This window comes from Somniosus microcephalus, chromosome 8 (genome assembly GCF_052327205.1).
Source record: "Somniosus microcephalus isolate GS21.2 chromosome 8, FLI_Smic_1.0, whole genome shotgun sequence".
NCBI classification, from domain to species: Eukaryota; Metazoa; Chordata; class Chondrichthyes; order Squaliformes; family Somniosidae; genus Somniosus; species Somniosus microcephalus.
In genome coordinates, this window is record NC_140994.1 from 241,024,512 (window position 1) to 241,161,582 (window position 137,071).

Genomic DNA, 137,071 nt, shown 5'->3' on the forward strand with positions numbered 1-137,071 from the left:
TCTCCCCGTGTGCTAGCTCTCTGAAAGAACTCTCCACTCAGGCCCAATCCCCTGTCCCTTCCCCCATTCGGCCCATCTCCCCGTGTGCTAGCTCTCTGAAAGAACTCTCCACTCAGGCCCAATCCCCTGCCCTTCCCCCATACTTTTTAAAAAGTTTCTTACTTAAAGTATTTCCCTACTTTCCTTTATAAAATCTATTCTGGGTTCTGCTGCCCCCACTGTTCCTGGCCGGTCACTCCACATCCCAACAACCCTCTGCATAAAGACAGTCTCTCCGAACACCTGGTCAGTGTACATTCCACAAAGAGAAGTTCGGATGAGAGAGGCCATTTCACCCATCTAGGTAACGGTTCTACCGGGATCCTCCGTCACGCCATCCCTCTGCCTCTTGAATGTCTCCAAGGATTTTGACCCCACTCCCTGACCTGGATGCAATCCCAGGTTTCGATCGCTCTCCTTGAATTAGTTCAGCCCTGAACTTCTCGATTTCCATTGCTCCTCCATTGGCGGCCGTGCCTTCAGCCATCTCGGCCCTAAGCTCTGGAATTATCCCCCTAAACCTCTCTGCCTCTCTCTCCTTTAAGGCACTCCTTAAAACCTACCTCTTTGACCAAGCGTTTGGTCACTTGTCCTCATATCTCCTTATGTGGGTGTCAATGTTTTTGTCTAATTCTGCTCCTGTGAAGCACCCTGGGATGTTTTACTATGTAAAAGGTGCAATATAAGCACAAGTTTCTGTTGTTGTTGTATCTTTGATCTGCGAAGTCTTAATGGAACCAAGGTGGCTCCTTCAACAATGCGTACAGTGTACGGGCAATAAATGCATTGCATGCCAACAAATAAGCATGCCCTTTAAACCTCGTATGCCCCAACTCTGTTGTGTGGCCACATCATAACCAAGGCACTGTCTTACTGCGTGCTGCCAACATGGCCGAATAGTAATGAACAGAACTATGGTGCCAGTCAACTTTGATATCAGATCTGTTTGCTCTTTCTGATTGTTGCACCTTTCTTATGCTGTGAAAGATTGCAAGAAGCATATGGGTTATGTATAACATTACATTTACTTATACAAGGGATTAAAATGCTCAGACTGTTATCTACAGATATATCTATATTAAACATCTTACATCTGTGCATAATTCGTGTCTTCTAAACATTACTTCTTTTTGTCGCATTCCCCTTCCCTATTACCTAAATTCCTGTGACGACATTTATAATTGAAATTTCCTATGTAAACATATCATGCTGTAATTACACCCTCCTACCATTGGTGGCGCTGCAATGTCACAGTTTTGCATCTCAGAGGAAATCTTTCCACTGTATTTACGATATTATTAACACACAGGGACCAGAAGGGGAGCTTCCTGCTGGGTTTACGATGTTGTTAGGATACAGAGACCAGGGAGAATCTTCCTGCTGTGTTTACAATGTTGTTAAGACACAGGAACCATGGGGAATCTTCTGGCTGTGTTTACAATGTTGTTAAGACAGAGGACTGGGGAAATCTTCCTTCCCCTTCAAATAGAGGCCAGGGCTAGGCCTGGCTGTTAGCCCCCCGCCCCCGCACACCCCATCTCCTGTCCCCCCCACCCACCGCCCTGTTCGTTTAGTCGGCCCTGCTCAAACTTACTGGTCTTACACATGAAGAGTGGGCACATACGAGAACTATCGAAGGGCTGCCCTGTTTTGCTGGAACAGAAAACCCAGCGGGGTTCGCAGAAGAGAATGGGGGAACAGCAGGGTAAATATCCTCCTTCTCTCCAACCCCCATCGCTGTCTCTACCGGGAGGGAACAGCAGTCTTGAGTCAGAGGCCAGAGTGCTACCAACCGAGCCAAGCTGACACTGAAACCAGCACCAAACTGTCTGCTCACCATAGCAAAATACTGCAGATGCTGGAAATCCAAAGTAACAACAGAAAATGCTGGAAAAACTCAGCAGGCCAGGCAACATCCATGGAGAGAGAAATAGAGTCAACGCTTCAGGTCAAAACGCTTCATCAGGACTGAAAAAACACAGGAAATGAAACAGATTAAAAGGCCAGTTTGGGGACTGGGAAATGAGGGTGAGAGAACAAAAGAAAAGTGAAGAGACATTAAGAGGTATTCAAAATGAGACGAGATGGTGAGAGGACTAGTGGAGAGACAAAAGACGGCTCTAGATTAGGTGTGAAATGCGCTGGCAGAATGAGAGACAGCTGCCATGTGGGAGAGAAAAAAGAGGGAAGGGCCAAAACAAAGGTGTGGATAAAAAATATATATAAAAATGTAATAGGGGCCGAGGTTATGATCTGAAATTGTTGAACTCGATGTTGAGTCCAGAAGGCTGTAAAGTGCCTAATCGGAAGATGAGGTGCTGTTCCTCGAGCTTACGGTGCGCTTCCGTGGAACAATGCAAGAGCCCGAGGACGGTGAGGTCTGAGTGGGAATGGGGCGGTGAATTAAAATGACAGGCGACCGGAAGCTCAGGGTCACCCTTACGGACTGAATGGAGGTGTTCCGCAAAGCGGTCACCCAATCTGCGTTTGGTCTCCCCAATTGGGGAGGGTGACCCCGAGCTTCCGCCCCATTCCCACTCAGACTTCACCGTACTCGGCCTCTTGCATTGTTCCACGGAAACCCAGCGTAAGCTCGAGGAACAACACCTCATCTTCCGATTAGGCACTTTACAGCCTTCCGGACTCAATATCGAGTTCAACAATTTCAGATCATAACCTCGGCCCCTATTACATTTTTACATATATTTTTTATCCGCACCTTTGTTTTTGGCCCTTCCCTCTTTTTTCTCTCCCACATAGCAGCTGTCTCTCATTCTGCCTGCGCATTTCACACCTAATCTAGAGCCGTCTTTTGTCTCTTTACGAGTCCTATCACCATCTCGTCTCGTTTTGAATACCTCTTAATGTCTCTTCATTTCTTTTTTGCTCTCTCATCCCCATTTCCCAACCCCCAAACTGGCCTTTTAATCTGTTTCATTTCCTGTGGTTTTTCAGTCCTGACGAAGGGTTTCGACCTGAAACGTTGACTCTATTTCTCTCTCCACGGATGTTGCCTGGCCTGCTGAGTTTTTCCAGCATTTTCTGTTGTCTGCTTACCATGTACAGTATAGTAACACGCAGACCCAGTCTCACTGCTAACACAGCTACTGCTGGTCTCTGTATCCTAGAGAACCAAGCAAGACATTTGAAGCCCGCACGCAAAATGGCTTTTGGCGTGTTTTATTCCCAGCCTTGGTCTTGGAATTAGGATTGCACGCTCTCATGCCTGTTCCTCTGTTGCCCTTCCTCTTTCCCTGTTTCATTTCTCCTTTCTCACTTCTCCTTTCTCCCCTTAAGCTCTCCCTCTCATCCTCTATCTCTCTCTTTCGCATTCTCCATTCTCTCACATTCACCCTCTCCTCTGGTCTCCTGAGACTGTGACAGAGAGAGAACGCGACAGAGGGTGTGTGGGTGTGAGTAGGGGAATGTGACAGAAGGTTAGTGAGTGTGAATTAATGGGTGTATTACAGTGTGAGGAGAGTGAGTGTGTGAATGAATGATTGTGTTACAGTGCGAGTAAAGATAGTGAGTGTGTGAATCAGATTGTGTGTTAACATAGAAACATAGAAATATAGGAGCAGGAGTAGGCCATTCGTTCCTTCGAGCCTGCTCCGCCACTCAATATGATCATGGCTGATCCTCTATCTCAATACCATATTCCCGCTCTCTCCCCATACCCTTTGATGTCTTTTGTGTCTAGAAATCTATCTATCTCCTTCTTAAATATATTCAGTGACTTGACCTCCACAGCCTTCTGTGGTAGAGAATTCTACAGGCTCACCACCCTCTGAGTAAAGAAATTTCTCCTCACCTCAGTCCTATATGTCCTACCCCGTATCCTGAGACTGTGACCCCTCGTTCTAGACCCCCCAGCCAGGGGAAACATCCTCCCTGCATCCAGTTTGTCTAGCCCTGTCAGAGTTATATACATTTCAATGAGATCCCCTCTCATTCTTCTAAACTCTAGTGAATACAGGCCTAGTCGACGCAATCTCTCCTCATATGACAGTCCTGCCATCCCAGGAATCAGTCTGGTGAACTTTCGCTGCACTCCCTCTATGGCAAGTATGTCCTTTCTTAGGTAAGGAGACCAAAACTGCACACAGTACTCCAGTTGTGGTCTCACCAAGGCCCAGTACAACTGTAGTAAGACATCCTTGCTCCTGTACTCAAATCCTCTTGCAAAGAAGGCCAACATACCATTTGCCTTCCTAACTGCTTGCTGCATCTGCTTGTTTGCTTTCAATGACTGGTGTACAAGGATACCCAGGTCCCTTTGTACATCAACATTTCCCAATCTATCACTATTTAAATAATACTCTGCCTTTCTGTTTTTCCTACCGAAGTGGATAACTTCACATTTATCCACGTTATACTGCATCTGCCATGTATTTGCCCACTCACTCAACTAATCTAAATTGCCTTGAAGCCTCTTTGCATTCTCCTCACACCTCCCACCTAGTTTCGTGTTGTCAGCAAATTTGGAAATATTACATTTGGTTCCCTCATCCAAATCATTGATATATACTGTGAATAGCTGAGGCCCAAGCACTGATCCCTGTGGTACCCCACTAGTCACCACCTACCACCCCATAAAGGTAAATGAGATGGTAGTAAGTGTGTGAATGTGATTGTGCGCATGTGAAAGACTGAGGACAGCGAGAGTCTGTGCTTGTGAGAGAGTGTCTGTGCACAAGTGCATGTGCATACAAGTGTATCCGTGCACCAGATTAGTGTTTGCACCAGATTTCTTTGTTTTATCTGTAAAGGTTTGAATGTCCCAGGGAGTCGAGCCCTGGGCAGCTTCTGTTCCTTCAGGTGGAGAGAGAGCGTCTCCACAGTAGGACCCATCCCCTCTCGACTGAGCATTCAATATCAACCTGCATTTATGTGGGCCTTACACAGTCTTAGGATGTCCCAAAGTGCTTTGCAGACAATGAAGTATGTTTTGAAATGCAGTCACTGTTGTAATGTAGGAAACATGGCAGAATTTGCGCACAACAAGCTCCCAAAAACAGCAGTATGATGATGACCAGATCATCTGTTTTTAGTGAGAGTTGAGGGATATATATTGTCCCCAGGACACCAGGGAGAACTGTCCCTGCTGTTCTTTGAAATAGTGGCCATTGCATCTTTTATGTCCACCTGAAAGGGCAGACGGGACCTCGGTTTAACAAATCATCTGAAAGGTGGAACCTCCGACAGTCAGTGCTGCACTGGGAGAGTCGGCCTGGATATGGGGCTCAAGTGGGAACTCTGAAGTGGGAACTCGAACGCACATCCTTCTGACTCAGAGGCGAGAGAGAGAGAGAGTGCTAAACCCACTAAGCCACAGTGGAAACTCCATGTCAACAGCTGCCTAGCTTTAAGCAGAAATACCACCAGTGTCTTCACCGCACGTCAATTACAAGAGAAATGCAGGGAACAGCACCAACCACTGTACATGGCCTTCTTTGATCTCACAAAGGCCTTCGACACTGTCAACCGTGATGGATTATGGAGTGTCCTCCTCAAATTCGGCTGCCCTCAAAAGTTTGTCACCATCCTCTGCCTGCTTCACAACGACATGCAAGCCGTGATCCTGACCAGCAGTTCCACCACAGACCCAATTCACGTATGAACCGGGGTCAAGCAAGGCTGTGTCATCGCACCAACGCTCTTCTCGATCTTCCTTGCTGCAATGCTCCATCTCAGCCTCAGTAAGCTCCCCACTGGAGTGGAGCTCATTTATAGAACAAACGGGAAACTGTTCAACCTCCGTCGCCTCCAGTCCAGATCCAAGGTCATCCCATCCTCTGCCGTCGAATTACAGTATGCAGACGATGCTTGCATCTGCGCTCACTCGGAGTTCGAACTCCAAACCATCGTCAACACCTTCACCGAAGCATATGAGCATGGGCCTTACACTAACCATCCGTAAGACAAAGGTGCTCTACCAAACTGCCCCCACCACACAGTACTGCCTCCGATTATCAAAATCCATCACAAGGCCTTGGACAACGTGGACCACTTTCCATACCTCGGGAGTCTACTGTCAACAAAGGCAGATGTCGACGACGAAGTCCAACACCGCATTCAGTGTGCCAGTGCAGCCTTCGGTCACCTGAGGAAGAGAGTGTTTGAAGACCAGGACCTCAAACCCGGCACTAAGCTCATGGTCTACAGGGCAGCAGTGATACCCGCCCTGCTGTATGCCTCAGAGACATGGACCATGTACAGCAGGCATCTCAAAGCACTGGAGAGGCACCACCAACGCTGCCTCCGCAAGATCCTGCAAATCCATTGGCAGGATAGGCGCACCAACGTCAGTGTTCTTGCTCAGGCCAACAGCCCCAGCATCGAAGCTTTGACCACGCTCAATCAGCTCCGATGGACGGGTCACATTGTCCGCATGCCCGATACGAGACTCCCAAAACAAGCGCTCTACTCGGAACTCCGACACAGCAAGAGAGCCCCAGGTGGGCAGAGGAAATGCTTCAAGGACACCCTCAAAGCCTTCTTGAAAAAGTGTAACATCCCCATCGACGCCTGGGAATCCCTGGCCCAAGACCGCACAAAGAGGAGGAGAAGCATCCGCGAAGGCGCCGAACACCTCGAGTCTCTTCGCCGGGAGCAAGCGGAAGCCAAGCGCAAACAGCGGAAGGAGCGCACGTCAACCCAAGCACCCCACCCACCCGCCCCTTCAACCACCGTCTGCCCCATCTATGACAGAGACTGTAGGTCCCGCATTGGACTCATCAGTCACCTGAGAACTCATTTTTAATGTGGAAGCAAGTCATCCTTGGTTCCGAGGGACGTCCTAAGAAGACGAAGAAGAAGAAGCTTTAAGCAGAAATACCACCAGTGTCAGGACACAAAAGGTTAACAGTTTGCTTATAACGCAAGTCCAAGTGATGTTTTCTCACATGCTGCCCACTTCCTGATTTAACTCACAGAGACACATCAACCCTTTCTAATTAAATACACAGAGGGCGCAGAACAGGAAGAGTCCATTCGGCCCAAGCACTGCGTGTCAACAATTATTCCGCAGGCGAGTATTCGGCCAGGGCCTGGGTAAGTAACACAAAGATTGTAAATCACTTCCATGACTAACGTCTTCCTTTGTTGGTGTTGTAACTTGATAAAGACCGGTTCCAATGATTGAGGCCTTATAAAGATTTCTAATTATTATTGAGATCTGGGCTTAGGGCTCAAGTCTGTGGTACAGGACATCTTTCTAGTTCAAGGGGTGAGGGTAATCCAGAGTCTGTAGCCTGTAATCCAAGCTGATGCGACCAGTACCAGTACTGAGAGTGCTGCACTGTCAGAGTAGCCGTTCTGAGAGACTGCTGCACTGTCGGAGGAGCAGTACTGAGGGAGTGCTGCTACTGTCAGAGGGGCAGTACTGAGGGGGTGCTGCACTGTCAGAGGAGCAGTACTGAAGGAGTGCTGCACTGTCGGAGGGCCAGTACTGAGGGAGTGCTGCACTGTCGGAGGAGCAGTACTGAGGGAGTGCTGCACTGTCGGAGGAGCAGTACTGAGGGAGTGCTGCTACTGTCAGAGGGGCAGTACTGAGGGAGTGCTGCACTGTCAGAGGAGCAGTACTGAGGGAGTGCTGCACTATCAGAGGAGCAGTACTGAGGGAGTGCTGCACTATCGGAGGAGCAGTACTGAGGGAGTGCTGCACTGTCAGAGGGCCAGTACTGAGGGAGTGCTGCTACTGTCAGAGGGGCGGTACTGAGGGAGTGCTGCACTATCGGAGGAGCAGTACTGAGGGAGTGCTGCACTGTCAGAGGGCAGTACTGAGGGAGTGCTGCTACTGTCAGAGGGGCGGTACTGAGGGAGTGCTGCACTGTTGGAGGGGCAGTACTGAGGGAGTGCTGCACTGTTGGAGGGGCAGTACTGAGGGAGTGCTGCACTGTCAGATGGGCAGTACTGAGGGAGTACTGCGACTGTCAGAGGGGCAGTACTGAGGGAGTGCTGCTACTGTCAGAGGGGCAGTACTGAGGGAGTGCTGCACTGTCGGAGGAGCAGTACTGAGGGAGTGCTGCTACTGTCAGAGGGGCAGTACTGAGGGAGTGCTGCACTATCGGAGGAGCAGTACTGAGGGAGTGCTGCTACTGTCAGATGGGCAGTACTGAGGGAGTGCTGCACTGTTAGAGGAGCAGTACTGAGGGAGTGCTGCACTGTCGGAGGGCCAGTACTGAGGGAGTGCTGCACTGTCGGAGGAGCAGTACTGAGGGAGTGCTGCACTGTCGGAGGAGCAGTATTGAGGGAGTGCTGCACTGTCAGAGGGGCAGTACTGAGGGAGTGCTGCACTGTCAGATGGGCAGTGCTGAGGGAGTGCTGCACTGTCGGAGGAGCAGTACTGAGGGAGTGCTGCACTGCCGGAGGGGCAGTACTGAGGGAGTGCTGCACTGTCGGAAGGGCAGTACTGAGGGAGTGCTGCACTGTTGGAGGAGCAGTACTGAGGGAGTGCTGTTACTGTCAGAGGGGCAGTACTGAGGGAGTGCTGCACTGTCGGAGGGGCTGTATTGAGTGAGTGCTGCACTGTCGGAGGGGCAGTACTGAGGGAGTGCTGCACTGTCAGATGGGCAGTACCGAGGGAGTGCTGCACTGTCACATGGGCAGTACTGAGGGAGTGCTGCACTGTCACATGGGCAGTACTGGCGGAGTGCTGCACTGTCGGAGGAGCAGTACTGAGGGAGCGCTGCATTGTCGGAGGGGCAGTACTGAGGGAGTGCTGCACTGTCAGATGGGCAGTACTGAGGGAGTGCTGCACTGTTGGAGGAGCAGCAATGAGGGAGTGCTGCACTGTCGGAGGGGCAGTACTGAGGGAGTGCTGCACTGTCGGAGGAGCAGTACTGAGGGAGTGCTGCTGCTGTCAGAGGGGCAGTACTGAGAGAATGCAACACTGTCGGAGGGGCAGCACTGAGGGAGTGCTGCACTGTCGGAGGAGAAGTACTGAGGGAGTGCTGCACTGTCGGAGGGGCAGGACTGAGGGCGTGCTGCACTGTCGCAGGAGCAGTACTGAGGGACTGCTGCTACAGTCAGAGGGGCAGTACTGAGGGAGTGCTGCACTGTTGGAGCAGTACTGAGGGAGTGCTGCAGTGTCAGATGGGCAGTACTGAGGGAGTGCTGCACTGTTACATGGGCAGTACTGAGGGAGTGCTGCACTGTCGGAGGAGCAGTACTGAGGGAGTGCTGCACTGTCAGATGGGCAGTGCTGAGGGAGTGCTGCACTGTCGGAGGAGCAGTACTGAGGGAGTGCTACACTGTCGGAGGAGCAGTCCTGAGGGAGTGCTGCACTGTCGGAGGAGCAGTATTGAGGGAGTGCTGCTACTGTCAGAGGGGCAGTACTGAGGGGGTGCTGCACTGTCGGAGGAGCAGTACTGAGGGAGTGCTGCTACTGTCAGAGGGGCAGTACTGAGGGAGTGCTGCACTATCGGAGGAGCAGTACTGAGGGAGTGCTGCTACTGTCAGATGGGCAGTACTGAGGGAGTGCTGCACTGTTAGAGGAGCAGTACTGAGGGAGTGCTGCACTGTCGGAGGGCCAGTACTGAGGGAGTGCTGCACTGTCGGAGGAGCAGTACTGAGGGAGTGCTGCACTGTCGGAGGAGCAGTATTGAGGGAGTGCTGCACTGTCAGAGGGGCAGTACTGAGGGAGTGCTGCACTGTCAGATGGGCAGTGCTGAGGGAGTGCTGCACTGTCGGAGGAGCAGTACTGAGGGAGTGCTGCACTGCCGGAGGGGCAGTACTGAGGGAGTGCTGCACTGTCGGAAGGGCAGTACTGAGGGAGTGCTGCACTGTTGGAGGAGCAGTACTGAGGGAGTGCTGTTACTGTCAGAGGGGCAGTACTGAGGGAGTGCTGCACTGTCGGAGGGGCTGTATTGAGTGAGTGCTGCACTGTCGGAGGGGCAGTACTGAGGGAGTGCTGCACTGTCAGATGGGCAGTACTGAGGGAGTGCTGCACTGTCACATGGGCAGTACTGAGGGAGTGCTGCACTGTCACATGGGCAGTACTGACGGAGTGCTGCACTGTCGGAGGAGCAGTACTGAGGGAGCGCTGCACTGTCGGAGGGGCAGTACTGAGGGAGTGCTGCACTGTCAGATGGGCAGTACTGAGGGAGTGCTGCACTGTTGGAGGAGCAGCAATGAGGGAGTGCTGCACTGTCGGAGGGGCAGTACTGAGGGAGTGCTGCACTGTCGGAGGAGCAGTACTGAGGGAGTGCTGCTGCTGTCAGAGGGGCAGTACTGAGAGAATGCAACACTGTCGGAGGGGCAGCACTGAGGGAGTGCTGCACTGTCGGAGGAGAAGTACTGAGGGAGTGCTGCACTGTCGGAGGGGCAGGACTGAGGGCGTGCTGCACTGTCGGAGGAGCAGTACTGAGGGACTGCTGCTACTGTCAGAGGGGCAGTACTGAGGGAGTGCTGCACTGTTGGAGCAGTACTGAGGGAGTGCTGCAGTGTCAGATGGGCAGTACTGAGGGAGTGCTGCACTGTTACATGGGCAGTACTGAGGGAGTGCTGCACTGTCGGAGGAGCAGTACTGAGGGAGTGCTGCACTGTCAGATGGGCAGTGCTGAGGGAGTGCTGCACTGTCGGAGGAGCAGTACTGAGGGAGTGCTACACTGTCGGAGGAGCAGTCCTGAGGGAGTGCTGCACTGTCGGAGGAGCAGTATTGAGGGAGTGCTGCTACTGTCAGAGGGGCAGTACTGAGGGACTGCTGCACTGTCAGATGGGCAGTACTGAGGGGGTGCTGCACTGTTGGAGGAGCAGTACTGAGGGAGTGCTGCACTGTCAGAGGGGTAGTACTGAGGGAGTGCTGCCCTGTCGGAGGAGCAGTACTGAGGGAGTGCTGCACTGTCGGAGGAGCAGTACTGAGTGAGTGCTGCACTGTCAGATGGGCAGGACTGAACAGGTGCTGCACTGTCAGAGGGCCAGTACTGAGGGAGTGCTGCACTGTCGGAGGAGCAGTACTGAGTGAGTGCTGCACTGTCAGATGGGCAGTACTGAGCAGGTGCTGCACTGTCAGAGGGGCAGTACTGAGGGGGTGCTGCACTGTTGGAGGAGCAGTACTGAGTGAGTGCTGCACTGTTAGAGGAGCAGTACTGAGCAGGTGCTGCACTGTCAGAGGGGCAGTACTGAGGGAGTGCTACACTGTCGGAGGAGCAGTCCTGAGGGAGTGCTGCACTGTCGGAGGAGCATTATTGAGGGAGTGCTGCTACTGTCAGAGGGGCAGTACTGAGGGACTGCTGCACTGTCAGATGGGCAGTACTGAGGGAGTGCTGCACTGTTGGAGGAGCAGTACTGAGGGAGTGCTGCACTGTCAGAGGGGCAGTACTGAGGGAGTGCTGCCCTGTCGGAGGAGCAGTACTGAGGGAGTGCTGCACTGTCGGAGGAGCAGTACTGAGTGAGTGCTGCACTGTCAGATGGGCAGGACTGAACAGGTGCTGCACTGTCAGAGGGGCAGTACTGAGGGAGTGCTGCACTGTCGGAGGAGCAGTACTGAGTGAGTGCTGCACTGTCAGATGGGCAGTACTGAGCAGGTGCTGCACTGTCAGAGGGGCAGTACTGAGGGGGTGCTGCACTGTTGGAGGAGCAGTGCTGAGTGAGTGCTGCACTGTTAGAGGAGCAGTACTGAGCAGGTGCTGCACTGTCAGAGGGGCAGTACTGAGGGAGTGCTGCACTGTCGGAGGAGCAGTACTGAGCGAGTGCTGCACTGTCAGAGTAGCAGTACTGAGCGAGTGCTGCACTGTCAGAGGGGCAGTACTGAGGGAGTGCTGCACTGTCAGAGGGGCAGCACTGAGCGAGTGCTGCACTGTCGGAGGAGCAGTACTGAGGGAGTGCTGCACTGTCGGAGGGGCAGTACTGAGGGAGCGCTGCACTGTCGGAGGAGCAGTACTGAGCGAGTGCTGCACTGTCAGAGGGGCAGTACTGAGTGAGTGCTGCACTGTCAGAGGAGCAGTACTGAGTGAGTGCTGCACCGTCGGAGGAGCAGTACTGAGGGAGTGCTGCACTGTCGGAGGAGCAGTACTGAGGGAGTGCTGCACTGTTGGAGGAGCAGTACTGAGCGAGTGCTGCACTGTCAGAGGAGCAGTACTGAGGGAGTGCTGCACTGTCAGAGGAGCAGTACTGAGGGAGCGCTGCACCGTCAGAGGTGCCGTCTTTTGGGTGTGGTCTGCCCTCTCAGGGGAATTTTAAAGATCCCACTTCCCCTATTTCGAAGAAGAGCAGGGGTGTTCACCCAGTGTCCGGGAGTCAAAATTTATCCTTGAACCAATATCATTAAAAAACAGATTATCTGGTCATTGTCACATTGCTGTTTGTGGGAGTTTACTGCATGCAAATTGGCTGCCGCGATTCCTATATTACAACAGTTCAAAAGTGCTTCATTCCCTGTAAAGCACTTTGGGATGTCCTGAGGTGGTGAAAGGCGCTGTAGTAATACAAGTATTTCTTTGTTTTTCTTTCTTAAATCCTGGTAACTTACTGCAGAGCACCTATCAGCCCACAGTGAATCAAATTAGTCTGGGAAGACATTGTCTAAAAGCCGTTTTGATCTCCTGAGAGCTGTCGGGCAAGAGGTGAAGTCTGATTAACTCCTCTTTCTCTTTCAGACCTTGAGACTGAGAAGTTGATGAAACATCTGGGAGCAGACAATGATCAGGAAATCTTACTTCCTCCTGTCACTTCTCCAAGGTAATATCTTTGTCAGCTCGGACATATTTATGATTAATACAGTAGTCTTTGCAACAGATCATTTCGGCCCAGAAATTCCGTTCGCAGGGCTGCGATCTGGAAAAATCTGCGCCCTGACCTGAGGGCTCCCGGGAGGCGCACAGTTCCGTTGCTGGGCCTCTCCAAACTGCCGGTGGGCAGGGCCCACGTATCCCAGAGGCGCAGGCGGCTCGCAGCGTCCCTGGGATCACATGGGCCATGGGGAGCCAATCAGAGAAGGGAATCTCCATTCATAGATTTGACAGGAATATATGAATAGAGATCACCCCCGAAACATAGTAGAACTTCAAATAATTTTTTTTAATCACTTTTTTAAAATGACTATAAATTACATAAATTAACTATTTTAAACAAAAATTTTAATTTTTGGAAAAAATAATTAAAGTTTTTAAAAGGGCTAAAAATAAACTTACCTTTCTTTAAAGTATTTTTAAATGATAAATCAGTGGAAATTAAAAAAAACATTTTTTTCAACTCTTACCCTGGTAAAGGCAGGCCTTGCACCTGCTTTTACCAGGCGCAAGAATTGTAAGTGTTTTCTGCGGGCGGCGGGTCTCCAAAAAGCGGAACTATCCACCCGCAGAGGCCCTGCTCCAGCGCAGCCGAGGGTGTCAAGAGCTTTCTTGCCAGATCGGAAATGCCGGTTTCCAGCGCATGCGCAGTGCATGCCTAAAACCAGCATTTCCGATGTCCCTACGGGTGAGTACACAGCGTGTACACACCCGTAGGGACCGGAATATCCAACCCATCATTGTCAGCTCAGACATGTTTATGGGTAATAGTCTTTGCAACAGATCGTTCTTATTGAGCTATGCTTGCGGACCAAATTCAGTAGTGACCAGTGTGCTAACTCGCGCCAAATCCCGTTCACCCAGCTTCTTATTCTTAGGCAGTCCCTCGGAACCGAGGATGACTTGCTTCCACACTAAAAATAAGTTCTCAGGTGACTGATGAGTCCAATGCGGGACCTACAGTCTCTGTCACAGGTGGGGCAGACAGTGGTTGAAGGGGCGGGTGGGTGGTGTGCTTGGGTTGACGTGCGCTCCTTCCACTGTTTGCGCTTGGCTTCCGCTTGTTCCCGCCGGAGAGACTCGAGGTGTTTGGCGCCTTCCCGGATGCTTCTCCTCCACTTTGTGCAGTCTTGGGCCAGGGATTCCCAGGTATCGGTGGGGATGTTACACTTTTTCAAGGAGGCTTTGAGGGTGTCATTGAAGCATTTCCTCTGCCCACCTGGGGCTCCCTTGCCGTGTCAGAGCTCCGAGTAGAGTGCTTGTTTTGGGAGTCTTGTATCGGGCATGCGGACGATGTGGCCCATCCATCGGATCTGATCAAAAGTGCTCAAAGCTTCGATGCTGGAGATGTTGGCCTGAGCGAGAACAATAACATCACCCCTGTGCTCGCTGACATACAACAACAACAACTTGTATTTATATAGCACCTTTAATGTAGTAAAATGTCCCAAGGCGCTTCGCAGGAGCATTATAAGATAAACATTTGACACCGAGCCACATAAGGAGAAATTAGTGCAGATAACCAAAAGCTTGGTCAAAGAGATAGGTTTTAAGGAGCATCTTAAAGGAGGAAAGTGAGGTAGAGAGGTGGAGAGGTTTAGGCAGGGAATTCCAGAGCTTAGGGCCTAGGCAACAGAATGCACGGCCACCAAAGGTTGAGCGATTATAATCAGGGATGCTCAAGAGGCCAGAATTAGAGGAGCGCAGATATCTCGGGGGGGGTTTGTGGGGCTGGAGGAGGTTAGAGAGATAGGGAGGGCCGAGGCCATGGAGGGATTTGAAAACAAGAATGAGAATTTTGAAATTGAGGCTTTGCTTAACCAGGAGCCAATGTAGGTCAGTGAGCACAGGAGTGACGGGTGAATGGGACTTGGTGCGAGTTAGGACACGGGCAGCCAAGTTTTTGATGACCTCAAGTTTACATAGTGTAGAACGGGAGAGGCCAGCCGGAAGTGCGTTGGATACATTGGATCCCAGTCCGGCTAAAGAATTGGAGCAGCGCGGAGATCTTGGAGGGTTGCAGGGCTGGAGGAAGTTACCGAGATAGGGAGTGGAGAGAGGCCATGGAGGGATTTGAAATTGAGGATGAGGATTTTAAATTCGAGGCATTGCTGGTCAGGGAGCCAGTGTAGGTCAGTCAGCACAGGGGGTAATGTGTTGAGGGGAGAAGGGAGAATAAAAGCTGGGGGATGAAATCTATCCCGTGTTAGAGGTTCGAAAGCAAGTCCTGAAATTTGTGCCTTTTGCTGACTTTAGCAAGAAGTCACCCTGAAGGCAACACTGCAGAACTTAGAATAGACGGGCAGTTCAGTCATTACCTTCCCTGCCCATTCTCACCATGGTAGCAACTATGATAAGGGGGCAAAATAACAAAGTTGGAAAGAAGGCAAACCAGGAAATGTACAAAGGTGTCAAATACACAGAGCTTCCCTATTGGCCTCTGAACTGCTGTGCAGTTAAATGTCATAGAATCATAGAATTATAGAATGATACAGAAGGAGGCCATTCCACTTGTGCCGGCTCTTTGAAAGAGCTATCCAATTTGTCCCACTTCCCTGCTCTTTCCCCAGAGCCCTGTAATGTTTTTCCCTTCCAGTATTTATCCAATTCCCTTTTTAAAGTTACTATTGAATCTGCTTCCACCGCCCTTTCAGGCAGTGCATTCCTGATCACAACAACTCACTGCGCAAAATAAAATTTAGGCTGACTGCTCAGTGATGATTACACTCCAAGCCAAGTGGATATGAGGAGAAATGTTATTACACAGCGAGTTGTTGTGATCTGGAATGCACTGCCTGAAAGGGCGGTGGAAGGAGATTCAATTGTACCTTTCAGAAGGGAATTGGGTATAACCTTGAAGCGGAAAAGTTTGCAGGGCAATGGGGAAAGAGCAGGAGATTGGGACTAATTGGACAGCTCTTTCAAAATGCCGGCACAGTCACGATGGGCCAAACGGCCTCCTTCTGTGCTGTAAGATTTTGTGATTCTACGATTTAAGTTCCTTATCAGCAACTCTTTACTTTTCCTGCTGAACTCATGAATATTTCAGAAGAACAGGGAACAAGAGCTGTTTGGCATTAACGTTTAGTGTGAGGCCCACTTCAGTTTTAACAAACACGCAGTCTGTAAAGGTCGTGAACCCAACACAGCTGCATCGCTGACACATTGAAAGTTCAGGCAAGAGGCGCTTTGCTACTGTCCTTCAAAGTGTCTGCTGGAGTAGGGCCAGTGCTGAGCTTGGGGACAAGTCAGTCTACAATGCTGTATTAACCTACAACAACATGGTTGGATCTAAAGTGTTTCTTTAGGCAATGAGGATCTAAAGTGATTTCTTAGATAATGAGGATTCAAAGTGATTCATTAGACAACGAAGACACAAAGTGGGCCAAGTAGACTGAATCATCTTAGCCAATCAGACGCGTTGCAGACCAAACAAGAATGTTTACCTAATTAATGATTCATGATGGAGATAATGACGTGAGTTCTGACGGATCTTAATCCATTGTTCCTGCCTTGTAAGTCAGCGTAGAATGTACCTCAATTGGTGCATCATTTAGACATTGTGTTGGGTGGAGACGTGCTTCACTAAATAGGGTCCTGAGGTCCGTGAGCCAATATAGAATGAACTTGCCCACTCCCTGTTCAGGATTCCCTTCCATCCGTTGGGTTGATGGAGCCATCTGTTGGGTGAATAATTGTTTTCACATACAGCAATGTTGTGTGCTGAAGAAAAGGCATGAATACAGGTGGAGGTAAGATCCACGGGCAATGTGACTATGAGTCTGTTTGACATGTGGGTTCACTATAATACTGATTGCCCAACCCCTCCTCCCCAGTCCTCCTCCCCAATCACAGAACATGATGTGTGGTATTTTATATTCATTCTTGGATTACTTTGCCTCAGTATTTACCAGGAAGACTAACAGTGTGGACATGACATTAGAAGAAGAGATCAAACAAGTTATCAAGACATTTAAGATAGAAAGGTCGGAGGGGGGAAGGGAGGGCTAATTGATAAACTAATCAAACTCACAGAGTATAAAATCCATGCTCCGGATGGATTGCATCTAAAATAAGCTAGGGAAGAGATAGCAGAGACACTATTATATCTATGTGAAACCTGATTAGAAAAGGGAATAGTGCCAGAGGACTGGCGGACAGCTAATGTTATTCCTCTATTTAAAAAGGGAGATACAACTCCAGGGAACTGTAAACCAGTTAGCTTAATGTCACTCAAAAATGTAACAGAAATCCATCTAGAAAACAAAAATATAATAATGTATTTCAAAAGGGAAGGTCATGCTTGACCAACCTTATTGAATTCTGTGAAGAAGTAGCAGAAAAAGTAGATAAGGTAGTGTAGACTTGGATACACTCATCCATTCCTAGTTGCCTTTAGTGCTGGTGGACCTTCTCCTTGAAACGCTGCAGTCCGTGTGCTGAAGGTGCCCTCACAATATCTCTAGGTAGAGAATTCCAATATATTGACCCAGTGACGAGGCAGCAATGGTGTGTGACCTGGAGGTGACGGGCATCCAATCACATTGCTGCTACTGTCCTTCTGGGTGTTGGAGGTGGTAGGGGAGGGAGGTGTTGTCAACGTGGAGAGTTCCGCTTTGCGGAACATTTCCATTCAGTCTGTAAGGGGGACCCTGAGCTTCTGGTCACCTGCCACTTTAATTCTCCGCTCCACTTGTAGGGGGTGGTGTGTGAGCCCAGTCAGTTATGCCTCTGACTGCCCGTGAGCGGTTCGAATCGCTCCCACGCCCCTGAGATTCTCGACACCGGACTTAGGTACAGGTAGCGATACAGAAAAGACTCGAGTAGACAGGTGGTTTGGATGTAAGCAAAACTCAGGATTTTATTAAACAGGAAAAGTTAATACAGTCTTAAGAGAAATTACCAGTGTATAAAATTACAGGCAAATACAAATAACTATACTTATACAGAGAATGGGGAACACACGGCACGTCGAGGAAAACAACTATCTTAACAATCCCCTTATCCTTATCCCATCCCCTATACCTAACTAGATTAAGCTATGAAGGGTCAGAACTTCATGCTCACCAATCAAAAGGGTTTGTTGGACTCAAAACAGCGGTGGGGTTTGGGGTTCGCTCTTGGTGCTCTCTGGAGCCTGCCGTCGTCACGTGGTCTCCGGGCGCGACAAGGGCGTTGTCCAGGTTCGAGTACCCCAAAGTTAAAGGGCTAGATTTTCAGTTGCTTGCGCCAGCAGTTAGCGCCTTAAGAGAAGTGATTTCCGGGCGCTATGCGTGTAGCGCCCGGGCGCAGCGCAGTTTGCGCCCCGCCCCAAATTAAGTTGCCCGTTAGCGCCGGCGCAAAGTTTAGCGCCCGCCCGGATGCGCGCGCAGAAAATGACGTCACATCCTCGTGCAACGCCCTTTGGCCGCCCCGATTCCAAACTTCAGTCGGACCGCCCCATTGTGCGGCGGGCGGCCGGAGCGTTTGGAAAAAGGAACGCAACACAACCAGCGCGGGCCCCGGGGGGCGCTAATTAAAGGGAACGTCCTCTCCAGTATAAAGGCCATCCATTATTTCAGAAAACAGTCTTGTGCAACGCATTTCTGGAGACACAACAAGGAGGATAGCTAACTGGTTTCAAGCAGCAAGAGCCAGGTATTTTTGGACTCAGGCAACAGCGCTGCAAGTGGCCATTTGGAAATTAGAGTGTTTGCCAGGATTTGATGGGGGTTGCATGGGGTGCCAACGCGGAGCTGCAGCTCCATGTCCGTAGGGCTCGCAGACGTATTGTGAGAGGGGCAGCCCTGGCTAGAGGCAGAGGGGGCTACAGGCGTCGGCCACGTAGGCCTTACCCAGTCAGGCTATACCGCCAGCAGCGCTCCTACCTAAACATGAGTGCCGCGCGATGTGTTAAAAGGCTCCGATTCCGGAAGGGGGTGATTGCAGAGATCTGCCACCTGCTTCGCCGAGATCTGCGGCCAAAGCTCAGGTGCAGGACGTCTCTGTCGGTGGAAGTGAAGGTGACAGTGGCATTGAACTTCTATGCCACCGGCTCCTTCCAATACGCTGCTGGGGACATAGCAAACATCTCCCAGTACGGCGTGCATCGCTGCATCCGCCAGGTGACCGAAGCACTGTTCAGAAGGAGAAGCCAATTCATCTCCTTCCCCATGGCCCTGGAGAGCCAGCATCAGCGCGCATTGGGATTTTCCAGACTCGGGGAATTCCCCTTGGTGCAGGGCGCCATTGACTGTACGCATGTGGCTTTGCGGGCCCCTCTGGAGCATGGCGAGCAGTATCGCAACAGGAAGGGCTACCATTCTCTGAATGTGCAGCTGGTCTGTGACCACAAGCAGCGCATCATGGCAGTCAATGCCAGCTTCCCAGGCAGCAGCCACGATGCCTTTATCCTGCGGCAGAGTACTGTGCATGACATGTTCCAGGCACAGCCTCCCCCAAGAGGATGGCTACTCGGGGACAAAGGCTATCCTTTGTGCACCTGGCTCATGACCCCGCTCCGCGCGCCCAGGACCGCTGCTGAAGAGGCCTACAACGAGAGCCATCAAACCACCCGCAACATCATCGAGCTAACTATTGGGGTCCTCAAGCAGCGGTTCCGCTGCCTTGATCGCTCCGGAGGAGCTCTCCAGTATTCGCCGGACCGGGTCTCCCAATTTGTGGTGGTTTGCTGCATGCTACACAACCTGGCTATCCGCAGGACTCAGGCACTGCCACCTGACGTTGGACCAGCACCTCAGGAGGAGGAGCAGGAGGAGCATGAGGAGGAGGAGGAGGAGGAGGAGGAGGAGCAGGAGTACGTTCCCAGGAGGGAGCGACCAGGGCCAAGGGCCGCACGACGCCACCTTATTACACGGTACTTCTAAGCCCCCTGTCAGGGAATGGCCAGGGGCCATGAGGGAAGATGAATGCAGCCGCTCCGCAAGCCCTCAGCCGGCGAAGCCAACAAACACTAAGAAGAACAACCATGGAGACTGCATGAATAAAGATAATTTTTTATTAAACAAAAATGAAAAGCCCTTCCCACATGAATCCCCAAAAACAATAAACGGGCCCCACAAAAAGCCCAACAAACGACTCACTCCCACAAACTGGGGAGGAGCCACTCCACCTTTATTGAAACCGGGCCTCAACGTCGGCCTAACGCAAAAAAAAAGCCCTCCAAAAGCACAACCATGGGCAAAATAAAGATGGCCACCGCCATATTAAAGGAAAGCTGGCCACACCCTCTACTGAGTGGCCCGCGAGGGCGAGACCTTGCCCAGCATTTTGCCTCCCCTGCCCTGCCTGCTGCTCCTTCGCAAGCTCTGCCCAGTGGCTGCTGCGAGGCTGGGGGAAGGCGCCTGAGGCTCAGATGCCCTTCCGCCAGATGCCACTGGGGGGCGGCCTACACGGCGTTTGGGCCTCGAGGGGCCGTCTCCTGAGTGGCGCGCCTGAGCCTGGCCACCATCAGCTGCAGCCGCTTGCCCTTGACGCCCCAGAGGGGGAATGGCGGCGACGGATGGTGCAATGTGGGCCAGCTGGCGTCTGGGATGCGCTGGCTGGTGCTGTGGCGCGGTGGCACTCAGCCGGGCCCGCACTGCAGGATCCGCAGCAATCAGCCGACGGCCGGCTTGCTGGGATGGTCCAGCGCGGCGCCTGCCCTGGCGATGCCTGCCTGAGACAGCGCGTGTGGCAGCAGTGAGTGGCCCTCTGGTCCTGGTGTGCGCGCGCATCACATCCGCCAGGGTCTTGACGGCATCAGTTAGCATGCGGCCAGTCGCGGCAGTTGCTGCCCCGAACTCGCGCACACTGGTCGCCAGCGACTCGATGGCCTCAGGCATGCGCCCCACCACGCTCATGAGCTCCGTGTGGCGCCGGTCCGAGTCGTCGGCCATCTGATCGAGCTTCCGCACCTCCTCCGAAGTGAAGGTGTCCGGACTGGAGTCGCGACTCTCCCGCTGGGGAGGAGGGGGCCGAACTAGGGGACCCTTGCCGCGTTGGTGACGGCGAGTTTGCCGAGCAGCAGCACTCCCCTCTGATCCTTCCCCCCTTTGGGGGGAAGGCCGCGGGCCACGCGCACGGCTGCTGGGTGGCTGGACGCCACTGGTCCCAGAAGCTGCATTGCCCTGCGACAGTTCCTCCAGGCACTCGTCCAGTGAGGAGGTGTCGAGCATTTCCTCCTCTCCTGCGGGACGTGACTGTTCCCCCGAAGGTCCGGCTTGCTCCTCCTCCTCCTCCTGGTTGGAGGTGCTGTCACTGGCAGCCTCAGGGTCCTGGTCGTCACCAGCTGAAAGCAGGAATGCACAAGAGTAGCTTCAGAGTGAGGAGACGGCGTCAGCGAGGGAGTTAGGACTGGTGGGATTCAGCGCATTGGTGGGACAGTGGCAAAGGAGATAGCTCGGATGGGCCAGTGCGACGCGAGAGGGCCAAAAGGCGAGGTCCTTACCATTGCCGGGCAGTGGAGGGTCGGATACACCGCACGCTGTGGGGACAATCACACGTGCTCCCATGAGCACACACACGCGCTCCTCCAGCCGAGTGAGCTCCTGCAGCTTGGCGCGGCCACCCCTGGCACGGGCCTGGCGATTAAACGCTACTTTAGCCTGCAAGAGAAAGGACGGGCTGTAAGGGCGCAGTGAAGCCCTGATGTAGTGTGCACTGCCTCCCATGGTGGAATAGCTTGGACAGAGTGAAGCCCTGATGTAGTGTGCACTGCCTCCCATGGTGGAATAGCTTGGACAGAGTGAAGCCCTGATGTAGTGTGCACTGCCTCCCATGGTGGAATAGCTTGGACAGAGTGAAGCCCTGATGTAGTGTGCACTGCCTCCCATGGTGGAATAGCTTGGACAGAGTGAAGCCCTGATGTAGTGTGCACTGCCTCCCATGGTGGAATAGCTTGGCCAAAGTGTAGAGTGCCGAATGGCCATTTGATGCTCATGACTGTCCCAATGCTGCTGGCTGAGGGCTGGCCAAAAGGACTTTCAGGTCCCTTTGCCCATCATGTCAGGTGTACATGCAAGAATGAGGAGGAGACTGGAAAGGCTACTCACCCTCACAATCCTGGTCAGATCGTTGTACTTCTTACGGCATTGTGTGTGGGTCCTGGGGGCCTCGCCGGTGAATGTCACCCTCTGGGCGATCTGCTTCCAGGCTTTGGTGTAGTCGTGGTGGGTTGGATTCCTCCCACTGTCTGGAAACAAGATCTTGCGCCTCACCTCCAGAGCTGTGAGCATGATGTCCAGATCACCCTCTGAGAAGCGCAGGGCACGCTGACGGGCCTTCTCTGGCGTTGCCATGACTCCCTGGGGCTGAGCAGTAGTGTTGAGGCCTCTTTGCAAGGCTGCAGTGTGCAGGGCGTGGCAGCAGACTAATTCGTCCCTTCCCCCTTTAAGAGCTGGTCGGCACCACGGGGTCTGCTGTCAGTGCAAAAATGACCGCACCCGTGCTGCGCCCCGCCTGGGCGCTATCCCTCTGGACCGCCGGCTTAGCGCCTAAAGAGAGTAGTGGAACGCCTCTTTTAGCGCTCCACCAACCTCTTAGGGCGAAGCCACTGAATTCCCGGCAACGGGGCGCTACTTTGGGGCGGGCGCTAACTTCGGGCGGGCGCTAAAGCTAGCGCCCCAAAACTGCCTAAACTGAAAATCTAGCCCAAAGTCTCTGTTTGGGTACTTTACCTTGCAGGGATGATTCCTCTTCTTCGGCCGACAGCTTGAGTTTATATGAAGATAGTCGCAGGTTGGCTGAGGCTGAAGGCCCGATGATTCGAGGCCTACCCTCAGCTCGTCTCCTCAGTTGGTCTTCCTCAGTTGGCCTTCTCCCCCTCCCCTCGTCGCGTCCCGCCTCGCCTCGCCTGAATTGTCCGTGTCCGCCCGATGCAGTGCCTGGGCGATTCCAGGTGGAGTGGCAAAAGGCACGGGCAAAGGCCAGGGGTTAAGCGCAGGACGGGGAAAGAGCAACAGCCACGAGGGCGAGCAGAGGGAGAAGACAAGAGAAGAGAGCGATTGCTACCTGGGCCTTCAATTATACTCTTTTAAGACGACACAAAGCTGGATGGGCGTGTGTGCTGTGAGGAGGATGCTGAGAAACTCCAGGATGATTTGGACAGGTTGGGTGATTGGCCAAAAGCGTGGCAGATGCAATATAACGTGGATAAATGCGAGGTTATCCACTTTGGTGGCAAAAACAGGCAGGCAGTTTATTATCTGAATGGCAATAGATTGGGAGAAGGGGAAGTGCAACGAGATCTGTGCGTCCTTGTGCACCAGTCGCTGAAGGTAAGCATGCAGGTGCAGCAGGCGGTTAAGAAGGCAAATGGCATGTTGGCCTTCGTAGCGAGAGGGTTTGAGTACAGGAACAAGGATGTCTTGCTGCAGTTGTACAGGACCTTGGTGAGACCACATCTTGAGTATTGTGTGCAGTTTTGGTCGCCTTATCTGAGGAAGGATGTTCTTGCCATGGAAGGAGTTCAGCGAAGATTCACCAGGCTGATACCTGGGATGGCAGGAATGATGTATGAGGAGAGATTGGGTCGATTGGGCTTGTACTCGCTGGAGTTTAGAAGAATGAGAGGTGATCTCACTGAAACTTATAAAATTCTGACAGGACTGGACAGACTAGATGCAGGAAGGATGTTCCCAATGGTCGGGGAGTCCAGAACCAGGGGACACAGTCTAAGGATAAAGGGTAGGCCATTTAGGACAGAAATGAGGAGGAATTTCTTCACCCAGAGAGTGGTGAACCTGTGGAATTCTCTACCACAGAAGGCAGTAGAGGCCAATACATTAAATATATTCAAGGAGGAGTTGGATATATTTCTTAAGGCTAAAGGGATCAAGGGGTATGGGGAGAAAGCAGGGACCGGGTACTGAATTTAGATGATCAGCCATGATCGCATTGAATGGCGGAGCAGGCTCGAGGGGCCGAGTGGCCTACTCCTGCTCCTATCTTCTATGTTTCTATGTTTTCGAAAACCCTTATCTGCATGCCAAATCAGGTTAGTTCTTTGTCTTAATCTTGGCGGGCTATTTTAAATAATGGTTGCAATCCATACTAACTGTTTTTAGATGGCCGGTAATCGCATCTACCGGCCCGATAATTGACTTGTATTGTCATGAAAGTTCCTTGATGGGTCTGTTCAGCCTCGATGGCTCTCTTAATCTGATTCCGATAATATATGTAAACTGCTTGATGGCCTTAACTATAGGCCTAACTGAATTTAGATTTGTCTCCAATTCGGTCTAATACATAATTCAGAGTCCTGACTTGTTTCAAAATACAAAGTCTCTCTTCACAGAAAACTGCAGCCTTTGTTTTGATCCACAAGCTGTCTGCGTTGCAGAGTCCACTTTAAAATCTCACAGGCTTTCTGCCATGAGGCACGGATGCCATCTTGGGTACGCTTTTTGATTTAAAATGTCCATGCAGGGTCCCGTTTATTAATAACAACCTTCCGGGAAACGTAGAAATTTTGCAAATCTTACACTCCTTCCTGTGATACTAAAACTTGCTAGAAGTATCATACTTTTAAGGTGAGCAAAATTTTTCTGACCCTCCATAATCAACCTTCCCCTGTAATTACCTATCTAATATACCCACGACACATGCACTTCCCATTCCGCGAAAATGTAGTGTACATAAGCATACATAGGAAAAAATTACAGACTTTACACACACATCCAAGCATGGAGGGGTCCAACACCCCTGCACCACTTGGTACACCTATCTTTATTAAACCGCGTCGCAAAAAAACAAAAGAAAAACCTTTACTAAAAATAACAAACACAAAGAAACAATCCTTTAATCAAAATACAGGGAAAAAGACTTAAACCGGCGAGAGATTGCGTCGATTGGGCTTATACTCACTGGAGTTTAGAAGATTGAGAGGGGATCTCATCGAAACCTATAAAATTCTGTCAGGCCTGGACAGTCTAGATGCAGGAAGGATGTTCCCGATGGCCGGGGAGTCCAGAACCAGGGGCCATAGTCTAAGGATAAGGGGTAAGCCATTTAGGACTGAGATGAGGAGGAATTTCTTCACCCACAGAGTGGTGAACCTGTGGAATTCTCTGCCACAGAGGGCGGTGGAGGCCAGTTCATTAAATATATTCAAGAAGGAGTTGGATATATTCCTTAAGGCTAAAGGGATCAAGGGATATGGGGAGAAGGCAGGGACAGGGTACTGAATTTGGATGATCAACCATGATCTCATTGAATGGCGAAGCAGGCTCGAGGGGCCGAATGGCCTACTCCTGCTCCTATATTCTATGTTTCGAAGTTGCTATGTATCTCCCTCCACCTTTACATAATACTCCTTCCAGATCCTCTGGCTTCGGAATTCTGACCACCGACCTTTTCCCTTACACTGAATACAAACTAAATACAACACTATTCCTAACTGGCAAACCACGAGAATGTGGGAAGCCAGTCTGATCCACGAAGGGACCTCTATGTTATTGAAAATGTTCCACCAGGGTGGAGTCACAATATGCAATATCTTAGTCCCTATCTCTACTGTTTTCTGTTCGAGAGTGTAAAAATGTTTCTGCGAAACTTTAACGGCTTTGAGTATTTTGGTAAGGTGTTCAGGGAGAGGGGGAATTTCGTAGCCAAAGTGCGCTACGTACTTGTGCAAATTCGTAAAATTCTCCTTCACAGTGAGGTGAACAGTGGAGGGTTCAGGAATGGGGACAATTCGTTCCTGGGCCACTTGAACTTCTGCCTCAGGTTTAAAACAGAAACTGCTGTCACTAACTGGACACCAGCTATGCTGTCCATGCTGGTAGTGGGACGCGCCGGTGGTGACACAATATGTCCCACCTCCTACATATGCTACCTGCGGGGGAACATGGCCTTGTGCCATTGCCCCCATGGTACAATTTATAGGCTTCACGCCAGCAGCTCTGAACCCACACTGCGGTTTCGAATAGGCATTCAAGTGCTGGGGACACAGGATTATGTGTGCTCCCCGGCTCCGGCACCCTGAGAGGTCAGTACCTGTCATAGCATGCTCCCACTTAATGACGTAAGGTGGGACCGCTGTGAAACGAATGTGTGCACCCCCTTGAATGACTCCAATGTTCTCCACCCTGTATACCGGCACGGGTCGGGTTGTCCTACCCATGACCGGCATCCTAACTACTATTCCCATGATTGTGTGGTTGGACCGCCCACAATCCACGGGGACTGGATAGGCTTCGGAGGCTAGCTGGTGTTGGCACGGGCTCAATGCATTCTCAAAAGGGTGGAGGGCTGCGAGGTGCTTGTTGCTAATCCAGGAGGGGACCAAACCCTGTTTTAAATCCTCCAGATTACTGCGGCCCTCGCCCATTAACCACGCCCTGTATAACACGCACACCTCATTCTGCGCAGCCTGGTCAGAAGCATTTCTGTCCTCCCTTATGAGAGCATTTACCGTCTTTGCGTGCTTTTCCAACTCGGCTATGATCTCCTTTAAATGGACCGTCATGGCCTGGTCCTCATGCAACTCCGAGCTCACGACCTTGTTCTCATCCAATAATATCCTTTTTAACTGTGTTTTTAAACCGTTTATCTGGGTCTGCAGCTCTATGTCATCCAAGCTGTTGATGACAGAGGACCCAGTATCAAATGCAGTAAAAACATCATTCCATACTCCCCTTCTTTGCCTCCCTGCATTACCCAAAAATTCTCGGTGTGTGGTGTACAGTTCGGTCTTGTCCACGTGGGCAAAATTGAACTCGTAAAACTTTTTGAACATGTCCTTTAATAGGGTCTGGTAAAGCTGCTCTGTTTCTTTGGGGCACCACTCCGGTAAATTTACCTTGGTGAGATTTAAAATCACGGAGGCTACCGTGTAGTGTACCCCCTGGTACAGCATCTGATCGGTGGGGACTAGTACCAACCCATTCCCTGGTCCCTTGTTGGCGGTGGGGCAACCTTCCCTGGATAACCTCGCTGCCTGCGCCATGGGCAGGTGCTTACGGGGGCGGGTTACCAGCTCAGTGGCATTGACTGGGATCGGGGAGAATGGGACTGCGCACGCCTTCAGGCTGGTATCCCACCTCATCCCATCCCCGGCGTCTTGCCGCTGCCAGTGGAAAATAATGGATATGCCTGCGGGGCAGACCTTTTCTGACCCCCACATACAGATGTAAATCCTTTGGTCCGGCTCCCACCACTTGTCCCAACACACGCTTAGTCCTCCATGAGTCCCAGTAATCGTCCGATGGGTGTTGTTTCCTAACCGTTCCCACTCGACTTCGGGGTTCCTCATGTCCTTGCTCAACTTCCTGAGCCACCACCACCTATCCAGTGGAATGTGTCCTTTACACGTTAAACATATTCGCTTTCCAGCGGTGACGCTGACCCTCGTGGTAACGACTCGTACCCCGGGGCACAGGAGAGAGGCCTCCCCGTACGTGAATCCAGTTTGGCTGGAGTACTGAGACGAATTGGACCCCAGCCATCCTGGCCACCTTCCCTCGTGGACGTAAACGGCGGTCTCCTCCGCATCCCGTTCACCGCTCCCATCGATCGCTATGGGCGCTCTGTCTCCTGAACACCCGTAGATGTGGGAGTCTTGGACGTTGCCCCGTCTTTCTATGCTCATCCCAATCAGGGTGAATAGGATCACGATCCCCTCCATCCCGAAAGTCATTCTGCAAAAATATGTTAAAGAACATGCACCCAGGTCCCCAAGAGAGTCTCTGGCTTGGTGAAGCATGGTCGGGTCCCGCGACCTCGATCCAAATATACACTCTTAACAGACTACTTAACTTAAAACTACCCATCACCTTATTTAACTTAAATTATAAACACCCCAACTTAAGCTAAATAATTACACTTTACTTAAAACTTAACTTAAACTAAACTATATACATCCGCCGCCCGTCTCCGGGCAGCCAGGCTAATCCCTGGTCGGATTGCGGCTCACCGCTACCCCTGGCGTGACCTCACCGTCCTTGACTGTTGGTACCTTGCAGCCTGTGGCTGCTGGCTGAGGACCTGTGTCCTTGGACCTCTCCCTGACTCGAGGGGTGGCCCTTGGTAACTGGAGGGCTGGTGACCATGGCTTTCACAGCTGGGGCGCCCGTGGGGAACTTTAGGGGCTTTGACGGGTGGGGCTTTCTAGGCCGATGCGCCTTTAACCCTGCAGTGCATGTGCTTTAAGTCAGAACTACTTTTTACAACTCCTGTATACTGTAGTACCGGCAGTGACCACACCGGTATATAAGCTGTGCGCATGCCTCTGTACCCCAGTCTAGAGATTACCCTCCTCCAGTAAAGACCTGTCATTTGTTTATGTACAGCATCCGTGTAATTATTTATCCACTGAACCATGGATCTAACAGTGGCGACGAGTGTTGATGCGAATCTACCTGCAACATAAAACAAAAACAAAACAAAAAAATAGTCGAGTCCAGGAACACGGGCGTCGGCCACGAGCAACCGCCCAGCAGTCAGGCAGAGATCCAACTTTGCTGGGGAGGCTGTGGAGAGCCGGGCTTGGTTCCCCAGCCACAACGAGCAGTAAGAGACCGACGACAGGTCCCGAGCAGACCCTTCCCAAGCAGCGGCGGCTGGAGCCGACCGACGGCAGAGAGAGAGAGACGGGCAGCGTCGACTGGGTAAGAAAGAGGGTGAAGAGAGCAGGGCGCAGCCGGGGGTTGATCACCGAGCGGCGTTGAGGAAAAATACTGCAAACCGGAGAGAGAGAGGGTAAGAAACAGCCGGGTTCTAGACTGAGCGGCGTCGACAAATATCAAGAGAAGAACGCGCAGAGCACAGCCAGGGATCACGGGCTGATCAGGGTCCGCGGGGCGAAGCAAGGGGAGACGCCATTGAGCCGCAGAGAAGCAGGGAGAGCGCGGGAGATGCCATTGAGCCACGGAGAAGCAGGGAGAGCGCGGGAGGCGCCGTTGAGCCGCAGAGAAGAAGGAAGAGCGCGGGAGACGCCATTTTGCGATGCCGCAGCGGAGAAGACGGGCGAGCGCGGGAGGCGCCATTGAGCCGCGGAGAAGAAGGAAGAGCGCGGGAGACGCCATTTTGCGAAGCCGCAGCGGCGAAGACGGGCAAGCGCGGGAAGGAAGGAAAGCGCGGGAGGCGCCATTTTGTGCCAGCGGAGAAGAAGGGGAAGCGCGGGAGGCGCCATTGGTGATAGTTAACGCACAACCAAGGATGCCGAAGAGTGGCAATATCTCTACGTTCGACAATGAAGTCGAAGATTGGGTGACATATGTGGAACGTATTGAGGTGTACTGCAGGGCGAATGAAGTGCCAGATGCTAATAAAGCACTGGTTCTGTTAAATTCCATGGGTGCAAAAACTTATGGGTTACTGCGAAATCTAATAACCCCAGAGAAACTGGTAAACAAGAATTTTGAAAGCATAGTAGAAATCCTACAGGACCACTTAAACCCCACACCGCTGCTGATAGCAGAACGATTTAAGTTCCATAAAAGGAACCAACACAAAGACGAAAGCAATGCTGAGTACCTAACAGAACTGCGCAAGCTATCGAAATACTGCCAGTTTGGAGCGGGACTAGCAGACACGTTAAGGGACAAGTTTGTGTGTGGGCTACAAAGGGAAGGAACCCAGAAACGGCTTCTATCAGAAAAGGACCTTACGCTGGACAAAGCTTTCAGTATGGCAGTATCACACGAAGCAGCCGCAAGGGGCGCTGCAGATATACAAAGGAGACCGCAAGAATATGGCACCAACGAAATGACCAATGGAACAGGGAAGTGCTATCGCTGTGGCAGAACAAAAAAAGACCAGAAAGATTGTTGGTTCAAGGACCAAGTGTGCAGACAGTGTGGGAAAGCAGGACACATAGCAAGAGTCTGCAGGTCTGGGAAGAAAACCAACAGTAAGAAATCTCCACAGGAGAAGTACAAAAAGGTATACCAGGTGATGGACAGTGGTTCAGATGAACAGAAAAGTGACACAGACTCTGGAAGCAAGGAGCTGGGTTGTCTGAAACTACATAATGTAACCGAAATGGATGATCACCAGACTATCTGGGTTACACTCAAGATAGACGGAGTCCAAGTGGAAATGGAATTGGACACAGGGTCAGCTCTAACAGTCATAAATCATAGAGACTACAAGCGGCTATTTTCACACATACCCTTGAAAGCTACAGAGATTGTCTTGAAGACGTATACGGGGCAAAAAGTCTACCCCAAAGGAAAAATAAGGGTGAAAGTGACATATAAAGGTCAGGAAATACCTAAAATGGATACATATGTATTGCCAAATGGAGGACCACCACTGCTAGGACGTGAATGGATCCGGAAGATACATTTAGATTGGCATTCCATACAGGCACTGAAGGTGGAGGCCAAAAAGGATGACGACGTCACACCTGGACGACTGTCAAAAATGCTAACTGACGCAAAAGAAGTGTTCCAGGAGGGACTAGGAACACTAAAAGGAATAACAGCAGCAATTAAAATAGAGGATAATGCAAGCCCAAAGTTTCTGAAGGCCAGACCAGTGCCTTATGCGACCAGACCAGCGGTTGAAGCAGAGCTGGAAGGGTTGGAACGTTCAGGAGTACTATCCAAAGTGGACTGGAGCGAGTGGGCTACACCCATCGTTCCTGTAATGAAGAGGTCGTTGAGTAATACGCCTGGGGAACCAAAGAAGGTCCGCATCTGTGGGGATTTTAAGGTGACAGTGAACCCAGTCCTTCACACGGTGCAATATCCGCTTCCACGAATTGAGGATATTTTTGCCTCGCTATCTGGTGGTAAACGCTTCACCAAAATTGATCTAGCCCAGGCGTACTTGCAAATGGAGGTAGAAGAAGCTTCGAAACATTACCTTACGATCAACACCCATAAAGGCCTCTATCAATACAACTGGCTGGTGTTTGGAGTAGCCTCGGCTCCGGCTATCTGGCAAAGGGCGATGGATCAGGTCCTGCAAGGGATTCCAGGGACCCAGTGTTATTTGGACGGCATCTTGGTCACGGGCGAAAATGACGGTGATCACCTCGCTAACTTGGAGAAGGTGCTCGCCAGATTAAAGGAATATGGGCTACGAGCTAAGCGCCACAAGTGCGAGTTTTTCCAGAAACAGATCTCGTATTGCGGCCACGTCATCGATGAAGAGGGGTTACATAAGTCCCCTGACAAGATTGAGGCAGTAGTCAAGACTCCAGCACCGGAAAATGTGTCACAACTGAGGTCGTTCCTCGGGCTGGTAAACTATTACCACAAGTTCTTACCAAATTTGTCTACGGTATTACACCCGCTGAACACCCTACTGCAAACAGGGGTACCATGGAAGTGGGATGACGAACGTAGACGAGCTTTCCAGAAGTGTAAAGAATTGATCACATCAAAAGAGGTGTTGGCCCATTTCAACCCAGCACTACCAATTCGTTTGGCATGTGATGCATCACCCTACGGCATTGGAGCGGTGCTGTCGCACAAATTCCCAGACGGGTTGGAGAGGCCAGTAGCCTTTGCGTCTCGGTCACTAACCTCAGCCGAGCGCAATTACGCCGAGATTGACAGGGAGGCCCTCAGCCTAGTATGGGGAGTAAAAAATTTCAACCACTATCTGCATGGTCAGAAGTTCACCTTGCTGACTGACCACTTGTCTCCATCTTTAATCCTAAGAAGGGCGTGCCAGTAATGACTGCACAGCGGTTACAAAGATGGTCCCTGTTTCTAGGGGCAAATCAATATGAAATAGAATATAAAGGCACGAGACAGCATGGGAACGCTGATGGGCTATCGCGCCTGCCACTGCTTACTGTGGAGGAAGCACCAGCAGTGGACCCTATCGAGATATTTTATTCGTCGATAATTGAACGATTGCCAGTAACAAACGTGGATATAGAGAAGGAGAACCGCAATGATCCGATGCTGTCACGGGTATATGAATTGACGGTGAGGGGATGGCCAACACATGGCGACTCACTGTTGCCAGCATTCTCATCCAGAAGAGAACAGCTGTCAGTATGCCAGGAGACAGTGATGTGTGGATCCAGAGTGGTGATTCCACCCAAGTTAAGGGAGAGAGTGCTAAATGAGTTACATGAAGGTCATCTGGGGGGAGTGAAAATGAAAAGCCTAGCTAGGGCTTATGTGTGGTGGCCGGGAATCGATCAACAAATCGAAGACCTAACTAAGAGCTGCTTAGGATGCCAGAAGGTCCAAAATGCACCACCACATGCCCCTCTACACCCATGGGAGTGGCCCTCCTCTCCATGGCAACGGGTGCACATTGATTTCGCTGGTCCATTCATGGACTCAATGTTCTTAATAGCAGTGGATGCTCATTCAAAGTGGCCTGAGGTGATAAAGATGTCTTCAACCACTACAGAGAAAACGATTGCAGTCCTACGGACCATATTTGCCAGAAACGGTTTGCCAGAGCAGATCTGCTCTGATAATGGACCACAGTTTGTGTCCGACGAGTTCCAAAAATTCATGAAAAGGAATGGGGTAAGGCATTACACATCCGCCCCGTATCATCCAGCCACCAATGGATTGGCTGAGAGGTTCGTACAAACCTTTAAGAAGGCGATAAAGGCCATGTGCAACGAGAAAATTCCACTACAGCATAAGATGGACAATTTCTTATTAGCCTACCGAAATGCAACACATGCAGTTACCAACCAGACCCCGGCCATGATGTTCTTTAACCGAAGGTTGAGGTCTCATCTGGACTTGCTCAGACCAAATGTGTGAAGAAATGTTGAGGACAAACAATTCCAGCACATCAACGAGAAGCCGACAAGGAGCTTCAATGTAGGGCAACCAGTCTTGGCCTGCGACTATCGAACAGAGAAGTGGCAACCCGGAATGATATGTACAAGGCAGGGGCCATTAATATACACAGTGGATGTCGGGAGAACATTGTGAGACACCACGTCGATCAGATCTTAGCATCACAGGAATGGGTCAACCCCACGTCTCGAGTACCTGGGGATGAACCCGACATACCGGTAGCATCTACTTCAGACCCAGTAGCAGTGGAACCCGATGAACTACCCGATGAAAGGGGGTCAGAATCGCCTCTGCACCAAGAACAAGAACCTCCGGAAAGGCGCTATCCCGAAAGGGTCAGGAAGCCGCCCCAAAGACTGAATCTATAAATGGACTTTTGTTATTGAATGTACATGTAAAAATGTAATTGTTATTTAAATATTAAGGGGGTATTATTAATCTAAAAAGAGAGGAATTGTAGTGTATGTGCTTTAAGTCAGAACTACTTTTTACAGCTCCTGTATACTGTAGTACCGGCAGTGACCACACCGGCATATAAGCTGTGCGCATGCCTCTGTACCCCAGTCTAGAGTTTACCCTCCTCCAGTAAAGACCTGTTATTTGTTTATGTACAGCATCCGTGTAATTATTTATCCACTTAACCACGGATCTAACAAACCCGGACCGCTGCTCCCCCAGGCTTGACCTCTCCCGAACCCGGGCTAGGGGCAGGTAACTTTTCGCAGCCTGCTGCTGCGAGCTGAGAGTCTCCGCCCCCTGGTCCCATGGCTGGGTCCGGGGTGGGGTTTTCGACCTCAGGTCCCTCCCTTTCTACACCTGGGTTAGGGGCGGGGTTTTCGACCTCAGGTCCCTCCCCCTCGTCTGGATCCCAGAAGAGTGGGGGAGTGTCACAAACGATGGGCGGGATGGCCCCTCCCTTCAAGCAAGCCACAGCGCCTGCCTGTGCGGCCTGTGGACTCGCTCCTGCTGCAGGCTGAGGATCTTTATCCTCAGACCTTTCCCCAACTGGCTGCTTTCCCCTTTCAGGTGTAAACAGCTTACCCTGGTTGATATGGAACCATTTTGTACGCCGGGGCATCTTCACGGCGTATACCATGGGGCTGGCGTTATCTACAATACTGTAGGGCCCCATGTACAATGGCTCCAAACTACCCACTCGGGCATAATTTCTGACCATAACCTAATCTCCTACCTCCCACTCGTGGTGCTTTCTCGGCTCGAGCAGCAATCGGTTGCTCCGATGCTGCCTTCCCATGTTCCCAGCTGCCTGCTCATGGACCTGCTTCAGGTGCTCAAAGAGGTTTCGGGCAAACCTGTCCCGGTTCACCTCCCTGAGCTGACCCTCCGTGAGCACCGGGGCTAGTACATGGGTGGGGGTCCGCATAACCCTGCCAGTCTTTAACTCGTACGGGGAATACCCTGTGCTTTTAGACTGGCTGGCCCGGATCCCCATCAAAACCAATGGTAAGACTTCGGCCCATTTACGGGGCGAGTCCACCGTTTCCTTTCTTAACCTTTCTTTCAGGGTCCGATTCATACGTTCCACAATCCCTGATGACTGCGGGTTGTGGGCCACGTGCCATTTCCCCTCAATGCCTAACAGCATAAGGGCGTTCTGCATCACCTGTCCGGTGAAGGGACTCCCTTGGTCGGACTCCACATACTGTGGTAGTCCCCACTGCGAGAACACTTCCCGGACCAGGATCCTGGCAGTACCCAGAGCTGTGGCAGTTCTACAGGGAAAGGCCTCTACCCACTTGGTAAACATGTCCACCAGAACTAGGCAGTACTTATAGCCTCCCTGGGCGGTGGGCAGGGGCCCGATGTAGTCGAATTGTATCGACTGTCATGGTCCCTCTACCCTCCTGATGTGTCCCATAGGGACCTTCCTTTTGTGGGGGTCAGGGTTGTTCGCAGCGCACACAAGACAGCCTGCACAGAACTCGCGGACATCATCCCTGAGTCCCGGCCACCATCCCGCCTGTTCCACCTGCTGCCAGGTGGTCTCAGGCCTGGGGTGTCCCGCTCCTGGACCCTCATGGGCCAGATGAAGGAATTCCCTCCAGTGCTGCTGCGGCACAACCCACTGTTCCCCCCGGAACAGCATGCCCTCTTTAACGGAGAGGGTCGCTGTGCCGTACGGACCTTCTACTCCTTTTCCCTCAGCTACAGTGCTGAGGACTGCTTTGAGGACGGGGTCTTGGGCTTGGACCGTCTTAAGATCCGGGGCTAACGCTACTCCTACGCTCCCTTGGGTCCCGTCCCTACCTCTGACTGCTGCCATGGGTGTGGACCCAAATGGGTCCCAGAAAGTGCCTGTGCAGGCACCCTCCTTGGCGAGCAAGTCAGCCTGCTGGTTGCCTTGGCCGCAGGGTTCTGTGGAGGAATGGGCCTTCAGCTTGTGGATGAAAACCTCCCCTTCCTCCCCCACTGCTGCCAGGATCTTTTCCAGCAGGGGCTTTACTGTGAGGGGTCTCCCATCAGCGGAGGTCTATCCACGGCGGGACCAGATGGCCAGGTACTCCGTACACGAATTGCACGTAAACATGCTGTCCGAGCAAATCGTGTAGGGGGTGGGGAAGATTTCAGGGTGTGTAACAACGTACACTGCCGCGGACAGTTCAGCCTGCTGGGCGCTCATGGTGCTGGGGAGCTTAATTGCCAGGGCAATGTTTGCCGCTGGGTCGTAAACTCCACACCCCGTGAGACGCTCGCCAGCAGATACCGTGCTGGAACCGTCCACATAGATTTCGCGGCCTGTGGGATGTATCCCGGCCCGTAAACCTATGTTTGCCTCCCATACCTTCAATGGAACGCTGATGGGCTGTTCCAGGATATACCATGTTGGCTGCGAGCTTTGGCTCACAGAGACCCTTCACCTTCAGATCCATCTGTGAGAGAAGCAGGGTCCAGCAGGCAATGCGGGCACTGCTCATGGTCCCATCCTTGATCCTCCCGTCCAGAAGCATCTGGGTGGGTGTGTGATGGGTGAGGAGGGTGCTGGGAGAGGTGCCTGTGAAGATCAATAATCTTTTCACAGCCCAATGTGTGGCCAAAAGATGCCGCTCACAATTGGAATAGCTGCTTTCCACATCTGTGAATATCCTGGAGGAGTAGACCACTGGCCGCAGCTGGCCGTGCCGCTCTTGGAGAGGCACAGCACTGAGGCTGTCCCCGCTGGCTGCTACCTCTAGGAAAAACTCTTTCCCCCCATCTATGGCCCCTAAAGCTGGCGCGGTCTGCAATTCCTTCTTGAGCCTGACAAATGCTGCCTGGCAACCCTCATCCCAAAGCCACTCCACTCCCTTGTGTAGAAGTCGGAGCAGAGGGGCTGCGGTGGCTGCATAGTCCTCAATGTAGTCTCTACAGTACCCGGTTAGCCCTAGGAACAACCTCACACCCGTTATTGTGTTAGGGACTGGTAGTTCTTGTACCGCCTCCCTCCTAGCCTTATCTATGGCCCTTTCTCCAGCGCGCACGGTCAGACCGAGGAATTTCAGCTCCTGCTGGCCGATCTGCGCTTTCTTGGGATTTACCTTGAAACCCTTCTACCCTAACAGCTCCAGCAGTTCGGCCAATAGTGGGCCATGCTCCTCTTTCGAATCAGTGAACAGGAGCAGGTCATCCACATATTGTACCAACTGTCTGGGCTGGCTAAAATCCTTCAAACTGTCAGCCATACACTGATGGAAAATACTGGGGCTGTTGTGGAAGCCCTGAGGCAAACAGTTCCATGTGTACTGTTGCCCTTTAAACGTAAAGGCAAACTTGTACTGATCCTCCCTCCTTACAGAGATGGACCAAAACCCATTTGAAATATCCAGCACCGTGAAAGTGGTCGCGGATGCTGGAATACTCCCGATGAGGTCGGCAACTGCTGCTACTGTGGGTGCGCAGGCTGGGATGTTGCTATTGAGAACCCGATAGTCCACCGTGGCCCTCCAGGAATTGTCCGGCTTTCTGACTGGCCATAACGGAGAATTCACGTGGGTAGCTATCGGTCTCAGAACTCCCTGCTACACTAACGAGGACATGGCTGCTTCCATGTCCGGTTCTGCCTCCCTGGGGAAGTTATACTGTTTCTGTGGTCGGGCCATGGGATCCCCGTCTACGCTGACCTCAAACCCTGTGACCCTCCCGCAGTCGTGTTTGTGAGTGGCAAATGTGGCCAAGTGGGCCTGCACAAATGCCTGGAACTCCGCTGGGGTGTTACTGACCATGAGCCCGAGGTTATAATCCTCTTTGGGCTTCATGGTGCAGAGGGTCCTCTTCCCTTCCTTTCCCAGGATTACTACGACTTCTCTGTTCTTTACTCTACCTGCCCCCCAAAGGCAGTGATTCCTCAAATCCACTAGGATCCCATGACCTACGATAAAGTCGGCCCCTAGGACACCTCTTCCACCCTCCACGTCCCATTTTACCAGGACACACGTCCATTTGGAGCGGAGCAGCCCTGTCCGAATGGCGAGTGGGATGGAAACCGAGCCGGCCTGTTCCCTACCCGTGAACCCCGATAGAATGTATGGGACCCCGCTGGAGAGAGGTGAGGTGATGGGGTTAGCTGAGTAGACCACGGTGCATGATGCCCCCTTGCCTAGCAGATAAGTCCTCGTCACCTTCTCCACCTCCATCTCCAAAAGGGGTCTCCTCCACTCATCATATCGGAGCGAACACAGATACACAGGCTGCGCTGGCTCTAGCCATGGTTGTGGGTTGAATGGGGCTGACGGGGTGAGAGCACCGGTGGTGGCTGCTACTCTCCCCTGGCCAGTCAGTAAGGACCTCATGGCGTCCAGAAGTGACTCGACCTCTGCGGAAGTGGTCCCTACCCCCGCCTTTTGGGCTGGGGCTGTGGGCTGCTTTCCCTTGTTACCCTTCCAAGGGTTTTTGCACTCCTTCCGCCAGTGACCATCCTTCCCACACCCGTAACAATTGGTCTTTGTGTTAGGGGGGTTACTCCCTTCCTGATGCCATTCCTTTCTACTTTGCACTCCAGGTTTTATCTCATGCACCTTCCCCTTGGGTGGGAGTGCATCAGCTCCACTACCGTTTTTGTAAACCAAAGTGAGTTGCCTAATTACCGTGAGCTCTGTGGTCTGGGGATCTTTGGGGTCGAACCAGGCTTTTGCCTTGGCCCGGACCTGTGGCAAGCTGTTCACCACCAGGCAATGGAACCAATGCATCAGGGAAGCCCCGTTCAGGAATGTCCGGCCTGGCGTCCCCGGGCAAGCCTTCTGGTACACCGGCCACCGCCAGTCCACAAAAGCCTGCGGGGTTTCCCCAGAAAGCTGGATCGTCTTCTCCACGCGGGAGAAAGGACTTCCCTCATCCATCCCCATGGCCTCTAGAACCGCATCACTAAGGTCCTCGTACCCGCTCTGCCCCCTTTTACACTCGTCAGAGAGGGATTGGAGGAGATTACTCTTCAGGGAGAATAGCAGCATCTTGGCCTTCTCAGCGTCATCGCAGTCGTTGACGCTGGCGGTCTGCTCTATTTCCCTGAAGTGGATCGAGGGGTCTCCCTTTGTGGAAAGCTTCGGGATATGGTTGACCATAACCCTGAGCTGTTGGGTGTTAAAGGGTAACACGAACTGGTTTTGGAGGGGTCCGTCATTGTTGCCATTGGCGGGTGGGCTGAACCTCCGATGCCGCGCTGGGCACATCGGTCCCAGCTCCGGCCTCTCGGGCGGGGTTTGCTCTACCTCCGCCTCCACCTCTGCCTCCACTTTGGGTTCCACCCCCCCTTGCTGCCAAACCTCGCTGAAACTTGGCGCTACGGGTGGTGGCCGTGAGGTCTCCTCTCTCTCAACCGGGTCATCCCTGGGCACCACCAGTGACGTTGGAACTGTCCTCCCCTCGTTCCCCATAAAATCTGCCTGGCCTGCCTTTGGGCTTATGAGGCATACCATGCCTTTTGCCTTCTGGAGGGCCCGGCTCAGATTTTCTATCCTCTCTCTACAGGGGCCGTGGTCTGCCTCCTCAAACCCCTGTTCACTTGCTAGCTTGTAAGCAGCTTTTACCTCCTGCACTCTCTCTCCCTGTTCCCTAATCTGCCTTGCCAAGCGGGCGTTTTTCTCCCGCAACCTTAACTCATTTCCCTTGGCCTCGGTGACTTGGCACCGTAGGTATTCCAACTGGGCCTTGTGTTCTCCCACTAAATGCACTCTTTCTTGGTTCAAAGCCTGCAAAGCTACTAATAACCTCTCCCCTGCGAGAGCCTTATCCTGGATCTCCAGGGCAGACTCCCTTATCTCGACTGCCTGTGCTGCAACGAGCCTGTCCAAAAGCCGGACCTGCTTTTTAAAGCACATTAGCCAAACTGCCTTCTCTAAGGACTTCTTGTGCTCCTTTCCCTCTGTCCACTTAACTGCTGCATCTACCGGACGCCCAGCCTTTAACAGAGTGGTGATCCACTTCTTAGTGATATTCACCTTGCTAAACACATAATCAGAAATCCTTTCCTCCATCATGGTTCGCTCATCCAAACCATTGTCTACTGTATCGCAACCCTGTTGCCGGTGCCCTGCCGCGGTCACCGTTTCTGTAGGGGGTGGCGCGTGAGCCCAGTCAGTTATGCCTCTGACTGCCCGTGAGTGGTTCGAATCGCTCCCATGCCCCTGAGATTCTCGACACCGGACTTAGGTACAGGTAGCGATACAGAAAAGACTCGAGTAGACAGGTGGTTTGGATGTAAGCAAAACTCAGGATTTTATTAAACAGGAAAAGTTAATACAGTCTTAAGAGAAATTACCAGTGTATAAAATTACAGGCAAATACAAATAACTATACTTATACAGAGAATGGGGAACACACGGCACGTCGAGGGAAAACAACTATTTTAACAATCCCCGTACCCTTATCCCACCCCCTATACCTAACTAGATTAAGCTATGAGGGGCCATAATTTATGTTCACCAACCAAAAGGTTTTGTTGGACTCAAAACAGCGGTGGGGTTCGGGGTTCGCTCTTGGTGCATCTGGAGCCAGCCATCATCACGTGGTCTCCGGGCGCTGCAAGGGCATTGTCCAGGTTCGAGTACCCCAAAGTTTAAGTCTCTGTTTGGGTACTTTACCTTGCAGGGATGATTCCTCTTCTTTGGCCGACAGTTTGAGTTTATATGAAGATAGTCGCAGGTTGGCTGAGGCTGAAGGCCCGATGATTTGAAGCCTACCCTCAGTTCGTCTCCTCAGTTGGTCTTCCTCAGTTGGTCTTCTCCCCCTCCCCTCGTCGCGTCCCGCCTCGCCTGGCCTGAATTGTCCGTGTCCGCCCGATGCAGTGCCTGGGCGATTTCCATATGGAGTGGCAAAAGGCACGGGCAAAGGCCAGGGGGTAAGTGCGGGATGGGGAAAGAGCAACAGCCACGAGGGCGAGCAGAGGGAGAAGAGAAGAGAAGAGAAGAGAAGAGAAGAGAGCGATTGCTACCCGGGGCCTTCAATTATACTCTTTTCGAAAACCCTTATCTGCACGCCAAATCAGGTTAGTTCTTTGTCTTAATCTTGGCGGGCTATTTGAAATAATGGTAGCAATCCATACTAACTGTTTTTAGATGGCCGGTAATCACATCTACCGGCCCGATAATTGACTTGTATTGTCATGAATGTTCCTTGATGGGCCTGTCCAGCCTTGATGGCTCTCTTAATCTGTTTCCGATAATATATGTAAACTGCTTGATGGCCTTAACCATAGGCCTAACTGAATTTAGATTTGTCTCCAATTCGGTCTAATACATAATTCAGAGTCCTGTCTGGTTTCAAAATACAAAGTCTCCCTTCACAGAAAACTGCTGCCTTGGTTTCGATCCACAAGCTGTCTGCGTTGCAGAGTCCATTTTAAAATCTCACAGGCTTTCTGTCATGAGACACAGACGCCATCTTGGGTACCCTTTTTGATTTAAAATGTCCACACAGGGTCCCGTTTATTAATAACAAGCTTCGGGGAAATGTAGAAATTTTGCAAATCTTACACACTCTCACCCAGACCTCACCATCCTTGGCCTCTTACATTGTTCCACTGAAGCTCAACGTAAACTCGAGGAACAGCACCTCATCTTTCGATTAGGCACTTTACAGCCTTCTGGACTCAACATAGATTTCAACAATTTAAATCATAACCTCGGCCCCTATCTTTTTTTCCACACTTTTTTTTCTCTTCTCTCCCACATGGCAGCTCTCTTTCATTCTGCCGGCGCAATTTACACTTCATCTAGAGCCATCTTTTATTTCTTAACCTGTCCCATTACCATCTCCTTTTGCCTTGAATATCTCTTAATGGCCTAGAAATTCAGTATAGCCACTTTTGGGGCGATAAAGTCGAGCGGCTGCTAAAGTTTGCGCCCAGTGCAAAGTCGCGCCACCTTCGCCGATATTTAGTCGCATCGCCCCAAGAGGTTGCTGCTGCGCTAAAACAGGCGATGCACGACTATCTTTAGGCGCTAAGCCGGCGGTGCTGAGCGATGCCCCCGAGGCCGGGCGCAGCGCAGGTGCGGCGAGTTGTTGATTGACGGCAGACACTCTGGCGCCGGTCAGCTCATAAAGGGGGAGGGTGGATTTGTTTGCCTGCCACGCCCTGCACACTGCAGCCCTCAACCTAGGCCTGACCACTTCAGCTTCATCTGCACAACGCCCAGCGCTATGGGGAAGGCCAGGGAGAGAGCGCAGTGCTTCAGCGACGGTGACCTGAGGGTGCTGGTTGGCGGAGTGGAGCGCAGGCGCCATGTTCTGTTCCCAGAAGGTGGCAAGAGGCCGCTGCCCAGCGCCTACCGGAAAGCCTGGAGGGAGGTCTCAAACAGGGTGTCTTCCAGCAGCGTCGTTGCCAGGACTCCTGTGCAATGCAGGAAAAAATTTAACGACCTCACTCGGGTTGTCAGGTTGAGTACCCTTTCCAGTGTCCTCCTCATCCCTGCATGTGCACCTCACTTTATGGGCAAAGGGACCTGAAAGCCCTAATGGCTAGCCCTCATCCAGCAGCTGTGGGACTGGCATGAAAATCACTTGCAGATTCAGCACTTTACACACTGTACAAGCTATTCGACCATGGGAGGCAGTGCAGACAAGATCAGGGCTTCACACTGTACAAGCTATTCGACCATGGGAGGCAGTGCAGACAACTTCAGGGCTTCACATTGTACAAGCTATTCGACCATGGGAGGCAGTGCAGACAAGATCAGGGCTTCACACTGTACAAGCTATTCGACCATGGGAGGCAGTGCAGACAACTTCAGGGCTTCACACTGTACAAGCTATTCGACCATGGGAGGCAGTGCAGACAAGTTCAGGGCTTCACACTGTACAAGCTATTCGACCATGGGAGGCAGTGCAGACAACTTCAGGGCTTCACACTGTACTTAGAGGCCGTCTTTTCTCTTGCAGGCCAAGGTGGCGCACAACCGGCGGAAACGAATTGAGACCGGGGGAGGCCGCCCTGACGTCAAAGAGCTCTCCGACCTCGACCAGCGTGTGGAGCGCATTATGGCAGGCCGGCTGATTGGCCCCGTCGCCAGTGGAGATGCCGACCCTGTTCTGGCCACCAATGGTAAGGGCATCACCTTTTTGACCTCTCTCGTTCCACTTGCGCCTCAGATCAGCATCCTTTGCCACTGTCCGACCAATGCAGTGATTGGCACCACTCATGCCTCCCTCGCTGCCGCTCTGTCCTCACTCTAAAGCTACTCTTGTGTCTTCCTGCTTTCAGATGGTGAATCGCCAGGTGAGGAGGCGGGCCCTCAAGCTGCCACTGTCAGCGCTTCCGAATTAGAGGAGGAGGAAGAGGAAGCCGGCCCATCAGTGCCACCCTCAGCCGCGCCAGCCCATGGCGATGAAGGGGACACGTCTTCCCTGGAGGGGAGCCGGGGGGAAGGGTCGGAGGAGAGTGAAGCTCCGGGGCCCAGCGGCCTGCAGCAACGCGGGAGGGGTGGGGAAGCTCGGCGGACCTCTCCCCAGAGGGTGAGTGCGGCCTCCAGTCCTGTGACGGTCAGCGCAGAGGAGGTGCGGCTCCTGGAGGAAATGGCCGTCCAGGCTGAGCGCAGGCACAATGAGCTCATGGCTGCAGTGGCAAGGATGCCTGACTCCATTGAGTCTTTGTCAAGGAGTGTGCAGCAATTCAGTGCAGCACAGGCCAGGAGCCTACAGGACTTCGCGGCAGCACAGGCGGCTTCGAGCCAAGTGCTCAGTCGTGCTGTCCATTCACTGGCTGCTGTCATGCGGACACAGACCAGGGCCACACGGGCACTAACTGCTGCCACCCTCGCTGGATCAGCCAGGCATCGCCAGGGCACTCGCCACGCAGCAGCAGCCCAGCAGTCTGTTCTTCAGCTGTTTGCTGCGCATGCTGCAGTGCTGGCCCGTGCGAGTGCCACTGTATCAGGCGACCAGCGAGCACCTGCGATCTGTCAGGTTGGCACCATTCCTGCAGCCGACACTGCCACTCCACCATTGCAGCTGCCACGAGCCGCTGGACAGACTGCTGCCGCCCAAGCAGAGTTGCAGCAGTCAGCAGCCGGCCCCTCCAGGGCCAGAGCTGGTGCAGGCCGACCCCCAAGGGCATCTGCCGTCTCGCCATCTGACCCTCAGCAGCCTTCCCCCAGCCTTGCTGCAGCCACTGGGCTCCCATTGAGGAGGAGCTGCAGGGCGGGCAGGGGCCAGGCAAGGATGCGAAAGGCATCGCCATCGCAGGGCAAAAAGTAGAAGGTCTGAACAAATGGTTTGTGGTTTTTGTAAGGCCGAGACTGGTGTCTTTCTTTGTTTTTGTAAGGCCGAGACTGATGTCTTTCTTTGTTTTTGTAAGGCCGAGACTGGTGTCTTTCTTTGTTTTTGTAAGGCCGAGACTGGTGTCTTTCTTTGTTTTTGTAAGGCCGAGACTGGTGTCTTTCTTTGTTTTTTTAAGGCTGAGACTGGTGTCTTTTTTAGTTTTTGTAAGGCCCAGACTGTTAGTTTTGTGTTTTTGGAGGGGGCTTCTCCACATGAGGTTGTAATGTGGGAAGTGCAGAGGTTTTCAATAAATTAATGTTCGTAAATTGCAGTGTGCATGTTTTTTTTGGCAAGTCCTGGTTGCCCTGCTCGGCTGAGGGCTTGTGGAGCGGCTACATTCATCAGCTCACATTGGCACAAGCCATTCCCTGAGAGGGGGCCTAGAACCGACGTTCAATAAGCCGGCGACGGGCGGCCCTTGCACTTTCTGCCTCCCTCCTGTGCTGGTCCTCCTCCTCCTCCTCCTCAGGTGGTCCTCCAATCTCTGGTGGCAGTGGCTGAGTCCTGCGGATAGCCAGGTTGTGCAACATGCAGCAAACGACCACGAAATGGGAGACTCGCTCCGGCGAATATTGTAGGGCACCACCGGAACGATCCAGACAGCGGAACCGTTGCTTCAGGACGCCGATTGTTTGCTCTATGATGTTCCTGGTCGCTTGATGGCTCTCGTTGTATCCCTCTTCAGCAGGGGTGCTGGGCGCACGGAGCGGGGTCATCAGCCAGGTACACAAAGGATAGCCTTTGTCCCCGATAAGCCATCCTCGTGGGTGAGGCTGGGCCTGGAACATGTCTGCCACAGAAGTCTGTCGCAGGATGAAGGCATCGTGGCTGCTGCCTGGAAAGCGGGCATTGACAGCTAGGATGAGCTGCCTGTGGTCACACACCAGCTGAACATTGAGCGAATGGTAGCCCTTCCGGTTGCGGTAATCCTTGGCATTCTCCAGAGGTGCCCGCAAAGCCACATGCGTGCAGTCAATGGCGCCCTGCACCATGGGGAAGCCCGCGAATGCTGCAAAGCCCATTGCATGCTGTTGCTGCTTGGCAAGGGCCATGGAGAAGGAGATGAACTGACGTCTCCTTTTGAAAAGGGCATTGGCCACCTGGCGGATGCAGCAATGCACGGCGAACTGGGAGATGTTGGAAATGTCGCCAGTAGCGGATTGGAAGGAGCCGGTGGCATAGAAGTTGAGAGCCACCGTCACCTTCACTGCCACCGACAGAGACGTCCTGCTCCTCAGCTGTGGCTGCAGATCACCGCCAAGCAGGTGGCAGATCTCTGTGACCACCTCCCTTCGGAATCGCAGCCTCCGAACACACTGCTCGTCAGACATGTTGAGATAGGAGAACTGCTGGCGGTATACCCTGGGTGGGTAAGGCCTCCTTTGCCGACGCCTGTTGCCCCCTCTCCGTCTAGCCAGGGCGGTCACTCTCTCACGGCGTCTGTGAGCCCTTTGGATGCAATGGAGAAAGCCAGCGTTTGCACCCATTGCAGCCCCCATTATATGTTAGCAAACAATGATATGTCAATGAAGGCAAAGACAAGTGGAAAGCTGTGGCCTGAAGCCACAAGTACCTGTCCGAGTGTTGAGTCAAAGCAGAAAGCTCTCTACCTTGGTCTCTCTGCAAAGATCCGTCTCTCAAGAAGGAGTGCTGCGAAATGGCAGCCTTTTCTAGTGCAGGAGGAGTGCCCTTTAATTTACGCCCCCCGCGCCCCGCATTGACTCAGCACCGTTCCACTCTACCAGTCGCTAGGGGCGCCAGGCGCACAATGGGGGGTCGTGACTGAATTTCCGGTTTGGGGCGCACAAAGGGCGTTGCACGAGGAAATGACGTCAGGATCTGCGCGCGCAGCTGAGCGCGCGCAAAGACTTTGCGCCGCCGCTAAATCGTCAGTGAAGTTGGGGAGAGGCGCAGATCGCGCTGCGCCCGGCCGCTAGCCGCCTAGCGCCCGACATCTACTCCTCCTAAGGCGCTAACGGCTGGCGCAACCAACTGAATTTCTAGGCCAATGTCTCTTAACCTCTCCTGCCTTCTATCCTATCACAGACCTTCCCTTTTGTTCTTTCATCCCCTCCCCCCTTTCCCAGCTCCTGCACTTGCTTAAAAATCTGTTCCATTTCCTGCTTTTTTCCAGTTCTGACAAAAGGTCATCGACCTGAAACATTAACTCTGTTTCTCTCTTCACAGATGCTGCTTGACCTGTTGAGTATCTCCAGCATTTTCTGTATTTCGTGCAGAGCTCCTTGTTTGTCCTGTGGATGGTACACACTGCAGCCACTATGCGTTAGTGATGGAGGGGGTGGATATCAAGTCTAGTGGATCTGCAAGACATCCAGTGCTAAATATTGATATTTCTCTCCTCAGCTGTATTGTCACAAGAGTGGAAAGGTGGCAGTCCACGAGATGTGACAGCACAGGAAGGTTTGTGCGCACAGATTCCCTGTCATTACAGCTATCCATCACATCTGGCAAACCAACCGCGAGATGGAGTCTGGTTTAATACCGAGCAAGTGATACCATGGGCTCCCCTAGCCTTTCACTCCAAGGAGCACAAGTATGAGTCGCCACGGTTACGCCATCGGACCCGGCTGTCTGGCGATTTGAACGATGGCGACTGTTCCCTGACTATAAACGACATCACACAGCAAGATACAGGACCTTATTTTTTCAGAATAGAATTTGACAATGGGGAGAACAATAACTATTACCCTGCAACACGGCTTCATGTTTCTGGTAAGTGCTGTGTTATAATTACTCGACAATTCACGTTTAACTGTCAATGGGAAATAACATAAACTGTGGAGTTTCCATATTAACACAAAACACAGCTCATTATAAGGCAGCGTCTGATTATCAATAACCTGGCGATATCTTCCAGGTCAGTCCTAAAGCAACCTCTGATACTTTATTATCAATGATTAAATGTCTTGACTGTCCATTAATGTTCCGGAGTGACTGCCAATGAGCCGGAAGCTACCGGAGGCTGTGCAGAAACATTCTGCACATAAATGTCAGGTCCCAAATTTTAAAAAGTAACGTTCACCACAGCAGACAGAGGAGCCGATAGCGATCAGTGCACTCGGTGAGTGATGTGCCTCAATGAATCCGAGACTCGACGTTAACGGAGCAAAGCAAGGCTTTTATTAACTCAGAAAGTAATACACATTGGAGAAGTGTCTCTCATCCAGAGATCTGCTGTACTACTGTGAGACACGCTGGGGCTTGCTTAAGTAGGGGCCAGGTATGGGCGGAGCCCTACACACAATACAATACAGGTAAGGAAATGAAACTGAAACTCATCTAAACACAGGGAATACAGTGCCTGATGAATGGCATATTTCATCACATTCACCCCTTCTACAGATTTAGTCTGTTCGGGGGTTTGATAGTCCTCTGTGACCGACGTAGCTGTTGTGGTGCTGCGGGTGTCGGCTGGGTGTCCCCGGTGGCCTCCTGGGTCTCTGCCGGGGGCGCCGCCAGGGTTGTTGAAGGGGTAGTTGGTGGGGGCACCGTTGGTCGATGTTCTTCCGGGGGTGGTGAAAGGATAGTGGGTGGGTAAGAATTGCTGTGATCGTTGTTGCTGTTGTTGTCGTGGTTGTTGTCGTTACTGGCTGGGGCGACGTCTTTTATGGACACGGTGTCCTCCCTTCCGTCGGCGTGCCGGACATACGCGTATTGGGGGTTGGCATGGAGTAGGTGCACTGACTCCATGAGGGGGTCCATCTTGTGGCCCCTCACATGCCTTCGTACAAATACCGGACCTGGGGTGGAGAGCCATGACGGCATGGATACGCCTGAGGTGGATTTCCGGGGAAAGACAAACATTCGTTCATGAGGCGTGGCATTAGTGGCAGTACACAATAGCGACCGTATCGAATGGAGCACATCTGGGAGGACTTCCTGCCAGCGGGAGATAGGGAGGCCCTTGGTCCTTAGGGCTAGAGTGACTGCTTTCCATACTGTCCCGTTCTCTCGCTCCACCTGGCCGTTACCCTGGGGGTTGTAGCTGGTGGTACGGCTCGTGGCGATCCCCCTGGGCAGCATGTACTGGCGTAGCTCTTCACTCATGAAGGACGCCCCCCTATCCGTATGGATGTAGCTCGGCATACCGAACAGGCAGAACAGGCTGTTGAGGCATTTAATGACCATGGCGCTGGTCATGTCTGGGCAGGGGAAGGCGAATGGGAAACGGGAGTATTCGTCCACAATGTTCAGGAAGTAAACATTGCGGTCGACTGACGGGAGGGGGCCCTTGAAATCTAAGCTGAGCCGCTCAAAGGGCCGTGTAGCTTTGATTAAGTGGGCTCTATCTGGACGGTAGAACCGAGGCTTGCACTCAGCGCAAGTGCGGCAGTTCCTGGTCAGAGACCGAACTTCCTCAATCGAGTAGGGTAAGTTGCGGGACTTTATGAAGTGGAACAGCCGTGTGACCCCTGGGTGGCAGAGGTCGTTCTGGAGGGTCTGTAGCCGATCCCCGGTGGCGCTGGCACACATCCCTCGTGAGAGGGCATCGGGGGATTCGTTAAGGGCCCCTGGCCGGTAAATGATGTCATACTCGAAGGTGGAGAGCTCGATCCGCCAACTAAGAATCTTATCATTTTTAATCTTCCCCCTCTGTTTATTATTGAACATAAACGCTACCGACCGCTGGTCGGTAAGTAGGGTGAAGCGTTTGCCGGCTAGGTAGTGCCGCCAGTGGCGCACTGCCTCCACGATGGCTTGGGCCTCCTTTTCCACGGAGGAGTGTCTGATCTCGGGCCCTTGGAGGGTCCTCGAGAAGAAAGCTACGGGCTGCCCCGCCTGGTTGAGGGTGGTCGCCAAGGCAAAGTCAGACGCATCACTTTCCACTTGAAAGGGAGTGTTCTCGTCCACTGCCTGTAGCGTGGCCCGCTCAATATCCCGCTTAATGCTTTTGAAGGCGGCGTGGGCCTCAGCAGAGAGCGGAAAAGAGGATGCTTTCAAGAGGGGGCGGGCTTTGTCGGAGTAGTTGGGGACCCATTGGGCATAATAAGAAAATAACCCCAGGCACCTTTTCAGGGCTTTGGGAGTGTTGGGCAGGGGAAGCTCCCGTAGGGGGCGCAATCGGTCGGGGTCTGGTCCAATTTCCCCATTCTCCACCATGCTGCCTAGTATGCAGAGGCGCGTGGTGTTGAAAACGCACTTGCCCTCGTTGTAAGTGAGGTTGAGTTTTTGTGCGGTTTTCAGGAACCTCTCGAGGTTCGAGTCGTGATCCTGCTGGTTGTGACCGCAGATGGTGACGTTGTCGAGGTAGGGGAAGGTTGCCTGCAAGTGGTGGTCATCGACCATGCGGTCCATCTCCCTCTGGAAGACCGAGACCCCATTCGTCACCCCAAAGGGGACTCTGAGGAATTGGTAGAGGCGTCCGTTCGCCTCGAAGGCGGTGTACGGGCGGTCCTCTGGTCTGATAGGGAGCTGGTGGTACGCTGACTTGAGGTCGATGGTGGAGAACACCCGGTATTGGGCGATTTGGTTCACCATCTCGGATATGCGGGGTAGCGGGTAGGCGTCTAGCTGGGTGTATAGATTAACCGTCTGGCTATAATCTATCACCATCCGCTTCTTCTCGCTACCCCTCACCACCACCACTTGGGCGCACCACGGGCTGTTGCTGCGTTCGATAATGCGCTCCTTCAGGAACCTGTCTACCTCGGTCGCGATAAACCGCCTGTCCTCCCAGCTGTACCTCCTGCTTTTGGTCGCTATTAGCCGGCAGTTGGGAGTAAGGTTCGCGAATAGCGAAGGTGGCTTTACCTTCAGGGTAGCCAGACCGCACACTGTGAGGGGCGGCTGGGACCCACCGTAATTGAGCTTGATGCTTTGGTGGTTGCACTGGAAATCCAGGCCCAAGATCACGCTTGCACATAGATTCTTCATGATTAGTAATTTAAAATTATCGTATACAGTTCCGTTAACAGACAATTGTACTGCGCAGTAACCCATAATGGTCGATGTCTGGGTTTTATCAGCCATAGAGATGGTGCCCCGAGCAGGGACCACCGTTAGAGAGAGTTGTTGTGCTAGTTCAGGGTGGATAAAACTCTCCGTGCTTCCACTGTCAATTAAACATTTAACCCCGCACCCGTTTACCTCGATGTCCACCATTGATTTGGATAGCGGGTGCGGTCTGGTCTGGTCCACTATGACCGATGCCACTGTAGGGCCCTGATCGAGACAAGATGGCGTCCACGCTGTCTGCTCACAAGATGGCGGACCCCACGAGGTCGGGCAAGATGGCGTCCAAGATGGCCGCTCCCACGGCGCACACGCGGCGGTGGCGGGTTTTCCAGCGGGGTTCCCTCTGTACACCTTCCCGAAGTGCCCCTTCTTACCGCACTTAAAGCAGGTGGTGTCTTTCGCCGGGCACAGGTTTCTGATGTGCTTCGTCTGCCCGCAGAAGTAGCAGTTGGGGCCCCGACGCGTCGCGGCTGTCGTAGGGCTTCTGGGGGGAGAGCGGGGCCCCGACGGTGTCGGGCTGCCGGGCGGGGAAGATGCCTTCCAAGATGGCGGCGCCCTTGGTGCACACGTGGCGGCGTGGGCGGCGCGGGCCGAAGAGTAGGCGTCCGAGTTTCTCTGGGCCACATCTGTGTCCACAGCCTGTTTCAGGTCCAATCCCGTTTTTTCCAGTAGTCTCTGCCGGATGTAAGTGGAGCTGAGGCATGCGATAAAGGCATCACGAACAAGCTCGTCAGTGTACACTGCGGCTTTTACATCTTGGCACTTGCAGTCTTTGCCAAGCATTTTCAGGGTGACTAGGAACTCATCCAGCGATTCCCCAGGTCGCTGTGTGCGAGTAGCGAGCAGATGCCTAGCGTAAACCTCGTTCGTAGGCTGCTGGTAATGCGCCTTTAGGATGTCGCAGGCGGCCGGGTACGTGTTGGCGTCTTGGATGAGGGGGTAAACCCGGTGGCTTACCCAATTCTGCAGGATTCCGAGTTTCATACTCTCAGCGTCCGTAGCGCCTGTGATGGCTGCGGAATTGTCCAGGAAGAATTCCATACACTTAAACCAGTGTCCGAATCGTGCCGATGCGTCCGAAGCATGCGGGTCCAAATCCAAACGTTCGGGTTTCAAGAGTTGGTCCATTGCGTTGAAAATTGAGTTAGTAAAATTGATGTGCCTCAATGAATCCGAGACTCGATGTTAACGGAGCAAAGCAAGGCTTTTATTAACTCAGAAAGTAATACACATTGGAGAAGTGTCTCTCATCCAGAGATCTGCTGTACTACTGTGAGACATGCTGGGGCTTGCTTAAGTAGGGGCCAGGTATGGGCGGAGCCCTACACACAATACAATACAGGTAAGGAAATGAAACTGAAACTAAACTAAACACAGGGAATACAGTGCCTGATGAATGGCATATTTCATCACAGTGAGAATACAATAAAACGCTCACAATCTGACAACATCCTCGGTGAATCGGACTGGAAGTTTTAGCTGTTCATTCCGCTGCCTCTCTCTCTCTCTCTCCTCACGCTCCTTCTCCGCCTCCCTCTTGTTTTCCTCCCCCAGTCTCTTTATCGAGCGCTCCTCTCTCTATCTCTCCGCACTGTCTCTACTCTCTTTCTTTCTCAATGGTCCTTCTCCCAGCCGATTAAATCCTAACATCCCGCGCCTGCATTCTGTTCACCAGCCGCCTGTTCAAACCACGACAGAGGAGCTGGGAGAGATACACACTCTGTGAGAGTACAATGAAACTCTCACACGCTGACAACATCCTAATATCACCTTCAAGTCACATTAAAGATCTCACAATACCTGTGGAAAAACCCCACTTGAACTGCGCCTGTGCAACTACTTCCCGTTGGTTGGCAGCAGTCGTGTCCTTAATGTTATCAGGTTATCGACTCCCATCGATCTCTCTAATCATCTCTAAACATAGAGACAAATGTAAGAACTTGCATTTCTATAGCGCCTTTAATGACCTCAGGATGTCCCAATGTGCTTTACAGCCAATGAAGTACATTTAAAGTGTAGTCACTGTTGTAATGTAGGAAACAGATCAGACAATTTGTGCACAACAAGCTCCCAGAAACAGCGATGTGATAAATGACCAGATCATCTTTTTTAGGTGATGGTGAGAGATGTTCTAATTATGTGTTAGATTTCAGGAGATGGTTCTATTCCTGTTCCTGGCTGGGGTGGAGATCACCTTTTACAGAAGGTAAGTACTGTAGAAGATATAGGAACAGTGATCTCCTGGACAAGTTTCAATCGCCTAGATGGGTCGGAGAGGAATTTCCCAGATTTTTTTTCTCCCAAATTGGCCATTGGTTTTGTATCTGGTTTTTCGCCTCTCCCAGGAGATCACATGGGTTTGGGAGGGTTGTAGAGTGATAGTAGATTTGAGGTTAGGATCAGATCAGCCATGATCTTATTGAATGGTGGAGCAGGCTCGAGGGGCCGATTGGCCTACTCCTGCTCCTATTTCTTATGTTCTTATAAATGCAACTTGTTTCTGTCCTGCTGTAGACAGGATTGAATTTAACGTTGGCAGAGATCTCTAGAGAGAATGATGAGCCAGTGACCGGCTCCACCATCCCCGCCCAATATTGTCAATTCAAGGGTCTCAGAGTAAAAGTGTATTAAGTGCAGTGACAGACACTCCGCCAGGTCTGAAAATAGGAAAGTACTTTCGCTTACATAGTTACACAGAGTTACAGAGTTACACAGAGTTAGAGTTACACAGAGTTACAGATACACAGAGTTACAGAGTTACACAGAGTTACACAGTGTTACACAGAGTTATAGAGTTACACAGAGTTACACAGAGTTATATAGTTACACAGAGTTACACAGTGTTACACAGAGTTATATAGTTACACAGAGTTACACAGAGTTACACAGAGTTACACAGTTATATAGAGTTACACAGATTTACACAGAGTTACACAGTTATATAGAGTTACACAGATTTACACAGTTACACAGAGTTACATAGAGTTACACAGATTTACAGAGTTACATAGGCCCAGAAATTTGGGTCGGGGGCTTCCCGCGGGTGCAAGCCCCCGACCTGCACTTACCTTGCGCGCTGGCAGTTGAGCTCTGGGGCCCTGTGGAATTCCGCTCCGGCGCCTGGCCCAGCTGCCGGCACGCTGTGCTTGCATGTCCCAGGGCCGCAGTTAGTGCGATGCGTCCCCTGGGATCACGTGAGCCATGGGCAGCCAATCGGAGGAGGGAAAAGCCCATTCATAAGATTGACAGGAAGGCCTGTGAAAACTTATGAATACTACGGGCCCCAAAATAGCAGTAAACCTTCAAATATTTTTTTTTTTAAATCACACTTTTTAAATAAACTATAAATTACATTAAAGAACTATTTTAAACAATAATTTAAATTTTTGAAAAAAATAATTTTATAAAAAAGCAGGGCTAAAAACAAACTTACCTTGCTTTAAAGTATTTAAAAATAATAAACCTGTGGAAAAAATGTTTTAATTTTAATTAATTGACCACTTACCTTGTAAAAAGCAGGCCTTATGCCTGGTTTTTAAATGTGTAAATCCTACAGGCTTAACCTCGCGTGAAAACCTGCAAAAAAATCCTAAGTTCAAAGCGCACGCGCAGCCTCCCCTGCGCGCGCGTTCGACCTCTGAACCCCTTCGTTCAGAGGATCGGAAGTGCCAGAAACTGGCATTTTCATTCGGCCTACGGGTGAGTACCCTGTGTGTACTCACCCGTGGAGAGCCAAATTTCTGGGCCATTGAGTTGCACAGAGTTACACAGTTACGTAGAGTTACATAGAGCTATACAGAGCTATACAGAGTTACACAGAGTTACACAGATTTACAGTTACACAGATTTACATAGAGTTACACAGAGTTACATCAATTTACATTGAGTCAACAGCACAGAAACAGGCCTTTCGGTCCATCTGGTCCATGCCGGTGTTTATGCTCCACACGAGCCCTCTCCCACCCCTCTTCATCTCACCCTAAAAGCATATCCTTCTATTCCTTTCACCTTCATGTGTTTGAATAGCTTCCCCTTAAATGCCTCTATGCTATTTGCCTCAACCACTCTATGTGGTAGCGAGTTTCACATTCTCACTACTCTTTGGGTAAAGAAGTTTCTCCTGAATTCCCTGTTGGATTTATTAGTGACTATCTTATATTGACGGCCCCTAATTTTGGACTCCCCCCACAAGTGGAAATATTTTCTCTACGTCTACCCTATCGAACCCTTTCATAATTTTATAGGCCTCTATCAGGTCACCCCTCAGCCTTCTCTTTACTAGAGAAAAGAGCCCCAGCCTGTTCAATCTTTCCTGAACATTGTAGTCTCTCAGTTCTGATATTATCCTTGTAAAAGTTCTTTCTCTTGTGGGACTGTGATTTCTATTTGAACTGATGCTTCACGTTACATTTATCTAAAAGGATCCATTCTCTGTGTGTTAGATTTCACAGATAAACCCACGATATTCCCCGCTGAAATTATTGCAGGAAAGCGTGTGGACGTAAGCTGCACCTTCAACACCACATGCTCTGGAACAGCACCTGACTTAACCTGGGTCAATCCCGCTGACGTACCTGGGTCAGTCTCAAACAGTGTAACTCAGCATGGTGTCACTCTGATATATACTTCTGTTCTGACCCTGATCCCATCACTCAAACACCACGGACAAACACTCACCTGCAGAGTCAGATATCCATCTGTTTCATCAGAGCAGACACTAGCACTAACTGTGCAATGTAAGTATGAACATCCTTTATTCTAGATTGCGCTTAGCAAGATCCCACCAACAGCAATGGGGTGTTGACCAGATCATCTGTTTTTTTAGTGATAATTACTAGCCAGGACACCGGGGAGAAATCTTCTTTGAATAATGGCATGGGATCTTACGTCCACCTGAGAGGGCAGACGGGGCCTCAGATTAACATCTCATGTGAAAGACAGCACCTCTGACAGTGCATCACCCCTTCAGTACTGCACCTCCGACAGTGCAGAACTTGCTCAGTACTGCACCTCCGACAGTGCAGAACTCCCTCAGTACTGCACCTCTGACAGCGCATCACTCCCTCAGTACTGCACCTCCGACAGTGCAGAACTCCCTCAGTACTGCACCTCCAACAGTGCAGAACTCCCTCAGTACTGCACCTCCGACAGTGCAGAACTCCCTCAGTACTGCACCTCTGACAGTGCAGGACTCCCTCAGTACTGCAGCTCTGACAGTGCAGAACTCCCTCAGTACTGCAGTAAAGTGTCTGCCTGGATTACGCACTTTGTGATGATGGAACTTGCATTGATATCACATGATTCACGTTTTCAGGATCTCGCAAAGTGCTTCACAGTCAATGTAAGTTAACTGATCTTTATTTGTTTTTAGACGCACCACGGAATCTCTCAATTACTTCTCGTGATATGATTAAAGATTTGTCGATCAATATAAAAGAAGGGAAATCTGCAGTGATACTCTGCTCTGTCGAGAGCTTCCCAGCTTCTAACCTGATGTGGCAACATCTTGGTGTCACAATGAACAGAACAAGTTCCAGCAACAAGCTGTGGTTGGAGTTTCCTCAGGTTACATCCAGGTTCGCTGGAGACTATCAGTGTGTGGCGGAGAATGATCATGGGGCTGTGAAGAGGGTCATAACCATCACTGTGGAATGTGAGTGTACAGATATTTTCACATATGAACATACATATGAACATTAGGAGCAGGAGTAGGCCACTCGGCCCCTCGAGCCTGTTCCGCCATTGAGTAAGATCATGGCTGATCTGATTACTCCACATTCCCGCCTACCCCGATAACCTTTTACCCTCTTGCTTATCAAGAATCTATCTACCTCTGCCTTAAAAATATTCAAAGACTCTGCTTCTACCACCCTCTGAGCAAGAGAGTCCCAAAGACTCACGACCCTCTGTGAGAAAAAGTTTCTCCTCATCTCTGACTTAAATGGGCGACCCATTATTTTAAACAGTGAACCCAAGTTCTAGATTCTCCCACAAGAGGAAACATCCTCTCCACATCCACCCTGTCAAGACCCCTCAGGATCTTATATGTTTCAATCAATCAAATCAAATCAAATCAAATCAATCAAATCAAATCAAATCAAATCAACTTTTATTGTCATTGTTAGTGCACAAGTGCAGTACAACGAAATGTAGGCTTGCGGCTCCCGAGAGTGTACATTTAGATTAAGACATTTAAACATTCAACATTCATTTGGCTTGTAATACATTAACATAAACATAACCATAATAAAGTGCATTGGCAGATGTGCAGGCTTTAGAGTTTATTTGTGGAGTTCAGTAGGATGACAGCCCTGGGAAAGAAGCTGTTCCTAAATCTGGTCGTACGGGTGTGAATGCATCTGTAGCGTCTCCCAGATGGCAGGAGGGCGAACAGACTGTGGCTGGGGTGGGTAGGGTCTTTGATGATGGACCGTGACCTCCGTAAACAGTGTTTCTGGTATATGTGCTCTATGGTCGGTAGCCGGGTGCCGGTAATGCGTTGGGCAGTTTTGACTACCCGCTGCAGGGCTTTCCGGTCATAGTAGCTACAGCTGCCATACCATACTGTGATACAGTTCGTCAGGATGCTCTCTATTATGCAGCGGTAAAAGTTAGAGAGGATCAGGGGTGACAGGTTACATCCCTTCAGCCTCCTTAGGAAATATAGGCGCTGCTGGGCCTTCTTCACCAGAGAGGAGGTATTGAGGGACCAGGAGAGGTCTTCCGTGATGTGGACTCCGAGGAACTTAAAGCTGTCCACCCTTTCCACCACAGTCCCATTGATGTGGATGGGGGTGTGACTTCCGCCTTTAGACTTCCTGAAGTTCATAATGATTTCTTTGGTTTTCTTGATGTTAAGGGCCAGGTTGTTATCAGCGCACCACTTCACGAGATGCTGGACCTCCTCCCTGTAGGCTGACTCATCGTTGTTGGTGATCTGGCCTACTACCGTGGTATCATCCGCAAACTTGATGATGGTGTTGGAACCATGAACAGCCACACAGTCGTGGGTGAAGAGGGAGTAGAGGAGGGGGCTCAGTACACATCCTTGTGGGGCCCCCGTGTTCAGGGTCAGCGGGGGGGAGGTGTGGTTACCTAATTTGACAGACTGGGGTCTGTTTGTTAGGAAGTCCAGGGTCCAGTTGCAGAGGGAAGTGTTCAGGCCAAGAGTTTGGAGTTTGGTGGCCAGCTTGTTGGGGACGATAGTGTTGAATGCTGAGCTGTAGTCTATGAACAGCATTCTGATGTAGGTCTCTTTACCATCGAAGTGATTCAGTGCCGATTGTAGAGCAGTTGTGATTGCATCCTCCGTTGATCTGTTTGCACGATAGGCAAACTGGTGTTGGTCAAGAGAGGCGGGAACACTGGCTTTGATGTGAGCCAGGACCAGTCTCTCGAAACACTTCATTATGATGGGTGTGAGTGCGACAGGTCGATAGTCGTTCAGGCATGTCACAGCCGTTTGTTTTGGCACAGGAATAATGGTAGCAGTCTTGAAGCATGTAGGGACTACTGCCTGGGCCAATGACAGATTGAAGATGGCGGTGAAGACATCAGCCAGCTGATCAGCACATTCCTTGAGTACCCGTCCAGGGATGCTATCCGGTCCAGCAGCCTTTCGTGTGTTCACTCCATGTAGAACACCCCTTACGTCGGAGGTCGACAGAGTGAGCACCTGGTCTTCCGGGGGTGGCAAGGCTTTGGTAGCCGGCTCCCTGTTGTCCCTGTCGAAGCGAGCGTAGAAGTTGTTAAGCTCCTCCGGAAGGGAGGCATCGCTAACCGGGGGGCTGGTGTTTTTGCCCTTGTAGTCAGTGATGGACTGGATGCCTTGCCACATGCACCGGGGGTCCGAGTTGTTGTGGAAATGATCCTCTATCCGCAGTGTCTGTTTCCTTTTGGCAGTCCTGATACCCTTTTTTAGGTTGGTCCTAGCTGCACTGTAAGCCGCCGCGTCGCCAGATTTAAATGCTGCGTCGCGTGCTTTCAACAGCGAGCGGACCTCTCCGTTCATCCAGGGTTTCTGGTTGGGGTATGTCCTGATATTTTTATGGGTCGTGACGACCTCGACGCAGCTGTTAATGTAGACTAGCACTGTAGATGCGTATTCCTCGATGTCATTATGGGCAAACATGCCTCAGTCAGTGCGTTCGAAGCAATCCTAAAGCTCCGAGACTGCCCCCTCTGGCCATACTTTCACTGATCTCACTGATGTTCTCACTCTTTTGATGAGCGGTTTGTATGCCAGGGCTAGAAACAGGGAGAGGTGGTCAGACTTCCCAAGGTGAGGGCAGGGAATGGCCTTATAAGCGTCTACAATGCTCGTGTAGACTTGATCCAGTGTGTTCTCCCCTCTTGTGGGGCAGGAAACATTCTGGTGGAATTTCGATAGTACAGTTTTTAGGTTTATATGATTGAAGTCCCCCGCGATGATAAAAGCTCCGTCTGGGTGCGCAGTTTGTTGTTCGCTGATGGCCCTGTAGAGGTCCTTCAGTGCCAGTTTGGCATTAGCGTGTGGTGGGATGTAGACCGCAGTGATGATATCAGCCGTGAATTCCCGAGGCAGGTAGAAGGGTCTGCACCTTACCATGAGGAATTCCAAATCAGCCGAGCAGGATCTATCGATTATGTCCGTGTTAGTGCACCAGGCATTGTTAGTGTAAATGCACCTCATACTCTTCTAAACTCCAGCGGATACAAGTCTAGCCTGTCCAAACTATCCTCATAAGACAACCCGCCCATTCCAGGTATTAGTCTAGTAAACCTTCTCTGAACTGCTTCCAACGCGTTTACATCCTTCCTTAAATAAGGAGACCAATACTGTACACAGTACTCCAGGTGTGGTCTCATCAATGCCCTGTATAACTGAAGCATAACCTCCCTACATTTGTATTCAATATCCCTCGCAATAAACAATAACATTCTATTAGCTTTCCTAATTACATCTCTCACAAAAACATACACACGGACTCACACATGCACATGCACGCCTCACACACACACACATGCATACATGCACAGGCACGCAAGTACAGTGACACACAACATGCACGCACTTACATAGACTCACAAACACACACATGGAGGCACACATGCATGTGATCGAACACACACATGCACGCACACACTTACCTCCACGCACAAACTCGCATACAGACGCACAGACCCACACACATGCACACACACATGCACACACATGTACAGGCAGACACACATGCACATGCACAGACACACAAAGATGGAATTCAATCTGGAGAAGTGTGAGGTAATGCATTTTGGGAGGGCTATTAAGGCAAGGAAATACACAATGAATGGTAGGCTACTGAGAAGTGCAGAGGATCAGATGGACCTTGGAGTGCATGACCACAGATCCCTGAAGGTAGCAGGACAGGTTGATAAGGTGGTTAAGAAGGCATATGTAAGGATATCAGCAAATAGTGATGATATTTGTCTGTGTTTGATTACTTATGCCTTACAGCATATTTGTCTGTGTTTTTGATTACTTGTGCCTGACCAGCAGAGGTCATGTGAGAGACAAGCAGTCCAGAGGAGTTTTACTTTCAGTTTCATTCTAGATGCATCACAGCATAGTGTGTTCTGTAAAAAGCTGTAGAAAGTCTTGAACAAGACTTTAGATTAAACAACATTCTCTTTCAGAAATGAGTCTTTATTGAACCCAAAAAGAAATCAAAACATGATGTCAGAAGTGGCTGAAAGAGAAAAAATCTGAAGTTAGCAACTTGATGGGACAGTGAAAGCAGTTGTGGCAAGTAAGCGAAATCAGCTCTCCACATATTAGCAAGCCAGAAGAGAACATCGTTGCTTACCATTAGAGAATAGCTAACGAAGTGAAAAAATGGAAGGTTTACTCCCACCGGCGACGCTTCAATTGACAGGTAATGTGGCTGAAAATTGGAGAAGGTTCAAACAACGTTTAGAGTTGTATTTAGCGGCAATCGGAGCTGACGAGAAAAGTGATAAACAAAAATCGTCCGTGTTCTTACATGTCGTGGGTGATGCAGCGCTGGAAGTATATAATAATTTCATATTTGCTGTTGATGGAGACAAAATGAAGCTAGATAAAATAATGGAACAGTTTGAGGCCAATGCATACCTAAACGCAACGTGACCTTTGAGAGGCACAAATTTTTCACATGTGTACAGAAAATCGGCGAGACTACTGATCAGTATGTGACTGAACTGAGAAACCGGAGCAAATCGTGTGAATTTGGGGGACTCACAGACTCGCTGATAAAAGATAGACTGGTGTGTGGTATTCGAGATAATGGTCTAAGGGAAAGACTGCTAAGAGAGCAAGATCTAGACCTGGGAACAGCCATAGCACTGTGTAGGGTTACAGAGACTGTGAAGTTGCAGGCAAAGGAGCTGTTCAGTGACAATAGCTGCAACGTGGGTGCAGTGAGAAAGAACGGATACAAACCGTTTAACAAAGAGATAGCCAATGTGAAAAAAGATACGTGGCCAGCAAACGAAAATGAAAGGGACAATCGGAAGTCATGTAGTCGATGCGGTACACAGCATCCATCAAGAAAGTGTCCAGCATATGGTAAAACTTGCTATAGTTGCAACAAGAACAACCATGATGCCCGTTGCTGTAAGAACCAAGCGCAACAAAGCAAGGTCCATACAGTAGATGAAAGCGAGATAGAGGAATTCAATGTAGATGTTGTGTCTGAAAACAAAAAAGAAAGAGACTGGATGTTGACACTAAAAGTGAATGACATACACATTCCATTTAAATTGGATACTGGAGCACAAGTTAATGTGATATCAGAGACCGATTTTAAGAGAATTAGACCCAGACCAAAGTTACATGGAATACAAGTGAAAGTGACCGGATACTCAGGTACTGATATACCAGTGAAAGGAAAATGCATTGTCAAAGTAACACACAAGGACAGAGAGCACACGCTAGCATTAATCGTGGTGCCAAAGGAAGTGCAAGCCATACTAGGTTTAAAAGCCTGTGAGAGACTGAACCTGGTAAAGAGAGTCCTCGTTGTGGAAAGTGAAAGAGAGACAGTCTATGATGAACTGAATGTTGCGTACACACCGGGTAAGCTGATGTATACAGCAGACACGTTGTCCAGAGCTGTTGACCCAGGAGAGCCCGCAAACACGGTGAAAAGACTGAAGTACAAGGCAAAAGACAGTGGAACTGACTTCGACCAGAGCATGCTTGTATACCGCACAACGCCGCTCGAGTGTGGTATGTCACCAGCCCAACTCCTGATGGGACGTCGGCTAAGGTCAAACCTACCCATCCCGGAGAACCTCCTGAAAACAAAAGAGGGGGAGAAAGTGAGGAAGTTCAAAGAGCAACAGAAAGAAAAGCAAAAGTACTACTATGACAGAGGAACACAAAACCTACCTGAACTCCACACTGGTGACCAAGTAAGGTTGAAAGACAAAACAAACACATGGACTCAGAAGGGAACTGTCCTGAGTGAAGTTCAACCAAGATCATACACCATTCAGACAGATGAGGGTGCTGTTCTGAGAAGAAATTGTCGAGATCTTCTCATGGGACCAGCCACAGCAGGTCAAGAGACTGATACTGGTGAACAACCTGATCACACAGCTGAGAACCAATCATCTGAGGCAACAACTCAGATTCAAGGACAATCAATCAGAAAATCCTCAAGACACGTGAAGCCTCCTGAGAGACTCATTGAGCAAATTTAAGGACTATTGTTAAAGAAGGAAGTAATGTTATCTTATTCTTTCTTCAAGTTCTAGTGTATTGACATATTTCATGTGAACACACAAAGCAAGGGTAAAAAACCTTGATCATGATAATGATGATGTAAGTTCATTAAATGTTGTTAGTTAAAAGTAAAATACTTTTGTTTTAAGAAAGGGAGATGTAAGGATATCAGCAAATAGTGATGATATTTGTCTGTGTTTGATTACTTATGCCTTACAGCATATTTGTCTGTGTTTTTGATTACTTGTGCCTGACCAGCAGAGGTCATGTGAGAGACAAGCAGTCCAGAGGAGTTTTACTTTCAGTTTCATTCTAGATGCATCACAGCATAGTGTGTTCTGTAAAAAGCTGTAGAAAGTCTTGAACAAGACTTTAGATTAAACAACATTCTCTTTCAGAAATGAGTCTTTATTGAACCCAAAAAGAAATCAAAACAGCATACAGGATACATTCCTTTATTAGCTGAGGCACAGAATATAAGAGCAGAGAGGTTATGCTTGAACTGTATAAAACACTAGTTAGGCCACAGCTAGGATAATGCGTACAGTTCTGGTCACCACATTACAGAAAAGATATGATTGCACTGGAGAGGGTACAGAGGAGATTTACGAGGGTGTTGCCAGGACTGGAGAATATTAGCTATGAGGAAAGGTTGGATAGGCTGGGGTTGTTTTCTTTGGAACAGAAGAGGCTGAGGGGAGACTTGATTGAGGTGTATAAAATTATGATGGGCCTAGATAGAATGGATGGGAAGGACCTATTTCCACTAGCAGAGAAGTCAATAACCAGAGGCCACAGATTTAAACTAATTGGTAGAAGGTTTAGAGGGGAGTTGAGGAGAACATTTTTCACCCTGAGTGTGGTGGGGGTCTGGAACTCACTGCCTGAATGGGTGGTAGAGGCAGAAACCCTCATCGCATTAAAAAACTACTTGGGTATACACCTGAAACCGACAAGGCTACAGACCAAGAACCGGAAAGTGGGATCAGGCTGGATAGTTATTTTTCGACCGGCACTGAAATGATGGGTCGAATGGTCTCCTTCTGTGCCATAAATTTTTACGATTCTATGACACAAAGGCAAACATGCACACACAGAAACACACGAGCACACACACACTTGTGAGTTGCCTGACCTCCCTCAGTACTGCTCTGGAGTGTTGGCCTAGATTCTGGGCTTTGTGTTGAAAAACTGCAAACCAGAGATCAACAAGACCCTGGATTGGACGAGTAGTGTCCTGCACAACGATTTGTAGGTTTCTCCCTCAATACTCCATCGTTCCCTCACATTGCCCAAACAGAGCGCACGTTCCACACGGGCAAACAAAGCTGAAAGAAAGAAAGAAGAAATGTCATTGATATAGCACCTGTCACATCCTCAGCATCTCTGAGTGTTTCACAGCCAATGCTAACTGTCTGCCATGTTGTCTCGATAGAAACAGTGACAACACTTCAAAAGCAATTCATTGGCTGTCAAGCCCTTGGGGACATCCTGAGGATGTGAAGGGCACATTCTTTCTTTCTAGTTGGACAGCACCTCTACTGGTGACAGTTTACATTTGCAAAGTTCATTATAAATGTTGACATAGGAAGTTATAATGGGGTAAGATGACTGGAAATGCATGCAGACATAAGATACAGAGATATGAAGCACGGACTCTTGCTGTGCGCTGCATTTGCTCTCAACAATATCTTTGTCTTTAGATGCACCACGGAATCTCTCAATTACTTCTCTTGATACAATCAAAGATTCATCGATCAATATAAAAGAAGGGAATTCAACTGTGATACTCTGCTCTGTTGAGAGCTTCCCATCTTCTAACCTGATATGGCAACATCTTGGTGTCACAATGAACAGGACAAGTTCCAAAAACGAGCTGTGGTTGGAGTTTCTTCACGTTACATCCCGGGTCGCTGGAGACTATCAGTGTGTGGCGGAGAATGAACATGGAGCAGTGAAGAGCGCCATAACCATCACTGTGGAATGTGAGTGTACAGATACTTTCACATATGAACATACATACGAACATACAAATTAGGAGCAGGAGTAGGCCACTCAGCCCCTCGAGACTGCTCCGCAATTCAATAAGATCATCGTTGATTTGATTACTCCACATATCCGCCTACCCCCGATAACCTTTCACCCTCTTGCTTATCAAGAATCTATCTACCACTGCCTTAAAAATATTCAAAGACTCTGCTTCCACCGTCCTCTGAGGAAGAGAGTTCCAAATACTCACTATCTTCTGTGAGAAAACATTTCTCCTCATCTCTCTCTTAAATGGGCGACCCCTTATTTTAAACAGTGACCCCAAGTTCTAGATTCTCCCACAAGAGGAAACACCCTCTCCACATCCAGCCTGTCCAGACCCCTCAGGTTCTTATATGTTTCAATCAAGTCACCTCTTACTCGTTAAAACTCCAGCAGATACAAGTCTAGCCTGTCCAACCTTTCCTCATAAGACAACCCGCCCATTCCAGGTATTAATCTAGTAAACCTTCACTGAACTGCTGCCAATGCATTTACATCCTTTCTTAAATAAGGAGACCAATACTGTACACAGTACTCCAGATGTGGTCTCACCAATGCCCTGTATATCTGAAACATAACCTCCCTACTTTTGTATTCAACTCCCCTCGCAATAAACGTTAGCATTCTATTAGCTTTCCTAATTACATCTCTCACAAACACACACATGGACTCACACATGCACATGCACGCCTCACACACACACACACACACACACGTGCACACATGCACATGCACGCAAGTGCACTGACACAAGCATGCACGCACCTACATAGACTCACAAACACACACATGGAGGCACACATGCACATGATCAAACACACACACACACGCACGCACACACTTACCTCCACACACAAACTCATTTACAGACGCACAGACCCACACACATGCACACACACATGCGCACACATGCACAGGCAGACACACGCACGTGCACAGACACACAAAGATGAAATTCAATCTGGAGAAATGTGAGGTAATGCATTTGGGCAGGGCTATCAAAGCAAGGGAATACACAATAAATGGTAGGATACTGAGAATTGTAGAGGATCAGAGGGACCTTGGAGTGCATGACCACAGATCCCTGAAGGTAGCAGGACAGGTAGTTAAGGTAGTTAAAAAAGCATACGGGATACTTCGATTTATTAGCTGAGGCACAGAATATAAGAGCAGAGAGGTTATGCTTGTACAGGTAGACTACCCTTTATCCGGACTTCCGGAAACCGAAACCCTCTAAAAACCGAAGGTTTTTTCGTTCAGCGTAAGTCGTGCGTACGACTTACGCTGAACGAAAAAACCTTCGGTTTTTAGAGGGTTCTGGTTGCGGAAGTTCGGATAAAGGGTAAGTCGTGCGCACGACCCCCCGCCGACCCCCCCCCCGCCAGCCCCGACAACCGCCGACCCCGCCAGCCCCACCAACCGCCGACCCCGCCAGCCCCGACAACCGCCGACCCCGCCAGCCCCGACAACCGCCGACCCCCCCGCGGACCCCGCCGGCCCCGACAACCGCCGACTCCCGACCCGCCCGCGGACCCGCCGGCGCCGACCCCGCCAGCCCCGACAACCGCCGACCCCCCCGCGGACCCCGCCAGCCCCGACAACCGCCGACCCCGACAACCGCCGACCCCCCCGCGGACCCCGCCAGCCCCGACAACCGCCGACCCCGCCAGCCCCGACAACCGCCGACCCCCCCGCGGACCCCGCCAGCCCCGACAACCGCCGACCCCCCCGCGGACCCCGCCAGCCGCCGACCCCCCCGCGGACCCCGCCGGCCCCGACAACCGCCGACCCCGCCAGCCCCGACAACCGCCGACCCTCCCGCGGACCCCGCCAGCCGCCGACCCCGCCAGCCCCGACAACCGCCGACCCCCCCGCGGACCCCGCCGGCCCCGACCCCTGCCGACCCCGACTGACTTACGCTGAGCGTCAGCGTAAGTCATGCGCACGACCCCCCGCCGACCCCCCCGCGGACCCCCGCCGACCCACCTTCCGAAATCCGAAATTCTCCTTTATCCGAAACTCGGCTGGTCCCGAGGTTTTCGGATAAAGGATAGTCTACCTGTACTGTAAAAACACTAGTTAGGCCACAGCTAGGATAATGCGTACAGTTCTGGTCACCACATTACAGGAAGGATGTGATTGCACTAGAGAGGGTACAGAGGAGATTTACGAGGCTGTTGCCAGGACTGAAGAATATTAGCTATGAGGAAAGATTGGATAGGCTGGGGTTGGTTTTTTTGGAACAGGGGAGGCTGAGGGGAAACTTGATTGTGGTGTATAAAATTATGATGGGCCGAGATAGAATGGATGGGAAGGACCTATTTCCACGAGCAGAGAGGTCAATAACCAGGGGGCATAGATTTAAAGTAATTGATAGAAGGATTAGAGGGGAGTTGAGGAAAACATTTTTCACCCTGAGTGTGGTGGGGGTCTGGAACTCACTGCCTGAATGGGTGGTAGAGGCAGAAACCCTCATCGCATTAAAAAACTACTTGGATATACACTTAAAGTGTCATAACCTACAAGGCTACAGACCAAGAACTGGAAAGTGGGATTAGGCTGGATAGTTCTTTTTCGACCGGCACATACATGATGAGTCGAATGGCCTCCTTCTGTGCTGTAAATTTCTATGATTCTATGACACAAAGGCACACATGCACACAAAGAAACACACGAGCACACACACACTTGTGAGTTGCCTGACCTCCCTCAGTACTGCACTGGAGTGTTGGCCTGGATTCTGGGCTTCGTGTTGAAAAACTGCAAACCAGAGATCAACAAGGCCCTGGATTGGACGAGCAGTGTCCTGCACACAGAATTGTAGGTTTCTCCCTCAATACTCCATCGTTCCCTCACATTGCCCAAACAGAGCGCACGTTCCACACGGGCAAACAAAGCTGAAAGAAAGAAAGAAGAAATTTCATTGATATAGCACCTGTCACATCCTCAGCATCTCTGAGTGTTTCACAGCCAATGCTAACTGTCTGCCATGTTGTCTCGATAGAAACAGTGACAACACTTCAAAAGCAATTCATTGGCTGTCAAGCCCTTGGGGACATCCTGAGGATGTGAAGGGCACATTCTTTCTTTCTAGTTGGACAGCACCTCTACTGGTGACAGTTTACATTTGCAAAGTTCATTATAAATGTTGACATAGGAAGTTATAATGGGGAAAGATGACTGGAAATGCATGCAGACATAAGATACAGAGATATGAAGCACGGACTCTTGCTGTGCGCTGCATTTGCTCTCAACAATATCTTTGTCTTTAGATGCACCACGGAATCTCTCAATTAGTTCTCTTGATACAATCAAAGATTCATCGATCAATATAAAAGAAGGGAATTCAACTGTGATACTCTGCTCTGTTGAGAGCTTCCCATCTTCTAACCTGATATGGCAACATCTTGGTGTCACAATGAACAGGACAAGTTCCAAAAACGAGCTGTGGTTGGAGTTTCCTCATGTTACACCCCGGGTCGCTGGAGACTATCAGTGTGTGGCGGAGAATGAACATGGAGCAGTGGAGAGCGCCATAACCATCACTGTGGAATGTGAGTGTACAGATACTTTCACATATGAACATACATACGAACATACAAATTAGGAGCAGGAGTAGGCCACTCAGCCCCTCGAGACTGCTCCGCAATTCAATAAGATCATCGTTGATTTGATTACTCCACATATCCGCCTACCCCCGATAACCTTTCACCCTCTTGCTTATCAAGAATCTATCTACCACTGCCTTAAAAATATTCAAAGACTCTGCTTCCACCGTCCTCTGAGGAAGAGAGTTCCAAATACTCACTATCTTCTGTGAGAAAACATTTCTCCTCATCTCTCTCTTAAATGGGCGACCCCTTATTTTAAACAGTGACCCCAAGTTCTAGATTCTCCCACAAGAGGAAACACCCTCTCCACATCCAGCCTGTCCAGACCCCTCAGGTTCTTATATGTTTCAATCAAGTCACCTCTTACTCGTTAAAACTCCAGCAGATACAAGTCTAGCCTGTCCAACCTTTCCTCATAAGACAACCCGCCCATTCCAGGTATTAATCTAGTAAACCTTCACTGAACTGCTGCCAATGCATTTACATCCTTTCTTAAATAAGGAGACCAATACTGTACACAGTACTCCAGATGTGGTCTCACCAATGCCCTGTATATCTGAAGCATAACCTCCCTACTTTTGTATTGAACTCCCCTCGCAATAAACGTTAGCATTCTATTAGCTTTCCTAATTACATCTCTCACAAGCACACACATGGACTCACACATGCACATGCACGCCTCACACACACACACACACGTGCACACATGCACATGCACGCAAGTGCACTGACACAAGCATGCACACACCTACATAGACTCACAAACACACACATGGAGGCACACATGCACATGATCAAACACACACACACACGCACGCACACACTTACCTCCACACACAAACTCATTTACAGACGCACAGACCCACACACATGCACACACACATGCGCACACATGCACAGGCAGACACACGCACGTGCACAGACACACAAAGATGGAATTCAATCTGGAGAAATGTGAGGTAATGCATTTGGGCAGGGCTATCAAAGCAAGGGAATACACAATAAATGGTAGGATACTGAGAATTGTAGAGGAACAGAGGGACCTTGGAGTGCATGACCACAGATCCCTGAAGGTAGCAGGACAGGTAGTTAAGGTAGTTAAAAAAGCATACGGGATACTTCGATTTATTAGCTGAGGCACAGAATATAAGAGCAGAGAGGTTATGCTTGTACAGGTAGACTACCCTTTATCCGGACTTCCGAAAACCGAAACCCTCTAAAAACCGAAGGTTTTTTCGTTCAGCGTAAGTCGTGCGTACGACTTATGCTGAACGAAAAAACCTTCGGTTTTTAGAGGGTTCTGGTTGCGGAAGTTCGGATAAAGGGTAAGTCGTGCGCACGACCCCCCGCCGACCCCCCCCCCCGCCAGCCCCGACAACCGCCGACCCCGCCAGCCCCGCCAACCGCCGACCCCCGCCAGCCCCGACAACCGCCGACCCCGCCAGCCCCGACAACCGCCGACCCCCCCGCGGACCCCGCCGGCCCCGACAACCGCCGACTCCCGACCCGCCCGCGGACCCGCCGGCGCCGACCCCGCCAGCCCCGACAACCGCCGACCCCCCCGCGGACCCCGCCAGCCCCGACAACCGCCGACTCCGACAACCGCCGACCCCCCCGCGGACCCCGCCAGCCCCGACAACCGCCGACCCCGCCAGCCCCGACAACCGCCGACCCCCCCGCGGACCCCGCCAGCCCCGACAACCGCCGACCCCCCCGCGGACCCCGCCAGCCGCCGACCCCCCCGCGGACCCCGCCGGCCCCGACAACCGCCGACCCCGCCAGCCCCGACAACCGCCGACCCTCCCGCGGACCCCGCCAGCCGCCGACCCCGCCAGCCCCGACAACCGCCGACCCCCCCGCGGACCCCGCCGGCCCCGACCCCTGCCGACCCCGACTGACTTACGCTGAGCGTCAGCGTAAGTCATGCGCACGACCCCCCGCCGACCCCCCCGCGGACCCCCGCCGACCCACCTTCCGAAATCCGAAATTCTCCTTTATCCGAAACTCGGCTGGTCCCGAGGTTTTCGGATAAAGGATAGTCTACCTGTACTGTAAAAACACTAGTTAGGCCACAGCTAGGATAATGCGTACAGTTCTGGTCACCACATTACAGGAAGGATGTGATTGCACTAGAGAGGGTACAGAGGAGATTTACGAGGCTGTTGCCAGGACTGGAGAATATTAGCTATGAGGAAAGATTGGATAGGCTGGGGTTGGTTTTTTTGGAACAGGGGAGGCTGAGGGGAAACTTGATTGTGGTGTATAAAATTATGATGGGCCGAGATAGAATGGATGGGAAGGACCTATTTCCACGAGCAGAGAGGTCAATAACCAGGGGGCATAGATTTAAAGTAATTGATAGAAGGATTAGAGGGGAGTTGAGGAAAACATTTTTCACCCTGAGTGTGGTGGGGGTCTGGAACTCACTGCCTGAATGGGTGGTAGAGGCAGAAACCCTCATCGCATTAAAAAACTACTTGGATATACACTTAAAGTGTCATAACCTACAAGGCTACAGACCAAGAACTGGAAAGTGGGATTAGGCTGGATAGTTCTTTTTCGACCGGCACATACATGATGAGTCGAATGGCCTCCTTCTGTGCTGTAAATTTCTATGATTCTATGACACAAAGGCACACATGCACACAAAGAAACACACGAGCACACACACACTTGTGAGTTGCCTGACCTCCCTCAGTACTGCACTGGAGTGTTGGCCTGGATTCTGGGCTTCGTGTTGAAAAACTGCAAACCAGAGATCAACAAGGCCCTGGATTGGACGAGCAGTGTCCTGCACACAGAATTGTAGGTTTCTCCCTCAATACTCCATCGCTCCCTCACATTGCCCAAACAGAGCGCACGTTCCACACGGGCAAACAAAGCTGAAAGAAAGAAAGAAGAAATGTCATTGATATAGCACCTGTCACATCCTCAGCATCTCTGAGTGTTTCACAGCCAATGCTAACTGTCTGCCATGTTGTCTCGATAGAAACAGTGACAACACTTCAAAAGCAATTCATTGGCTGTCAAGCCCTTGGGGACATCCTGAGGATGTGAAGGGCACATTCTTTCTTTCTAGTTGGACAGCACCTCTACTGGTGACAGTTTACATTTGCAAAGTTCATTATAAATGTTGACATAGGAAGTTATAATGGGGAAAGATGACTGGAAATGCATGCAGACATAAGATACAGAGATATGAAGCACGGACTCTTGCTGTGCGCTGCATTTGCTCTCAACAATATCTTTGTCTTTAGATGCACCACGGAATCTCTCAATTACTTCTCTTGATACAATCAAAGATTCATCGATCAATATAAAAGAAGGGAATTCAACTGTGATACTCTGCTCTGTTGAGAGCTTCCCATCTTCTAACCTGATATGGCAACATCTTGGTGTCACAATGAACAGGACAAGTTCCAAAAACGAGCTGTGGTTGGAGTTTCTTCACGTTACATCCCGGGTCGCTGGAGACTATCAGTGTGTGGCGGAGAATGAACATGGAGCAGTGGAGAGCGCCATAACCATCACTGTGGAATGTGAGTGTACAGATACTTTCACATATGAACATACATACGAACATACAAATTAGGAGCAGGAGTAGGCCACTCAGCCCCTCGAGACTGCTCCGCAATTCAATAAGATCATCGTTGATTTGATTACTCCACATATCCGCCTACCCCCGATAACCTTTCACCCTCTTGCTTATCAAGAATCTATTTACCACTGCCTTAAAAATATTCAAAGACTCTGCTTCCACCGTCCTCTGAGGAAGAGAGTTCCAAATACTCACTATCTTCTGTGAGAAAACATTTCTCCTCATCTCTCTCTTAAATGGGCGACCCCTTATTTTAAACAGTGACCCCAAGTTCTAGATTCTCCCACAAGAGGAAACACCCTCTCCACATCCAGCCTGTCCAGACCCCTCAGGTTCTTATATGTTTCAATCAAGTCACCTCTTACTCGTTAAAACTCCAGCAGATACAAGTCTAGCCTGTCCAACCTTTCCTCATAAGACAACCCGCCCATTCCAGGTATTAATCTAGTAAACCTTCACTGAACTGCTGCCAATGCATTTACATCCTTTCTTAAATAAGGAGACCAATACTGTACACAGTACTCCAGATGTGGTCTCACCAATGCCCTGTATATCTGAAGCATAACCTCCCTACTTTTGTATTCAACTCCCCTCGCAATAAATGTTAGCATTCTATTAGCTTTCCTAATTACATCTCTCACAAACACACACATGGACTCACACATGCACATGCACGCCTCACACACACGTGCACACATGCACATGCACGCAAGTGCACTGACACAAGCATGCACGCACCTACATAGACTCACAAACACACACATGGAGGCACACATGCACATGATCAAACACACACACACACGCACGCACACACTTACCTCCACACACAAACTCATTTACAGACGCACAGACCCACACACATGCACACACACATGCGCACACATGCACAGGCAGACACACGCACGTGCACAGACACACAAAGATGAAATTCAATCTGGAGAAATGTGAGGTAATGCATTTGGGCAAGGCTATCAAAGCAAGGGAATACACAATAAATGGTAGGATACTGAGAATTGTAGAGGATCAGAGGGACCTTGGAGTGCATGACCACAGATCCCTGAAGGTAGCAGGACAGGTAGTTAAGGTAGTTAAAAAAGCATACGGGATACTTCGATTTATTAGCTGAGGCACAGAATATAAGAGCAGAGAGGTTATGCTTGTACAGGTAGACTACCCTTTATCCGGACTTCCGAAAACCGAAACCCTCTAAAAACCGAAGGTTTTTTCGTTCAGCGTAAGTCGTGCGTACGACTTACGCTGAACGAAAAAACCTTCGGTTTTTAGAGGGTTCTGGTTGCGGAAGTTCGGATAAAGGGTAAGTCGTGCGCACGACCCCCCGCCGACCCCCCCCCCCGCCAGCCCCGACAACCGCCGACCCCGCCAGCCCCGCCAACCGCCGACCCCGCCAGCCCCGACAACCGCCGACCCCGCCAGCCCCGACAACCGCCGACCCCCCCGCGGACCCCGCCGGCCCCGACAACCGCCGACTCCCGACCCGCCCGCGGACCCGCCGGCGCCGACCCCGCCAGCCCCGACAACCGCCGACCCCCCCGCGGACCCCGCCAGCCCCGACAACCGCCGACCCCGACAACCGCCGACCCCCCCGCGGACCCCGCCAGCCCCGACAACCGCCGACCCCGCCAGCCCCGACAACCGCCGACCCCCCCGCGGACCCCGCCAGCCCCGACAACCGCCGACCCCCCCGCGGACCCCGCCAGCCGCCGACCCCCCCGCGGACCCCGCCGGCCCCGACAACCGCCGACCCCGCCAGCCCCGACAACCGCCGACCCTCCCGCGGACCCCGCCAGCCGCCGACCCCGCCAGCCCCGACAACCGCCGACCCCCCCGCGGACCCCGCCGGCCCCGACCCCTGCCGACCCCGACTGACTTACGCTGAGCGTCAGCGTAAGTCATGCGCACGACCCCCCGCCGACCCCCCCGCGGACCCCCGCCGACCCACCTTCCGAAATCCGAAATTCTCCTTTATCCGAAACTCGGCTGGTCCCGAGGTTTTCGGATAAAGGATAGTCTACCTGTACTGTAAAAACACTAGTTAGGCCACAGCTAGGATAATGCGTACAGTTCTGGTCACCACATTACAGGAAGGATGTGATTGCACTAGAGAGGGTACAGAGGAGATTTACGAGGCTGTTGCCAGGACTGGAGAATATTAGCTATGAGGAAAGATTGGATAGGCTGGGGTTGGTTTTTTTGGAACAGGGGAGGCTGAGGGGAAACTTGATTGTGGTGTATAAAATTATGATGGGCCGAGATAGAATGGATGGGAAGGACCTATTTCCACGAGCAGAGAGGTCAATAACCAGGGGGCATAGATTTAAAGTAATTGATAGAAGGATTAGAGGGGAGTTGAGGAGAACATTTTTCACCCTGAGTGTGGTGGGGGTCTGGAACTCACTGCCTGAATGGGTGGTAGAGGCAGAAACCCTCATCGCATTAAAAAACTACTTGGATATACACTTAAAGTGTCATAACCTACAAGGCTACAGACCAAGAACTGGAAAGTGGGATTAGGCTGGATAGTTCTTTTTCGACCGGCACATACATGATGAGTCGAATGGCCTCCTTCTGTGCTGTAAATTTCTATGATTCTATGACACAAAGGCACACATGCACACAAAGAAACACACGAGCACACACACACTTGTGAGTTGCCTGACCTCCCTCAGTACTGCACTGGAGTGTTGGCCTGGATTCTGGGCTTCGTGTTGAAAAACTGCAAACCAGAGATCAACAAGGCCCTGGATTGGACGAGCAGTGTCCTGCACACAGAATTGTAGGTTTCTCCCTCAATACTCCATCGCTCCCTCACATTGCCCAAACAGAGCGCACGTTCCACACGGGCAAACAAAGCTGAAAGAAAGAAAGAAGAAATTTCATTGATATAGCACCTGTCACATCCTCAGCATCTCTGAGTGTTTCACAGCCAATGCTAACTGTCTGCCATGTTGTCTCGATAGAAACAGTGACAACACTTCAAAAGCAATTCATTGGCTGTCAAGCCCTTGGGGACATCCTGAGGATGTGAAGGGCACATTCTTTCTTTCTAGTTGGACAGCACCTCTACTGGTGACAGTTTACATTTGCAAAGTTCATTATAAATGTTGACATAGGAAGTTATAATGGGGAAAGATGACTGGAAATGCATGCAGACATAAGATACAGAGATATGAAGCACGGACTCTTGCTGTGCGCTGCATTTGCTCTCAACAATATCTTTGTCTTTAGATGCACCACGGAATCTCTCAATTACTTCTCTTGATACAATCAAAGATTCATCGATCAATATAAAAGAAGGGAATTCAACTGTGATACTCTGCTCTGTTGAGAGCTTCCCATCTTCTAACCTGATATGGCAACATCTTGGTGTCACAATGAACAGGACAAGTTCCAAAAACGAGCTGTGGTTGGAGTTTCTTCACGTTACATCCCGGGTCGCTGGAGACTATCAGTGTGTGGCGGAGAATGAACATGGAGCAGTGGAGAGCGCCATAACCATCACTGTGGAATGTGAGTGTACAGATACTTTCACATATGAACATACATACGAACATACAAATTAGGAGCAGGAGTAGGCCACTCAGCCCCTCGAGACTGCTCCGCAATTCAATAAGATCATCGTTGATTTGATTACTCCACATATCCGCCTACCCCCGATAACCTTTCACCCTCTTGCTTATCAAGAATCTATCTACCACTGCCTTAAAAATATTCAAAGACTCTGCTTCCACCGTCCTCTGAGGAAGAGAGTTCCAAATACTCACTATCTTCTGTGAGAAAACATTTCTCCTCATCTCTCTCTTAAATGGGCGACCCCTTATTTTAAACAGTGACCCCAAGTTCTAGATTCTCCCACAAGAGGAAACACCCTCTCCACATCCAGCCTGTCCAGACCCCTCAGGTTCTTATATGTTTCAATCAAGTCACCTCTTACTCGTTAAAACTCCAGCAGATACAAGTCTAGCCTGTCCAACCTTTCCTCATAAGACAACCCGCCCATTCCAGGTATTAATCTAGTAAACCTTCACTGAACTGCTGCCAATGCATTTACATCCTTTCTTAAATAAGGAGACCAATACTGTACACAGTACTCCAGATGTGGTCTCACCAATGCCCTGTATATCTGAAGCATAACCTCCCTACTTTTGTATTCAACTCCCCTCGCAATAAACGTTAGCATTCTATTAGCTTTCCTAATTACATCTCTCACAAACACACACATGGACTCACACATGCACATGCACGCCTCACACACACGTGCACACATGCACATGCACGCAAGTGCACTGACACAAGCATGCACGCACCTACATAGACTCACAAACACACACATGGAGGCACACATGCACATGATCAAACACACACACACACGCACGCACACACTTACCTCCACACACAAACTCATTTACAGACGCACAGACCCACACACATGCACGCACACATGCGCACACATGCACAGGCAGACACACGCACGTGCACAGACACACAAAGATGAAATTCAATCTGGAGAAATGTGAGGTAATGCATTTGGGCAAGGCTATCAAAGCAAGGGAATACACAATAAATGGTAGGATACTGAGAATTGTAGAGGATCAGAGGGACCTTGGAGTGCATGACCACAGATCCCTGAAGGTAGCAGGACAGGTAGTTAAGGTAGTTAAAAAAGCATACGGGATACTTCGATTTATTAGCTGAGGCACAGAATATAAGAGCAGAGAGGTTATGCTTGTACAGGTAGACTACCCTTTATCCGGACTTCCGAAAACCGAAACCCTCTAAAAACCGAAGGTTTTTTCGTTCAGCGTAAGTCGTGCGTACGACTTACGCTGAACGAAAAAACCTTCGGTTTTTAGAGGGTTCTGGTTGCGGAAGTTCGGATAAAGGGTAAGTCGTGCGCACGACCCCCCGCCGACCCCCCCCCCCGCCAGCCCCGACAACCGCCGACCCCGCCAGCCCCGCCAACCGCCGACCCCGCCAGCCCCGACAACCGCCGACCCCGCCAGCCCCGACAACCGCCGACCCCCCCGCGGACCCCGCCGGCCCCGACAACCGCCGACTCCCGACCCGCCCGCGGACCCGCCGGCGCCGACCCCGCCAGCCCCGACAACCGCCGACCCCCCCGCGGACCCCGCCAGCCCCGACAACCGCCGACCCCGACAACCGCCGACCCCCCCGCGGACCCCGCCAGCCCCGACAACCGCCGACCCCGCCAGCCCCGACAACCGCCGACCCCCCCGCGGACCCCGCCAGCCCCGACAACCGCCGACCCCCCCGCGGACCCCGCCAGCCGCCGACCCCCCCGCGGACCCCGCCGGCCCCGACAACCGCCGACCCCGCCAGCCCCGACAACCGCCGACCCTCCCGCGGACCCCGCCAGCCGCCGACCCCGCCAGCCCCGACAACCGCCGACCCCCCCGCGGACCCCGCCGGCCCCGACCCCTGCCGACCCCGACTGACTTACGCTGAGCGTCAGCGTAAGTCATGCGCACGACCCCCCGCCGACCCCCCCGCGGACCCCCGCCGACCCACCTTCCGAAATCCGAAATTCTCCTTTATCCGAAACTCGGCTGGTCCCGAGGTTTTCGGATAAAGGATAGTCTACCTGTACTGTAAAAACACTAGTTAGGCCACAGCTAGGATAATGCGTACAGTTCTGGTCACCACATTACAGGAAGGATGTGATTGCACTAGAGAGGGTACAGAGGAGATTTACGAGGCTGTTGCCAGGACTGGAGAATATTAGCTATGAGGAAAGATTGGATAGGCTGGGGTTGGTTTTTTTGGAACAGGGGAGGCTGAGGGGAAACTTGATTGTGGTGTATAAAATTATGATGGGCCGAGATAGAATGGATGGGAAGGACCTATTTCCACGAGCAGAGAGGTCAATAACCAGGGGGCATAGATTTAAAGTAATTGATAGAAGGATTAGAGGGGAGTTGAGGAGAACATTTTTCACCCTGAGTGTGGTGGGGGTCTGGAACTCACTGCCTGAATGGGTGGTAGAGGCAGAAACCCTCATCGCATTAAAAAACTACTTGGATATACACTTAAAGTGTCATAACCTACAAGGCTACAGACCAAGAACTGGAAAGTGGGATTAGGCTGGATAGTTCTTTTTCGACCGGCACATACATGATGAGTCGAATGGCCTCCTTCTGTGCTGTAAATTTCTATGATTCTATGACACAAAGGCACACATGCACACAAAGAAACACACGAGCACACACACACTTGTGAGTTGCCTGACCTCCCTCAGTACTGCACTGGAGTGTTGGCCTGGATTCTGGGCTTCGTGTTGAAAAACTGCAAACCAGAGATCAACAAGGCCCTGGATTGGACGAGCAGTGTCCTGCACACAGAATTGTAGGTTTCTCCCTCAATACTCCATCGCTCCCTCACATTGCCCAAACAGAGCGCACGTTCCACACGGGCAAACAAAGCTGAAAGAAAGAAAGAAGAAATTTCATTGATATAGCACCTGTCACATCCTCAGCATCTCTGAGTGTTTCACAGCCAATGCTAACTGTCTGCCATGTTGTCTCGATAGAAACAGTGACAACACTTCAAAAGCAATTCATTGGCTGTCAAGCCCTTGGGGACATCCTGAGGATGTGAAGGGCACATTCTTTCTTTCTAGTTGGACAGCACCTCTACTGGTGACAGTTTACATTTGCAAAGTTCATTATAAATGTTGACATAGGAAGTTATAATGGGGAAAGATGACTGGAAATGCATGCAGACATAAGATACAGAGATATGAAGCACGGACTCTTGCTGTGCGCTGCATTTGCTCTCAACAATATCTTTGTCTTTAGATGCACCACGGAATCTCTCAATTACTTCTCTTGATACAATCAAAGATTCATCGATCAATATAAAAGAAGGGAATTCAACTGTGATACTCTGCTCTGTTGAGAGCTTCCCATCTTCTAACCTGATATGGCAACATCTTGGTGTCACAATGAACAGGACAAGTTCCAAAAACGAGCTGTGGTTGGAGTTTCCTCATGTTACACCCCGGGTCGCTGGAGACTATCAGTGTGTGGCGGAGAATGAACATGGAGCAGTGGAGAGCGCCATAACCATCACTGTGGAATGTGAGTGTACAGATACTTTCACATATGAACATACATACGAACATACAAATTAGGAGCAGGAGTAGGCCACTCAGCCCCTCGAGACTGCTCCGCAATTCAATAAGATCATCGTTGATTTGATTACTCCACATATCCGCCTACCCCCGATAACCTTTCACCCTCTTGCTTATCAAGAATCTATCTACCACTGCCTTAAAAATATTCAAAGACTCTGCTTCCACCGCCCTCTGAGGAAGAGAGTTCCAAATACTCACTATCTTCTGTGAGAAAACATTTCTCCTCATCTCTCTCTTAAATGGGCGACCCCTTATTTTAAACAGTGACCCCAAGTTCTAGATTCTCCCACAAGAGGAAACACCCTCTCCACATCCAGCCTGTCCAGACCCCTCAGGTTCTTATATGTTTCAATCAAGTCACCTCTTACTCGTTAAAACTCCAGCAGATACAAGTCTAGCCTGTCCAACCTTTCCTCATAAGACAACCCGCCCATTCCAGGTATTAATCTAGTAAACCTTCACTGAACTGCTGCCAATGCATTTACATCCTTCCTTAAATAAGGAGACCAATACTGTACACAGTACTCCAGATGTGGTCTCACCAATGCCCTGTATATCTGAAGCATAACCTCCCTACTTTTGTATTGAACTCCCCTCGCAATAAACGTTAGCATTCTATTAGCTTTCCTAATTACATCTCTCACAAACACACACATGGACTCACACACGCACATGCACGCCTCACACACACACACACACGTGCACACATGCACATGCACGCAAGTGCACTGACACAAGCATGCACACACCTACATAGACTCACAAACACACACATGGAGGCACACATGCACATGATCAAACACACACATGCACGCACACACTTACCTCCACACACAAACTCACATACAGACGCACAGACCCACACACATGCACACACACATGCGCACACACATGCACAGGCAGACACACGCACGTGCACAGACACACAAAGATGGAATTCAATCTGGAGAAATGTGAGGTAATGCATTTGGGGAGGGCTATCAAAACAAGGGAATACACAATAAATGGTATGCTACTGAGAAGTGTAGAGGATCAGAGGGACCTTGGCGTGCATGACCACGGATCCCTGAAGGTAGCAGGACAGGTAGTTAAGGTGGTTAAAAAAGCATACGGGATACTTCGATTTATTAGCTGAGGCACAGAATATAAGAGCAGAGAGGTTATGCTTGTACTGTAAAAACACTAGTTAGGCCACAGCTAGGATAATGCGTACAGTTCTGGTCACCACATTACAGGAAGGATGTGATTGCACTGGAGAGGGTACAGAGGAGATTTACGAGGCTGTTGCCAGGACTGGAGAATATTAGCTATGAGGAAAGATTGGATAGGCTGGGGTTGGTTTTTTTGGAACAGGGGAGGCTGAGGGGAAACTTGATTCAGGTGCTGAAATAAAGAACAGAGGGAAAAGAAACAAAAAGAAGCATCAGCTATACTAGGTTAAAAAAACTCACAGGATTGAAGGAAGCAAAAGCCAGTTAGACCGTTAAACTTACTGTGAAAGCAGCTCTACCACCAACGTTGTTTGCACCGGATTCTCACACTGGTCTTGTGATTCACTGAGCAGTGGGAATTCCTACAGAGAATCGGTGATAGGCACCAGACAGCAATTCACCACCTCAACAGCACCTGTCCACGCACTGAGTGTTAATAATAGGCTCAGCAATATTGCAAGGCAAGGTTTCACAACGAGCAGCACAGTGCGTGGATCCTGCGTTAGCTCCCACACTAGAAACCCCGCCAGAGGAACTTGGGGTCAATGTGAACTATCGGGTGTCTGACCGGCGGAGTGGGAGGGCGATGGACGGCCGCCCGATGGTGCTGACGGCAGGCCCGGTCCATGTTGACGGACGGACCTCATTAGCATCATGCCGGCAGGCCTTGGGCAGAAATCGATGGGCCTACCGCCTGACTCCGCCTGCCCAGCACTAGGCCCGGGAGAAGATCGCCGCGGCCACAGTGACTGCAGGAATGGGGGGAAGGGGGCCTGAGCCATTCCCGGCCATTTTCCGGGACATTACCATCCCGATTCCACCAGCCGGGAGGCCTCAAAATTCAACCACTGAACAGCGGGGTTATAGGTCATTGAATACAATGGTACATTGAGGCTTGCAATCCAGATATTAGAGAAGACAATTACATTGATATGGAGAGTAAACTAAAGACAAATGATTAGGGGATAACATGGTAGGTCACATTCAATGTTCTGTTTAGTAGTTTAAAATTAGGGTTGCTAATCTTGACCATGATCAATACCATGGGAGAGGACCCAGTCGATCATAATTATACTGAAAGTCTGTCTACTGATGAAATTGTCCACCTCATCTAGTGTTACAATATTATATTAATTAAGATTTTGAAATAATATATTAAATTAAATGTACCATAGATAAACATTAAAGCAATGCACAAAACTTCCAAAAGCATGCATGGTAGCACTGTTAGACATTAATATTTTCAACAAAATTTCACTTTGTCAAAATAGGCGTTTTTTAAGTGAATGCCAGTTACAAATCTGTGGCTGTCTCACACCTTGATGGTTAATGTCTCCCCAGACAGCACAGCCGAGATTGGGAACTCACCACCTGGGGAATCTCAGGTGTGAATCTGTATTCTGTCACTCTGGTCAGGACAACACTTTCACATCCAGTTTGTCAGTTTAGATAATGAATGACTCAATTTTGAGTTTATTCACTCCCTTTTCATTCCCTCAGAGCTGCTCACTTTAATTCAAAACCATTGCACCCACAAGAATCTGTTGAAAATAGTCAAATCCAGACACATAAAATGTGAAAGAAAGAACACAACGTGGACTTGGTCTTGATGGAAATATTTGGTTCTCTGGCTCCCAGTGTTTAAAGCAGAATGTTTTCACTTTCCACATCTTTTATAAAATGACTGGCAGGAGTATTTAAATATTAAACGAGATGGAGAGTGAAACTAAAATCTCAACTTTGTCCTTCACAGTGAGAGCGAGACCACTTCTGGAGATTTGGATCGTCACAGTTTCGGGCTACTTGTTGGTTAAACTGGGCGTTGCTGTTGGACTGATTTGCTGCTTGAAGAGGATGACCAGAGTAAGAATTTCTTTAAGCTTTCCAGTAAATCAGGAATTAGTGCCGAGCTCTCACTGACACTGAGAAAACTGATGTTCGTTGAACAGATATTATGTGGTCACAAACTGTATTTTAAAATTTCATTTAATATTGTACATTGTACTGAATTTAAAGGAATCGTCAGTTAAAGAAAGTAATTGTTCCAAATTGGGTGAAATCTTAGAGCTTTGAATATTTTTCCTGATTCAAACGGCAATAACTTCCCTGCTCCCACTTTCCATCAGGCTCTGAGGAAGGAATCAGGGCGATCTCGGAGGGCCATACCTGATTATCAATGAATGGACAATGCTCAAACTAGGAGCCCAATCCTTTAATATTTTTCAGTGATTATCACAAATATTCCTCTTGGAAATTAGTAACTTGAAAGTTGTCAGAAACCAATATTTGAACAATTAAAGCACAATCAGTAAAAATTACAATAAAATGAAATTACTAATATATTCTGTGTCAATTAATGAGTTTGATCATTTAAATGTGTGCTGTTATTCTTGTTGCTGTGGCCTGGTGGCGCTAGAGAGCAGCAGTAGTGTTGGGACCGAGAAATGAATTTGTCGCTCTGTAAACCACTTCCTCTGTGGCAGGTTTGGTTCACCTGATTTACTCATAGTCAAATCTCAGTCGATTCAAAAGCAAAGTTTCTGTTTCGGAGAGCCCTGTCGTGTTTGTGTTCGAGGAAGGAGTGTTTCAAGGCTGTGTGCCTCTGGGTGAAGCGAGGCGTTGTGGAATGGGAACTATTGGGGTGAGAGGCCCAGAAATGTGGTAACTAGTGGAAAGTTTGAACTGACATGAAGGATGTGATGTAATCTGTATTGTTCAGGATGTTTACTTAGAATTACATGGAATTTACAGCACAGAAACAGGCCATTGGGCCCAGCAGGTCTGTGTCGGTGTTTATGCTCCACACGAGCCTCCTCCCACCCTACTTCATCTCACCCTATCGACACATCCTTCTATTCCTTTCTCCCTCATGTACTTATCCAGCTTCCCCTTAAATGAATCTGTACTATTCGCCTAAAACACTGCATATGGTTGCGAGTTCCAGCGAGGAAAGAATAGGGAAATCTCTGAGGGCCATACCTGATTATCAATGAGTGAAATACAAACAGAAAATTAATGAACATTGATCACAATAGGAGCCCAATATTCTAGTTTAAAATTTGTCATTTAATTTACTGTCACAAATATTCCTCTTGGAAATTAGTAACTTGCATGTCGTCAGAAACCAATATTATTTGAACAGATGTTTGAAAATACACAACCAGTAAAAATACAATAAACTGAACAGTCCGACTGTATTTAGTGAAAATTAATGATTATGATAAACTTTACATCAGATCACAACTCAGGGAGGTAACATAAGAGACAGAAGCAGTAGCTTTAGTAGGAGAGCATTGTTCTGTCAGAAGCAGAGTTGTCAAGGAGGTAACGTTACTGGTGAGGTCAGTCGACCACAGGGAGAACCTCTTAGAAATGTGGTCACACTATGGCTATGAACTTTGACCTCAATGGTGTGACCTCATCTTACATTCATACATTCATTGTAGGAAAAATCTTCCACAGTATCTTCTACCAGTAACTGGAGTTAGTTTATCATTTTAATCAGGTCTGTTCCTTCCAATTACTGAAGTCTTTAATTGTTGAAATTATCTCATTAACACTGAGCCAGTGATGTGTGGGTCATGGTCTGTTCTGTTCCCCATTTTGTAAAATTACTGCTCTATTCGACTTCCTCTTTATTCATCACTTCCAGTTCAGTGTTTATTATTGAAGGATAAGCTCTTTATTTAAAGCACATTCCTTGTCTCGTGTCAGATATCGATCAGCGGGAATCCACACGAGGCGACAGGTAATGAAACAGATGATTCACAAGAAGCCGTCGCATTACAGACGCTGAACTCTGATACTGATCCGAGATCATAGAATGACTGATACAGCACAGAAGGAGGCCATTCAGCCCATCATGCCTGTACCCATCGAGATCTGCAGTCTCTGGAAACTAGGTCGATCCAACTTGGGAAACTTTAGAAATAAATTTGTGGTTTTATTCTAGATTATTTTGTGGCAATTTTTTTATGTAGCTGAAATAAGGAGGAATTTCTTTACCCAGAGAGTGGTGAACCTGTGGAATTCTCTGCCACAGAGGGCGGTGGAGGCCAGTTCATTAAATATATTCAAGAAAGAGTTGGATATATTTCTTGAGGCTAAAGGGATCAAGGGATATGGGGAGAAGGCAGGGACAGGGCACTGAATTTGGATGATCAGCCATGATCTCATTGAATGGCGGAGCAGGCTCGAGGGGCCGAATGGCCTACTCCTGCTCCTATCTTCTCTGTTTCTATGTTTAGTTTATATCCCGAAGTGTCCATTTCAATAGTTCCCAGTCTCAGTATCTGTTATTTTACTTTACAAGTCCTAACTTGCCAGGTCACTATAAGAAATTCTAAAGGGTGGAACATCATGCAAACGTTGGGCTGAATTCTTGATCTCCACTCGTGGCCGGTGAGGCTCCAGGCTGGAACACAGTTTTATAACTGTAGGGACTGACGGTGACCCAGTGGTGCAGCCGTGTGCGGAGCTTGAAGTGTTGGGACGTGGATTTGTGACTGTGGGTCCCCAATGAGTGATCTCAGCTGGACTCTCTCTGCAGAGGAGCTGAATGGAGCTGAGCTGCTACAAATGAGAAGGAATGAAACTCGGCTCAGTAAATATGGGCGTCTCCCCAGCACCTCCCAGCACCTGTTCACACAACGAGATCGCGGAATCTCCGGAGAAGGTTGTTTCCATGCTCCCACCCAGGGAATTGTTTGCAGCAGAGCGTGACTAAAAGATTAACAGGAAAGAAACAGCGTGAATAAAAGTTGTGGAAAAGTAAATCTGAAAATTAAAGTGGGAATGATTCCAGCTTTGGGAATGTTTGATTAATTTATCCTTAACAATCAATTAAAAGCCCTGACAATCAATTGTTTGCTGATTTTACTGATAGATTGTGATGAAGAGATTGGTTTGGAATGGAATGGGAAAGTATTTCCTTTTGTTATTGAGTCTCTCCTGCCCTCCACCCTATCACAGACCTTCCCCTTTGTTCTTTCCTCCCCCTCTTTTCCCTGGCTCTCTACTTGCTCAAAAACAGTTAAATCTCTAACATCTACCAGTTCTGTTGAAAGGTCATCGAGCTGAAACATTAACTCTCTTTCTCTCTCCGCAGATGCTGCCTGTCCAGCTGAGTGCTTTCCATGTTAGAAATCAGGGGTGCTCAAAATGTATATGGTTTTGCGGATAAAACTGTGATGCGAGTAATGCTGTATTTACATGATTGTATTAGAACTAGAGACAGAAAGTCTCTCAGACTAGTATTAGAATAATTAGATAGATGCGTAGAATCTGCCTGTGTTTTGGTTCCCTGCGGATGTTATAGCATTCTGCAGTGTGACGGTCATCAATAATCTTGTTTTCATGTTAGGATTTCAACCTTGTTTATGTTTCTCTAATTTGACCGACCAAGTCCCAATGTTATATTTCTTCCATTACTGCTAATAACCATATTATAATACTAAAGTTGAATTTTGACTTTGTTCAACAAAACTGCTTTAAAATGCGTAAGTTAACCAGTGTATGAGAATAGAATAGAAGATATCTTTGGGAATTTAATGATTCATTCCATGTTACAATAGTTAGTTTTGCACAGCTAAAGCTGCATGAACAGCATTAACATAAATAACTGATAACAAGCAGTTAAGAACATCTGATGGCCAAGAATGGCATGTCTGACTCCAAACTAGGGAGGATAGAGACAAGAGAGATAAGACACGAATTCCAAAGGAAGAACCTTCAGAAAGATTAACCAATAAGACAAATTGAATGAGATAATGAGACCCCCTTTTGGGGAGGGCATTTATCCAAGTACCAAGACAAAGAACTTGCGCTGTCATTGGTTGATCAGGTTTTAGGGAAACCTCTGTAGGTTAAATGGTCTTGTCAATAACTTGGCCTCAGGCCCACTCCTAAAAAGAGAATAAAAGTGACACCCTGAGTGCTTGTCCACACAGAAGGTGGAGGGGAGAGCCAGACAGAAGTTGGGCTGGTCGAACGCTCTTTTGAGAATGATTCCCACGTTCACCAACTCAAAGGCCCGAGAGAGAGAGAGAGAGAGAGAGAGGCTGGAAGCCAGAGAACTGTTCACGCACGCCAGCCGTCTGTCCGATCGGGACTGGTGCCAGCTACTTGTCACGGTCGTATGTTTTTGCTGTGTAACTAGCATGTTATATTCCGTCTTAAACTCTGATTAAACACAATATACCCACCATATTGGTTTGCAGTCGATCCTGATTATTTGAAAGACTAGAGATAAGCTACTAATTGGCCGAAACTCTACATCCGGCATTTTCTGTTTTTATTCCTCGTTAGCCACGTTGCAATAATGGGGAGAGTACATTTCCCTTTTGTTATATCCGTGTATCTTAATGTTGTGTCCTTCAATAATCAGACAAAGACTGCAGGGAACGATCAACAGGTGTTTACTGAATGAGGGTTCAAACTGCAACTGACTGTACAGATCACTACTCAGGGTTTATATACAGGTGTGGTCACTGCCGGTACTACAGGATACAGGAGCTGTAAAAAGTAGTTCTCCCCCTTAAAGGTACATACATTACAATTCCTCCCCTTTTAGATTAACAGTACCATAACACTCATTTAACAATTAAATATCAACTAATTACAATTAACACTTTTAACATGCAACATTAACTGAAAATAGTCTATAAATTCAGTCTTTGGGGAGGCTTCCTGATTCTTTCTGGATAACGCCTTTCCCGAGTGTCTTGCTCTTGGTGTGGAGGCGATTCTAACACCCTGTCGTCAGTTGATGCATCAGCTTCCAATGCTATTGTTTCTGAGGTAGAGGCGACCTGTACGTCGGGTTCCTCACCAGGTACATATGGCCGAGACATGGGGTTGACTCGTTCCTGTGACTCTAGGATCTGGTCAGCATGGCATCTCACAATGTTCTCCCCAACATCCACTGTGTACATTAGTGGCCCCTGCCGTGTGCATATCGTTCCTGGTTGCCATTTCTCTGTTCGGTAGTCGTGGGCCAAGACTGGTTGCCCTACATTGAAGTTCCTTGTTGGCTTCTCATTGATGTGCTGGAATTGCTTACTCTCAACATCTCTTCGTACATTTGGTCTGAGCAAATCCAGACGCGATCTCAACCTTCGGTTAAAGAACATCATGGCCGGGGCCTGGTTGGTGACTGCATGTGTCGCTTTTCTGTAGGCTAACAGGAAATTGTCCACCTTATGCTGCAGTGGAATGTCGTCATCGCACATGGCCTTTACTGCTTTTTTAAAGGTTTGTACGAACCTCTCAGCCAATCCATTTGTGGCTGGATGATACGGGGCGGATGTGTAATGCCTTACCCATTCCTTTTCATAAATCTTCTGTAGTGTATGTACCTTTAAGAGAGAACTACTTTTACAGCTCCTGTATACTGTAGTACCGGCAGTGACCACACCTGTATATAAGGACTACCCTCCTCCAGTAAACACCTGTTGATTGTTAATTTACAGCCACCATCTAGTTATTGGAAAACATCATACTTTAAGAATCACGGATTCAACAGTGGCGATGAGGTCAATTCGAATCTACCTGCAACTCTGCATTTCCTTTCAAGGATTCGCTCCGCGAGGATGGTGGAAGAAAGTCGAGGCCAGAAGCACGGGCGTCGACCACGAGCAACCGCCCAGTCATCCGCAGAGAGTGAACATCGCAGGGGAGGCTGTTGAGAGCTGGGCTTGGTTCTCCAGCCACGACGATCCAGCAACAGACTGGCAACAAGTACAGCGCAGACCCTTCCCAGACAGCGGCGGCTGGAGCCGACCGACGGCACAGAAAAGGCCGAGCAGCGTCGACGGGGTAAGAGAGAGGGTGAAGCGCACAGGGCGCAGCCGGGGGTTGAAGACCGAGTGGCGTCGACGGAAAACAGAAAGAGAGAGAGGGTAAAGCACAGCCGGGCTTCAGGACCGAGCGGCGGCAACGAGAGAGGCACACAGGAGAACGCGCAGAGCGCAGCCAGGGCTCAAAGGGCTGAACAGTGTCCGCGGGGAAAGAAAGGAAGCGCGGGAGACGCCATTGAGCCGCGGAGAAGAAGGGAGAGTGCGGGAGACGCCATTTTAGAAGCCACAGCAGAGAAGAAGGGTGAGCGCGGGAAGGAAGGAAAGCGCGGGGGACGCCCTTTTGTGCCAGCGGAGAAGAAGGGAGAGCACGGGAGATGCCATTTTAGACAGTTTAATCACACCCAGGGATGCCGAAGAGTGGCAGTGTTACTGCGTTCGACAATGAAGTCGAAGATTGGGCGACATATGTGGAACGCATTGAGGTGTACTGCAAGGCGAATGAAATGCCAGATGCTAGGAAAGCACTGGTTTTGTTGAATACCATGTGTGCAAAAACTTATGGCTTACTGCGAAACCTAATAACCCAGAGAAGCCAGTGGATAAGAATTTCGAAAGCATAGTGGAAATCCTACAGGACCACTTAAACCCCACACCGCTGCTGATAGCAGAAAGATTTAAGTTCCACAAAAGGAACCAGCATAAAGACGAAAGTAATGCTGAGTACATAACAGAACTGCGCAAGCTATCGAAACACTGCCAGTTTGGATTGGGACTAGCAGATACGTTAAGGGACAAGTTTGTGTGTGGGCTTCAAAGTGAAGGAACCCAGAAATGGCTTCTATCAGAAAAGGATCTTACGCTGGACAAGGCTTTCAGCATAGCAGTATCACACGAAGCAGCCGCACGGGGCGCTGCAGCGATACAATGGAGACCGCAAGAATATGGCACCAATGAAATGTCATATGGAGCAGGGAAGTGTTACCGCTGCGGCAGAACAACACACGACCAGAAGGATTGTTGGTTCAAGGACCAAGTGTGCAGACAGTGTGGAAAAGCAGGGCACATAGCAAGAGTCTGCAGGTCAGGGAAGAAAACCAGCAGCAAGAAATCTCCACAGGAGAAGTACAAAAAGGTACATAAGGTGATGGACAGTAGTTCAGACGAACAGAAAAGTGATACCGACTCCGGAAGCAAGGAGCTGGGTTGTCTGAAACTAAATAAGGTAATCAAAATGGAGGATCACCAGACTATCTGGGTCACGCTCAAGATAGACGGAGTTCAAGTGAAAATGGAATTGGACACAGGATCAGTCCTAACAGTCATAAACCAAAGGGACTACAAGTGGCTATTCTCACATATACCCTTGAAAGCTACAGAGATTATCTTGAGGACGTACACAGGGCAAAAAGTCTACCCCAAAGGAAAAATAAGGGTGAACGTGATATACAAAGGCCAGGAAATACCCAAAATGGACCGATATGTATTTCCAGATGGAGGACCACCACTACTAGGACGTGAATGGATCCGGAAGATACAATTAGATTGGCATTCCATACAGGCACTGAAGGTTGAGGCCAAAAAGGATGACGACGTCACACCTGGACGACTGTCAAAGATGCTAACTGACGCACAAGAAGTGTTCCAGGAGTGACTCGGAACACTAAGAGGCATAACAGCGACGATTAAAATAGAGGAAAATGCAAGCCCAAAGATTTTTAAGGCCAGACCGGTGCCTTATGCGATCCGACCAGCCGTCAAAGCAGAGCTGGAAGGATTGGAACATTCAGGAGTACTGTCCAAAGTGGACTGGAGCGAGTGGGCTACACACATCGTTCCTGTAATGAAGAGGTCGTTGAGTAATACGCCTGGGGAACCAAAGAAGGTCCGCATCTGTGGGGATTTTAAGGTGACAGTGAACCCAGTCTTTCACACGGTACAATATCCACTTCCACGGATTGAGGATATTTTCGCCTCGCTATCTGGAGGTAAACGCTTCACCAAAATTTATCTGGCCCAGGCATACCTGCAAATGGAGGTAGAAGAAGCCTCAAAACAATACCTCACGATCAACACTCCTAAAGGTCTCTACCAATACAACCGGCTGGTGTTCGGGGTAGCATCGGCTCCGGCTATTTGGCAAAGGGCAATGGATCAAGTCCTGCAAGGGATTCCAGGGACCCAGTGTTATTTGGACGACATCCTGGTCACGGGCGAAAATGAAAGTGATCACCTCGCCAACCTGGAGAAGGTGCTCACTAGATTAAAGGAATATGGGCTACGAGCTAATCGCCACAAGTGCGAGTTTTTCCAGAAGCAGATCACATATTGTGGCTACGTTATTGATGAAGAGGGGTTACATAAGTCCCCTGAAAAGATTGAGGCAGTAGTCAAGGCTCCAGCACTGGAAAATGTGTCACAACTGAGGTCGTTCCTCGGGCTGGTGAACTACTACCATAAGTTCTTACCAAATTTGTCTACAGTATTACACCCACTGACACCCTACTGCAAACGGGGGTACCATGGAAGTGGAATGACGAATGTAAACGAGCTTTCCAGAAGTGCAAAGAATTGATCACATCAAAAGAGGTGATGGCCCATTTCAACCCAGCACTACCAATTTGGTTGGCATGTGATGCATCACCCTATGGTATTGGAGCGGTGCTGTTGCACAAACCCCCGGACTGGTTGGAGAGGCCAGTAGCCTTTGCATCACGATCACTAACCTCAGCCGAGCGCAACTACGCGCAGATCAACAGGGAGGCCCTCAGCCTAGTATGGGGAGTAAAAAAATTCAACCACTATCTGCACGAGCAGAAGTTCACCTTGCTGACTGAACACCAACCACTTGTCTCCATCGTTAATCCAAAGAAGGGCGTTCCGGTGATGACTGCACAACGGCTACAAAGATGGTCCCTTTTTCTAGGGGCGAACCAATATGAAATAGAGTATAAGGACACGAAACAGCATGGAAACTCTGATGGGCTATCACGCCTGCCACTGCCTACTGTGGAGGAAGCACCAGCAGTGGATCCTATCGAAATATTTTATTCGTCGATTATTGAACGATTGCCAGTAACTAACGCGGATATAGAGAAGGAGACCCGCAATGATCTGACACTGTCTCGGGTATATGATTTGACGGTGAAGGGATGGCCAACACATGGCGACTCACTGTTGCCAGCATTCTCATCCAGAAGAGAACAGCTGTCAGTATGCCAGGGGACAGTGAAGTGTGGATCCCGAGTGGTAATTCCACCCAAGTTAAGGGAGAGAGTGCTCAATGAGCTTCACGAAGGCCAACTGGGAGGGGTGAAAATGAAAAGCCTTGCTAGGGCTTATGTGTGGTGGCCGGGGATCGATCAACAAATTGACAACCTAACAAAGAGCTGCTCAGGATGCCAGAAGGTCCAAAATGCACCACCACATGCCCCTCTACACCCATGGGAGTGGCCCTCCTCTCCATGGCAATGGGTGCATATTGATTTTGCTGGTCCATTCATGGACTCGATGTTCTTAATAGCAGTGGATGCGCACTCAAAATGGCCTGAGGTGATCAAAATGTCCTCAACCACTACAGAGAAAAAGATTGTAGTCCTACGGACCATATTTGCCAGGAACGGCTTGCCAGAGCAGATTTGCTCTGATAACGGACCATAGTTTGTGTCCGAAGAGTTTCGGAAATTTATGAGAAGGAATGGGTAAGGCATTACACATCCGCCCCGTATCATCCAGCCACAGATGGATTGGCTGAGAGGTTCGTACAAACCTTTAAAAAGGCAGTAAGGGCCATGTGCGATGATGAAATTCCACTACAGCATAAGGTGGACAATTTCCTGTTAGCCTACAGAAATGCGACACATGCAGATACCAACCAGACCCGGCCATGATGTTCTTTAACTGTAGGTTGAGATCTCGTCTGGATTTGCTCAGACCAAATGTGCGAAGAACTGTTGAGGATAAGCAATTCCAGCACATCAATGAGAAGCCGACAAGGAGCTTCAATGTAGGACAACCAGTCTTGGCCTGCGACTACCGAACAGAGAAATGGCAACCCGGAATGATATGCACACGGGAGGGGCCACTAATGTACACAGTGGATGTCGGGGAGAACATTGTGAGATGCCACGTCGACCAGATCCTAGCATCACAGGAACGAGTCAACCCCATGTCTCGCGTACCTGGGGATGAACCCGACATACCGGTAGCATCTACCTCAGAAACAGTAGCAGCGGAAACTGATGAACTAACCAATGAAAGGGGGCCAGAATCGCCTCCGCACCAAGAACAAAAACCTCAGGAAAGGCGCTATCCAGAAAGGATCAGGAAGCCACCCCAAAGACTGAATCTATAAATGGACTATTTCAGTTTAATGTGCATGTTAAATTGTTAACTGTTATTTGAATGTTATGGGTACTGTTAATCTAAAAGGGGAGGAATTGTAGTGTATGTACCTTTTGTTGAGTCTGTGTGTCCCAGTTATGCTTAGGATCAATCACTGGACACAGACAACAAGAATAACTTTTAACAGGTCTTTACTATTCGGAGGTCAGGGCTGAACTGCCCAGCAAATCCCTACACAACACTTATATACCGGTGTGGTCATCACCGGTATTACAGTATACAGCAGCCAAGAGAAAGTAGTACATCTCTTAAAGTTGTTCTCTTAAGGTGGAACAGGTTACATACACCACAATCCTCCCTTTTTAGCTTAACAGTTATATCCCCATTTAACATAACATAATAACATATATATATACAACTTCATGCAAAACAGTTCAAAGATTCAGTCTCTGAGGAGGCCTCCTGATTCGAGTTGGATAACGCCTTTCAGGGGTCTCTGGTTCTCATTGCTGGGGTGACTCATCTAGTTGGTCTCTTATGGGTTGGACATCATCATCAGGTACATTCACTTCTGAGGTAGATGCTTCAGGTTCACTAACTTCTTCCACGGTTGTCTCTGCCGTAACCATGGGTTCGACCCTTGTTCTCGATTCTACCAGTTGGTCAGCATGACGCCGTATTACATTTTCACCAATATCTACCGTGTACATCAGGGGTCCTTGTCTGGCCCGAATTGTTCCAGATTGTCATTTCTCATTTTTATAGTCCCGGGCTAACACTGGTTGTCCTATTTCGAAACTCCGAGTGGTCTTGTTATTTATATGCTGGAACTGATTGTTTTCAACTTCCCTCCGCACATTTGGTTTTAACAAGTCCAACCTGGACCGCAACCTCCTGTTATAGAACATCATGGCAGGACTTTGGTTTGTCACTGCATGAGTGGTGTTTCGATATGCCAGTAGGAATTTGTCCACCTTGTGTTGTAGTGGAATCTGATCTTCGCTCATGGCCTTTATTGCTTTTTTGAACGTTTGTACAAATCTCTCGGCCAACCCGTTTGTAGCCGGATGATATGGGGCAGAGGTATAATGTTTCACCCCATTCTTCTTCATGAATTTCTGGAATTCTTCTGACATGAACTGCGGTCCATTGTCTGAACATATTTGTTCTGGCAATCCATTTCTTGCGAATATCGTTCTCAGCACCGCGATCGTCTTTTCCGAGGTAGTGGTAGTCATCTTAATCACTTCTGGCCATTTAGAATGTGCGTCCACCGCAATTAAAAACATGGAGTCCATGAATGGACCAGCAAAGTCAATATGTACACGTTGCCATGGGGTTGAAGGCCATTCCCATGGATGCAGCGGTGCAATCGGAGGTGCATTTTGCACTTTTTGGCACCCTGAGCAGCTTTTCGTCAGATCCTCTATCTGTTGGTCGATACCCGGCCACCACACATAAGCCCTAGCAAGGCTTTTCATCTTGACTCCCCCCAGATGACCTTCATGCAGTTCCTTTAGAACTCTCTCTCTTAACTTAGGAGGAATAATCACCCTTGTTCCATATATCAATGTTCCTTGACAGACGGACAGCTGTTCTCGTCTTGCTGAGAATGCCGGTAACAGTGGATCACCATGTGCTGGCCATCCCTTCACTGTCACTTCGTAGACCCGGGACAGTGTCGGGTCGTTCCTGGTTTCTCTTTCAATACTTGCATTGGTGACTGGTAAACATTCGATGGTGGTCGAGTGAAATAACTCAACAGGGTCAACCGTCGGTGCCTCCTCCTCTGTAGGTAGTGGCAGGCGCGACAGCCCATCAGCATTACCATGCTGCTTTGTACCTTTGAATTCAATCTGATATTGATGTGCCCCTAGGAAAAGGGACCATCTCTGGAGTCTCTGTGCTGTCATCACCGAAACACCCTTCTTAGGGTTAAAAATGGATACCAACGGCTGGTGGTCTGTTAGAAGCGTGAACTTTTGGCCCTGAAGGTAATGATTAAACTTCTTTACTCCCCACACAAGGCTGAGAGCCTCCCTATCTATCTGAGCATAGTTGCGCTCAGCGGAGGTCAATGATCTGGATGCGAACGCAACTGGCCTCTCCAGGCCATTTGGCAACTTGTGTGAGAGTACTGCCCCAATACCATATGGAGAAGCATCACAAGCCAAACGAATAGGCAGCGTTGGGTTGAAGTGAGCCAACACTTCCTCTGAGGTGATCAATGCCTTGCTTTTGTGAAAGGCCCTCTTACAGTCCTCGCTCCACTTCCATGGTACTCCCTTCTGCAAAAGAGCGTTCAGCGGGTGCAGCACCGTGGATAAATTTGGCAGAAACTTATGGTAATAGTTAATCAACCCTAGGAACGACCTCAACTGGGATACATTATCCGGAGCGGGAGCCTTCACAACAGCTTCGATCTTGTCAGGAGACTTATGAAGCCCCTCCTGGTCAATGACATGACCACAGTACGAGATCCGCTTCTGAAAGAACTCACATTTCTGGCGATTAACTCGAAGTCCATATTCTTTCAATCTGGTGAGCACCAGTTCCAAATTTGCAAGGTGCTCCTCGTCATCATCTCCTGTAATCAGAATATCGTCCAGGTGACATTGTGTGCCTGGAATTCCCTGTAATACCTGCTCCATGGCCCTCTGCCAAATTGCTGGAGCCGATGCCACTCCAAAAACCAGTCTATTATACCGGTACAAGCCTCTATGCGTGTTGATCATGAGATACTGGCGTGACTCTTCCTCAACTTCCATCTGTAAGTACGCCTGCGCCAGGTCTATCTTGGTGAAGTGTTTCCCGCCAGACAATGAAGCGAAGATATCCTCAATCCGCGGAAGCGGATACTGCACCGTGTGAAGCACCGGATTAACAGTGATCTTGAAATCTCCACAGATGCGAACCTTCCCCGGTTCCCCCGGCTTGTTGCTCGATGAACACTTCATGACAGGAACAATGGGCGTGGCCCACTCACTCCAGTCTAACTTAGACAGTACTCCTGAACGTTGTAGCCCTTCCAGCTCAGCTTCCACAGCAGGTCGTATCGCATAAGGTACCGGTCTGGCTTTGAAAAATTTCGGGTTTGCATGTTCTTCAACCTTGATGTTTGCCGTAACTCCTCTCAGTGTTCCCAGTCCCTGTTGGAACACCTCTTTAGCATCGTCCAATATTCTGGACAATCGTTTAGGTTTGACATCTTTTTTACCAGAATCTACCGTTAGTGCTTTTAAGGAATGCCAGTCCATATTTATTTTCCTAATCCACTCCCGTCCCAGTAGTGGTGGACCTCCCTCAGGTAGCACATATAAGTCCATTCCTCAGCTTTCTTTGCCCTTGTGGACCACCTTTACCTCTATCTTCCCGATGGGGTATACTCTTTGCCCCGTGTATGTTTTCAATACAATCTCCGTATCCCGTAGGGGAATATGTGGGAATAACCTTTTGTAATCTTGCTTATTCATGACTGTCAATGCCGATCCAGTGTCCAATTCCATCTTCACTTGGACTCCTGCTATCTGAAGTGTGACCCAAATTGTTTGGAGGTCTGCTTCCTTACCAACATTGTGTACTCTTAGACTACCCAGTTCATTACTGCTGGAGTCTGAATCTGACTTCTGTTTGCTCGAACTGTTCTCTGTCACCTTGTGTACCTTTCTGTACATTTCCTGTGGTGACTTTTTGCTGCTGGTCTTCTTTCCTGACCGGCATACTTTAGCTATGTGACCAAGCCTGCCACATTTTCTGCATTCCTGATTTTTGAACCAGCACTGGTTCTGATCGTGCGTTGTCTTTCCACAACGATAACATTTTACTGTACCCAAGACCATTTGATTGGTGCTGAGTTCCGGTGACCGTAGCTGCATTTCCGCCGTGCCTCTCGCTGTGGCTTCTTGCGATGCTGCAATAGTGACAGCTTTATCAAGCGTAAGATCATTCTCCTCAAGCAGTCGCTTTTGTGTTCCTTCTTTTAACAATCCACACACAAATTTATCTCTCAGCGCATCTGCTAGTCCTGTTCCAAACTGACAGTACTTCGATAGCTTACGCAGTTCAATTAAAAATTCAGCGTTGCTTTCGTCTTTCAGCTGCGTTCTTCTGTCAAATTTAAATCGTTCCGCTATCATCAGCGGCGTGGGGTTTAAATGATTTTTCAGGACAGTAACAATATTCACGAAAGTCTGATCCGTCGGTTTATTTGGTGATAGAAGGTGCTTCAATAGCCCGTATGTCTTCGCACCCATTGAGCGAAGGTTAGTGCTTTCTCATCATCTGGTACCTTATTTGCTTTACAATAAACTTCCATGCATTCTACATACGTGGTCCAATCTTCGATATCGCTATCAAAGGTATTAATGCTCCCATGTTTAGGCATCTTTGCAAGTTTTTAAATTTTTCTTTTTCTCAAAATGGCGGCTTCCCGCGCTTGTCTTCTTCCCCCGCCTACTAAAATGGCGGCTTCCCGCGCTTGGCAGTCTTTCCCGTGCTCGTCTTCTTCCCCCGCCAACTACAATGGCGGATTCCCGCGTTTGCCTTCTTCCCCCGCTGGCTGCAATGGTGATTGCCGTGTTGCTGCCGTTCTCGCCTCCCCAGCGGTTCTCAATTCCCCGACGCTGCTTTGCCTCGCAGCCCCGCTAGCAGCCCGGTCCTTTACACCGGCTGCGTTTGATTTCTCTGCGGCTCTCGTGCCTTAAGCTGCCCCAGTCGCTGCGCCTCTCGGCCTCGATTACAGCCCGGCCCTTTTTACCGGCCATGGTCGAGTTCTCCGCCCTTATTCCTCCGTTTTCCCTCCCCTACTCCACAGCCAATGCGGCCGACTTTCTGCTTGTGTCGCTGATCGGCTTACCCACCACCGTGGTAGAAGGGATGATCACTGCCTGTCGCTGATGGAGGGCTTCGTGGTCAGAATTTTTCTTTTTAACCCGGGTTCTCGATGCCTCCCGTGCGATGGTGCTCAGTAGGATGATGAGGGCGGATGCCTCTTCTCGACGCCCGTTCTGAGGACGAAGCTGCCTTGGATGTAAAACTGCCACAGGGTAAGATCGGACTCATCGCCACTGTTGAGTCTGTGTGTCTCAGTTATGCTTAGGATCAATCACTGGACACAGACAACAAGAATAACTTTGAACAGGTCTTTACTATTCGGAGGTCAGGGCTGAACTGCCCAGCAAATCCCTACACAACACTTATATACCGGTGTGGTCACCACCGGTATTACAGTATACAGCAGCCAAGAGAAAGTAGTACATCTCTTAAAGTAGTTCTCTTAAGGTGGAACAGGTTACATACACCACACCTTTAAGAGAGAACTACTTTTACAGCTCCTGTATACTGTAGTACCGGCAGTGACCACACCTGTATATAAGCCTTGAGCATGCCTCTGTACTGTTAGTCTTTAGACTACCCTCCTCCAGTAAACACCTGTTGATTGTTAATTTACAGCCTCAGTCTAGTTATTGGAAAACATCATACTTTAAGAATCACGGATTCAACATCTTCGAAACTCTTCGGACACAAACTGTGGTCTGTTATCAGAGCAAATCTGCTCTGGCAAGCCGTTCCTGGCAAAAATGGTCCGTAGGACTGCTATAGTTTTCTCCGTGGTGGTGGAGGACATTTTGATCACCTCAGGCCATTTTGAGTGCGCATCCATGGCTATTAAAAACATTGGGCTGGATTTTCCTAAGCCCCTGGAGTCGGGTTGGAGGCGTGCGGGTGATAAAAATTGGAGATCCGGGGGTCCTGACCCCATCCCGCCTCCAACCCACCTCCATGTCAATTTCATAGGAGTCGGGTTGCCGACAAGTGCTGGAACCCGACTCCCAAAGGCGGGAAGGGATTAAAGGCAATTAAACTGCCTGTTAACAGGTAGTTAACAGGTTTTTTGCCTATTCGTGATTTTTATTGCTGGTTTGTGGGCTTCCCGACAGCTCCAAACCACGAAAAGTTTTCGAGGCGGGACGTGGGTCTGAGGTCTTGAAGGGGTCGAGATGCCCAGTGTTCAGGTGAGTGAGGGGTGCAGGAGTGCAAAGGTAAGTGTTTTGCAAGTGTTTAAAGTGTTTAAATAAGTTTAACTTACTTTTACTTACTGTGGTGATTATTCCTTGTTTAGTAAAATTATTGTGATTGGTTGTTTGTTAACTGCCTTGGGATATATGTTGTAATCTCATTGGTAGTTGATGTCACATGATGTGTGGTGGCCACCTTAAATTCAGTTCTTTTCCAGCTTTGGTTGGGACTGGATGTGGAAAGATATGCTGCAGATTTTAAAGTTAATAAAGCCTAGCTTTGGAAGGCAAATCTATTCTTTATTTCAATTTATTAACTTTATGTTAGAATGGAGCGATATCTTCAACCAGAACGATTCAAGGCTGACCCCAATTCTGCTGGATTGGATGATAAATGGAAACATTGGTATTATACATTAAAAAACTTTTTGGGCGTGTTGGATCAAGAGTCTCTAAGCTGAATATGCTGATCAACTACATTGCTCCGGATGTATATAAATATATTTTGGACTGTAAAACTTATGAAGTGGCTATTTCTAAATTGGAAAAGATTTTTGTTAAACCAAAGAATGAGGTATTTGCACGTCACCTTCTATCTGCCCGTAGGCAGCAGGTGGGAGAATCTTTGGATACTTATTTACAAGCACTTCGGTGCCTTAGTGTTAACTGTAATTATAAGGCCGTGACGGCTGAAGAATATAAGGAAGAATCGGTACGGGATGCTTTTATTAATGGATTACTGTCTAGATCAATTCGTCAGCGGTTGTTAGAAAATAAGACTTTGGATCTTAAAAGTGCTTTTGAGCAAGCTTCTACAATGGATGTGGCTCAGAGAAGTTTGGATTCTTATGCTCTTTTTAATCGGCCTGCGACTATGGTTTCGGCAGTTTTGGATGAAAAGGAATTATGTGGACTTAATGGGAGTGGTTTACTAGATTCTGAAACAGTTTCTACTTCGGCGGCTGTTGCCTCTAGGATTCAGAAGTGTTATTTTTGTGGGAATATCCGGCACCCTCGTCTGAAGTGTCCTGCTCAGGAGGCTGTGTGTAGTAAATGCGGCAAGAGAGGTCATTATGCACGCGTGTGCAAATCATCAGGTTCAATTACCTCCTCCTCTCCTGGTGTGGGAGGGCCCTCCTCTACCACCTCCTCCTCTGTGACTATTCAGCCTTTAGATAGGGCGTTTATTGCATCAATTTCTGCTGCATTTGCTCATGGCCTAAACAAAGCTATAGTTACGGCTCAAGTTAATGGGTTGGAAGTGAAGGCCCTTATAGATACAGGCAGTACTGAGAGTTTTATAAGTCTTCAGTTTGCGAAGGAGAAGCATTTGAAAATTTCGCCTGTTACGTATCAGGTGTGTATGGCTCAGACGACCCTTACTTCACAAATAGCTGGTTGTTGCTTTGTGAAAATGATTCTTCTAGGTAATACGTATACTGATATATGCCTATCTGTTTTGCCTAATCTCTGTGCGGATACTTTGATTGGACATGATGTGCTTCAGTTACACGAGTCTCTTAGTCTTTCATTTGGAGGGACTAAGCCACCTTTATCTATTTGTGGATTAACCTCTTTATCCATTTCTCCATTATCACTTTTTTCCAATTTGATGCCGGATTGTAAGCCAATTGCTACCAAGTCAAGAAGATATAGTAGTCAGGATAGAGAATTTATTAATTCTGAAGTTCAACGTCTCTTATTGGATGGAATCATTGAACCTAGTTGTTCGCCTTGGCGAGCACAGGTAGTTGTCACGACTAACGAGAGACACAAGAAACGAATGGTGATAGACTATTCCCAAACTATTAATAGGTATACTCAATTAGATGCGTACCCTTTGCCTAAGATTGATGAGCTTATCAATAAAGTATCTCAGTATAAGGTTTTTAGCACTATTGACTTAAAGAGTGCTTATCATCATCAGATTCCTATTGTTAAGAAGGATCAACCATATACGGCCTTTGAGGCTGGTGGAAAGCTGTATCAGTTTTGCCGAATACCATTTGGTGTTACTAATGGTGTTGCTTGTTTTCAACGGGCAATGGATGCTTTTATAAGTGATAACTCCCTCTCTGACACCTTTTCATACTTAGATGACGTCGCAGTGTGTGGCAAATCAAGGGTGGAGCATGATTCTAATTTTAAAAGATTCCTTCAAGCTGCGGAAAAAGTTGGTTTAACTTTTAATAAAGAGAAATGTATCTTTTCGACTACTGAGGTAAATCTATTGGGGTATATTATCTCGGGAAATAAGATTAAACCAGATCCAGAACGTCTGCGACCATTGATTGATTTACCTTGTCCTACTAATTCTAAGGCTTTGCAACGAGTTGTTGGACTGTTTTCTTATTATTCTAATTGGATTGCAAATTTTTCACGGAAGATCCGGCCTCTTATTCGGGTTACGACATATCCTCTATCATGGGAGGCCAGGACATGTTTTGAGAATTTTAAAAAGGATATTTTAGGAGCAGTTGTGCATTCTATTGATGAGCAGGTTCCTTTTGTGATCGAGACGGATGCTTCTGATTTTGCAATTGGGGCTACTCTGAACCAAAATGGAAGACCTGTGGCCTTTTTCTCACGTACTTTGAACAATAGTGAAAAAAGACATTCTTCAATAGAGAAAGAGGCATACGCAATAGTAGAAGCATTGCGTAAATGGAGACATTATTTATCGGGGCGACATTTCACGTTGGTAACTGATCAAAAATCTGTGTCCTTTATGTTTGATGTTAAACATTTTGGAAAGATCAAAAATGATAAAATAATGAGAAGGAGGATTGAGTTGGCATGTTACCATTTTGACATAGTTTATCGTCCGGGGAAGGATAATGTTGCTGCTGATGCACTGTCGAGGGCTTATTGTTCTGTGATTCACGGAGATACGCTTATTAATCTTCACAATGCCTTATGTCATCCTGGGGTTACGAGGATGATACACTTCGTACGAATTTGCCCTTTTCAGTTGAAGACGTCAAGCGGATGACTTCATCATGTTCTATCTGCGCTCGGTGTAAACCGAATTTCTTTAAGCCTCAACGAGCTCATCTTATAAAGGCTACTTCTCCTTTTGAACGTTTGAGCGTCGATTTTAAGGGGCCTCTTCCTTCAACTACTCAAAACCGATATATTTTTACTGTTGTGGATGAGTTTTCAAGGTTCCCTTTTGCTTTTCCTTGTGCAGATGTATCAGCTGCTACAGTTATCAAATGTCTAACTCAACTTTTTGTCATCTTTGGGATGCCTGCGTATATCCATTCGGATCAGGGAAGTTCTTTTATGTCTTCCCAGTTGAAGGAATATCTTCAGAGTCGGGGAATTTCTACTAGTAGAACTACCCCGTATAATCCCCAGGGTAATGGACAGTGCGAACGATACAATGGGGTGATCTGGAAGGCAGTTATGTTGGCTTTGACATCCCGGAACCTTAAGAATACACAGTGGGAAATGGTACTGCCTGATGCCCTGCATTCCATTAGATCATTGCTTTCAATGGCTACTAATGTGACCCCCCATGAAAGGCTCTTTAACTATCCACGGAGATCCACTACGGGATATTCGGTACCTTCATGGCTTACTATGCAGGGACCTGTGCTGCTTCGACGCCATGTTAGATTGTCAAAATATGATCCTTTAGTGGAGGAGGTGGAGCTGTTGGAGGCAAATTCCCAATATGCTCATATTCGATTCCAAGATGGGAAAGAAAGTACCGTTTCAATTAAGGACTTGGCTCCTTGTGGTGGCCAGCCCTCTTCTGAGGATATTAACAATAGTCATGATTTAGATAATGTGGATGCTGTTACAGATACTACGAATGTCTCCAATCCGATTGCAGATAATTATACTTCTATTAGTCAGCCCTTGATGGATGTTTATGACCGTCCCAGTTTACCTTCTGATGGGATTTCTAATCCGGAAACCGTTGAAAATCGGGATATGGATAGCCTTCCTGCTGAAGATACTTCTGTGCCTTCTGGTGTGGGAGGGCAAGGAATTTCACCAAGGTTATGAAGGTCGACACAAACAAGATATCCAGTCGACCAATTGAAAATGGACTTTTAAATTGATAGTAATGTTTTAAAATTTTTGAAATATTATATTGTATTGTTTTAGTTGAGAGATACTTAATACTTATGTGCAATGTTATTATTTGTTCTTGTTCACTTAGTATTGTGTCATGTAAACAGTTTTACTCTTGTTGTGCATAGTTTTAGTTGTAAATAATTAATTATAAATTGTAAAGGTTATTTAGGTTGGAGTATATTTTAAAAGGAGGGGTGAATGTGGTGATTATTCCTTGTTTAGTAAAAGTATTGTGATTGGTTGTTTGTTAACTGCCTTGGGATATATGTTGTAATCTCATTGGTAGTTGATGTCACATGATGTGTGGTGGCCACCTTAAATTCAGTTCTTTTCCAGCTTTGGTTGGGACTGGATGTGGAAAGATGTGCTGCAGATTTTCAAGTTAATAAAGCCTAGCTTTGGAAGGCAAATCTATTCTTTATTTCACTTACCTTTACAGGAGTCCTGCATTCCAGTGTCGGGAGTCAGCTGCAAGAACCACAGAAGCTCCGATTTAAAAAAAAAAAATCAGCTTCTTGGTTTCTGCAGCAAAATGATTTTAAAGTTATCCTGAGAAAGGACTGAGGCTGAATTAGCAGTTTTTCAGTGCTTGACAGCTTCAAACAGCTGTTAAACACTGATATTTCATCTGCCAAAACCTTTTGACAGATGAAATGTCAATCTCTGACATCACCTGTTGCCGGGTGGCCTTTAATTGGCCTGCTGAGCCCACAGGGTGGGCTCAACAAGGTCAATCAGAGGAAAATCCAGTGGGTTGGCCACATCTCCATGGAGGCGGGACAACAAGCCCGAATGTGGGTTTCCCACCTCCAACCTGCCCCCGTAGCAAAATCCAGCCCATTGAGTCCATGAATGGACCAGCAAAATCAATATGCACCCATTGCCATGGAGATGAGGGCCACTCCCATGGGTGTAGAGGGGCATGTGGTGGTGCATTTTGGAACTTCTAGCATCCTGAGCAGCTCTTTGTCAGGTCCTCGATTTGCTGATCAATACCCGGCCACCACACATAAGCCCTAGCAAGGCTTTTCATTTTCACCCCTCCCAGATGACCTTCGTGAAGCTCATTGAGCACTCTCTCCCTTAACTTGGGTGAAATTACCACTCGGGATCCACACATCAAGGTCCCCTGGCATACTGATAGCTGTTCTCTTCTGGATGAGAATGCTGGCAACAGTGAGTCGCCATGTGCTGGCCATCCCTTCACCGTCAAATCATATACCCGAGACAGTGTCAGGTCATTTCGGGTCTCCTTCTCTATACCAGCGTTAGTTACTGGCAAACATTCAATTATAGTCGAATGAAATAGTTCGACAGGATCCACTGTTGATGCTTCCTCCACAGTAGGCAGTGGCAGGCGTGATAGCCCATCAGCGTTTCCATGCTGTTTCGTGCCCTTATACTCGATATCATATTGGTGCGCCCCTAGAAAAAGGGAGCATCTTTGTAGCCGTTGCGCAGTCATCACCGGAACGCCCTTCTTTGGGTTAAAGTTGGAGACAAGTGGTTGGTGGTCAGTCAGCAAGGTGAATTTTTGCCCGTGCAGATAGTGGTTGAACTTTTTCACTCCCCACATTAGGCTGAGGGCCTCCCTGTCAATCTGGGTGTAGTTACGCTCGGCTGAGGTTAGTGACCGAGGTGCAAAGGCTACTGGCCTCTCCGAGCCATCCGGGAATTTGTGTGACAGCACCGCTCCAATGCCATAGGGTGATGCATCACACGCCAACCGAATTGGTAGTGCTGGGTTGAAATGAGCCAACACCTCTTTTGATGTGATCAATGCTTTGCTCTTCTGGAAAGCTCGTTTACATTCGTCATTCCACTTCCATGGTACCCCCGTTTGCAGTAGGGTGTTCAGTGGGTGTAGTACGGTAGACAAATTCGTCAAGAACTTATGGTAGAAGTTCACCAGCCCGAGGAACGACCTCAGTTGTGACACATTTTCCGGTGCTGGAGCCTTGACTACTGCCTCAATCTTTTCAGGGGACTTATGTAACCCCTCTTTATCAATAACGTGGCCACAATACGAGATCTGCTTCTGGAAAAACTCGCATTTGTGGCAATTAGCCCGGAGCCCATATTCCTTCAATCTAGTGAGCGCCTGCTCCAGGTTGGCGAGGTGATCACTGTCATTTTCGCCGGTGACCAGGATGTCGTCCAAATAACACTGGGTCCCTGGAATCCCTTGCAGCACTTGTTCCATTGCCCTTTGCCAAATAGCCGGAGCTGATGCTACCCCGAACACCAGCCGGTTGTATTGGTAGAGACCTTTATGAGTGTTGATCGTGAGGTACTGTTTCGAGGCTTCTTCTACCTCCATTTGCAGGTACGCCTGGGCCAGATCAATCTTATTGAAGCATTTCCCTCCAGATAGCGAGGCGAAAATATCTTCAATCCGCGGAAGCGGATATTGTACAGTGTGAAGGACTGGGTTCACTGTCACCTTAAAATCCCCACAGATGCGAACCTTCTTTGGTACCCCTGGCGTATTACTCAATGACCTTTTCATTACAGGAACGATGGGTGTAGCTCACTCGCTCCAGTCCACTTTGGACAGTACTCCTGAATGTTCCAAACCTTCTTGCTCTGCTTCGACGGCTGGGCGGATCGCATAAGGTACCGGTCTGCCCTTAAAAAACTTTGGGCTTGCATTTTCCTCTATTTTGATTGTCGCTGTTATGCCTTTTAGTGTTCCGAGTCCCTGCTGGAACACTTCTTGTGCGTCAGTTAGCATTTTTGACAGTCGTCCAGGTGTGACGTCATCATCCTTTTTGGCATCTACAGTCAGTGCTTGTATGGAATGCCAATCTAGCTGTATCTTCCGGATCCATTCACGTCCTAGTAGTGGTGGTCCTCCATCTGACAATACATATAGGTCCATTGTTGGTGTTTCCTTGCCGTTATATATAACATTCACCCTTATTTTTCCTTTGGGGTAGACTTTTTGCCCCGTGTACGTCTTCAAGACAATCTTTGTATCTCTCAAGGGTATATGCGAGAATAGCCGCTTGTAGTCCCTTCGGTTTATGACTGTTAGGGCTGATCCTGTGTCCAATTCCATTTTCACTTGGACTGCTGCTATCTTGAGCGTGACCCAGATAGTTTGGTGATCCTCCGTTTTGATCACATTATGTAGTTTCAGACAACCCAGCTCCTTGCTTCTGGAGTCTGTATCACTCTTCTGTTCGTCTGAACTACTCTCCATCACCTTATGTACCTTCTTGTACTTCTCCTGTGGAGATTTCTTGCTGCTGGTTTTCTTTCCCGACCTGCAGACTCTTGCTATGTGTCCTATTTTTCCACACTGTCTGCACACTTTGTCCTTGAACCAGCAATCATTATGGTCCTGTGTTGTTCTGCCGCAGCGATAGCACTTCACTGTTCTGTATGACATTTCATTTGTGCCATATTCTTGCGGTCTCCGTTGTATCTCTGCAGCGCCCCATGCTGCTGCTTTGTGTGATACTGCAATGCTGAAAGCCTTGTCCAGCGTAAGATCCTTTTCTGATAGAAGCCGTTTCTGGGTTCCTTCACTTTGAAGCCCACACACAAACTTGTCCCTTAAAGTATCTGCTAGTCCCGTTCCAAACTGGCAGTGTTTCAATAGCTTGCGCAGTTCCGTTAAATACTCAGCATTACTTTCATCTTTATGCTGGTTCCTTTTGTGAAACTTAAATCTTTCTGCTATCAGCAGCGGTGTGGGGTTTAAGTGGTCCTGTAGGATTGACACTATGTTTTCAAAATCCTTTTCTACTGGCTTCTCTGGGGTTACTAGGTTTCGTAGTAAGCCATATGTTTTTGCACCCATTGAATTCAACAATACCAGCGTTTTCTTGTCATCTGGCATTTCATTCGCCTTGCAGTATACTTCTATGCGTTCGACATTTGTCGTCCAATCTTCGACTTCATTGTCGAACGCTGTGATACTGCCACTCTTCGGCATTTTTGGGTGTGGTTACACTGGCTTAAAATGGTGTCTCCCGCGCTTTCCTTTCTTCCCCGCTGCGGCTTAAAATGGCGTCTCTCGCGCTGCTGCCAACGCTGCTCTCGGCGGTCCTTGTGGCAAATGGTGACGCCCTGTGGGTTTCGTGCACTGCTCCTGCGCTGCTGCCAATGCTGCTCTGTGCCGTCCTCGTGGCTATGGCAGCACCTCGCGTTTTCCTGCATGCCTCTCTCCCCTGTTGACGCTGCTTGCCCCTTGAACACCGGCTGCGCTCTGCTCTCTCTCGTCTCTCTCCCCGTTGCCGCCGATCGGTGCTGAACAGCGGTAACGCCCTGTGCACTCTGCCCTCTCTCTCTCCCCCGTCGATGCTGCTCGGTCTTTTTCTGTGCCGCTCGGTCGGCTCTAGCCGCCGCTGTCCGGGAAGGGTGTGCGCAGTACCTGTTGCCAGCCCATTTCGCTGGACAACCGTGACTGGAAAGCCAAGCCTGGCTATCGACAGCCTCCCCAGCGATGCTCAAATCTCCGCTGGATGACTGGGCAGTTGCCCGTGGTCGACGCCCGTGCTTCTGGACTCGACTTCCTTCCACTGTTCTCCAGGAGCGAATCCCTGGGAGGTGATGCAGAGTTGCAGGTAGGTTCGAATCTGCGTCGTCGCCAATGTTATATCCGTGTATCTTAATGTTGTGTCCTTCAATAATCAGACTAAGACTGCAGGGAACGATCAACAGGTGATTACTGAATAAGGGTTCAAACTGCAACTGACTGTGCAGATCACTACTCAGGGTTTATATACAGGTGTGGTCACTGCCAGTACTACAGGATACAGGAGCTGTAAAAAGTAGTTCTCCCCCTTAAAGGTACATACATTACACCTTTCATTTTGACTCCATTCTTTTAACCATTTATGGGAATGCATTTAAGGTAATGGATCTGTGTACCTGATAAACCCCTTCGACTCCAGCACAGCTCCAGTTCTGTACCTGATAAACCCCTTCGACTCCAGCACAGCTCCAGTTCTGTACCTGATAAACCCCTTCGACTCCAGCACAGCTCCAGTTCTGTACCTAATAAACCCCTTCGAATCCAGCACAGCTCCAGTTCTGGACATGACAAACCCCTTCGAATCCAGCACAGCTCCAGTCCTGTACATGATAAACCCCTTCGAATCCAGCACAGCTCCAGTTCTGGACATGATAAACCCCTTCGAATCCAGCACAGCTCCAGTCCTGTACATGACAAACCCCATCGAATCCAGCACAGCTCCAGTTCTGGACATGACAAACCCCTTCGAATCCAGCACAGCTCCAGTCCTGTACATGACAAACCCCTTCGAATCCAGCACAGCTCCAGTTCTGTACAGATAAACCCCTTCGAATCCAGCGCAGCTCCAGTTCCGAACATGATACACCCCTTCGAATCCAGCACAGCTCCAGTTCCGAACATGATAAACCCCTTCGAATCCAGCACTGCTCCAGTCCTGTACATGACAAACCCCTTCGAATCCAGCACAGCTCCAGTTCTGTACATGATAAACCCCTTCGAATCCAGCACAGCTCCAGTCCTGTACATGACAAACCCCTTCGAATCCAGCACAGCTCCAGTTCTGTACATGATAAACCCCTTCGAATCCAGCGCAGCTCCAGTTCTGGACATGACAAGATGACTCAGCAAAAGCCTGAGATTGTTCTGTGTGAAACTTTCAGGCCTGTGATCTGATCCTCGATTTCATATTAAACGTGGACTCACTCCCCAGATTCTGGGTCACTAATAGTTTATCAAAATGTACAGAAGTATTACAGTGAATGAAAATGAGGTCAAGAGAGATTCCCTCAACTGAAGTGAGGTGTGATCTGGTTGCTGAGTCGCCCCCTCCTAATCCAAGTTCTGAGAGTCCCTTCTCATCCATTGTCTGTTCCAGACTGAGGAGAATCTGTGGGAGATGAGTGACTAAATATCAGACTGTGTGGGAGAGGGAGGTCATTGGGAGGGGGGACGGCCCATCACCACCTCAGGTGCCAGTGCTGCCCTCATCCTGAGAATAAATATAAAAAGGATCCGTTTTCAGTGTGTATTTTCCAGAAGTTTCCCCCACAGCCTGCATTCTGCAGGGAAATAAAGTTTCTTCTCATCTGAGCTCTGTCCTCAGGTTTCATATTTTTACCCAGCCCCTATAGTTTTATATTCATAATTCAACTTAAACTACCTGCTCACACCTAAATTGTCAGTCCCTCTCATCATTTTAAAGATTTCGATCATGTCATGTGACCCCCTTAGTCTTCTTCAGAGAATCATGGAATCGTTACAGCACAGATGGAGGCCGTTCAGCCCGTCGAGCCCGTGCCGGTTCTCTGCAACAGCACTTCAGCTAGCCCCACTCCCGCGCCCTTTCCCCGTAGCCTTGCAAATTTTTTTCTTCAGGTAGTTATCCAATTCCCTTTTGAAAGCCACGATTGAATCTGCCTCCACCACCCTTTCAGGCAGTGCATTCCAGATCCTAACCACTCACTGAGTAAAAAAGTTTTTCCTCATGTCGCCTTTGGTTCTTCTGACAATCACTTTAAATTTGTGTCCTCTGGTTCTCAACCCTTCTGCCAATGGGAACAGTTTCTCTCTATCTACTCTGTCTAGACCCCTCATGATTTTGGACACCTCTATCAAATCTCCTCTCAACCTTCTCTGCTGTAAGGAGAACAACCCCAGCTTCTCCAGTCTATCCACGTAACTGAAGTCTCTCATCCCTGGAACCATTCCAGTAAATCTTTTCTGCACCCTCTCTAATGCTTTCACATCCTTCCTAAAGTGCGCTTCCCAGAATTGGACACAATACATCAATTGAGGCCGAACCCGTGTTTTATAAAGGTTCATCATAACTTCCTTGCTTTTGTACTCTATGGGCTGGATTTTATCAATGGAGGCGAGTAGGAGGCGGGACTCCCACTTTTGGGGTTGTAGTCCCGCCTCCATCGAGTTGTGGCCAACCCACTCGATTTTCCCTTGATTGACCTTGTTGAGCCCGCCCAATGGGCTCAGTAGACCAACTAAGGGCCACCCGGCATCAGGTGACATCACAGATTGACATTTCATCTGTCAAGAGCTTTTGACAGATGAAATATCAGCGTTTGACAGCTCTTTGAAGCTGTCAAACACTGACAATCTGTACTCTAAGTTAATTCCTTCCTCTCAGGCTGATTTAGAGATCTCTCCAGAACAGAAAGCAGAGGCTGCAGATTTTGACAGCTCGCAGCCATTCTGCTTTCTGTGCCGGTGAGATGAGGGACTCCCGAGGCCTGAAGAAAGGAAGCCTGAAAAGGTAAGTAAAACTAATTTAAACACTTTACATACACCAAACAAACTTACCTCTGCACTCATGCACCCATCACTCACCTGAACACTGGACATCTCGAACCCTCCAAGCCCTTCAGTCCGATGGTCCGCCTCGCTAACTTGGTGTGGTTTGGAGCCATCGGGAAGCCCACACTTCAGGGCTAAAAATAGGGATTAGGCCAAAAACTGCCTGTTAACTACCTGTTAACAGGCAGTTAATTGGCACTAATCCCCTTCCCACCTCGGGGAGACGGCTCCCAGCACAGGTCGGGCACCCGCCTCCTGGGAAACCGGCATGGAGGTGAGTTGGGGGCGGGATGGGTTCGTGCCCCCCGATTTCACAATTTTAACCCCCCACACGCCTCCAATCCTGCCTCAATGGCCCGATGAAATTATTGATTAAAGACACTATTAAAACGGTAGTAAAAGAGGGTAGAGGTAATGGAAAGCAATCAACCGTTACTCTGTGTTGGGGCCTCAACTATTTATTATATTTATTAATGACATGGATAACACAAGAGAGAGCCACGTATCCAAGTCGGCCAAAGATTGCTGGCATAGTAAGTCGTGTAGACGGAGCATAAAATTACAAAGAGACATTTGTAAGTTAAGTGAGTGAGTAAAACTGTTCAATGGAAGCAAATGTGAGGGTATCCATTTTGGAACAAGAATAGATAGATCCGACTATTTTTTTAAATGGTGAAAAGTAAGCAACAGTAGAGGTCCAAAGAGATTGAGGGGTCCATGCACACAGATCACTAAAATGTAGTGGTCAAGTACAAAAAATAATCAACAAGGCTACTGGAGGGGCTGAATGGTCTACATAGGTCTGTTCCTACATTCCTATCTTGTGTGATTCTGAAATGCAAACAGCCTAATTCTGCTAATTATGGAGTTTGGGCAGATTGCAGAAGGATGCATCAAGGTTTGATCCTAAACAGGAGGAATTAGCCAATAACCTTCTAATACTAACCAATCGTGCGACCTTCCCAGGCAGTAAAAACAGCCAATGATGAAGTCTGCATTACCCTCCCTTTGGGAAAGAACTTTTATTTATATCGAGCCTCGCACTCCTCAGGATGTCCCAAAGCACATTACAACCAATGGTTTATTTTTGAAGTATGGTCACTTGATGCTTTTTGTGGGCACATGTGGCAGCTGATTTTTCCACAGCAAGGTCCCACAAACAACAATCAGATAAATAACCAGTTTACCTGTTTTTGGTGGTGTTGGTTGAGAGATACATATTGGCCAGGTCTCTGGGAGAGCTCCTCTGCTCTGTTCCAAATCATGCCATGGGAACTTTTACATCCACCTAAGCAGGCAGGCAGGACCTCGGTTTAACATCTTATCTGAAAGACGGTAACTCCAACAATGCTGTGCTCCTTCATTAGTGTACTGAGGTTTCACCTTAGATGATGTGCTCAAGCATTGAAGGGAGTCTTGAACCTACAACCATCCAACTCAGAGGTGAGAGTGCTGCCACGGAGCACAGGCTGTCACTTAACGGTCCTTACATGATTTAGTGTAGTCCAGATATCAGAGTTTTATTTGATAAGTTTTAATTCTAATTCAGAATACACAAATGAATAGTCACTAACTCAAGTTATGAACATAGGAACAGGAGTAGGTCATTCAGCGCATCGAGTCTGTTCCACCGCCAATCAATTCGATCATAACTGATCTGTACATCAACTCCATTTCCCCACCTTTGCTCCATATCCCTTGATACCCTTACCCAATGTAAGATTTGCAAAATTTCTACATCTCCCCAAAGGTTATTATTAATAAAAGGGACCCTGCGTGGACATTTTAAATTAAAAAGGGTACCCAGGATGGCGTCCTTGCCTCGTGGCAGAAAGCCTGTGGGATTCCAAAATGGATTCTGCAGCACAGACAGCTTGGGAGAAATCAAAACTAAGGCTGCAGGCTTTCTGTGAAGAGAAACTTTGTATTTTGGAACCAGACAGAACTTTGAATTATGTATTAGACTGAATTGGAGACAGATCTAAATTCAGTGAGGCCTATAGTTAAGGTCATCAAACAGTCTGCATACATAACCAGAAACAGATTAAACACAGCCATCGAGGCTGGATAAGCCCATCAAGGAACTTTCAGGACAATACAAGTCAATTATCGGGCCGGTAGATGTGATTACCGGCCATCTAAAAACCGTCAGTATAGATTGCTACCATTGTTTAAACTAGCCCGCCAAGTTTAAGACAAAGAACTAACCTGATTTGGTGCGAAGATAAGGATTTTCAAAAGGAGTATAATTGAAGACCCCGGGTAGCAATCGAGGCATTGAGGGTTGTTGGGTTGGGTGTTTTTGGGCTGCTGCCTCTCGCTTCTCTGCAGGCTCTTCTGCCCCCTCGCCCTCGTGGCTGTCGCCTTTCCCCCGTCCCACGCTTATCCCCTGGCCTCTGCCCGTGTCCTTGTGCCACTCCACCTGGACATCGCCCCAACACTGCATCGGGTGGACACGGACAATTCAGGCCAGGCGAGGCGGGACGCGAAGAGGGGAGGAGGGAAGACCAACTGAGGGTAGGCTTCGAATCATCGGGCCTTCAGCCTCAGCTAACCTGCGACTATCTTCAGGCAAACTCAAATTGCCGGCTGTCGACGAAGAATCATCCCTGCAAGGTAAAGTACCCAAACAGAGACTTTAACTTTGGGGTACTCGAACCTGGACAACGCCCTTGCAGCAACCGGAGACCACGAGACGACGGCAGGCTCCAGAGAGCACCAAGAGCGAACCCCGAACCCAACTGCTGTTTTGAATTGAGCAAACCCCTTTTTTGATTGGTGAGCATAGATTCTGTCCCCTCATAGCTTAATCTAGTTACATATAGGGGGTGGGATAAGGATAAGGGGATTGTTAAGATAGCTGTTTTCCCTCGATGTGCCATGTATTCCCCATTCGCTGTATAAGTGTAATGTTATAGTGGTAACTTCTTTTAAGACTGTATCAATTTTTCCTGTTCAATAAAATCTTGGTTTTTGCTTACATCCAAACCACTTGTCTACTCGCGTCTTCTGTATCGCTGCCTGTACCTAAGTCCGGTATCCAGAACCCAGGGGCGTGGGAGCGATTCGAACTGCTCACAAACAGTCAGGGGCATAACTGACTGGGCGCATGCGCCACACCCGCCACCCCCTACACCAACAAAGATCTTCAATCCTCAGTCTGGAAAATTTCAATTGACCTCGCATCAACAGAGTTTTGGGGGAGTGTGTTCCATATTTCCACGACCCTTTGTGTAAAAAGTGTTTGCTCAGTAGAGGAAGTGCTCCATCCAGATTTCAGAGAAAAATCAGTAGATATGTGGTTGAGAACTCAGCATTGCCATAAATAGAAGACCACGTTAGTTATTTTCAAAGATTGCGAAAGTCTTGGTGCATTTTGTTACATCAGCATTGAAGTACAATGGAAGATGCATGAGAAAGTGGATTTTTTAAACATGAATTTTTTTCCCAAATTTCCCAACTTGTGATCCCATCATCATGAAATCACTGACCTCCCCCTCCCCCACACCTACACCGCACCCTGAAATTCCCGGGCACTATTTGGTATTTTCTTCTAAATGAATCCAAATAACAGGAAATATTTTATATAGCTGAGACTAATTTTGTACTTTACATTTTCTTTGCATTTTAGCATTAAATAATAATAGGAACAACAATTCTAAAGACTGACAATAAGAGATATGGGCAGGGAATTAGGTTAAACTAGTATTTTCTGTCCCTGCCCCACACCAGCCATTCTGTACCGCAGCCTGGTTACCATGAAGGTGAGAGCTGGGCTCAGGGTTCCCTCAGACCCATTCCACTGCCTCTCCTTCTTCCCCTTTGTTTTACTTTCTCATTCCCTCCTCTCTCTAGAAATGTATCTGGTCTTCGCTGGTATTTAATTCCATGACTAATATCCTTACAGTGAAAGCATTCTCCCCGCCCTCCCTTCCTATTCAAAATGTAATTTGTGCCGCCTGGTATGTGCACCCCTCATCATACGGAGCAATTTGTACGGGTCAATGTTGTCTGTTCTCGTTAGCATCTTGGAAATTTCAGGCCGACAACCTCCAGGTGTGACTCCCTTAACCTTTCCTGATAAATTACACTCCTAATCTCCAGAATCATCTTTCTTGATCATCTCTGTAATCTTCCAAAGGTAATAATATCCTTCCTGTAATTGTCCAAAGCTGTACAGAGTAGTGCAGAGTGGGCTTTACTCAGTTCATATAAAGTTGTGCCTAAAGGTTTATGTCCTTCTGAATCTGGTTATATTGTTTCTGATTTGCCCTCTATCATCTTCTGTTCACAGGACTATCCGGGGGCTGGAGTGGTTGGTGGGTGGGGCTGGTGTGGGGTGGCAGCATGCGTACTGCGGCCACAGAGTGCGATCTCTACATAGATGGTCCCTCGGTGGTTGAAAACAGGATAAGCATGCAGGTGCAGCAGGTGGTTAAGAAGGCAAATATTATGTTGGCCTTCGTAGCGAGAGGGTTTGAGTACAGGAACAAGGATGTCTTGCTGCAGTTGTACAGGGCCTTGGTGAGACCACATCTTGAGTATTGTGTGCAGTTTTGGTCGCCTTATCTGAGGAAGGATGTTCTTGCCATGGAGGGAGTTCAGCGAAGATTCACCAGGCTAATACCTGGGATGGCAGGAATGATGTATGAGGAGAGATTGGGTCGATTGGGCTTATACTCGCTGGAATTTAGAAGAATGAGAGGGGATCTTATTGAAACTTATAAAATTCTAAACGGACTAGACAGACTAGATGCGGGGAGGATGTTCCCGATGGTCGGGGGGTCCAGAACCAGGGGTCACAGTCTAAGGATAAGGGGTAAGCCATTTAGGACAGAGATGAGGAGGAATTTCTTCACCCAGAGAGTGGTGAACCTGTGGAATTCTCTAACACAGAAAGCCGTAGAGGCCAATTCATTAAATATATTCAAGAAGGAGTTAGATATATTTCTTAAGGCTAAAGGGATCAAGGGATATGGAGAGAAGGCAGGAACAGGGTACTGAATTTGAATGATCAGCCATGATCTCATTGAATGGCGGAGCAGGCTCGAAGGGCCAAATGGCCTACTCCTGCTCCTATCTTCTATGCTTCTATGTTTCTATATTATCTAGAGCGGTCGTCTCCCAATCCTCTCTGCTGGAGTGGACGGGAGGACATCACGAATTAACTTTACAGGTGTGATGCAATCGGCCAAACATGCTAATGGACCCATCCCCGGGATTTGGGATGTTGTCACTGTTCATGGCTGGAGGCGGCAGGGAGTCCCGGTCTGTCCGCATTCTGCAGCGGAGCTGGAATTCCAGAATTTAGATCCCGGCACTCCCTGGTATAACGTTCCATTCATTATAAAACATGATGTGGAGATGCCGGTGTTTGACTGGGGTGGACAAATGTGAGAAGTCGAACAACACCAGGTTATAGTCCAACAGCTTTATTTGAAATCACAAGCTTTCGGAGCGCTGCTCCTTCGTCAGGTGAAGTGAAGAGATGCATATAGGCACAGCATATATAGTCAGAGAACACTGCCAGATGATTACAGGTAATCTTTCTATCTGCCCTTTATCACATTTTGGCAGAGAGATAATCACAGCAATGGTGTGATAAAGGGCAGTTAGAAAGATTACCTGTAATCATCTGGCAGTGTTCTCTGACTATATATGCTGTGCCTATATGCATCTCTTCACTTCACCTGACGAAGGAGCAGCGCTCCGAAAGCTTCTGATTTCAAATAAAGCTGGTGGACTATAACCTGGTGTTGTGCGACTTCTCATTATAAAACAGCAGATTCTCCGATTTACCATGAGTTCTGCCATTTGAAATCCTCCAGTAACATTTAAAATAACAGGTCCCAAGACTGACCCCTTTGCGACCCATCCCAAAATGATTTTGAGCTTGATAGTTCCCATTTTCAGCTACACTCTATTTCCTTTCTGGAGCCAATTTTCAACTTCAGCTCAAACGTGCACCAATGATGTCTGAACCCTGAGCTGAAAGGGAAGAGGAAGCTCGCCTGCCCTGTGGTTTCACAAGAGACAACGCCAATTACTTTGTGCAGAGCAACGACTGAGAACCTCAGTGTGTTGTGTGTCACTGTGCTGGGAGCTTTGCTGCTCAGTCTCTGGATTTCTTCACTAGTCTCTTCCCACAAGGTAGGCAATCTTACTGCAATCATTCTTTTTAAAGGGTTGATTTAAATGTGGTTTGAATAACTGATCGCATTTCTCAAAGATCTTGTCCCTTTTTGATCTTTTAGCCTTTCACATCAGTTCTTCTGTTGCACCCTGTTCCTCTTTAGACTAAACAAGGGCATCAAGTGCTTAGTTATTTGGCTTTGTCTCATTTTTCATAAAGCTCTAAGAAGGAGGTTTCTTACAACTAAATGACTGTCATCTTTTAAGTCCAAAACTAGGGTCTTAAATCTGAACAAAGCAAACTACGTAGGTATGAGGGGCGAGTTGGCTGAGGTAGATTGGGAAACTAGATTAAAAGATTTGACGGTAGATAAGCAATGGCAAACATTTAAAGAAATAATTTGCAACGAATATACATTTGTTTTAGGAATAAAAAGTCTACGGGAAAAGTGGTCCAACCGTGGCTAACAAGAGCAGTTAAAGATAGTATTAGATTAAAGGAAGAGGCTTATAATGTTGCCAAAAGGAGAAGTGAGCCTGAGGATTGGGAGGATTTTAGAATTCAGCAAAGCATGACCAAGAAGTTAATAAAAAGAGAGAAAATAGAATATGGGAGTAAACTAGCAAGAGACATGAAAACAGATTGTAGAAGCTTCTCTAGGTATGTAAAAAGGAAGAGATTAGCAAAAGTAAAAGTGGGTCTCTTATAAGCAGAGATAGGAGAAATTATAATGCAGAATAAGGAAGTGGCAGAAACTTTAAACAAATACTTTGGGGGGGGGAAATTCGGTTGCTTTGTGCCACCTGTTAGCGCCCCGAGGGGGCGCAAAGCACCAAGAGCCCGGGCGCGACTCCGCTAATGCCTCCCGTGAAATTTAGTGGGAGGGTAGCGGTGGCGGTAGCCAGTAGCGCCCCGTGGCGCTGTGCCTCTTGTGTTGATGTCATCATTGTACGCAACTCCTCACTCTCGCCCCGGCTGCATACTTCGCTCACGCCCCCTGACCTAACGCCGGGCGCTATGTCCGACAGGGTCAGGGTGACACTTTTGCAGCCAGGGCCGCATAAATTAAAGGGCAGTTGCCGGACGGCCTTGTTTTTGGACCACTTGCCACATTACCTGTCCCCTCTCACCTCCTCTTGCGTGGTGCCGGCCGCGATCAGGCAGCCTGGCTCTCCTCTTGAGTGCCTGGCTTTTTTGCCAGCACCCCGCTCCCCGGTGGTCCAGCAGGGCCCCACTGTGTGCTGCACTCGGCCCCTCCCCTTTACTCAGGGGAGGGAGGCCAGCAGTACCGCGGAGCAGCGTGCTGACGCGCGTGGCACTGCTGCATGTAGCATTGTGATATTGAATGGGAGCACCCCAAGAGGGAGGGGAGCACTTCCAATAGCGCCCCACCTCCTGCTTGGGGTGCTACCATTTAATTTCGGGTGCGGGGGCGCTAACTTTTTCGGGGGGCTAAATGTTACTGCCCCATAGGGGACGCGAACCAATTTTTTCCCCTTTGTCTTCATGGTAGAAGACACAAAAAATCTTCTGGCAATAGTGGGGAACCAAGGGTCTAGTCAGAATGAGGAACCTAAAAGAAGTTAATATTAGTAAAGAAATAGTAATGGAAAAATTAATGAGAATAAAATCCGACAAATCCCCTGGACCTGATGGCCGACAGCCAAGGTTTTTAAAAGAGGTGGCTACAGAGATAATGGATGTATTGGTTTTGATCTTCCAGAATTTCCTAGATTTTAGAATGGTCCCACGGATTGGAAGGTAGCACAAATAACCCCAAAAAAGGAGGGAGAGAGAAAAAGCAAGGTCAAAGTGGTTTGGATGCTTTTCATACTTAATAAAATTCAATAGTCTACATGGAGTGATCTGGCAGGTGTTGAATTACTTTTGGTGAATTAAAGGCTTGTACACAAACCAGTTGCTTCCAGACATGGGTGACCTAGTAGGACTTCCTCTTGGCATTGAGCATGACAAGGAGAGTGAGCAGAGGTCACACAGAGAAGAGGGAGGATGAGGAGGGGGAGAAGTGCACTCAGCAGGAGGACATACCCACAGAGAGCCTTTAGGGAGCAGATCTGTTGGAGAACAAATTTCTGGAGTGCTGTGATGCCCTGGAAGTCCCTTTGAACATTGGTGTCTGCAGCTGCAATGACAGCAGTCTGAGCTTCCACTGCAGCACTCAGACGTTAGGTGGATGCTGCTTGTGCTGCAATGGAAACTCAGATATCGGCCATCAGACGCTGCATCCTGGTTGGTTCCACAGGCGTTCTGCTGGAGGTAGACACCCGTTCCATGTTGGAAATAATGGGCTCCAAGCTCTGTGCAAAGCCCTGTGCCAAGTTGGTGCCTGAGTCGTCTATGCTCCTTAACATTGAATGTAGGCTTTCTGACAGGCTTTCCAGTGCACCAAGCATTTCTGTGTGTACACCCATCAGCCTCCTTGTGTAGCCTGGCCCATCGAAGTCATTAGCTGAATCCTCTGCATCAGAACTAGAGTGCGACCTCGCCCTCCAGCAAGCTGGTACCTGCACTATCATTTCCCCCTGCCCTGGCTGCAGCGCACTTGTGCCCGGTGTCTCACCGCGTGCAGAACCCGCCTCTTTCCTATCTAAGTTACACGCAACGTCAGTATGTGAACTGGTACCTGCAACTGTGAAATCGAGTGACGGTGTGTCTTCATCTTCACGGTCTTCCTGCTCTTCCTCCACTGCCTGGGCAGGTTGTAGTTCTTGGGTATTTAAAATGAAAAAGGGTTGTGGAGAGGGGAGAGGAGAAAGTAAGAAGTGTGTGCTTACACCATCTGCAGCTTTTCAGTCAAAAGAGATTGTGGGATGGGGGAGAAGTGGGATGAAAGAAGAAGGATTAGGTTTGTGGATACCCTCATCTTCAATGGATTCAGCCCCGCCGGTGGCCACGGCCTTAGCAATGGCACTTCCCATAATGGCCAGCATTGTAGCTCCATAGGGGTTAGAACAAGCAGGCGCCTCTCCATCCTCTGATTAGTTCCTGCTACGTCCGGTTGTGCGCCACCTTCTCCTGCAAGAGAGGGAAGTGTATCAGTGAGTGTGGTGCAAACTGTTTGGGTGATGTGGCTGCCAGGGTTGAATAGCTGCCAGTGAGTGCAAGCTACGAGATGTTATTTTAAATGTTACTGGAGGATTTCAAATGGCAGAACTCATGGTAAATCGGAGAATCTGCTGTTTTATAATGAGAAGTCGCACAACACCAGGTTATAGTCCACCAGCTTTATTTGAAATCACAAGCTTTCGGAGCGCTGCTCCTTCGTCAGGTGAAGTGAAGAGATGCATATAGGCACAGCATATATAGTCAGAGAACACTGCCAGATGATTACAGGTAATCTTTCTAACTGCCCTTTATCACACCATTGCTGTGATTATCTCTCTGCCAAAATGTGATAAAGGGCAGATAGAAAGATTACCTGTAATCTGGGCACTCGTGAAATTGGGTCCCCTGCTGCTGCGTGCAGCTAATGAACAACGCAGGGAGCACTGGCTTCATGCAAAGATCATGGTGATACGCAGGCAGCACAAAGTTGTCATCTTGTCTGCATTTCAATCACCAGGCATGGGTTAATCACGCATCGCGATCCCTGTGCACGCTTTCGAGGGTTATTCAACTTAACCCCTACTACCTTTAAAGAGCTCTGTGTGGAAATCTATAAATATAAGAACATAAGAAATTGGGGCACGAGGAGGCCACTTGGCCCCCTCGAGCCTGCTCCGCCATTCAATAAGATCATGGCTGATCTTGGGCTCAAAGCCACTTCCCTGCCCGCTCCACATAACCCTTCACTCCCTTATCTTGCAAAAATCTGTCTATCTCCACCTTAAATGTATTTAATGACCCAGCCTCCACCTCATCTCAGTTCTAAAAGGGCAACCCTTTATTCTGAAACGATGCCCCTAGTTCTAGATTTCCTCACGAGGGGAAACATCCTCTCTGCATCTACCTTGTTGAGCCCCCTCAGTATCTTATATATTTCAATAAGATCACCTCTCATTCTTCTAAATTCCAATGAGTATAAGCCCAACCTGCTCAACCTTTCTTCATAAGTCAACCCCCTCATATCTGGAATTAGCCTAGTGAATCATCTCTGAACTGCCTCCAATGCAAGTATATCCTTCCTTAAATAAGGAGACCAAAACTGTACGCAGTACTCAAGGTGTGGTCTCACCAATACCCTGTACAGTTGTAGCAGGACTTCCTTACTTTTATTCTCCAACCCCCTTGCAATAAAGGTCAACATTCCATTTGCCTTTTTGATTACTTGCTGTACCTGCATGCTAACTTTTTGTGTTTCATGCACAAGGACCCCCAGGTCCCTCTGAACTGTAGCATTTTGTAATCTCTCTCCATTTAAATAATAATTTGCTTTTTTATTTTTCCTGCAGAAGTGGATATCCTCGCATTTTCCCACATTATACTCCATCTGCCAAATGTTTGCCCACTCACTTAGCCTGACTATATCCCTTTGCAGATTCTTTGAGTCCTCTGCACAACTTGCTTTCCCACCCATCTTTGTATCATCTGCAAATTTGGCTACATTACACTCGGTCCCTTCATCCAAGTCATTAATGTAGATTGTAAATAGTTGAGGCCCCAGCACCGATCCCTGTGGCACCCCACTAGTTATCGTTTGCCAACCGGAAAATGACCCATTTATCCCGACAATCTGCTTTCTGTTAGTTAGCCAATTCTCTATCCATGCTAATATATACCGCCAACTCCATGAGCTCTTATCTTATGCAGTAACCTTTTATGTGGCACCTTATTGAATGCCTCTGATAGAAGGATTACTGCCTAAGCAGAAGGATTACAGCCTATTTACAGTTGTCTGGCCCTTGGAAGTTCAGTGAAGGATGTAAATGTGTTTAATCCAAAACAGTGACACTAAGAGAACCATCTACTGCTTTGGGTCACTTACATGACCTAAATCAGGAACAGTTAAACAAGCCCATGACCATTTCATTATGGTCCGATATTTTAAACATCCATAAGAGAAAAATTATCTTGTGTTTCGGAGTGGGTATTATACGTTTTATTTGCAACGCTAATTATAAAAATGATTAGTTTCGATGTAACTTTCAGACACAAGGATCACACGATAAGGTGTCAGCCGTGGCTCAGTGGTAGCACACTCGCAGGTATGTTTGAGGCAGAGACAATTACTTCTTTAAGGGAAAGCTGGATGAATATTTGAGGCAGGGTAAGATTTAGGGCTTTGAGATTTAGGGCTATGAAGAAAGACTGGACAGGCTGGGGTTGTTTTCCTTGGAGCAGAGAAGGCTGAGGGGGGACCTGATTAAGGTGTACAAAATTATGAGGGGCATAGATAGGGTAGATAGTAAGGAACTTTTCCCCTTAGTAGAGGGGTCAATAACATGGGGGCATAGATTCAAGGTAAGGGGCAGGAGGTTTAGAGGGGATTTGAGGAAAAACTTTTTCACCCAGAGGGTGGTTGGAATCTGGAACTCACTGCCTGAAAGGGTGGTAGAGGCAGGAACCCTCACAACATTCAAGAAGCATTTGGATGAGCACTTGAAATGCCATAGCATACAAGGCTACGGACCAAATGCTGGAAAATGGGATTAGATTAGACAGAGCTTGATGGCCGGCACGGATGTGATGGGCCGAAGGGCCTCTTTCTGTGCTGTATAACTCTAGTGGGGCAGTGGGATTAGTTTTTGGATTGTTCTAGCAAAGTGCTGGCACAGGCACAGACACAACGGGACAAATTCTTCTGTGACTTACTCTTCAATGACTCTATCGAAAGTAGGGATGGCATTGAGGATTATAGTTAGCAATTATCTTTGGCCGTGATTTTACTAGCCTCGGCGGGTCCATGGCGGGTGACGTCGGTGGCGGGTCCCGACCCGGCTGCTGGCTCCATCCCAGCCTCTGAAATGAATTTGCCTTGATTGGGCTTGTTGAGCCCGCCCAGCGCATTTCCCCGCCAATTGAAGGAAGTGGGCCTGATGACCTAATTTGATGATGCTTTATCAGCCGGTTTCCTTAAAGGGACCATGCCCAAATTTAGTTTGACATTTGTGCTGTCAGTGTTCTACAGCATTGAGGTGCTGCAAACACTGACAAGCACCGCACAGAAGTGCAGGACTGCACGCAGGCTGTCCCATGTCTCGCTCCATATGATTATGGAGGGAGTCACAGCACACAGGGAGGTCCTCCTCCCTTCCCATGGGTGGAAGAGACCTCCCTAGGAAATCAACTCAGCCTGGTTGCACATTGCAGAGGAGGGCATGAGCAAGGATGTGGTCAGGAGGACCTGGGTGCAGTGCCGCAAATGTTTCAATGATCTCAGTCGATCATGAAATGTTCGTACAAAGCCACACTCAAACTCATCTTGCTGTGCCTCTCACCACATCCCCATCACTCTGCCTTCCCTACCCTACTCCTGCACATCCTTACTTACACCAACTTACCTTGCACCTCCACCCATCCCTCTCTATCTATATTATCACATCCCCATCTCACTAGCCACCCCTCACACTCACCCTCATCCTAATGCAATCATACTAACTAATAGCACAGAAGGGTAGCCTCTTGTGTGTTTTATGCAATGTTCATGTAAATTTTCTATTAATGTGGTGTCAAACATTGAAACCTTTATTTTCAATACTTTGCGTTCTTGGACAGATTTGTGTGCACATTTGGATGTGGTTTAGTGAGTTGCAGTGAATGGTGAGGCATAACGGCAATGGTGATGAGTGTGAAAGGAATGGCTTGGGCATTGTTAGGGATGCTTTATGCTGTTGGTGTGGCGTGGTACCAACCTGGCGCATCATGTGGCAGCCAGGGTGTAGATCGTTAAGTGAAGTAAATCTGGCCATGGTGAGGACATCCCTAGCCTCCTGGGCAGCAATGTGGTTGGGTGCTAATGCCCTCTGTCCAGTGCAGCATCAGTTAAGTGCGGAAAAGGTTGGTGTTGTTGTTGGTGCTGCTGGTGTGCCTGGTGCTGCTGGTGTGCCTGGCGATGCTGGTGTTGGGGCAGATTGTGGTGGGATGCTGAGGACCAAGGTGAGAGTTTCAAGGGCACACATGCTGATGGAATAGATGGCAGGTGAATTAGCAATAACAGAAGTGACCTGTCAGTGGTGGGAGAGGCAATGAGGTCAGACTGGATGGAGACTTGTGTAAAGACTTGTAGCATTCTGAATCTGTAGTGGAAATGCAGTTTAGAGAAGCTAGTAGCTAAGGGAACATTTCTCAATCAGCTGGGAGCTTTGACTTGATATTTGAAGCTGTCAACTCAGCTGATTCAATGGCCACTTCATGGACGAGGTCTAGGCACAGCGGGAAACTGGTGGGCGACCTGTCAAATCCAAAATGCTGGGAAAAAACTATTGATAAGTGGCTGTAAACAAGCCACTAATGATTGTAATTGCCTCCCTCACTGCTGCGTTTCATGTCTGCTCAGCGCTGACAGACCCGACATTTGGAAAAGACGCGTGGCGGCGGGTTCACAGCGGGGTCCTGACTCGCTGAGGGAAAAAACCACTTTCCCACCCAACCCGCCACCGATCGCGCCCACTGACCCCTGCAAAATCCAGCCCTTTGTAGCTATCAGAAAAAGCCTAATCCTGGAGGTAGTCGTTTACTTGTTATGGTTCTGCCTGGGATGGAGAGTAGCAAGTAATGCTGCTGAGAGAATACAACAAAGACGGAGATTTTGCGCAAGGCATGGTGTCTCTTCAACTTCATTCCAGCCCAGTTCCACACATGCACACACACACATTGGAGAGAAAGAACTTGTATTTATATACTGAGCTTGACATCAAGACAGCATTTAACCAATTGCGGCACCAAGGAGCCCCAGTAAAACTGAAGTCAATGGGGATCGATGGTTGTGCTCGTTTTAAGCCAATTATCTCAACCCTATGACATCACTGCCCGCCATATTGGAAGATTAGGAATCCATTTGGTGCCCAGAAAATGGGCGCTAAGCCGGCGAATTTCTAGGCCTATAAGTCCCAGCCTCAAGATAGACTGGTTCCAACTCCAGGTTGTTAATTTGATACAATCTCATTCACAAAGAGATTCATTGTTCAATACAGAGAGCACCAACCTGAGGGAAGGCTACCAAATAGATCACACAACTGATGTGCAAAACAAAGCGCTACACAAGAGTGTAGCCCTGTTCCTGGGACTAGGGACAGGGTCACTGGCAAAACTTGGAAGCTAAACAGAGCCAGGCCTGGTTAAGTACCTGGAGGGGTGACCATCAGGGTACAACCAGGTGCAGAAGGTCACAGAAGGAGCCCCGAGAAGGGGTGCTTGGTGAGAAGGTCACGGAAGGAGCCCCGGGAGGGGCAGCTGGTGAGCAGGCCCGGGTGTTGGGCTGAAGATTGTCGGACAGGCGGAATGGTGGAAATGGAATGGCGGCACGCACAGATGCAGCGGCTTTGCTTCTCCCAGGATGGTGCTATTTACATTTAATGTTAATGTTATTTGTACTGGACTCATGGGAGCTTGCAAGATCACATTTCGTTGTTCATGTACTTGTGCATTGTACAATGACAATAAAAGTTGAATTATTATAAATTATGGAACTAAGTTGATTCTGATTTGGCTCAGTGTTAGTGATGGACACACCAAGACTTTCCTTTCGGTAACTAGTTCTTTTAACCCTAATCCTGACCAGTAGTTTATATTATTTTACATCAATTTGTGAGATGGTGTCCTGTAATATCCTTTCACTGGTGTGCAAAACAGCCTGGTAACAGTCTTTCAAAAAGACCCAACAAACATTTTTATTAATAACTAGCTGGAGGTGCCCGGCGGTGCCGAGGCTTTTTTGAGGGCATATTGTTGTTGGAAGAGAGAGAGCGAGCGACTGGGGGGAAGAGAGAGAGAGCGAGCGACTGGGGGGAAGAGAGAGAGCGAGCGACTGGGGGGAAGAGAGAGAGTGAGCGACTGGGGGGAAGAGAGAGAGCGGGCGACTGGGGGGAAGAGAGAGAGCGAGCGACTGGGGGGAAGAGAGAGAGCGAGCGACTGGGGGGAAGAGAGAGAGAGCGAGCGACTGGGGGGAAGAGAGAGAGCGAGCGACTGGGGGGAAGAGAGAGAGCGAGCGACTGGGGGGGAAGAGAGAGAGTGAGCGACTGGGGAAGAGAGAGAGTGAGCGACTGGGGGGAAGAGAGAGAGCGAGCGACTGGGGGGAAGAGAGAGAGCGAGCGACTGGGGTGAAGAGAGAGAGCGAGAGACTGGGGGGAAGAGAGAGAGCGAGAGACTGGGAGGAAGAGAGAGAGCGAGAGACTGGGGGAAGAGAGAGAGTGAGCGACTGGGGGGAAGAGAGAGAGCGAGCGACTGGGGTGAAGAGAGAGAGCGAGAGACTGGGGGGAAGAGAGAGAGCGAGAGACTGGGGGAAGAGAGAGAGCGAGCGACTGGGGGGAAGAGAGAGAGAGCGAGCGACTGGGGGGAAGAGAGAGAGCGAGCGACTGGGGGGAAGAGAGAGAGCGAGCGACTGGGGGGGAAGAGAGAGAATGAGCGACTGGGGAAGAGAGAGTGTGAGCGACTGGGGGGAAGAGAGAGAGCGAGCGACTGGGGGGAAGAGAGAGAGCGAGCGGCTGGGGTGAAGAGAGAGAGCGAGAGACTGGGGGGAAGAGAGAGAGTGAGCGACTGGGGGGAAGAGAGAGAGCGAACGACTGGGGGGAAGAGAGAGAGCGAGCGACTGGGGGGGAAGAGAGATACAATGAAACCCTCAAAAGATATAAACACACCATTAGGAACAAAACACAAAACTATACCCACAAAATACTCGAAGAAATTGAAAACTCCACCAATCCAAAACAATTCTGGGAAATGTGGAATAACCTGAGTACAACACAATTGCAAGCATTACCAATCCAAGATGGCGACATCTGGAGAACACATTTTGAAAACCTCTACAAAGACATCCCAAAAAACAAAACAAACCCAAGTCAACATCAGGTCACAGAAAAACTCCACACATTAGAAGCAACAATTAAAGACAACCAAAACCCTCTAGACTCCCCAATCACATGGAAAGAACTGGCCACAAAAACAAAATCTCTCCACCTAAAGAAAGCCTGTGGCCCAGACAACATCAAAAATGAAATGCTAAAGTTCAGCAATATGGAGATGCAGGGTGCGATACTCAAACTATTCAACATCATATTACGCTCAGGCTGTTTTCCCGATATCTGGTGCCAAGGACTAATCTCCCCCATATATAAAAGTGGAAACAAATCAGACCCAAATAACTACCGCGGCATCTGTGTCAACAGTTGTCTAGGGAAGTTATTCTGCAGTATTCTAAATAGTAGATTACTTGATTTTCTTAACAAACATAATATCCTCAGAAAAAACCAAATAGGCTTTCTTCCAAAACACCGCACCGCCGACCATATCTATACCCTTCACACCCTCATTGAAAAACATAAACACCAAACAAAAAATGGGAAAATATTCGCCTGTTTCATCGACTTCAAGAAAGCCTTTGACTCTATATGGCACGAAGGGCTCTATTATAAACTTCTTCAGTGTGGATTAGGGGGCAAAGTCTATGACCTTATTAAATCAATGTATCTGAAAAACAAATGCGGGGTCAAAATTGGAGACAAACGCACCGATTTCTTCACCCAGAGAAGAGGCGTCCGGCAGGGCTGCAATTTGAGCCCGACCCTGTTCAACATATACATAAATGAATTAGCAGACATGCTGGAGCAAAGCGAGTCACCAGGTCTCCGTCTCCTGGATGGAGAAGTGAAGTCCCTGTTCTATGCGGACGACCTGGTTCTGCTGTCTCCCACAGAACAGGGATTACAGCAACAACTAGACCTACTCGACAAATACTGCCAAAATTGGGCTCTAACAGTAAATCTAAAGAAAACCAACATCATGATTTTTCAGAAAAGACCCAGATGTCAGGAAAACAAATACCAGTTTACCCTCAGTGATACCACTATAGGACACACTATGAGCTACACCTACCTTGGTCTAACTATTACAGCATCAGGGAGCTTCAGCATAGCAGTGAATGCACTAAAAGAAAAAGCCCGAAGAGCCCTATATGCAATAAAAAGAAAATTCTACAACATCCAAATCCCAATCAAAATCTGGCTCAAAATTTTTGACAGCATAATCCTGCCCATTGCACTGTACGGTAGTGAAGTATGGGGCCCGCTAAATCACCAAAGCTACACTAAATGGGAAAAACACACAATAGAAGCCCTACATGCAGAATTCTGCCGAAGCATCCTTCGCACCCAAAGAAAAACGCCAACAAATGCATGCAGAGCCGAACTAGGCAGATACCCACTGATAATAAACATCCAAAAACGAGCACTAAACTTCCTAAATCACCTCAAATCTAGCTCCCCAGACACCCTTCATTTCAAAGCCTTTCAGACCCAAGAGCTAAACCCAGAAAAGAGTCCCCTGAGTCAGCTGCTACTGAAACTAAGTACTCAGCCGGACCCTGACCAGCCCCAGACCAACACAGCCGTCCAAACACCAATCCGAGTGAACCAAATCATTAAAAAATGCAAAGAAACCTACCTGGAACATTGGAACAAAATAACCGAAAGCCAAAGCAGATTAGAATGTTACCGGGCCCTAAAAAGAGAATATAAACTGGCAGACTACCTCACGACCATCAGAGACACAAAACAGAGACAGACCCTCACCAGGTACAGACTAAGCGACCACCAACTGGAAATTGAAAAAGGCAGATACAAGAAATCCTGGCAGCCTAGAGAGAATAGAATATGCGATCAATGTCTGGCTGGCGAGGTTGAAACAGAAATGCATTTCCTCCTAAAATGCGAAAAATTCAACACATCAAGAAACATATTATTCAACAAGCTAAGCCAAACAACCCCAGATTTCAAGGAATTGGATGATCTGTCAAAATTGAGATTAGTCCTAGGAGAAGGAGACAGACCATACCTTGGGGCTAAATATGTAACAACATGTCACAACCTGAGGACTGTTTAAAAGTAAGACTGTTTAAAATTAATATTGAACGTACCAAATGAAGTAGAAAGACTGTTTAAAATTAATATTGTTTAAAAGTAATATTGTATATACCCAACAAATGTCAAATCGATTGACACCTACAGAATGTTGGAAAACTGTACCTTTTTGCTATGTAAGCTTTGGCAATATGGTTCTCTGTAAACTTTCATGCCAATAAAGCATTTGAACTGAACTGAACTGAACTGAACTGAACTGAGTGAGCGACTGGGGGGAAGAGAGAGAGCGAGCGACTGGGGGGAAGAGAGAGAGCGAGCGACTGGGGTGAAGAGAGAGAGCGAGAGACTGGGGGGAAGAGAGAGAGTGAGCGACTGGGGGGAAGAGAGAGAGTGAGCGACTGGGGGGAAGAGAGAGAGCGAGCGACTGGGGGGAAGAGAGAGAGCGAGCGACTGGGGGGAAGAGAGAGAGCGAGAGACTGGGGGGAAGAGAGAGAGCGAGAGACTGGGGGGAAGAGTGAGAGTGAGAGACTGGGGGGAAGAGAGAGAGTGCGAGACTGGTGGGGAGAGAGAGCGACTGGGGGGAAGGGGGAGGAAGGGGAAGGGGAGGAAGGGGGCGGGAGGGGGAGGGGGGAAGGGGGAGGGGGAGGGGGAGGGGGGAGGGAAGGGGGGGGTGAGGAGGGGAGGGAAAGTGTGGGGCCCGGCGTTGCCAAGGCTTTTTTGTAAAACGGCAGTTTACAGGGCTGCGCGGTTTACGGCTGGCCGCTGCCGCTCCCCCGCTCTGTGTCTCGGGCCGAGCGGTTGTGAGGCCTGGCCCGAGTGACCCCAACTCACCTCCCGCTCCGGCAGGCCGGGAGCGGGATACTGTGCCGGAGCTGCATTGCGGGGGTTTGTTGTGCTGGTGCTGTCGCTGTCGGTATTTTAAAAATGGCGGCGATGTTTTGGGAGGCTGCAGGATTAGGCCCACCCACACATGGAATGAAATGCCCCCCATGATGCAAGAGAGAGAGAGAGACTGAGGGGAGATGAGAGAGAGACCTTGGGGCCAAATATGTAACAACATGTCACAACCTGAGGACTGTTTAAAATTAAGACTGTTTAAAATTAATATTGAACGTACCAAATGAAGTACAAAGACTGTTTAAAATTAATATTGTTTAAAAGTAATATTGTATGTACCCAACAAATGTCAAATCGATTGACACCTACAGAATGTTGGAAAACTGTACCTTTTTGCTATGTAAGCTTTGGCAATATGGTTCTCTGTAAACTTTCATGCCAATAAAGCATTTTAATTGGAATTGGATAATTGGAGAGAGGGAAGGAGAAAGAGGGAAGGAGAGAGAGAGAGAGAGGGAAGGAGAGAGAGACAGAGAGAGAGAGGGAAGGAGAGAGAGACAGAGAGAGAGAGGGAAGGAGAGAGAGACAGAGAGAGAGAGGGAAGGAGAGAGAGAGAGAGGGAAGGAGAGAGAGACACAGAGACAGAGAGGGAAGGAGAGAGAGAGACTGGGGGGAGAGTGAGGCGGGGAGAGAGAAAGAGTAGAGAGACTGGGGGGAGAGAGGGAGAGAGAGAGAGACGGGGAGATAGAGAGAGAGAGAGAGAGACTGGGGAGATAGAGAGAGAGACTGAGGGGGAGAGAGAGAGTAGAGAGACTGGGGGCAGAGAGAAGAGAGAGACTGGGGAGAGAGAGAGAGAGAGGCTGAGGGGGGAGAGAGAGAGCGACTCGGGGAGAGAGAGAGACGGGAGAGAGAAAGAGACGGGAGAGAGAGAGAGAGAGAGTAGAGAGACTGGGGGGAGAGAGAGGAGAGAGACTCGGGGAGAGAGAGAGAGAGACTGGGGGAGAGAGGAGAGAGACTGGGGAGAGAGAGACTGGGGGAGAGAAAGAGACTGGGGGAGAGAGACGGGGAGAGAGAGAGAGAGACTGGGGGAGAGAGAGAGAGAGACGGGGGAAGGGAGAGAGAGACTGGGAGACAGAGAGAGAGATATGCGGACGACCTGGTTCTGCTGTCTCCCACAGAACAGGGATTACAGCAACAACTAGACCTACTCGACAAATACTGCCAAAATTGGGCTCTAACAGTAAATCTAAAGAAAACCAACATCATGATTTTTCAAAAAAGGCCCAGATGTCAGGAAAACAAATACCAGTTTACCCTCAGTGATACCACTATAGGACACACTATGAGCTACACCTACCTTGGTCTAACTATTACAGCATCAGGGAGCTTCAGCATAGCAGTGAATGCACTAAAAGAAAAAGCCCGAAGAGCCCTATATGCAATAAAAAGAAAATTCTACAACATCCAAATCCCAATCAAAATCTGGCTCAAAATATTTGACAGCATAATCCTGCCCATTGCACTGTACGGTAGTGAAGTATGGGGCCCGCTAAATCACCAAAGCTACACTAAATGGGAAAAACACACAATAGAAGCCCTACATGCAGAATTCTGCCGAAGCATCCTTCGCACCCAAAGAAAAACGCCAACAAATGCATGCAGAGCCGAACTAGGCAGATACCCACTGATAATAAACATCCAAAAACGAGCACTAAACTTCCTAAATCACCTCAAATCTAGCTCCCCAGACACCCTTCATTTCAAAGCCTTTCAGACCCAAGAGCTAAACCCAGAAAAGAGTCCCCTGAGTCAGCTGCTACTGAAACTAAGTACTCAGCCGGACCCTGACCAGCCCCAGACCAACACAGCCGTCCAAACACCAATCCGAGTGAACCAAATCATTAAAAAATGCAAAGAAACCTACCTGGAACATTGGAACAAAATAACCGAAAGCCAAAGCAGATTAGAATGTTACCGGGCCCTAAAAAGAGAATATAAACTGGCAGACTACCTCACGACCATCAGAGACACAAAACAGAGACAGACCCTCACCAGGTACAGACTAAGCGACCACCAACTGGAAATTGAAAAAGGCAGATACAAGAAATCCTGGCAGCCTAGAGAGAATAGGATATGCGATCAATGTCTGGCCGGCGAGGTTGAAACAGAGATGCATTTCCTCCTAAAATGCGAAAAATTCAACACATCAAGAAACATATTATTCAACAAGCTAAGCCAAACAACCCCAGATTTCAAGGAATTGGATGACCTGTCAAAATTGAGATTAGTCCTAGGAGAAGGAGACAGACCATACCTTGGGGCCAAATATGTAACAACATGTCACAACCTGAGGACTGTTTAAAATTAAGACTGTTTAAAATTAATATTGAACGTACCAAATGAAGTACAAAGACTGTTTAAAATTAATATTGTTTAAAAGTAATATTGTATGTACCCAACAAATGTCAAATCGATTGACACCTACAGAATGTTGGAAAACTGTACCTTTTTGCTATGTAAGCTTTGGCAATATGGTTCTCTGTAAACTTTCATGCCAATAAAGCATTTGAATTGAATTGAGAGACGGGGAGCGAGAGAGAGATTGGCGGAGAGAGAGAGACTGGAGGAGGGAGAAACTGGAGGAGAGAGAGAGACGGAGAGAGAGAGAGACTGGGAGAGAGAGACTGGAGGAGGGAGAGTCTGGAGGAGAGAGAGAGACTGGGAGACTGGGGGAGAGAGAGAGACTGGGAGATAGAGAGAGGGAGAGAGAGCTTGTAGAAAATATCAGGGCATAAGGGAGAATTTCTACCCAAAATTTACAAAAATATGCCCGGAATTCAGAAAATTGAATGACGACCAAAAACTCCCATACCTACTAGGGGAAGAGAGAAGTTGCATAACACTGGCGGCACACTATGTTACAGCTTGCCATAAACAGAGAGACAACCACTAAAGATAAGATAAGAGTATATATAAATTATATGAAAGTATATTTATACACTCAGGGATATATCTGTTTATACATTGTATGGATAGATCTGTATTTTTGTGAACAAACATGAATGTTTTCCGATGCTTTGGCAACATAAGATGTAACTTGTCATCATGCCAATAAAGCGATTTGAATTGAATTGAATTGAGAGAGAGAGAGACTGAGGGGGGAGAGAGAGAGACGGGGCGAGAGAGAGAAACTGGGGGAGAGAGAGAGAGAGAGACTGGGGGAAGAGATAGAGAGACTGGGAGACAGAGAGAGAGAGACTGGGAGACAGAGAGAGAGAGAGACTGGGAGACAGAGAGAGAGAGACTGGGAGACAGAGAGAGGGATAAAGAGATGGGGAGAGAGAGAGAGATTGGGGGGAGAGAGAGGGAGAGGGCTAGAAATTCGGTATCGCCCCATTTGGAGAGGGAAGGAGAGAGAGACAGAGAGAGAGAGGGAAGGAGAGAGAGAGAGGGGGGGAAAGGAGAGAGAGTTAGAGAGAGGGAAGGAGAGAGAGACAGAGAGAGAGGGAAGGAGAGAGAGAGAGAGAGGGAAGGAGAGAGACAGAGAGAGGGAAGGAGAGAGAGAGAGAGAGGGAGGGAAGGAGAGAGAGAGCGAGGGGGAAGGAGAGAGAGTCAGAGAGAGGGAAGGAGAGAGAGACAGAGAGAGAGGGAAGGAGAGAGAGAGACAGAGAGAGAGGGAAGGAGAGAGAGAGACAGAGAGAGGGAAGGAGAGAGAGAGAGACAGAGACAGAGAGGGAAGGAGAGAGAGAGACGGGGGAGAGAGAAAGAGACAGGGAGAGAGAAAGAGTAGAGAGACTGGGGGAGAGAGGGAGAGAGAGAGACTGGGCAGATAGCGAGAGAGAGAGAGAGACTGGGGAGATAGAGAGAGAGACTGAGGGGGGAGAGAGAGAGCGACTGAGGGGGAGAGAGAGACTGGGGTAGAGAGAGAGAGACAGGGTGTGATGAAATATGCCATTCATCACTCATCTGTATTCTCTGTGTGTGATTGTGCCTGTGACTGTGGTTTAGTTTCAGTTTCATTTCCCTTACCTCAGTTCCATTTCCTCACCTGTATTTTATTGTGTGTAGGGCTCCGCCCATACCTGGCCTCTACTTAAGCAGGCCCAGCGTGTCTCACATCCAGTACAGCCGACCTCTGGATGGGAGACACTTCTCCACTGTGTGTTACCTTCTAAGTTAATAAAAGCATTGCTTTGTTCAGTTAACATTGAGTCTCGGATTTATTGAGACACATCACAGGGGAGAGAGAGAGAGTAGAGAGACTGGGGGGAGAGAGAGAGAATGGGGAGATAGAGAGAGAGAGAGAGAGAGAGACTGAGGGGGAGAGAGAGAGCGACTGAGGGGGGAGAGAGAGAGAGAGAGAGACGGGGAGAGAGAGAGCAGGAGAGACTGGGGGAGAGAGAGAGACTGGGGAGATAGATAGAGACTGAGGGGGGAGAGAGTGAGAGACTGAGGGGGGAGAGAGAGGGACGGGGAGAGAGAGAGAAACTGGGGGGGAGAGAGAGAGAGAGACTGGGGGATGAGATAGAGAGACTGGGAGACAGAGAGAGAGAGACTGGGAGACAGAGATACCACTATATACCCTCAGTGATACCACTATAGGACACACTATGAGCTACACCTACCTTGGTCTAACTATTACAGCATCAGGGAGCTTCAGCATAGCAGTGAATGCACTAAAAGAAAAAGCCCGAAGAGCCCTATATGCAATAAAAAGAAAATTCTACAACATCCAAATCCCAATCAAAATCTGGCTCAAAATATTTGACAGCATAATCCTGCCCATTGCACTGTACGGTAGTGAAGTATGGGGCCCGCTAAATCACCAAAGCTACACTAAATGGGAAAAACACACAATAGAAGCCCTACATGCAGAATTCTGCCGAAGCATCCTTCGCACCCAAAGAAAAACGCCAACAAATGCATGCAGAGCCGAACTAGGCAGATACCCACTGATAATAAACATCCAAAAACGAGCACTAAACTTCCTAAATCACCTCAAATCTAGCTCCCCAGACACCCTTCATTTCAAAGCCTTTCAGACCCAAGAGCTAAACCCAGAAAAGAGTCCCCTGAGTCAGCTGCTACTGAAACTAAGTACTCAGCCGGACCCTGACCAGCCCCAGACCAACACAGCCGTCCAAACACCAATCCGAGTGAACCAAATCATTAAAAAATGCAAAGAAACCTACCTGAAACATTGGAACAAAATAACCGAAAGCCAAAGCAGATTAGAATGTTACCGGGCCCTAAAAAGAGAATATAAACTGGCAGACTACCTCACGACCATCAGAGACACAAAACAGAGACAGACCCTCACCAGGTACAGACTAAGCGACCACCAACTGGAAATTGAAAAAGGCAGATACAAGAAATCCTGGCAGCCTAGAGAGAATAGAATATGCGATCAATGTCTGGCTGGCGAGGTTGAAACAGAAATGCATTTCCTCCTAAAATGCGAAAAATTCAACACATCAAGAAACATATTATTCAACAAGCTAAGCCAAACAACCCCAGATTTCAAGGAATTGGATGATCTGTCAAAATTGAGATTAGTCCTAGGAGAAGGAGACAGACCGTACCTTGGGGCCAAATATGTAACAACATGTCACAACCTGAGGACTGTTTAAAAGTAAGACTGTTTAAAATTAATATTGAACGTACCAAATGAAGTAGAAAGACTGTTTAAAATTAATATTGTTTAAAAGTAATATTGTATGTACCCAACAAATGTCAAATCGATTGACACCTACAGAATGTTGGAAAACTGTACCTTTTTGCTATGTAAGCTTTGGCAATATGGTTCTCTGTAAACTTTCATGCCAATAAAGCATTTGAACTGAACTGAACTGAGAGATAAAGAGACGGGGAGAGAGAGAGAGATTGGGGGGAGAGAGAGGGAGAAGGCTAGAAATTCGGTATCGACCCGTTTGGAGAGGGAAGGAGAGAGAGACAGAGAGAGAGAGGGAAGGAGAGAGAGAGAGCGGGAAGGAGAGAGAGAGAGGGAAGGAGAGAGAGAGAGAGAGGGAAGGAGAGAGAGACAGAGAGCGGGAAGGAGAGAGAGACAGAGAGAGAGGGAAGGAGAGAGAGACAGACAGAGACAGAGAGGGAAGGAGAGAGAGAGACTGGGTGGAGAGAGGGAGAGACGGGGAGAGAGAAAGAGTAGAGAGACTGGGGGGAGAGAGGGAGAGAGAGAGAGACTGGGGAGATAGAGAGAGAGACTGAGGGGGGAGAGAGAGAGCGACTGAGGGGGAGAGAGAGAGATTGGGGTAGAGAGAGAGAGACAGGGTAGAGAGAGAGAGTAGAGAGACTGGGGGAGAGAGAGGAGAGAGACTGGGGAGAGAGAGAGAGAATGGGGAGATAGATAGAGAGAGAGAGAGAGAGAGACTGGGGGAGAGAGAGTGACTGAGGGGGGGAGAGAGAGAGAGACGGGGAGAGAGGGAGAGGGAGTGACTGGGAGAGAGAGAGAGAGAGACTGGGGAGATAGAGAGAGAGAGCGACTGAGGGGGAGAGAGAGAGACTGGGGAGAGAGAGAGAGAATGGGGAGATAGATAGAGAGAGAGAGAGATAGAGACTGGGGGAGAGAGAGTGACTGAGGGGGGAGAGAGAGAGCGAGACGGGGAGAGAGAGAGAGGGAGAGACTGGGGGAGAGAGAGCGACTGAGGGGGGGAGAGAGAGAGAGACGGGGAGAGAGGGAGAGGGAGTGACTGGGGGAGAGAGAGAGAGAGACTGGGGAGATAGAGAGAGAGAGCGACTGAGGGGGAGAGAGAGAGACTGGGGAGAGAGAGAGAGAATGGGGAGATAGATAGAGAGAGAGAGAGATAGAGACTGGGGGAGAGAGAGCGACTGAGGGGGGAGAGAGAGAGCGAGACGGGGAGAGAGAGAGAGGGAGAGACTGGGGGAGAGAGAGAGAGAGACTGGGGAGATAGAGAGAGAGCGACTGAGGGGGAGAGAGAGAGACTGGGGGAGAGAGAGAGAGATGGGGAGAGAGAGAGAGAGTAGAGAGACTGGGGGAGAGAGAGGAGAGACTGGGGAGAGAGAGAGAGAATGGGGAGATAGAGAGAGAGAGAGAGAGAGAGACTGAAGGGGAGTGAGAGAGTGACTGAGGGGGAGAGAGAGAGAGACTGGGGAAATAGATAGAGAGAGACTGAGGGGGGAGAGAGAGAGATGGGGGAAGGGAGAGAGAGACTGGGGAGAGAGAGAGAGACTGGGGAGATAGAGATAGAGAGAGAGAGAGAGAGAGAGAGAGAGCGAGAGAGAGACTAGGGGGGAGAGAGAGAGACCGGGGGGGTGGGCGGTGGGGGGGGGAGAGAGAGAGAGACTGAGGGGAGAGAGAGAGAGATGGGGAGAGAGAGAGAGAGAGAGAGACTTGGGGGGAGAGGGAGAGAGTGGAGGGAGACGGAGAGAGTGGGGGAGAGAGAGAGAGAGAGACTGTGGGGAGAGGGAGAGAATGGGGGAGAGAGAGAGAGAGAGACTGGGGGGAGAGAGAGATGGAGAGGGGGAGAGAGACTGGGGGAGAGAGAGACTGGAGGAGAGAGAGAGAGAGACGGGGGAGAGAGAGAGACTGGGGGGAGAGAGAGTGACTGGGGGGAGAGAGAGAGACTGGGAGAGAGAGAGAGAAACTGGGGGAGAGAGAGAGCGACTGAGGGGGGAGAGAGAGAGACGGGGAGAGAGAGAGAGAGAGACTGGGGAGATAGAGAGCGAGAGACTGAGGGGGAGAGAGAGCGACACAGGGGGAGAGAGAGAGACTAGGGGAGAGAGAGACGGGAGAGAGAGAGAGAGAGAGAGAGAGTAGAGAGACTGGGGGGAGAGAGAGTAGAGAGACTGGGGAGAGAGAGAGAGAGATGGGGAGAGAGAGGAGAGAGACTGGGGAGAGAGACGGGGAGAGAGAGAGAGAGAGACTGGGGAGAGAGAGAGAGAGGGACGGGGGAAGGGAGAGAGAGACTGGGGAGAGAGAGATAGAGAGACTAGGAGACAGAGAGAGAGAGATAGAGAGACGGGGAGCGAGAGAGAGATTGGGGGGAGAGAGAGAGAGACTGGAGGAGGGAGAGACTGGAGGAGAGAGAGAGAAACTGGGGGAGAGAGAGAGAGAGAGAGAGAGAGACTGGGGAAGAGATAGAGAGTCTGGGAGACAGAGAGAGAGAGACTGGGAGACAGAGAGAGAGATAAAGAGACGGAGAGAGAGAAAGGAAGAGGCCCGGCCCGAGTCACCCCAGCTGAGTAGGCTGGACACAGTGAAAGCATTGATTTCTTTATGACAGCACAAAAACTGCTCTGACATCATAGCAGCTCTTCGACATCATAGTCACTCAATGCTAATGAGCAGATAATGAGCGGAATTTAGAACGTTTTTTGGATACCGTCGGCACAAGTTTTGTCTCACCGAAAAGTAAATATGCTTATGACCGTTCCGGAATCGTAAGCTTTCTTTTGATGTAACACGCGTGTAGGTACGCTCTATAACTTTTGAGTGTATAGAGGACAGACAGACAGACAGACAGAAGAGCAATTATATATATATAGATTCATTCTCAGGATATGGCTGTCACTGGTAAGGCCAGCATTTTGCCCATCTCTAGTTGCCCTTGAGAAGGGGGTCGTGGGCCTTCTTCTTGAAACGCTGCAGTCCATGTGGTGAAGTTACTCCTACAATGCTCTTAGGTACGGAGTTCAAAAATATAGACAGGATGACATGTGCCTTGGAGGGGAACTTGGAGGTGATGGTGTTCCCATACACCGGCTGCCCTTGTCCTTCTAGATGGTAGAGGTTGCAGGTTTTAGTGGTGCTGCTGAAGAAGCCTTGGTGAGTTGTAGATCAGACACACTGCGGCCACAGTGTGTCAGTGGTGGAAGGAGTGAATGTTTAAGGTTGTGGATGGGTTGCCGATCAAGTGGACAGCTTTATTCTGGGTAGTGTTGAGCTACTTGAGTGTTGTTGAAGCTACATCCTTCCTTGTAAGTGGAGAGTATTCCATCACATTCCTGACTTGTACCTTGTAGGTGGTGGAGAGGCTTTGTGGAATCAGGAGATGAGCCACTCACCATAGAATACCCAGCCTCTGACCTGCTCCAGTCGCCATAGTATTTATATGGCTGGTACAGTTGAATTTCTGGTCAGTGTCAGTGTTGCTGTTGATGTTGGGGATTTGCCAATGGTAATGACATTGCAAGCATGTTATTATATAAACATGATGATCAATAAATGGAGCAGCAGTGAATAAGAAAATGGTAATTGCTGTTAATTCATACCCTCAGTTATATAAAATTCAGTAGTTTTCTGATCAATGTAAGTGAACTTTATGGTGGAGAAATCTATTGCAAGTTTACTTTTTGACCATTCTTCATATAATAGGTCATTACATTTCTCTTTTTATTCCTACTTTATTTACTTTATTTTCAGTTGATATTAGGATGAGTAACTTTCATTACACTTCTCACAGGAAGAGGTGGAGTACTTTACTGAAGACATTTTTGGACATTTTACAGTTCCAAGTTAGAATGAGGAAATCATTTGGGAAGTTCGTTTATCTCATGTCTTTCTCTTCAGTCAGAAGTGTTAAACATATTGAGGAAATGTGCCTCGGTTTTACTTCTTGTGGTTTTCTGGTGCTATATATATATATATCTATATCTATATGTATATTTCTTACAGGCAAAGAGGCGGAATCTGTGAAATGAGGCTACGATTTTTTTGCAACAAAATACCAGCTGGTTTGATGTTCAGTTTCTTTGTGTTTCTACTTCCATCAGTTTTCACACAAAGTAGAGTAAGTGCCTTATTTCCACCAATCACATTCATATGTGCCCGGATTCTGCAGTGGGTATGACCGTATACTCTGAGAGTATGCCGTCATACCGCCTTTGAAATATTCCCCAGGTTCGGGATTTTCTCTTGCGCATGTGCTGAATCCCGAACTTGCGATCTGTCAAGGTGCGCCGTGACAGATGATCCACACCGCCTTGGAAATCACAATTGTTGGCGCAGAGTTGGGCTCATTGCCCACCAACTGCCCAGCAATTACCTCTGGAAATTTTACGGACACA

General features: G+C 49.0%; 1 protein-coding gene across 1 annotated transcript; it reads left to right on the forward strand.

Moving 5' to 3' along the window:
- The first annotated feature begins 6,991 nt into the window (after nt 1-6,991).
- LOC147114197 (myelin-associated glycoprotein-like) lies at nt 6,992-84,751 on the forward strand. Its single transcript, XM_085995871.1, has 12 exons — nt 6,992-7,092; nt 12,639-12,720; nt 45,590-45,958; nt 53,644-53,937; nt 54,573-54,854; nt 62,630-62,911; nt 66,230-66,511; nt 69,826-70,107; nt 73,413-73,694; nt 77,000-77,281; nt 80,302-80,411; nt 82,263-84,751. The coding sequence occupies exons 2-12, from the start codon at nt 12,681-12,683 to the stop codon at nt 82,368-82,370; spliced, it is 2,613 nt and encodes an 870-aa protein (XP_085851997.1). The 5' UTR covers nt 6,992-7,092; nt 12,639-12,680; the 3' UTR covers nt 82,371-84,751.
- Nucleotides 84,752-137,071: the final 52,320 nt, after the last annotated feature.

Bases quoted from the DNA above. Each gene is read 5' to 3' on its own strand.
- LOC147114197 (XM_085995871.1), top strand. From the start codon at position 12,681: ATGATCAGGAAATCTTACTTCCTCCTGTCACTTCTCCAAG. The intron at 54,855-62,629 runs GTGAGTGTACAG...CTTTGTCTTTAG, and splicing joins CATAACCATCACTGTGGAAT to ATGCACCACGGAATCTCTCA. The intron at 77,282-80,301 runs GTGAGTGTACAG...TGTCCTTCACAG, and splicing joins CATAACCATCACTGTGGAAT to TGAGAGCGAGACCACTTCTG.